The 144,179-nt window shown below is 33.2% G+C and overlaps 1 protein-coding gene across 1 annotated transcript; it reads left to right on the top strand.

Moving 5' to 3' along the window:
* Positions 1-45,509: 45,509 nt before the first annotated feature.
* On the top strand, positions 45,510-132,145 carry LOC133330611 (receptor-type tyrosine-protein phosphatase N2; the record flags this gene model as incomplete). The annotated part of the gene is made up of 10 exons (XM_061539052.1): positions 45,510-45,711; positions 121,441-121,494; positions 125,117-125,174; positions 125,254-126,666; positions 126,999-127,082; positions 127,148-127,724; positions 127,787-128,008; positions 128,075-128,272; positions 128,337-128,503; positions 131,614-132,145. Coding segments are annotated over 10 exons (3,507 nt in total), but the record flags the coding sequence as incomplete, so codon positions are not given.
* Between the last annotated feature and the right edge of the window lie 12,034 nt (positions 132,146-144,179).

Here is a 144,179-nt window from a genome sequence, read left to right as displayed (position 1 = left end):
GGGTGGAATGTTCGATGTTTTTACGTGGTTCTTTTCTAGGTTTTGACGCAGTGTGAAAATTTAGTGTATAGTGAATTTGTCAGGTCTGAAGCCGCAATGATAAGATCCAATAATATCGTTGGTCATTGGATTCAATTGTTCACAGCAGCACGCGGGATATCACTTTATGTGAGATGGGGAGGAGATTAATTGCTCTATAGTTGGCACAGTTTGTCTTGTCTCCTTATGCTTAGGTTCTCCAGGATGCTTAGGTTTCAATCATTGGGCTTTCCTCTATCCTAATTGTACTAATCAGCTGCATATTCCTGATTAGCATCTGATCACCGGTTTTGTATAGTTCGACTGGTAACCACCTGCACCTGAACCTTTAAGCACCTGCTGCTTTATTATTTCGGCTAGTTGGTGGTATACAATCTATACCGTCATCTCTTATTGGTTCTGAGGTATCTTCTTCACTGTAATTATCTGATATCAGAAACTTTTCAAAATTCTCCTTTCAGATTCTTCAGAAAGGAGAGATCCTACAGATACCGTATCTGTCACCAGGAGGTTACAGATACAGACTTCATCTCTACAGGAGGATGTGCCTGCACCAAAGCGTTCGGTTTGATGTTTTACTCGTTGTTAAATTTTCGGACTTCATTCGGACTTCTGTACTTCTCGATTTGCTCACGCTCACATTTTGTTGTTCTTTTTTGAAGATACGTTTCTCCTCTTTTCTCCCGATAGTTTTCTATGGCATTGCGTGTTGCTACTGCTTGCAGGGTTGCCCTATTTGCTGCGTTTTTCACCGCAGCAGCATTGAGACACTCCTGATCGTACCAAGGGTTTTTTTCGAGAATTATCTTTGGTACCCAATTATTGCTTTTGCTGCAGTTTCGAATACACCATAACACCCTTTGTGTAGGTGGTATATTTTTTAAGTATTTATGGGAAAAATTTTCCATTGTAAAATATTCTTTAGTGACGCCTTGTCACTTAACTGCAAACCTTACTGACCTAATTTAACAATAGCAGGAACCCATGATTTTTATGGACTATTGTGTGTCACTTTCCTTTATTCACACCCCCAACAACTTAATCCCACACTAGCTTTTTAAAAGTCACGTTTTAAATATTATGAAAACAGCTCTGACAATTGGTCCATACACGCATCGGAATATTTCTTCTTTGTGTCAAGAAAACGGAGTCTGACTGGCGCTGGAATGTTTGTTGTTATTGGATGCCTTTTCTTTTTTAAAAAATGCGTTGAAATTTATGATGGCATCATTCTTCATGATAAGGACACATTGGCGGCCGGTAATTCTTTTGATGCTGTCGAAGATGATGATGCGAAATTGATTGACGTCAATGATTGTATGAACAACTCTCTCACTTTCTTGCTGTAGAATTTAAGGAAGATTTTATGTTTTCCGTTTTTTTTTCGAACATCGAACATCAATGTCAATATTTAACTGCTGATGACAATGAGAGCCCTTTCTTGCTGTCCTTAATTGATATAAATCTTTGCTGATAAATCACAGGGAAAATACAAAAACATGAAAAGATGTTTTGAATATCGTCAGTATTTATAACATAGAGTGGTTATAGATTAGACAGGAGAGGATGTTAAATATTAAGTAGAAAAAAAAATACCACAGAAGAAACAATTTGTGGGCAATATTGTTAATTTTATAATATAAATTTCTAAAAAAAACTATTGAATTTAAATATGTTGTTTGTTTTGAGATATAGTGAAATTGCGTAGAGCATTTCACTCTTTGACACTATAATCTGATCCAACCCTAAAATGGGTTTTCATATTTTTTAGATTTTTGGCGTTTAGGCTGAATCTCGAGTTTTGGTTTTCATCGTTGTGAGGATCATTTATTTCAGTAATATTGTCAAAGACAACATATACCTAAAATGAAAGGATGGTATGTCCAGATGTAAACTTTCGAAATGCCGATACTCATGTCTTCTATTTTTAGCCCATCTATCATAATTTTATGGAAATTCCAGATAATTAGGGGAAAAAAACGAATATTTTAAAATGTCGTGGAAAAGGGGAAATATTGTCGCACCTTTTCAAGTTACCTCCCAGAGTGTATTTTTTTTTTTATTTTTGGGCCCTCTATCATAATTTTTCTGAATTTCCCCATAATTATCAACAAAATTGAAATTTGTTGCACATTAATATTATAATCTGTCAAGTTTAGGCAATACATTATTTCCCATACCCGTTCTATAATTTATATTTGAATAGAAAGGGTTGACTAATGTAGAAGACGTGGAACGATGGGTACCTTCTTACGCTAAGCAATGTTTGGAGTAAATCGAACACATCAATAGATTTACATTGGATTTACAAAATGTTGACATTTTGCGGGGGAGGTACACAAAGGATTCTACCCATGGATACTACATTATGCGTACCAAATATTTCCACTTAAAATTAGCCCCATATAACGGTAGCCCCCAATGTTCGGTATTTTAGGGTTTTTGAGGGCGTTTTTCAACCGAATTCGCTGTAATTTGGCACTTTGCGTTTTTAGTTATTCGACGGAGAAGTGCGCCTTCTAAGAACACCATTAAGCGTTTATACGAAACATTTTCGACTGGTAAGGCTCTTTCTAATCCGAAGAGGCCATATAAAAGTCGACCAAGGCGATCGGCCGAGAATATCGCAGCCGTAAGAGCCAGTGTTGAGAGGTCCGCAATACCATCCCAAAAACGCCGTTCTCAGCAGTTCAGCATGGCTCGGTCCACTTTACAACAGATTATTCCAGATTATGAAATCCTCAGGCGATTCAAGAAGTGCCTCTTCATGACGAAAAAGTCACAGTTTGGTGCGGCGTTAGTCAGAAAACGGTCATTGGGCAGTTTTTCTTCCAAAATGAAAATGGCCATGCTGTTACCATCAATCAGGAGCGTTATCGCGATATGATGACCAATTTTGTGATGCCAATTATTCGTCGAAAGCGTATGAGGCAGTTCTGGTTTCAACAAGACGGCGCTCCACCGCACACAAGTCGCATAACAATCGATTTTCTGAAGAATTTGTTTCCGGGCCGTTTGATGTCGAAAAGTGGTGATTTGGACTGGTCACCGCGTTCGCTCAAGGACAACATTCGTGAAGAAATAGCCGCTATTCCGGCCGAAATGTTGGCAAAAACGATGGAAAATGCAGCAAAATGGGCACAATACGTCATCAACGCCAGAAGCTGCCATTTGAGAGATATCATATTCAAAAATTGAATATGATATCTCTCAAATGGCCGAACAAATTAAATGATTAACATTGCCAACCGCCAAATTTTTATTTTGTTCTTTGATTAAAAAAAAAACATGGGTCGTCGAATATGGGCAACCCTGTATATCTCTCCACTAAAAATTATAAACATAGACTCATTTTTTGCGGTATCTACCTCTCAAAATTTTGGTATTTTTTGTGGTATTTGGTAATAAATCTTCCACCCAAAAATTATTTACATACAACCCCCTTTTGGGGGTCCCCACATATTCCCCTTTTCTATATTAAAATAGTTAATTGATTTATTCCACGATTTGGGCTTGGTCCACCATAATATGGACGATATTCTGTTCTCTAAATTAACTGTACCCTACAACGATTTAGTCGATTCAGCCATTTGTTGTAATCAATTTACCCTTGGAGGATATCGAGATAAAAACGTAGAACGTCAGGATGGAGAACGAACTATATCGGTCCGCATTTAAGCCTGGCCCTTATATAAACATACCTACCGATTTAATATTTAGGATGAAGGAAGGTATATGATACAAAATGAAAATGTTAGGTTCAAAATTGAGCTATATCGGTCCAAATGTTCGGAAATTCCTACACGATGTAATCAATATTGACCACCCTTAGGTATAGCCCCAAACAAAACATTGCCCTGTTAATTGCAGTATTTTTAGGATTTTATACAAATGTTGCACCCTAAACTGCGTTATCAATATCCGGACCACGATTTGAGCTTTTGAGATTTTAGGAAAAATCCCCGTTAAAAATGGCTGAAATTTATATAGGACTCTTTTTGGTATGTTCCATATTTCCCCCCATTATTACTGACTGAGAAGTCAAGGCCCGGGACTCTTGGCCTCTAAAATGTTTCCCTATACAACAATTTATTTTAATTTTCTTCTACATAAAAAATAACATTATTATTGCGTTTTTTTCCATATATTTTCTATACTAACGAACGTATTTATAGACGAAATATATTATTGACATTTTCATTCTTTACGAATTAAATAATTGTAAATTTTTATACCATACGAAAAAATATTGCAAATTTTATTCTATACGATTCTATATAGGAAAAATTACTTTAAATTTTTTATCATCCACGTCTATAGAACAACATAAATATTTTTTCTAAGGTCTTCAATTGTGGGTAATACATCTTCAATAGACAGAAGTTATCATACAAAATTATTTATTATACATCCCCAAAATTATTCCAAGACTTTCCAAAATACTTCCAAGAACCTTCAAATATTATTCAATTCGAAATATTATAGATTTCTGATGAATTTACAATACATTTCAAATTTAATGATGTCTACTTGTTTTAGCTCATAAATCAAAACCACTCTCCCTCACACACATACACACACAACAACGCCAGTAGTTCACGAACTACTGGCATTTCTATGGAGGATATTTATTTCATTTCATCAAGAAATAAATATAAAACTACGTCATGGCAATTATGACTTTATTAAAATGTGAAGAACATAAATTAAAAACCAAGATTGCGAAAAATGTTATTGGTCATAACGGAGAAACTGAACAGCAATAGTAGTGGTAGTAGCAACACCAGCAACAGCAAATATAGCAACAACATTCCTTAACACGTTAATGACTGTGTTTGGCTGGCTGAAGAGCAACACAAGTCAAGTAATCAAACCCTACGAATTACGCCTTAATTTATTATCCGAGTAGTGGCAAAAGAAAAAAATAAATAAATGAAAATAAAAAAACACTCACACACAAAATGATAAGTGGCAAAAAGAGGTGAAGAAAGTGCGTGTGCTCGGGAATAGAGGATAGCGATGATTGTTGATTTCATTAGAACGTATATTCAGCGAAATAGAATTATTAACACATTGATGATATGTTGGGCGGCATGGGAGAAGGTCGTGAGGTTCAAACATTCGATATCAATGTGAGGGTGAAGTTTTTTGTGGGTGCGTACATATTGACATGTGTCTGTGTGTGTACGTGTGATTATGTTGTAATTTTTATTTGTCTGTAGCACAAAAAAAGTAATCGAGATATAAAAATGTTTTTCGAAATGAGTATGATTTATATTTGATGGGATATTAAAAGGTCATATGAACAGAATTTTACTACTTGACTCCCTACACAGTAAATGAAAAAAAAACTCTTGGAATAAGTCGAAATAACTTTTTGTGATACTTAAAAACTATAGAAAAACTATAAAAAAAAAAAATTCGCATTCATAGATAAATATTTGCAATATATTTTTTTCGTATAAAAAGCCATATTTTTTGGCATAAAACCCCCAATGTTTGTTAGTATAGAACATAATTTGCCATATTTTTTCGTATAGAAAATATTCGCAGTAATTTAATTCGCTTCGATAAAAAAATCGTAAAGAAAAAAATCGGAATAATGTTTTTCGTATTCGGATTATTTTTTTTTCATAATGAAAAAAAGTTGGAATAATTTTTTTGTATAAAAAAAATTGGAGTTGAAAAATTCGGAATGATTTTTTTCGTTTAGAAAAAATATCAAAATATTTTTTTTCTTTTTAGAAATTTCTCTTTCGAGATGAGCTACATGATCGGAGTTGCAATGAAAAGGAAAGCCAGAGAGATACTACTTTCCCACCACTATGCGACGCGTTTCGCCGTTGGTTAAGCGGCTCATCAGGCATATTGGGCAATGTGGCTTACAAATGTCTTTAGTTGATAAGTTGTATTTATGTCGACTATTGTTGCGAAGTTGCATCTACGAATTAAATTCAACCGTGTCAAGGTTCGGACATTTGGCATCACACCAGAACATTCCTTTTCAGAGCAGATTTTTCTTGTAGTGACGGACTTTTTTTCCATACAGACTACAATATTTTTTCTTCAATGGTATGCAACTGCATATTGTGCAACCTTAGGAAGATAAGGAGGTGGCTTTGAACGCTAAGGCGTCGGGGAACCAGGGTTCAAATCCCAGCCGGGCTCAAGCTGAATTTTTGAGTTTTGTTTTTATGCCTTTTTAGGGCGAAGATCATTCATGTAAATGTTTTTATTAATTTCTCTTTCGAGATGAGCTACATGATCGGAGTTTTTTTTCGTTTAGAAAAAAATTTGGATTGATTTTTATACCCTTCACCACACTGTGGTACAGGTTATTATGCTTATTGTAGGCAAAAGGAAACGAGATAGACAGATGGTTCCTTTCGAGAATATGCATAGAATCACTTTTTAAGTCGATTTATAGATGTCCGTCCATCTGTCCATGTTAAATTGTAAACAAAGTACAGGTCGCATTTTTGATTGGAATTGGATGAAATTTGGCACAGCTCATTTATTTGGTCCAAGGACGAACCCTATTGAAATTGGGAAAAATCGGTTCAGATTTAGATATAGCTCCCATATATATTTTCGTCCGATTTCAGGTAAAAAACACCCAAATCCCTAGATTTCCTTAGATTAGATTTTCACGAAATTTGGCATAACGTACTGAATAAAGTTTAGAACGATGTGTGTAAAATTTCGTGAAAATCGGTTCAGATGTAGATATAGCTCCCATATATATTTTCGTCCGATTTCAGATAAATAAACACCCAAATCCCTATATATCCTTCGACTTGCACGAAGTTTGGCATAAATTACTGAATTAAGTCTAGAACTATGTGTGTTAAATTTCGGAGAAATCGGTTCAGAGTTAGATATAGCTTCCGTTCGAATTTAGGTAAATAGTGCACCAAAGTCCCTATGTATCATTCGATTTACACGAAATTTGGTATAGCGTTTTGAATAAAGTCTAGAATGATTTGTGTTAAATTTCATAGAAATCGGTTCAGATTTAGATATAGCTCCCATATATATATATATATATATATATATATATATATATTCGTCCGATTTTAGGTAAATATTGCACCAAATTCCCTTTATATCCTTCTATTTGCAAGAAATTGAGCATAGCGTACTGAATTAAAATCGGTTCAGATTTCGATATAGGAGGTGATGCAAATGTGGTATACCCATTTGTTTTAAGATTGCCAAATGTTTAGTTTTTATACCATTAAATTGAAATTTTGCACTTAACATGCTACATGAGTCGTCTTTCCACGTATTAATTTGAAAATAATATTATTCTAACAATTTAAGAGATATTTGAGAAAATATTTGAAATTCCATTAAAAGTGGTTTTAAAAAAAGTGCAGGTAATGTGGTATACCACATGATGTTAATGTGGTATAGTATAATTTTCACTTCCAATTGATATCTTATATAATTTATTGTTTTTAGTGAAAGTGAATTAGTTCGAGATTTACGTCTGTTAAGATTTTTAACGGATACGTTGAGTGGAACTTTAATTTTTATTATATAATAATGTCTACACATGGCAATATTTAATGTTTGTACGGAGAAGTAGTTAAAATCCCATAAACTTTGTTTTTCATCCTTATGATGTATGGTAGGCGCTCGAAGAGGACAAATATTTCAAATAGTAATGAAAATTGGTCTTGTGCTGGCTTTTTTTCATACAGACTCCAGGTATACCACATTACCTGCACTTGCGTTCACTGAATAATTGTCTAGTTTTTTTCCTAAATTGGTAAATATGTGGTGCAATCGCGCATATTATTTGATTTTTAGTACTTACTGATTATTTCAATGCTTTCATAATAAAGATTAAAATAAATCTGTAAAACAAAAAATTATTTTTAAATTTCAACCGAAAAAAAGTTATTTTTCATGAAAAATTTAATTTTTGCTACTGATTCTCAACTTGAGTTAAATAAATTAAACAGATCATTGCTATCTTATTTTTTTGAGAACAGCAAACTATAAAACATGTTTCAGTTATTCTAAAATTTTCAGTTTACAAAAAAAGTGACTATACCACATTACCAACCTATACCACATTTGCATCACTTCCTATATACCTCCCACATATACCTACATATATTCGTCCAATTTTAAACGGTGCACCAAACTCCTAATGAGATTGTCCGATTAACACGAAATTTTGCACAATGTATTAAATTTAATGACGTAATTGCGTTTTGTTGAAATTGGTGCAGATGCAGCCACAGCTTCCATATGTATTTCAAACGGGTGTCTGATTGAGATTAAATTTTTAAAAGTGCGGCGTATCGAATAGCGTGTATCAATTTTGCAAAATTTGTCCCATGGTACGCAGACGACTCTAAGTTTGCCCGAATGAAATTGAATTTAGCAAAGGTTGCATGCAATTGTAGGGATACATATGTACAATATACCCAAAGTGGTGAAGGGTATCATATAGTCGGCCCAGTCCGACATTACAACTTTCCTTACTGGTTTCGTATAAAAAATGGGAATAATTTTGTTCGTATATAAAAAATCGGAATATTTTTATAGTAAGAAAAAAAATTGGAATATTTTTTTTTTTGTAATGAAAAGATTTGGGATAATTTATTTCGTATAGAAAAAAATTCGAAATAATTTTTTTTTTTCGTATAAAAAACAATTTGGAACATTTTTTCCCATATAATAAAATTGGAATATATTTTTGTTTAGAAAAAAAGTTCAGAATACTTTTTTTGTGTAATAATTATTTTCGTATAGAAAAAATCGTAATAATTTTGTTAGTATAGAAAAACAATTCATAGTAAAATCGGAAAATTTTTTTTTCGTGTACAAAAAGATTTGGAATATTTTTTTTCGTATAGAAAAAAATCGGAATTTTTTTATTTTCGTATAGAAAAAAATGTAATAATTTTTTCGTATAGAAAATAAAACTGGAATATTTTTTTCGTATAAAAAACAAAATTAATAGCAATTTTTTGTTCAGAAAAAAAATTGGAATTTTTTTTCGTATAGAAAAAAATCTGTATAGTTTTTATATAATTTTTTAACCTGAGTTGTGAAGCACTAATGTGACACAACCCCCTATTGATGTTAGGTATTTTGAATGTGGATGGTGTAAAAATGGCTCAAACGCGATTATACTTCTTTGATTTGTTTTTATAACCAAAAATTATTATTTGGTTTTTCACTACAAATAATTATTTTTCTTATTCAAGGAAAAAATATAATAAACTTTTTTATCGGATGAAGGGTATAGAATATTCGGCTCATTTCGAAACGATTGTGACAAATTGTCTCTTAAAAATTCTTCTAGACAGTATGTAGAATGTTATATGAAGTCTCTTAGTTTTACATCACCAATAAAGCTTTTACTCCTTCAAATTCGTGTGGGTTTCTCTTCACTGTTATTTAACACAGATATTTCAAAAAAGCTTTATTTCATCTATTTCTCTTATTCTCACACACCATGTACAAATTACAGTGTGTGGGCGTATAATCTGCTTTTATTCATAACACTGCAAAGCTTTTATTCCCTACTGTTAAACAAGTAAGAAACTTTCGTTTACATCCCTTCCATTACTTAGCAGTACAGAAAGCTTTTTCCCGAACACATCCTTATGAATGAGTTTTTTGTTGACGAACATAACAAGTACCTCCTGTTGCTTCGTTTTTCAGTTGTTTTTGTTCACTTCGGTTAGGCAACTTGTTGTTGCATGCCTGGCGACGAGTGTGGATGTCGTTTTAAGCTTTTTTTCTTGTAGAACTTCCAGCCATTGGAAGTGATTCACAATGTGGGTTTATGTGTGCTGGTGGTATTCGTTGTATTGTGCGCGCATTCCTGTGGATGCTATGCGTATTGGCCAGATGAAGATGATTCGTGGGTTCGTTGCTGGCACTACCTGATGCTTGAAATCAGTTCAACCTGGTGAACACAGACTGCATGTAGTGTAGAGCGGTTAAATAAGCGTTAAGCGTCGTCCCTAACGAAAGTATCCACTTTCTTCTGTTTAGTTCCTTCCTTCCTCATTTATTTATTACAACTACCACAACAACAGCATTAACTGACTAGCGGCGGCAAGTAGTAAACGCAGTAAGCAGTTGAGCCGAACATCATCGTCCAATGTTCGTTTGCTCATCCACCTAGTAATCCAAGTAACTTCAAACGAATTTGTGTTCTGTGTGTGTGTGTTCGGCAAATATTTGTGAACAGTGGACTTGTTGAAGAACTTGTGTAGAACAGTGTAACAAAATCTAAATGTCAGGTCATTGCAATTAGTCGGACAACAGCAGTTCGACCATTTAGCATATGGCATCTAAAAGTGATGTCAACATGAGCTGCTGCCAGCTTCTAGCTTGTCGTAGTAACAACCTCAGCCGTCAACTAAGGGTAAGTGTTTTTGCATGGATGATATGATTTGTAGATTAAACAACCATGGAAACCCATTTCGTCATGATGTGACACCGAAAACTTGAAACCAATGACAGTGGCATGTTACCTGAACAACAGCTATCCCTCCTTGCATCCACCCATCCACCTATTCAGTCAAGTATATAACCACCCAACCATCTAACCACCAACCATTTATCCATGTATCCATCGGATTTAGTCCATATTGTGTAAGTGTCATTCTTCTTGTTCAACTGTCATGTTAACTGTTACTACAGTCATCTATCTGTAATTAATTTCTCTATCTATTGACAACCATCCAACTACATAGGTGGGGGTTGGGCTAGAGGTAATGGAGGTCAATTCGGTACCGTTATCTGTTTCGGAATTCTGGAATTTTATTTTATTTTTTTTGGTTTGGCCATATGGTATGTAATGAGTTGCATATTATTTTACCATATGGAACGAGGAGAGTGTAGAATTTTCGTTTTTATGGTGATGGACGTTTTTCATTTCGAAACGGAATTGGAAGGTTATAAAGTTTCGTAGGGTTATTAAACATATTTGAAAAAATACATTTTTTTCAACCACATAGAGGAAATATTTAAATTTGCACATATAAGAGCCGTTCAAATAACCGTCGGCAATTTTCCGAATATAATTACTACTTCCGCAGAAAATTCGCTGTGGAGTGTTTTTTTATTTCAAGAGGAAGTAAGAATTTTTTTTTTGTATATTGACAAACTATTTTTTTATATAAGTATAAAATCCATTAGTTATGTCCTCGAAAAGCATACTATTATTGTTGTGTAATTGATAAAAAAGACTAAATTGAATTTTTAGAAAATCTGTGACGTTTTTTAGCTTAGCATTTATTATGAAAAGTATACCCTTAAAACCCCGATTTTTCTCTCCTTTCATGAAATTTCTAGAAGCAGTCAAACGATTTTTCTAATAAAATAATTTAAAATAAGAAAAATCCAAATAAAATTCCGCTGAAATAAATTTACCACCACAACGGGGAAATAAGAATCTAAAATTTTAATTCTGGAATCTGTGAAGTTTTTAGCATAACATTTTTGAAAAATTATAGCTTTAAAAAATCGGGGTCTCTCGCCTTAAGGAAATATCTAGAAGCAACTAAACGAGTTTTCCTATAAAATAATCTAAAATATGTAAGATTGTCATTACATTCCGCTGGAATTGATTTACCTCCACAGCGGGAAAATAAGAATATAAAATTCTAGTGGCAAGGGCCTTAATAATATACAAAACAGGACAATTGTGTCGTTCTAGATGGGGCATGTCAAAATGGCCCAGCAACAAACGTGTATTGGATGTCTATGACTAGAATTGGACATGGAAACATATAATTTTGACAGAATATCTATTCGGCCAGCGTAGACCCAATTCCAAAGGGTAGACCCACATTCCAAAGCATAGACCCATATCAATAAATAAATAACATAGTCGATTTCAATAAATAACATAGTCTGTTTTATCTGAAATATTGTGAGTTCTATCGAGAAATAGTAAAGACAGCCGGACATCACGTACAAAATTAGTACCATTAAATCACAAAACTTAATTAATTTTTTTGACACCGAGAATGAGGGGTCCCCTTAAACCACTTTTAAAATAAATGACTCAAATATCTACTATTATGTCCTAATATTCACTGAAATGTTTATTCTGTGTAGTGGACCTGTAAATGTTATGACTTATAATGGGGGTGACTCTATATAATCTCCTTAAAAAATGCAATCCTTAAATGTTGCTTAAAGAAAATTTACACCCCGATTTTTTTTTTTTTTTTTTGAAAAATAATTTTTTATTGTTTGAAGAAATCTACTCGCCAAGTAGTGCTTGAAAAATATTATTGAAGAAAATCCTAGTACCGAATATTGCATGAAAAAATTTGCTCTTTCAAAAATGTACGCCTCGAAAATTGTGTTTACGGTTCCGATACTGTAACAGTCAATTATGTGCAAGTGTGGTTTCGTAGATTCCGTTCAGGAATTTTTGATGTTAAAGATGCACCTCGCACAGGTCGTCAAAATGTCGATAAACTCGGAGAAAAGATCGAAGTTGACCGGTATGTTATCAGCCGTAAATTCAACCAGAGGCTAAAAGTCGACCATAAAACAGTTTTAAACATTCTACAATTGACCAGAATTGGCCAACAGGAGAGGTGTCGTGTTCCACCAAGACAACGCTAGGCCACACACATATACAGTGAGTCGCCAGAAACTTCGGGAGCTTGTTTGGTACGTCTTATGAATTCGCCATTGGTATCTAGGGAGGATTGTGAAAATCTAATCGTCTAGAGTTTTTTTTGCAAATAGAGAGCAGGACTTCTATGAGAGAGTCATTATGCAGTTACTTGAAAAAAAAAATTACAAAATCTACGCATTCAAAAATACTTGAAAAAATATTATTTACAAATCTACGCCTTGACTATTGCTTGAAAAAATATTCTTTAAAAATTCAACGCCTTCATATTCTTATAAAACTATGCCTTTAATGCTCCTCGAAGAAATATTGCTAACAAAATGCATGCGTCGAATATTCTCTAAAAACACGACTCTAATGTCCCTCGAAAAAATATTCTTAACAAAATTCACGCCTCGAATATTCGTTGAAAAATATTTTTTCAAAAAATCTACGCCTGAAATATTCCTAAAAAAAATATTATTTAAAATATATTCCTTGAAGGAAATATATTTATATATATATATATATATTTTTATATATAAATATATTTTTTTTCCTTGAAAAAATATATTTTACAATTCAAAACATATTCTTTGCGAAATCCACGCCTCGAATATTTCTAGAAAAAATATTCTTTAGAAAATCTGTGTCTTCAATACTTAAAAATCAACGCCTTCAATATTGTTTGAAAAAATATTCTTAAAAAATCTACTTCTCCAATATTGCTAGAAAAAATATTCTTTATAAAATCTACGCCTTCAAATTTGCTTGAAAAAATATTCTTTAGAAAATCCAAAAAAAATATTCTCTAAAAAATCCAAATCAAACTTTTTGAAAAAAATATTCATTAAAAAATACAGGCCTCGAATATTGAGTAAAAAATATTCCCCAAAAACCACGCCCCTAATGCTCCTCGACAAAATATTCTTAACAAAAGAAACGCTTCGTATATTTCTTGAAAAAATATTCTTTAAAAAATGTCCTTCTCAAATATTCATTGAAATGTATTTTTTATTGACCGTACGAAGGTCCTGGTATGTTATTTTAAAAGTTCCGAATTTCAAATGCAACTTTCAAATTACCTATTAAAGTCTTCGATTTATACACAAAGTGGAAATAGGGAATTTCGCAATTTAGAGGTCTTACATACATACATACCCTCGATTTGCCTTTTTTCGAATAAAGACCTTGATTCGTTACTATATGCATTTAAGTCTTTTCTAGAGATTATATTATAAAACGAATTTATGGAGCAAGAGGGCATATGTCCTCTAAAATTTTATCTATGGAAATCACCAAACCTATACTTTCTCTATAAAATATTCCACATTCAGGCGTACTGTTTCCCGCCCTTCCGTAAATTTCGATCACAAAGAAATAACAACCCTAATATTCTTATTGTGATTTGTTCCCTACATCACATTGAATTCTGTTTTTGTTGCGTTATTTCTTGTTTTTGTTAATGTCAAATAAAATATTGTATTTACATATCAAAGTGCGTAGGTGAGCGAGTGCACATGTGTGTTTGTGTGTATTTTTTTCTTTTGTGAGTACAATTTTGTTTCGTTTTTTGTTTGTTTGTGTGAGTTTTTGTTGCATTTTTAATTGGAATTTGTAACTATCAGCTTGTTTTACATGGTCTCATGTGTTGTTGTAACAAGTGTTATTGCAAGTTGCAACAACAACAAAAATAACAATAAATACGACAACAATTGTTGTTATTGTTATCACTATTGTCCGTCCCCCTTTGTTATTTGTTAGTGACATTTACTGCGAGTAGCAGGGAACAACATTTGCAACAACATCAAAGAGATGAGATGAGACGAGACGAATGGTGACAGACAGCAAACGGAAGGTAAAGGAAAGTGGTGATGACGGACGACTCGAACACATCACGAACTATCAGTTGCTGCGCAATTAATAATTTCGTTATGTATTCGCGTTATGCCATAAAAGAGTATTATCGGGGTTCGTTGGGTCGGTGTGTAGATATGTTGGCATGTTTGTACATGGCACGGCGGGAGTATATTTCCTGTCCAGTGTCAAAAGGAGCAAAAATTGTTGTCTTCGACTTTTTTTGTACATTTTGGCATTTTATTGCACAATGTCATTGGATAGTGTAGGTGTAAATGCTGTGAGTGGGTGTGTGTGTGTGTGCGTATGGCTGTTTCTTCTGTTTGAACACCAAAAGATTCCCTCGGAATATTGCCGATACAGCTTGTTGTGAGTGTGTGTGTTGCTTAGCAATGGGATGAAACGTGCTGCTGCTGTTATCACATTTCCCTCACCAATTCAGGCAACCCATTTTCCACTGAAGTGAACTGACAATTCCCGAAAGTACAGTTATTCATTTTTGATGAGTTCTGATGGAAGAATTTTGGTCGTTGCTACGACTACCACTACTTTGATGCACATTTCCATGCCAACAACCATCCATATGGAGATATACTCCACGCGTACATATCGAACATCAAAGGTGGATGGGTATTTAGGTGAACTCAAATAGAGTTAGGAGGGATGTCATTTGGAAATTTTTTGACACAGAAATCTCAGCGAATTTAGCAAAATCCCAATTATGAGATAAATAAGCTTATGACTGATTTTGTCCTTAAAAATGCAAATATTCATTGAAAAATCCACGCCTTGAATATGGCTTGAAAAAATATTCCTTAAAAAATCCACGCCTTGAATATGGCTTGAAAAAAATATTCCTTAAAAAAATTCAAATATTCCTTAAAAAATCCACGCCTTGAATATGGCTTGAAAAAATATTCCTTAAAAAAAAATTCAAATATTCCTTAAAAAATCCACGCCTTGAATATGGCTTGAAAAAATATTCCTTAAAAAAATTCAAATATTCCTTAAAAAATTCACGCCATGAATATGACTTGAAAAAATATTCTTTAAAAAATTTTCGCCTTGAATATGACTTGAAAAAATATTCATTACGAAATCCACGCCTTGAATATGGCTTGAAAAAATATTCTTTACGAAATCCACGCCTTGAATATGGCTTGAAAAAATATTCTTTACGAAATCCACGCCTTGAATATGGCTTGAAAAAATATTCTTTACGAAATCCACGCCTTGATAAAATATTCTTTACGAAATCTACGCCTTGAATATGGCTTAAAAAATATTGTTTACGAAATCTACGCCTTGAATATGATTTGAAAAAATATTCTTTACGAAATCCACGTATATTCTTTAAAAAATTTTCGCCTTGAATATGACTTGAAAAAATATTCATTACGAAATCCACGCCTTGAAAAAATATGCGCCTTAAAAAATATTCCTTACGAAATCCACGCCTTGAATAAATGGCTTGAAAAAATATTCGCCTTAAAAAAATCCACGCCTTGAAAATGGCTTGAAAAAATATTCTTTAAAAATCCACGCCTTGATAAAAAAACCCTATTCTTTGAAAATCCCAATTATGAGATAAATAAGCTTATGACTGATTTTGTCTTAAAAAAAATATTGTTTACGAAATCTACGCCTTGAATATGATTTAAAAAAAAATATTCTTTACGAAATCCACGCCTTGAATATGACTTGAAAAAATATTCTTTACGAAATCCACGCCTTGAATATGGCTTGAAATAATATTCCTTAAAAAATCCACGCCTTGAAAAAATATTCCTTAAAAAATCCGCGCCTTAAAAAATATTCCATAAAAAATCCACGCCTTTAAAAAAAAATTCCTTAAAAAATCCGCGCCTCAAAAAATATTCCTTAAAAAATCCGCGCCTCAAAAAATATTCCTTAAAAAATCCACGCCTTGAAAAAATATTCCTTAAAAAATCCGCGCCTTAAAAAAATATTCCTTAAAAAATCCACGCCTTGAAAAAATATTCCTTAAAAAATCCACGCCTCGAATATTAAAAAACCCTCGCATTGAATAAGGCTTGAAAAAATATTCTTTAAATAATCTACACTTTGAATATGGCTTGAGAAAATATTCTTTAAAAAATCTTTGTGGCTCGAAATCTACGCCATATACACATCGAAGTCCTTGACAGATCAAAGTCTAATTTCCTAAATGTCGGGTTTGTTTTGTCCCAATCGACATCTCTTTTATGTGCTGAGGTATACACCTGGGTACATGAGTGCGTGTGGGTGGATACACATTTTGTGGACCTCAACATCATCATTATCATCATCGCCATCATTCATCATTTCTAACGTTTAGTAATTATGACATGTACAACTACTCAAACATACATACCCGTACATCGAAATTACAAAATCTGCCCCGAAACCGCATATTGCACCCACACACACAGCCATTGGAGCATTTAGGTTTATTACTAACTTATGGTAGCTTAAAATGAACTATTTGTGTAATATCAAAGCGTTTTGGACATCAGCAGCTCTTGTCTGTCAGGATGATGTGGATGGTGGTCCTGTTGGTGATGCTATCCATGTATTGTAATGTAAATAAAGTGTGATAATCATCGCCATCAATTTCATTAGTCACCTCGATTGTTGTTGACCGGCCTCACGTTACTGAATATTTGAAATTGGAATATTTGAAGGATTTGTTAGTGTAGGGCGAGCGAATATGGTGATTTACTTGGCATTTGAATTTTGAAGTAGAATATTTGTTAGAATTTTTACACATCACCACTAACACACAGAGAGATAGTGCCATGAATATTAAAAGTCTGTGAAATTTTGGGAGATGTGCGGGAAAAAATTTTCTCTGGCTGTGACTACCGTAGTAAATGAAACACAATAGAGTTGGGCAATCTAGTTCACGTAGCGGATCTATATTTCTCGTTCATTTTTTAAAAAGAAATTACATCCTTAATAGAGTTCTGATTCATAGATAGTTCCATTGAATCTCTATCTTATTATTATCTACTTTAATTGCATAAATAATTTTACCAGATCAAAAAAGGAACTTCATTAATTAAAGAGCTGGAACAAGTTCCGATTGTTCCTCGTTCACGAAATAGTTCTAAAGAACTAGTTCCTTGCGGAACATCCCAACTCTGTAACAAAGACAATATGGGTGGTGACAAAATTTATTAAATAATCGAACTATACTGAAACTTTAAAATGGGTGACACTTAGTAGCTGGTAATAACTTTTGTTAAAAATTATTTTATATATTTATAACTTATTTTAAAAATTTCTTATTCTAGACTATTTAAAGTTTTTTCCATTTACTCAATATTTTTCACTCTATTCATTTTTATTTTTCAATACAAAATTAATTAAAATTTCCTCATGATTGAGAATATAAATTATAATACACTTTGGACTTGATCAAATTATTTTCTTTCCTTTCCGTTTTTACATTTATTTAATTATTCATAGCCATGTATTTGTTTTTAGATGACCATCCTTTAATAACCAATATCTGTAATCGTAAAACAAAATAAAATTAATTTTGCTTGTTTTCATTCGCTTGTGTGATTAATTAACACAATTTCCGCAGTACAATTTTTTTTAAATATAAAATTCTCCTTTGATACATTCTATGGCTTTGACAACATCAGTCCATTAACAATGGCAATATTTTCATTTGTACATTATTTGGTTGGAAATTCATCAACAATATAGAATAAATGAGTAAAAAAAATAATAATTTATTATTATCTGCTATTGTTATCATTTGGTTCACATTTATGGCCAGTGTTGCCATTGTATAAAAATAAAAAAAAAAACAAGAAAAAAATATCAAAAATCACTTAGCCAAAGTTGTTGGGATATAAATACAGCAATTGTTACATTTAACTTCATCGCACTTTGGCTTTCATTGACTAAAAGTATATTTCTGCATTCAGTACATTAAATTGTATTGATTGTATATTCTGGGGGCAGAAGTTTAGACAAAGCAGCCTGAAATATTTATTTCGTTAGAAAATTTTTTCAAGGAATAAAGATTAATACCCATGAATAATTCATAAAGATATAATAGTTCTAAAAACCCAATAATATCAATGATTCATAGAATCAATGAATAGTTCATAAAATACATGAATAGATCATAAAACATAGACTTTAAAAATACAAACATTTCAATTTTCTTATCTCCCTTTTAAATTTCTGAAATATAGATTAGGATTAGGAATTCCTAATTAATAATTTAAATGAATAATTCGTAAAAGAAAAAATTGTTCATAAATTTGAAACTAGTACTTTATAATATCAATGATTCATAGAATCAATGAATAGTTCATGAATTATATGAATGTTACATAGATTTTAAAAATATAACCATTTAAATTGTATTAGCTTCATGTTACGTTTCATAAATTGCGTGAAATCGAGAATAAATTAAGAGTTCACACAATTCATATGAAATAAATTAAATCAATTTAACACCTCTAAAGCATAATCGATCTTGTATTGAACTCAGTCCACTTAGGGTCTTTCCCATCTGAATAGAGCCTATGAGTCTTTGTCTCATTCTTTCTTTAGCTGATTTATGTAAATACTCCTGGGCTGTCATAATTCTGAAAAAAGGAACTATATCATTCATTTAGTTTCCAATTTTCCTATTTAGATCGATTACAAGCACAGTGGAGCAACGGCTGGAGCAAACGGAACTATGTAAACGAAATAGACGGATAAAGTATCGTTCGTTCCTTTTGTGGAATCTCAAAGAATAATCGATGATAATCTAATAATAGAATTGTACTCAGTTCATTTAGGGTCTTTCCCATGTGAAGAGATACTATGGAGAGAGTCCTATCCGAAAATAATACAAGCTTGCAAAAACTTCATCTGTATTTCATTTGTTGATTTAAGTAAATATTCCTGGGCTGGCGTAATTTTGCTTCCTTGCAGTGTTGGATAATTTCGTTCCAGAAGCGGTTCGATTTTTATCGATGCGCTCCAAAAATGAACAAGATCATTCATTTAGATTCCTAGTGTCTTTTATTTCGACTGAGCATAATTACACGGTCAATAAACGGGAATATCTAGGTGAACGATTGAAACTAGGAGACCGTGAGAAAAAAGGAACGACTGAAGCAAAGAGACAAAATAAACGAATAGACCGGATATAGTCCCGTTTGTGGAATAGTTCCTTTGAATTTCTTCGTTCGTGAACGAGCAATTTTCTGCAGTCAAATTTGTCTTACAATTTTGTATGGAGTTTGGAAGAAAGAATTACATCATTCATTTCGTTCCATAGCTTGGATCAAAATATCCTATGAGGACGAGAGAAAAAAATAATAAACGACTGGGGCAAATGGAACTAGATAAATGAACGAACCGGATCTAGTACCGATCGTTCCTTTTGCGGAATAAATCATTTGAACCACTTCGTTCGTGAACGACCCAATTCTACTTCCTTGTTTACCGGGCAAATTTCAGTTGTCAAATTCTTTATAATTTTTTTGTATGAATTCGGAGGGAGGGACTAAATCATTCACTTATTTCCATATTTTTATATTAAATCGTTAATTAGGACACAATACATAAACGGAACTATCTAGATGAACGTTGTATCAAAATAACCTATTTGAACCAGATCAAAAAGGAACGACTGGAGCAAATGGAACTAGATAAACTAAAGAAGCGGATCTAGTATCCATTGTTCCTTTTGTGGAATAGTTCATTTGAACAACTTTGTTCCTGAACGACACAATTCTACGTTCTTCGTAAAGAGGCAATTTTATGCAGTCAAATTCGCCTTAAAATATTGTATGGAGTTGGGTACCTTGCTTTTGAACACTTTCAAGGTACATGCAATTCACCTATAGGTCCCTTCATCTTGATTGATTTGCGCTATTAACTTCGTAGTACTTTCCGGGCAGTTACTTATATTTGGGGAGTTTCTGGAGCATTTAAATGTCCAATAGTCCCCGAAATGGCAACCCATTAGTAATTTTTTAAATACATATCCTCACATATTTGCATGGGTCATTGTTACAATCACATTAACCGATTTTTATCAATTGATTGCATTTCACATTAATTACGCCCCAAAAAAGAGGAGAAATATTTATTGAACGTGATAAACAATTTAATAACAGTATTATTAAAATTCATGTTTACACACATACACATACACACAAAAATTAAAATTCATTAAACAAAATAGCCAGGGAAAGGTTTTCCCCCTTCTCGAACCCTTGCACCACATTTTTCCACATTGTTTCAAAAACATACATTGCTGTGGAGATGCACGAAAAAAATCCCATTAAAAACCACAAAAGATCATTATCTATAGATGTTTACGTGTACATGTAAATGTGTGAGTGTATGTTCTTGTGTGTGTGTGTGTCAGAAAGGACGAATTTTCTGTGGGCATTAATTTAATAAAGACAATTCCATGGCTCATCACTCCGCCCGAAATGGTTTCCCCTGCGGACAAAGTCCCGCTTAAACAGCGCCACACAGAACAGAAAAAAGTAATTATATTTCATGAATGCTGCAACGCCAGTCAGTCAGCCAGCCTGTCACCCATCCAGGCAGTTATCCAGCCATTCAGCATCAAAGTGATGTTACCATCATGCATTACCATCACGGACGATATTCGTCACCATCACACGATTGCTGCTGCTGCTGTTGCCGTTGCCATCAACCACAAAATCTTTATCTATGGCCCAGAATGGTTGATATAATTAACTATCCCATGGTCTGAGGTCTGTACATAATGACATGGAGTCATCATTGCTTGGTGGCGACTGGGCGACACTATGGTTTACCAGCCATGGCCATTATAAAATTTTATATATTTTTTTCGTTCTTTTCCTTTGACTCATTGAATAGTTAAATGAAATATGGACTGACCGGGGAAATGCAATTTGTATTGGAAATAGTTTTTAAATAAGATATGTAAAAGATTCACGAATTTCTCATTTCATAGAAATTGTATGATTTTTCCAATAGTTATTAATACCCATGAAAATTCGAAAATCGCAGAGATAGTTCTAAAAACCCAATAATATCAATGTTTCATAGAATTAATAAATACTTTATAAAATATATGAATGCTATATAGAATAAGCAATAAATAGTTCATAAATTTAAAACTAGTAGGTACTTCATAATACCAATGATTCATAGAATCAATGAATAGTTCATAAATGTATGAATGCTATATAGAATTTTAAAAAATAACCACTAAAATTTTCTTAGCTCCATTTTAAGTTTCTTAAATTGCAATTAGGGCCGGAATTATTCATTTAATTAATAATTTAAATGAATAATTCATACAAATAATGAATATTTCATAATATTAATCGAGATTTCACGAATAGTTCATAATGGATATATTAAACTAATTTTTTTGTAACATTGATATCTATGGTGTATAGTTTCAGCAAAATGTTTCAATCATAAATTTAAATAAATAATTCATAGAAGCTATGAATAATTCATAATTTTAATGAAGAGGTTACGAATAGTACAAATTCAAGTTTAGTCAATAACGATAAATGTTATAAAACAATTGTTTATTGACATCTATAGTAGAGAGCCCTTCTAAACCTTTTATAAAAGAATATAACATAAGAGATGTATACAACCAGACAGCTGATACATGTTACATAGAAACAATGAGCGATTCATTAATATTAGTACGAATCTAAAAAACAATGCATGCATATCAAAACGATAAATAAAACCCACGACGACTTATAGGTTTGTATTTCACGAAGTAGAAAGCACAAGTTTCAGAGCCATTTGATTGCGTTCTGAATGTTTCATAGAGGCATTTAACTTCTCATAAAAACATTGAGTGGGTCTTTTTATGAATAAACTACTGATGTGAAGGCAGCATTTGATTATTCATTGAATAGTTCATAAAATCAATGAATGGTTCATAAAACTATTAAATGGTCATGCATTCACTTTGAAAGGTTCATAGGTCATTCAATGATTCCTAATGTAATCTTAAAATTCAAAATTGTACTTAAAACTTCTATTTTATGTTCAATGGATTTTTCAATTTATGAATAATTCATAGAATCGATGAATAGTTCATAAATTCAACGAATCATTCCTAAAACAAATTAAATGTTCTGTGAATTGTTCACTTGCATTTTGAAAGGTTCATAGAACATTCAATGATTCCTTTACTAAAATTCCCCGATGGATTTTTCAATTAATGAAAAGTTCATAGAATCAATGAATAGTTCTTAAATTCAATGAATAATTCATAAAACAAATGATTTGTTCTGTGAATTGTTCATAAAAAAAATTTTTGGAATTGGAATTTCTCATATCCCACGAAATAGCGATACCAGAACAGTCCTCATCAATTTTAATTTTTACAAATTTTCAGTCTTTTGTGAATTCGGGTAATGATGATGCGATTATGTCAAATAATTATCAGCTAATATGATTATGCACAATGAACAAACGAATGATGAAAACTTATGAATAAAAATGGACAGAAAATGTTGAAAATTTTTGACATGTTAGGCGGATTCAATGAAATTCAAATGTGCACAAATGATGTTCATCGAAATTGTATGGAAATGAGGTAGATGCTATACAAATAGCGGTAGATGTGAATGAATACTGCTTTGAGTGGCATAATGAAGAGTTTGGGTTTAACAACGAAAAATGGAACACTAATAAGCCCGCTTGTGAAATGAAAAAGTTTATTTTGAGGAAATCATATTTATACCAAAGAACACGTGTAGATGTGAAATGTGGCCATCTATTGTGGAAAATTTAACCGATGCAAGAGTTTAAGATACTTACTACAGAAAAATTGGGTTCAGGTTGATTGTTTTATATATTCACAGTAAAGAATGTCTGAAGTGAAGTTCATTAAGAGTTTAAGATACTTACTACAGAAAAATTGGGTTCAGGTTGATTGTTTTATATATTCACAGTAAAGAATGTCTGAAGTGAAGTTCATTAACTCATATGATTTCGGTTCAATATGGTAAGATACCTTTGAACCGAATGTTTCTACTTTTCTCTGCCAGCTATGGGAATATAATCTAGGTTAGGATTATACATTACAGGTAATTATTTCATACCTCAAGCTTATATATTTCGTTCTTGTCCTACCTTAATGTTATATTATTTGTCATTGCGAAAATGATTTCATAACTTTGAATTTGTTTCCATGGCTTAAAATTCATGTCATACTAATTATTTTCACTTTATAATTTTTAAAATTTTATTAAGAGCCATAAAAAATTATCGTTTCTACCTAATATCCAATTCGAAAGAAATCACTTGAAACAAAAATCTCTCTACATAATCCTACCTATCAAAGTCAAAATGATGATGAACAAAAAATTGTATATTTCCAAAAAAGAGAAATCATTAAAATTTTGCACGCAGTATAAACTTATTTGATCGGATTTTTATAAAGTATATTTGATGTTGTTGTTATTATCTTTTGAACAGGATTAAGTTCAGCAAAAATAGATTACCAACAAAAAATATTGACCACAAACAGGTACACCAGGTTAGTATTTCAGTTGAGGGAATGCAAGTTAAACAAAGGGGAGGAATTCATTTTTTGTGTAAGCGGAAACTATAAGTTTGGGAGGGTGAATGTGGGAGGATGTTATAAATTTCAAATGTTCAATTCAAAATAGTTCGAAGAGGAAAATAAGTTTATGGTTGCTGCTAAGCAATGAGGTTATTATTTGAATCAGCTTTCTGAGATAGTTCATGAATTATTAGGTTTGAAACAAGAAGAAAAATTGGTATTGACGATATGGATGGACAGTGGGTAACGGAAATTTTGAAAATAAAAAATTGAAGACTGTCAGGAAAATACCATTTAACGGACGCAAAAATGACTCAAAGGTTGTATCAATATTATGTTCTTAATATCTCTTATTAAAGAAGGAGAAGGATGTATCGAATTCAGGGCATATTCATTATTAAGGTATCTAAAGTCATTTACGTCCTGGAAAATTACTTTCATTTGAATTCCACTAAAACTCTAGAAGCAATTTTTTGTTTATATGATATAATTTTAGTTATACAAAATATTTATTGATTCTATGAACTAAGCATTAGACCATTCTACTAAGTATTTTTTATTTCTATGAACTATTCATTGAATTTAAGAACTATTCATTGTATCTAGGAACTATTCATTGAGAATATGCTCAGTATATAATGGACAGTGGGTAATGGAAATTTGGAAACAGAAAAATTGAAGACTGCCAGCAGGAGACCATTCAAGTGACGCAAAAAGGTGTTAATATATTCGATTTAAGCTATTAACCATTCATCAGAAGAATATTGCATCCAATATAGTTTAGTTTAATTATTAAGGTATCTAAAGCCATTTATGGCCTGGAAAATTACTTCCATTTGAATAAAATTAACGTTATATAAACAATTTATTGATTTTTAGTTTTAAAAAATATTCATTATTTCTATGAACTATGCATTAAACCTATGAAATATTTATTTTAATGAACTCTTCATAGTATCTATGAACTATTCATTTAATCTATGCAGAGTTCATTGTTTCTAGGAATTATTCAATGGTTTTATGAACAATTTGCTCAATGTATATTGAATGTAAAATAAGAACCGTTCTCAAATTCTATGAAGAAATTTTCAAAATTTTACATTGCGTGACATAAATGTGTTTTCTCTAATTTACTTATCGGTTTTATGAATTGTTCATTTGTGTTATGAATTGTTCTTTGATTTTACGAAATGCTCACTAATTTCATGAATTATTCAAACGATTCGTAGAGAATTCTGTTGTAAATGTCAGTGAACCATTTAGTTAACCTAAGAAGCGGTTTCATGAATTGTTCATTGATTTTAGGAATTGTTCTTCGATTTTACGAAATGTTTATTGGTTTCATGAATCATTCAAAGCATTCGTGTGCAATTCTCTTCTGAATGTCATTTACGATTTCTCATTATTCATTATCATGAGCATTGTGCATAGAGCGTTTTAGAGGCTTCATCCATGCAAGCCTATGTGCTATTCTCGTGAGCTATATACAATACGGAGGGAAATAAAATACTCAGAAAGCGACTGGTTAGTAAAGAAGAATGACTTTGGAGGAAAACATTTACGGTATTATATAACTGATTTTGTCAGATTGTTCTACTCGATTTGTGAACCAACTATTCACAGTATCTGTCGGATCAAAAGTAGAAATTTTATAACTATTAACACTAGAACGCCGAAGGCGGTCATTTTGACCGCTTTCAAATTTCAAGTACAAAAGCAACTGTGCATTTAATGACATTTTTTTAAAATATGGTGACTTTTTGTATCTCATAGAATTACGTTTATTATAAAAAATTCACCAAATTTTAAAAACAAGTGTCATTAAATGCACAGTTGATTTTGTACTTGAAATTTGAAAGCGGTCAAAATGACCGCCTTCGGCGTTCTAGTGTTAACGATATATTAGGTTGGGGAAAAAGAAATCCATTATTTTTATATGAACTATAGGACTTTACTTAACATGTTTCGGAATGTCCGATTTGGGCAAAATATTAACTGTTTTGGTGTTCTTGTAGCAGCTCTATTGCTTTTACAAAATGGGCTGAGGTGACAGACGTTGGCCGAGTAAGACTCGGGTCGTTTCGGATCGTAGACCCCTCTGTCATGGAAACGTCGATTTGTTGTATGATTTGTTGCCATTTTAAAGATAACTTCAAAACACCTATTTCATAGAAGTCCTTCTCTCTATTTGCAAAAAACTCTTGTAATCGATTTTCACAATCCTCCCTAGATACCAATTTTTTATCTTTAAAGAAATTTTGCAATGCAAGAAAAAAATTATAATCGTTTGGTGCCATGTTCGGACTATATGGCGGATGCATTAAAACTTCCCAACCAAGCTCCTGAAGTTTATGGTGAGTCGTTGTACATGTGTGTGGCCTAGCATTATCCTCGTGGAACACCTCTCTTGTTGCCCAATTCTGGACGTTTCTTGTCAATTGCTATCTTCAAACGGCCTAATTGTTGACAGTAGAGATCAGAATTTAACGTTTGGCCATATGGAAGCAGCTCATAATAAATAATTCCCTTCCAGTCCCACCAAATGCATAGCAGAACCTTCATGGCCGCTCGTTTTAGCACAGGGTTATTGTATGTGATCCATTACTCATCTCCAGTCACCATCCGTTTAAGAAATGGGTCTATCTCCTTCCATTTGGCCAACGCTTCGCAGATGGAAATTCTATCCATCCTATTATTTTCTATTAGCTCCTGTTACGACAGCTAAAATGTCGGTCAACTTCGGTCATTTCTCCGATTTTATCGACATATTTGACGAAAAACTAATGGATTTCCTTTTCCCCAATCTAATATATTATCTGTCAGATCAGAAATAGAAAATCGGTATGTATGAAAGATTATTTAATGTAAGATCGTAGTAAAATGTTGTCTTAGGGAGGGTCATGTAAGGTCCACACTGATGTGCCCATGTTAATGTGGAGGCTATTATCCATGGTGGTTCCATTATGAATTTGAAAGCGGTCTAAGAAACATTTATACGTTGGAATATTATCTGTCGGATCAGAAGTAGAAAATCGGTGTGTAAGGAAGATTATGTAATGTCAGCTCAGGGACGTACGCAGGGGGGGGGGTCCGGGGGCCTGCCCCCCCCCGGAATTAATTTTTTTCACAGTAAATTTTTGGTTGCAACAGCAATTTTTTTCATTTTGTACTACCGGGAATATTTTGGAATATTATCTGTCGGGTCTGAAGTATAAAATCGATATATGGAAGATTACTTAATGTCCAATCATAGTTAAATGGTGCATTAGGTTAAGTACGGTAAGGTCTACACTTATGAACCCATATTGAAGAGGATGCCATGATCCATGTTTCATGAACTACTGAGTGACGTCATTAACAATTCAATGGTACTAAGAAATATTCTACTCATCGGAAAACTTACTATTGAATTGAATTTTATAGAGCCAAAAACAATTTTAGTACCTTTTTCGGCTTCCAACCAATGTCTCCGTGGCATAATAACTGGTGACAGGAGACAATGTTGTTGCTGTTGTTGCATGTCGTTAAAATGTTTCGGCGAAAGTTTTTATTTGTTTCATAAAAATAAATCCTTACAAAATCAGTTAATAAACTTTTCATTCTTTAGCGTGTCTTTTCAATTCAATTCTGAGTCCTGTTTTGGTTTTGATATGCTATAACTGGCGGAAACAAATAAAAACTTACAACATTTTCATTTTCAGCTTATTCTTCATCTTGTCGTCGTCGAACTTTCCCTTTTATTCGTAATGGTGATATTTCGTAATGAAAATGAGTCGTAAGAAGTCATAGAAGATGTTTATAATTCCAACAATTTACTTAAATTCTAAGGATATTTTTCGAAGAAGTGGGATGGGTGGTGTTGGAGGCGGTTTTGGAGTAGTGGAGATGGTGAAAAGTAAAATTGCTGGTCGTTTGTCTTAATTTGTAAGGGTATTTACGTTTACAATTTTACTAAATACTTTTTCAACAAGTTAGAATATTTTCATTCTCCCACCCACCCCCAAAAAACCAGTAAACCACACCTCTTCAGCATTCTAGCGGAAATCTACCCACACTACTTCGTGTTATTTAGGTAGGTAGATGTATCCTTCCATTCCCCGCATAAAAGTAAGAAAACATTTTTATAATATTGCAAAGTTAACGGAAAATATTCCAACTTTTTCAATTTCATTTTTTTTATTCAGAGGAAAAGTGAAAAACTTGTAACATTCCTCCTACAACCAAGTGGTTTGTATATTTTTTAGCAGTTGGCATTGCATACAGCTGCCCTCCTGCTAGCAGCAGCAACAGTAGGAACACATAATCATTTTCCTTAATTTTTCCTAATTGTAATAACTTTGAAATAAATTCCCAGCTACAATGTTTTTTGTTTTGCATTTTTTCGGTGGTGGTGCCGGTTTTGGCGTGTTACTTTTTTTGTTGTGGTTCACTGTAGCGTAAAAGTTCCTGCTGTTTTCTTTTAATTCGACTAGAATAACAACAGCTTTGGGATGCCATGTTTTGTTTTTCTTGACTTATCTTTAGTTTTGCTACTGACTCTTCCCCAAATGATACTCGATACTCGGCGAAAGCTGGTAAAAAGCATGGAAATCATGACATGAAACTTTTTGTTTGAATTCCATTTTTCGTTGTGAGGTTAGGAAAAAGGTGAGGTACTACAATGACTTAGGTGGTGGCTCTAGAATATTATCAATATTAATTTGGGAAAAAAGAAATCCACTTTTTTTATGAACTGTAAGGTAACTTCATAATGTCTCTCTCATAGAAGTCCTGCTCTCTATTTGCAAAAAAGCTATAGATACAAATTTTTTATCATTAAATAAATTTTGCAATGCAAGAAAAAAATGATAATCGCTTGGTGCCAATTCCGGACTGTATGGCGGATGCATTAAAACTTCCCAACCAAGCTTCCGAAATTTCTGGCGAATCATTGTAGATGTGTGTGGCCTAGAGTTGACCTGGTGGAACACAACACCTCTCCTGTTAGCCAATTCTGGCCGTTTCAGGTTAATTGCTATTTTCAAACGGCCCAGTTGACAATAGAGATTAGAATTTAGCGTTTGGCCATATGGAAACAAATCATAATAAATAATCCCATTCCAGTTCCACCATTTTTATAGCAGAACCTTACTGACAGTTAGACCTGGTTTGGTGACGTGCTTCACCGCCGTTTGACCACAATCGTTTTCGCACAGGGTTATCGTATGCGATCCATTTCTCATCGCCAGTCACCATCCGTTTAAGAAATGGGCCTAACTCTTTCCGTTTGGCCAAGGCTTCACAGATTGAAAATTCGATCCATCCTATTTTTTCTGTTAATTGGTGTGGCACCCAAACATCGCGCTTCTTCTTAAATCCAGCTTTGTGTAAATGGTTAAGAACATTTTTATGGTCGATTTTTAGCTTCTGGGCGATGTTACGACTGCTAACATGCCGGTCAACCTCGATCTTCTCTCCAATTTTATCGACATTTTCGACGACCGACCCTAACCTAATATATATTCTTTCAAATGCTTAAGTCTTCGTAAGAATAGCAGCTACAAAAATATCGAATTGTCTTTAAAAAAATTATTTTTAAAAATATCCATTGTTTGATTGTCTTTGAAAAAATAATTTAAAAAAATTTACACTTTGATTGCCTTTAAAAAAATTATTTTTAAAAAATCTATGATTTTATTGTCTTTTTTAATCTACCCTTCGATTGTCTTTGAATTTTTTAATCTGCCCTTTGATTGTCTTTCAATTTGTTAATCTACCCTTCGATTGTCTTTGAATTTTTTAATCTACCCTTCGATTGTCTTTGAAAAATTCGTTTTAAAAAATCTACGCATTGATTTGGTTTAAAAAAAATAATTTGAATAATCTAAGTTTTGATTTTCTTTGAAAATTTCTTTTTAAAAAATCTACGTTTTTTTTTTTTTGCAGAAACATTAATCTAAAATTCGTTGGTTAAAATATGACTTATTTTATGAACTATTTATTGATTTAATGAACTATTCATTGTTTTTATGAACTATTCATTGTTTTTCTGAACTTTCAATAATTATATGACACTTGCTCACTAATCGATCTACAAATCATTAGATCGATTTTAAGTTCTACTAGTCCATAGAAGCTACGAAACACTGAATGTATTTTTCAACCTTTTTATATTTCCAGGACTTGTTCATAAATTTATTGAAGAACCATTAAAACGATTTATGAATTACTCAATGAACCATTCATTGTTTTTATGAATCATTCATGACATCTATGAACGAGTCTATGGTTCTATGAATCATTCAAATCAAGTTGCGAGCTTTATGAGATGTTCATATTTTCCATGAATTAGACAATTGTTCTCTAAACCATTGGGTGGATATATAAATTCGTTCTTACTTTTCAATTGAAGTCAAAATTATTTCTTTCCTATGAACCATCCATTGTTCGATTCTATGAACCCTACAGTGAATCTAAAAACGGTTCTAAGAACCATAGGTGACTTTATGAACAATTCAGGTCGGTATTCTGTTACACAATTGATAATGGGAACTATTTTATGAACTATTCATTAATACTATGAACTACTTGAATATTTTATGAAACTTACAATAGACCAATGAACGAATTATTAATTTTTAAGATTTTAGGAATCACAGGTGACTTTATGAACAATACAAGCCTCTATTCTGTGCCACAATTTTGTTAATCATACAATTACAGGAATCATTCATTGTTAATGGAACTATTTATGAACTATTCATTAATTCTATGAACTAGTTGAATATTCTATGAAACTTACAATCAATGAACGAATTTTTAATTTTTAAGAACCATAGGTGATATTATGAACAATTCAGGTCTCTATTCAGTGGTACAATTTTGTTAATCGTACAAATACATGAAACATTCATTGAAAATAGGAACTATTTTATGAACTATTCATTAATTCTATGAACTACTTGTATATTATTAATTTTTAAGATTTTAAGAACCATAGGTGACTTTGTGAATAATTCAGGTCTCTATTCAGTGGCTCAATTTTGTAAATCCTTTAATTACAGGAACCAATTATTGAAAATAGGAACTATTTTATGAACAATTCATTAATTTTATGAACTTATTAGTCATTCTATGAACCTATCAATAGTCCATTGAAGGAATATAATGTTTTAATGTGTTTCTGTAATCCTTTCATTCCTGTTATGAATAATTCACTGCTTCTATGAATAATTTTAAGAACCTTTTTTAATTTTATGAACTATTTACTAATTCTATGAATAATCCACATAATATTTAGCCAACAATTACTTTACTCACCACCAACTCTAATTTGAAATCCTATGAACTTTTAATTTATACAACATTCATTATCTTTTTAAAAATTCATAACAGACAAATACTTAATTTTCACGTAAAAAGTTCTGTTTTTTTAATTATACACAAACATTTTCAATGAAAAATTGTATTAATATTTACGCTAGAGCATAAGGTTAAGTGCTTTTGAAAAAAAACGCGGAGGTCATAACGGTCAAATAAAAGAAGTAAAATTTTAATTTTCATTTATTCAATGTTTTCCCACCACTGTCTTCCAAGATAGTCAACTTGACTACTAGCTTGACTACGGTATTGGTGGTGCTGGTGCCTGTCTGAATATACTTTCTTACTTTTGGGGATTATGGTTTTCATGGTTTTATGCCCACTCTAAGAAAATATTGCAATCTTTCACCTACAAACGAATATGGTGCTGTGCGATAAACTTCCTACACACAAAAAAGAACCGCAGAATTCAAGAAAAGAAAGTCCCAGAACAGGCAAGGAGCAGGAAAAAAAAAAACAAAAACACCAAAAATCTACAATGAACAACATCCTGAGAGGAAAAAAAAAACAATGTTGTAAAATCATCATCAGTCGAGGGTTTCAAGTTTCCCAAAAAAGGAAAAATAACGAAGAAATACAAGAGAGAAAAAAATATATGTCGATAGCGAAATGTGATTAATAGGAAGAGGCTAGCAAGTGCTCAGCTCTAAGGCATTGAAAGGGAAATCCTCAAAAAATAGACTGGCTACATGATACTGGCAATGCTAACATGGCCAAGCCTACCATACCTACCTACCCACCTATCTACCATTCGACCTATTGAATTTTTTAGTTTGATGGAAAAAACATTTTTCACTCCATTAATGTTTCCTTTTCAGCGAAACCCTTGTTTTTCAAAGTTTTTTTTTGTGTAAATAAAAAAAGTTTCCAAGAAATTGCAAAGTTTTTTGGTTGATTTTTTTTGTACTTTTGCATTACAGTTTTTGACCTGGCTTTGAAATGTTGAAGAAAAAACCTTCGTCACAATTTGTTATTATTTGACTAGTGTCTGACTTTGACTTTTTTGTTTGGAATTGAATTGCGAACGTATGTGGGGAAGGGGGAGATTTTTTACTTTTTTTGTTGTTTTTGTTTAGAAATACATATTTCACAAATAATTGAGGGTGAATGGAGAAAAAAAACTGTGAACTAGATGTTGCCCTTTAGGCATTTTTAGAAATATCAGTTTTAAATTATGACCTACAAAAAAGAAGATTTCTCTTTGCATGACAGGAAGATAAAAAATTTATATTTTTTTGGATGTATTGAAATAATTTTTTATGGAGAACCGCAATTTTATGATTTGGTTGAGGTTTAATTACGATTCTAACAAACCTCAAGCTGTAATTTTATGGTCTGTGAAATTGTGTGGGTAAAAAGGCGAACGAAAATACCTGCAGATAGTATAGTGATGAAGGATAATATTAACTATGTATCAAATACTGATAATTATACCAAGGCCTTTGACACTTTCTCAAAAAGTGGAGTCCTTGAAAATTATTCTTTAAAAATCCACGCCTAGAGCTCTGATAGCGGAAAAATGATTCTTTAAAAATCCACGCCTAGAGCTCTGATAGCGGAAAAATGATTCTTTAAAAATCCTCGCCTAGAGCTCTCATAGCGCTTTGGAAAATGATAGTGATAGCGCTTTGGAAAAATTATTCTTTAAAAATCCACGCCTAGAGCTCTCATAGCGCTTTGGAAAAATGATTCTTTAAAAATCCACGCCTAGAGCTCTGATAGCGCTTTGGAAAAATTATTCTTTAAAAATCCACGCCTAGAGCTCTGATAGCGCTTTGGAAAAATTATTCTTTAAAAATCCACGCCTTGAGCTCTGATAGTCCTTTGGAAAAATATTTTTAAAAAATGCACGCCTTGAGCTCTGATAGTCCTTTGGAAAAATATTTTTAAAAAATCCACGCCTTGAGCTCTGATAGTCCTTTGGAAAAATATTTTTTTATATCCACGCCCTGAGGTCTGATAGTCCTTTGGAAAATTTATTCTTTAAAAATCCACGCCTTGAGCTCTGATAGTTCTTTGGAAAACAGTTTTTAAAAAATCCACACCTTGAGCTCTGATAGTCCTTTGGAAAAATGTTTTTAAAAAAATCCACGCCTTGAGCTCTAATAGCCCTTTGGAAAATATTTTTAAAAAATCCACGCCTTGATCTCTGATAGTCCTTGAAAAAAATATTTATTAAAAATCCACACCTAGAGCTCTGATAGTCCTTGAAAAAAATATTCTTTAAAAATTCAAGCCTTAGGCCTTGATAGTCCTTTGAAAAAATATTTTTTTAAAAATCCACACCTAGAGCTCTGATATGATAGTCCTTCCAAGAAATATTTCTAAAAAATCCACACCTAGAGTTATGATGGTCCTTCCAAAAAATATTTTTAAAAAATCCACACCTAGAGCTCTGATAGTGCTTGAAAAAATATTTTTAAAAAATCCTAGAGCTCTGATAGTCCTTGAAAAAATATTCCTAAAAAATCCACGGCTAGAGCTCTGATAGTCCTTTAAAAAAAAATATTCTTTAAAAATCCACGCCTAGAACTCTAAAGGTTCTTTAAAAACTATTCTTTAAAAATCCCTGAGCTCTGATAGTCCATTCAAAACATATTCTTAAAAAACAACGCCCAAAGATCTGGTTTTACTAAAAAAATTGCCTAAAAAATCCACGACTAGATTTCTGATAGGTCCCAATTTTTGACTTGATCGAGGATTGCTGAATAAACGATGTGCAATTCAATTCCGATAACCAAAGTTTGAGTAAATGCTTAATCTTACCAACAATAGTCTCACATAATCCTTTTCACACTTTTGGCAAATAAATAATCACAGGAAATTGACTAATTCCACTAAGAAGGTATTACAAGTGTAAGTTGATGCAAATCCCTTGACTTAAGTTAACGAATATATTTTCGTAACACAATGATGACGACTATTGTAGGAGGAGGTTTGAGAAATGTTTCATCTTTGTATTAACAAAGTGGGACCATGATGGATTTTTCATGATAGAATCATCCCATAAAAAAGTAAACATTAAAATTCAAAAACTATCAGAGGATTTTAAAGATTATTTTTTAAAGGATCATTCGAGCAATCGGCGTCGATTTTTTTAACATTTATCTGACGGATTTTTTTTTAAATATTTTAAAGGAAAAATTTTATGGACGACAATAGGAGCTCTAGGCGTGGTTTTTTTAAGAATATTTTCCCTAAGGATTATCAAAGCTGTAGAAGTTAATTTTTAAAATATTTTTCTCAAGGACCATCAAAGCTCTATGCATGGAAGTTTTAAAGAAAATGTTTAAGGACTATCAAAGCTGTAGGTGTTAATTTTTAAAATATTTTTCTCAAGGACCATTAATGTTCTAGACGTGGAAGTTTTAAAGAAAATGTTTAAGGACTATCAGTGGTGTGATTTTTTTAATATTTTTTAAAGGACTACAGGCGCGAAGATTTTAATTTTTTTTCCTGAATGACTATCCGAGCTAAAGGCGGATTTTTTTTTACATTTTTCTGAAGGATTATCGCGTTTGTAGGAGTGGATTTCTTTTAATATTTTCCTGAAGAATTATCCCACCTCAAAGCGTAGATTTTTAAAATATTTTCTGACGGGCTAGCCGAGCTAAAGGCGTGAATTTTTTTAAATAAGTTTCAAAAGGCCTATCAGAGCTCTATATTTATATATTTTTATATTTTTTTTGAATGACTATCAGGGCTGTAGGCGCAGATGTATTTATTTTTTAAAGGACTAGGTGTGGATTTTTTAGAAATATTTTTCTCAAGGGATACAAAGCTCTAGGCGTAGATTTTTTAAGAATATTATTCTCAAGGAATATCAAACATCTAGACGTGTATTTAAAATCTCTAGGCGTGGATTTTTTCAGGAATATTTTTCTCAAGGAATATATGAAAGCTGGATTTTTTAGGAATATTTTGCTCAAGGGATATCAAAGCTCTAGGCGTTGATTTTTTAGGAATATTTTTTTTTCCAGGATTGTTACACCTCTCTAGGATTTTATAATAACAGGTTTATCCGAGCTAGAGGCCTGAATTTTTTTAAATATTATTCTGAATTTTTGTTAACGGATATTCTTTATGAACGGCAATTGGAGCTCTAGTCGTGGATTTTTAAGGATATTTTTCCCATGGGTTATCAGAGCTCTAGGCGTTTTATTGTATTTTTATTAAGGACTATCAAAGATCTTGGCGTGAAGTTTTAAGACTATTTTTTTAAAAATTTGTTTCTCAGGGAGTATCAAAGCTCTAGGCGTGTATTTTTTTTAGGAATATTTTTCTCAAGGAATATCAAACCTATAGGCCTGGATTTTTTATTTTCCGACTTCCAGGTATGATTTTCTAACATATTTTTCTGAAAGACTATCGCTTCTCTAAACCTGGATTTTTAATACTATTTTTATCGCTTCTCTAAATCAGGATTTTTAAAATATTTTTTTTGGATTTCTGGTACATAAACGTTGCTGTTTATGAACATTTACTTACTATCAATGTTCGCAATTTTAAGAGGTCAAGTTTCACGCTATTGGCCAGCTTCAAGTTAAAACACCTATTCTTATCCTCTACATAAAAATCTATGAGCGGTTAATAGAAAAATTTTAACAACAACTTATAATTTTGTGTTTTTCACAACAAAACTTTAAGAGGGGGAGGGCTTTCAAAGAAGTAAAAGGGAGGAGCGCAATGCTGGAAAACATATCCCACAGAGAAATTCTGTACAAGTATGTATGTCGCCTGCGTTTGCTTTTCATTATTGTAATACATTTTGTAGTTTGGGTACAAAGTTGCACTTTGCCACATGCCGTTCTCTAACTGAAAGGGTTTATAGTTTGGATGAAAAACTTATTTTGCCCTCCTCCTATTTCTTTACGTTTTTCCACACAATTCATTCACCTGGCTGTTGAGTGTTTATTGCATTATTCTGTTGTGTATTTAAAAGGCAGCCATGGAGCAAAAGAGCTGGGAGGGGAGAGGGAGTAAATCTGCAATAAAGCTTGGTGTAAAACCATTCGTCCTGTTATTTAAAACCAAATCGAAAGGAATACAGAAAAATGGAAAAATAAAACGAAATTTACTTTATGATGTGTACTTCTTAGAATTTAGTGGGGGATGGGGTGGTCTTGTGAATATGGCACTAAGAAATTGGAACACTTTTTTGGAAATGTTTTTTTTTCTTTTTGGTTACATCAATTAATATTATATAGCTGAGTGGTATAAGGGGGTGGTTATTTTGCACTTAAGTTCCATTTAGTATTTTATACAAACCACAATTGTTGTGAATGGATATTTTTACTTAACTGGAATTTATTTTAACAAAATTGTTGGTTCTTTTTTGGCGGGGGCCACTAGCACAAAAATTAAGTTAAAAATTCAAGTGGAATTTAGGACTAAGCCAAAATTTACTTTTTTACAAAATATGAAAAAGCTTTGGAAATTTGTATCAACCGAATGAAACCTAACACCTGGAAAACAAGTATTTAATGTACAGTGGAACCTTTGATAAATTGCGGCTCCCTCAAAATTCCTATTAATTATTCTCACTATAAAGCCAATTCTCATTTTATCATGTGAGATATCCACCACACGTTGTCAATTGTATCCCAAGTAGCAGATGGGTTCCACTGTATTTTTCCTGTTTTGGAGGTTAATACGGTTTCAGGTTTCTATGTGTACAAAGTTGCTATTCCACGTTTGTTTGGTTTTTCATAGAAATATTTTTTTTGGGGTTTTATTTTGCTGCAAGGTTTTAATTTAAATCTAATATTTGTTTCCAAAATTTTTAGTCAAAAACCACACACACACTGACATACACTCGAGTATATGTATTTAATTGAAAAGTAATGCTGCTGGTCGGCTATAGGAACCAGCTGGAGGTTACAAATTATAAACCAAAAACTCAGCTTTGCTTGTAAATAATGAACTAACATGAAGAGCAGCAAACGCTCTTGGGCGAAACAAATGCTTATGCCACAACATGTTGCCATAAGCAACAGATTTTGTAGAGATGTGGAATTAAAAAAAGAAAAAATACAGTGGTTTGAACATAGGATGAATAGAGAATATTTTTACGGAGGGCTATCAGAGCTCTAGGCTTGGATTTTTATGAATATTTTTCAAGGACCATCAAAAAGCTCTAGGAATATTTTTTTTTAAATATTTTTATCAAATATTTTTCCAAAGGACTATCAGAGCTCTAGGCGTGGATTTTTAAAGAATATTTTTCTCAAGGACTATCAGAGCTCTAGGCGTGGATTTTGTAAGAAAAATGTTCTCAAGGACTATCAGAGCTCTAGGCGTGGATTTGGTAAGAAAAATGTTCTCAAGGACTATCAGAGCTCTAGGCGTGGATTTTGTAAAAAAAAATGTTCTGAAGGACTATCAGAGCTCTAGGCGTGGATTTTGTAAAAAAATGTTCTGAAGGACTATCAGAGCTCTAGGCGTGGATTTTGTAAAAAAAAATGTTCTGAAGGACTATCAGAGCTCTAGGCGTGGATTTTGTAAAAAAAATGTTCTCAGGGACTAACAAAGTTCTTGAAGTGGATTTTTTTAGAATATTATTCTCAAGGACTATCGAAGCTCTAGGCGTGTTTTTTTAAAGAATATTTTTCTCAAGGACTATAGAAGCTCTAGGCGTGGAATATATTGTGAATATTTTTCTCAAGGACTATCGAAGCTTTAGGCGTGAAATATTTTGTGAATATTTTTCTCAGGGACTATCGAAGCTCTGTGAGTTTTTAAGATGTTTTTTTTTTACAAAATTATACAAATATTAGGTGTTATATTTTTAAAATATTTTTTGAAGGACCATTTTAGATAATTTATTTTCAATTTCTGTGAATACCTTTCGCCCACACTGCATTCATTGTATCTGGAGGGAAAAGCTCACAGCTGGGCGAAGAGCGCTAGTTACATCAGCAGCAACATTCCAATGTGTTTATAGGGCCACAACAGCGTATAAAATGTTTTAGCCATTGAAATGACCTTTTACACAGTAGATGGGCTGATGACGAGATGCTGCTGTTCTTGTTGTTGTTGGCAGTGGATGCATTGTAAGTATTTTTAATTAAAAACAAAAAATAACAACAACGACAACAGCAGCAGCTACAGTAATAGCAAGCAACATCAATAGGCAACAGTCGAACAATCATTGCTTTCTGATGGTGACCGCCGCATAGTTACTGACAGTTACTTGGTTGCTCGGTCTAAATTGATGCTGATGTGCAGAACCCAACAAAAAATTGACAGAGCTCCCTGCATCCCGTGTTATTTTTTTGGCAACCAAACATTGTAGAATCTTAACCACTTGGCCGGAAGTAATTTGCAAACACATCCGTTTTTATTTTAAGCCACTTTCGAAAAATGCGATAAAGTTTCCGGAATAGTTTTTTTGTAGTTCTAGTTCTGTTTTTTTTTTAGTTTTGGTTAGCAAGACAAGTGGAGCATAGCAAAAGATGGCTAAGAACATTTGTAAATATGTGTTTTTCTTCTCATGTCCATACTGAACTACCCACCCTTAGAAGCACAAAATAATTAAGTTCTGCATTATTGAAGACAATGATCTGGGCCGGGAGATGGGTCTCACAAGAAAACGTATTAAATGGTAAAGAATAAAATATTAAAAAGTTAAATTACTGTCATGAAACAAAATTTTATGAAATTAATAAAATTGTTTCTAAAAATAAACATAGACCTTATTAAAATACAGTCGAGCTGTGAACATACCTGAGTATTCCGGTAGTCCTTATAAAAATATTCTTAAAAATCCTGGAGAGCCGATAGTCCTTACAAAAATATTCTTGAAAAATCTCCGCTTTGAATTGTGACACAAAGGACTATTATATTCTTAAAAAATCGATGCCTAGGGACCACAATTCTTTTCTGATAATACTGCTAAAACTAGTCTTTGGAACAATATTTTTAAAAATCTACGCCTTGAGCTCTGATATTTTTTTGGAAAAATATGTTTAAAAAATCCACGCCTTGAGCTCTGATAGTTCTTTGGAAAAATATGTTTAAAAAATCCACACCTTGAGCTCTGATAGTTCTTTGGAAAAATATGTTTAAAAAATCCACGCCTTGAGCTCTGATAGTTCTTTGGAAAAATGTGTTTAAAACATCCACGCCTTGAGCTCTGATAGTTCTTTGGAAAAATATGTTTAAAAAATCCACGCCTTGAGCTCTGATAGTTCTTTGGAAAATATGTTTAAAAAATCCACGCCTTGAGCTCTGATAGTCATTTGGAAAAATATTTTTAAAAAATCCACGCATTGAGCTCTGATAGTCCTTTGGAAAAATATTTTTAAAAAATCCACGCATTGAGCTCTACTTCTCCATTAAAAATTTCTTTTTTAAAAAATCCACGCCTTGAGCTCTGATAGTCATTTGGAAAAATATTTTAAAAAAATCCACGCCTTGAGTTCTGATAGTCATTTGGAAAAATATTTTAAAAAATCCATGCCTTGAGTTCTGATAGTCATTTGGAAAAATATTTTAAAAAATCCATGCCTTGAGTTCTGAGTCATTATTTAAAAAAAAAACCCCCTTGAGTTCTGATAGGCCTTTGAAAAAATATTTTTAAAAAATCCGCGCCTTGAGCTCTGATAGTCCTTTGGAAAAATATTTTTAAAAAATCCACGCCTTGAGCTCTGATAGTCGTTTGGAAAAATATTTAAAAAAATCCACGCCTTGAGTTCTGATAGTTCTTTGGAAAAATATTTTTAAAAAATCCACACCTTGAGCTCTGATAGTCCTTTGGAAAAATATTTTTAAAAAATCCACGCATTGAGCTCTGATAGTTCTTTGGAAAAATATTTAAAAAAATCCACGCCTTGAGTCTCTGATAGTTCTTTGGAAAAATATTTTTAAAAAATCCACACATTGAACTCTGATAGTTCTTTGGAAAAATATTTTTAAAAAATCCACGCCTTGAGTTCTGATAGTCCTTTGGAAAAATATTTTTAAAAAATTCACGCCTTGAGCTCTAAGAGACCTAATAAAAATATTTAAAAATATCCACGAGTGGATTTCTCATAGTCCGTTTAAAAACATTCTTAAACAATTCCGGGAGTAGGGTTCTCTTATTGTCATAGTCACTTAATGGCCACTATAAAGGGTTAAAAGAAGACACTGTCATTTTCCATTGTCCATTTCTCCCCATGGCGCCAATGTGTAACAAAAATCCTCTTATTTCTAATGAAAGAAACAATTTGTTGTTGTGTGCTTTGTTTCTTTCGGAAAAAATTAATTGATTCTGATTACATGGCAGAGATTGTCGAGTAGCGGAAAGTTCTTAAAAATCCATCCAACCATGCCATAAAGCTCTCGAAATTCTGTTTTATGGAACTGCGTGTAGCAGGGTGTACTTATCAATCATAAAAGCCTTTGACAGGAATACTTCAGCGAGCGTAACAATTTTTAAGTGTTATTTTAAATTGTTTTCAGGATTTTTAATGTTTATTAATAATTCATGACGAAATATAAAACAACAAAACGGAATGAACGAACGAACGAGAGAGCGGAACATAAAACTGACTTTATTAATTGGCAATTTGATGTGGGGATAATGAAGAGTGAGGGGGAAGTGCCTGAGTGAGATTGATGAAGTGTTTGTTTTTCGGGCATGTTTTATGGTTTTCATTATTACTTACATATAAAAAATTAACACGAAGTCGGATAACTAGGGAAGGAGGTGGGTGGATGAGGAAAGAAACGAAATAATTAACCATTTTTGCTTATATAAACGGAGAGATTAACAAGGAAGAGTAGTAGTATATGAAATAGAGAAGGGCCTTGCCAGGATCAAAATTAATGTTTCGAAAAATAAAAATGGAATATTAGAAAATAATTAGTATTTGTTGAATATAAAAAATTTTTGAGATGGTACTTCTGAGGATCTCATATCGTATTATTTTGTTTGGTGAAAGTATATATGAGAGAATATGAGACTTTTCTTACTTACCTTGAATTACACAAGTCACTTGATGTTTTCTGATAAGCCATAAGACCTAAAAAAAAAATAAAATAACATATTACTACATATAAAAAATATTTATTTTAATTTAAAAAATATTCAAGCCAAACTATTAAAAAAAAAAGAAAATAAAAAGTCCAATGGTCATTTATATCAATTACAATAAATGAAATAAATTGTTAAAAATGTTATCAAAAAATATCAATTATTTTTTAATGAATAAATATTGTTATTCCCAAAATTGTAATAAACTTCCCACCAAATGTTATATTAATATGTCAGTAGGATCAATACTAATATTATAAAACTGATTTTGACAACTTCACTAATTAGTTTTCCTTGTACTTTTTTTCGACGAATACAATTTTGTTTTCATATGAGAAAAGAATCCGAAATATGTTGTAATTTGTTCCATATTATATGAAAATGTTCCATTTTGTGCAAAAAAAAAAAAAAAAAAAACTTTATCCTTACCCAAACCCCGTATTTATGTTAATGACATTCTTCGAATTCGTATAGACAATAATTGAAATGGCAACCATGGTAGCAGGAATAAGTTGCAAATAGCCAAGAGGATAAAAAGCAAGAAAGAATGAAACCCAACATTTCATGACCAGGCAACATAATCATATTGAAAAAGTTTATCATCGCATAATGAGGTATCAAATCCAATAAGGAAGGATATATTTTGGAAAGAGATGACAAAAAAAAACCCATAAGGCATATTTGGCCATATTTGGCCATTGAACAAAATTAAAAAAAAAACATTTAATAGAGAATATGCAAAGTGTATGTTATTGAGAGGATTATAAAATGAAATCATTTGATTTTAAGGAGTATATTATATCGAAGAGGGACACAGTTATTATCCCTCAAATATTTAATATTATGTATTTTATTGAAAGTTTCAAAATTCACGCCTAGAGGTCTGATAGTCCTCCAGAAAAATTAGCCTGTTCTTGATGTTATGTTTTTAAAAAATCTGAAATAGTCCTTCAGAAAAATGTTCATAAAATCCAATTCAAGAGCCCTAATAGTCCATGAAAAAAATATTCTTTAAAAATCCATGCCCAGAGCCCTAATAGTCCTTAACAAAAAATATTCGTAAAATACAATTCTAGAGCTCTGATGGTCTACGAAAAAAATATTCATAAAAATCTTCAAATTTATCTTGGATAGTCTTTGGAAAAATATTATTTAAAAATTCACACATATAGGTCTTTGAAAAAACCCAAGCATAGACCTCCGATAGTCTATGAAAATACCTAAAAATCTACGCCTAGAGCTTTGAAAGTCCTTTGGATGAATATTCTTAAAAATCCTTGCCAAGAGCTCTGAAAGCCTTTCAGGAAAATATTCTTAAAAAATCTAGTGCTCTAATAGTTTTTGAGAAAAATATTCTAAAAAATCCATGCCCAGACCACTGAAAGCCCTTGAGAAAATTATCTTAAAATTTTCAGGCCTAGAGCTCTAATAGCCCTTCACAAAAATATTCGTAATATGGTCTGATGGAAAAAAATTTTATTTAAAAATTCCCGCATATAGATTTTTGAGAAAAAACCCAAGGCATACACTTCCAATAGTCTATTAAAAAATCTACGCCGAGAGCTTCGGAAGTCACTTAGAAGAATATTCTTAAAAGTCCATGCCAAGAGCATTGAAATGCATTGAGAAAACTATTCTTAAAAAAATCTACGTCTAGAGCTCTTAAAGTCCTTCGAAAATATTTTTGAAAAATCCACCTATAGCGTAGATAATGCTTCCAATAATAATCTTATCCACGCATAGAGTTCTGATAATATTCAAAAAATATATTCTGATAACCTTCATAAAATTACTATAAAAATCCCACGCATAGAACTCTGAGAGTTCTTCATAAAAGAATTTGAAACAAAACCCACGCATAAAGCTTTGATAATGCTTCTAAAAATATAAAAAAACCCTGGGAGATCTGATAGTCATTTCGAAAATATTTGCAAAAATCCACGCCTATAGCTCTGATAGTTGTTTCGAAAAATATTCCTTAAAAATCCACGCCTATAGCTCTGATAGTTGTTTCGAAAAATATTCCTTAAAAATCCACGCCTATAGCCCTGATAGTTGTTTCGAAAAATATTCCTTAAAAATCCACGCCTATAGCTCTGATAGTTGTTTCGAAAAATATTCCCTAAAAATCCACGCCTATAGCTCTGATAGTTGTTTCGAAAAATATTCCCTAAAAATCCACGCCTATAGCTCTGATAGTTGTTTCGAAAAATATTCCTTAAAAATCCACGCCTATAGCTCTGATAGTTGTTTCGAAAAATATTCCTTAAAAATCCACGCCTATAGCTCTGATAGTTGTTTCGAAAAATATTCCTTAAAAATCCACGCCTATAGCTCCGAGAAACTTTTCGAAAAATATTCCTTAAAAATCCACGCCTATAGCTCCGAGAAACTTTTCGAAAAATATTCCTTAAAAATCCACGCCTATAGCTCTGATAGTCCTTTCGAAATATATTTTTAAAAATCCACGCTTGGAACTCTGATAGTCCTTGCGAATAATATTATCGTTAGGTCTGATAGCCATTTCGAAAAAAATTCATTAAAAATACACGCCTATAGAGCTATAGCGAATCAGTATAGCCCTCTGCCGAAAAAATAATGGATTTCTTTTTCCCCAAACTAATAGTTTTAAAAATCCTTAAGCTCTGACAAAGCTTATACAGATATGATTTTTAAAAAATTATTTTAAAAATTCCCGATTTAAGTTCTGATAGTTTTTTCTTTTTTAAATCGACACAGTTTTCGGAATTTGATACAAAAATTTAGAAATTCGGCAAAAAATTGTTTTCTTTCCATTCTTCCCACCAGGATCATATTACTCGACCTCACCGAATTTAATATTCTCGCCACTCTCTCTCTCCCTCTGTATAAAACAAAAATGCATTCAAGAGAGAAAAATTCTATTAGCGACTTTATTATTATTTTGAAAGGCTGCCATACAATCCAAAAGAAAAAATCCCGCCCGCAACAGGCAATGTAAGTGTGGCAAGTAACGAAAAAAACAAAACTTGAACTGGAAGACGACAACAAAAGTAACTGTAAAGAAGCTAAAAGGGAAACTTAATAAATGCAATTTCCACAACGTTTTCCATTTTCATTCCTTTTTTTTTTGAAATCACAACACGTAACACCCAAACTACTATACGGTGGTTATGGCTAGCTGGTAGTTGGTACTGTTGGATTATGCCAAAAGGAGAATAGGAGTAAGGAGAATAGGGGAGCAAGAAGAAATGCAAATAAAACCGAACAAAAGACTTGAATCCTTAAAAGCAAAATTCACTTGTTTCCAGATCCCTCTCGCAGTGCGTAGGGGAGGCCATCACCAACATTAACTGGGAACCAGCTACGCAAGTTCATTTGTGTTATGAATACGGGGGAGTTGTTCTGTAATGGTAACCGAGGAAAAATTCCAAGCTTTTCTTGTTTTCCCTCGAATTTGAAAGAAAGAAAAAAAAAACATTTGCGTTTTTTGTCAACTTCCGTTTTGAATTTGAATGCGAAGCAGAAAAAAATGAACGAATTCCATATTCCTGCGTCAATGGCAATGCGTTGAGCTGAATAAAAAAACGGAAATTGAAACGTATTTCCCATTTTTTTCAATATAAGTTGTGGTTATATTTTTTCAGTGGGGGTAAGCCATGATTTTACATTTTCTTAATTAGTTTCTATTTCAAACACAGCAAAAAAAATAATAATAATTTCTTTCTTTCTTTTTTTCTATTACAGGTGGGCCAATTATCATGGCTAGCAATGCGCTATTGCGATTACGATCACAACAACAACAACTGGTATCATCATCACAATCCGGATACAACAGTAATGAATCGTCGTCCAGCAGCCCTAATGAATTAAAATCCTATTCAAAATTATATCCCTCCAAGAAGCGGCAACAGCAGCAGCATCATTCGTCAACAACTTCCTTGCCTAGCAGCAACAACATCCAACAACGTCCCACCACCTCCACCATTAAATTGCGACCTCAACACAATTGCAACAAAAACAACAACATCGTGGCTAAAAGTCATTTGAAAACCATTTCAAGGCAAAAACATCGGGAGCATCGTTTAATTAAGCCCACCCTCAACAAAAACAACAACATTACCACGACCAGCAGCACCACCATCACGTCGCCTAAGACCTGGAAGTGGCGATCTCCACCACTTCGTTTAGGCGGTTTTGATTCGATAGCGATTTGGTTGCAAGTCTTATTGTTCATTGTTTATGGCCTTAACAATGTGGCTAACGGCGAAGGAAATGTTGGTAAGTTTTATGACAGATTTTTTTACAGCAAAAATATAAAAAAAAAAATCCGGGAAAAGTTTTTAAAGTTGCAAAGGAGGATGTGAATTGAGAAAAATATCTGATGGATCACAGAGCTTTTCTTTATAGAACCAAGAGCCCTTCTAGACTCCAAGGGACTTCTCAGTAACTGATGATTTGTTCTCTAGAAAAAAGGACTTCTCAATCACTGAGGATTTTTTTACTCTACAGAAATAAAGGACACCACCTTTTTATAAAAAGAGGTATTCTCAGTCATTGAGGATTTTTTTTCTATAGAAAAAAGGACTTCTCAGTAGCTGAAGAATTTTTTTCTATAGAAAGGACAATAACTGAGGAATTTTTTTCTAATGAAAAAAGGACTGCTTAGTAACTGAGGAATTTTTTTTATAGAAAACATAACTCCTCAGTATCTGAGGATTTTTTTCTATAGAAAAAGTACTCCTCAGTAAATGAGGAATTTCTTTCTATAGAAAAAAGGACTCATCAGTAACTGAGAAATGTTTTTCTATAGAAAAAAGGACTCATCAGTAACTGAGGATTTTTTGTCTATAGAAAAAAGGACTCCTATGTAGCTCAGGAATATTTTCTAGAGAAAAAAGGATTCCTCAGTAACTGAGGATTTTTTATATAGAAAAATGTAGTCCCCAGTAAATGAGAATTTGTTCCTATACATAAAAAAAACTCCTCCGAAACTAAGGAATTTTCCCTATAGAAAAAAGTAGTACTCAGTAACTGAATATTTTTTTCTAAAGAAAAAAACAACTTCTTTGTCACTGAGGAATATTTTCCACGGAAGAACGGACTCCTCATTAACTGAGGATTTTTTCTATAGAAAACAGACACCCTATTAACTGATGAATTTTTTCTATAGAACAGAGGACTCCTCAGTCACTGGAGATTTTTTTATAGAAAAAGGAGTCCTCAGTAACTAAGCAATTTTTTCCAGTAGAAAAAAGGACTTCCCAGTCACTGAGGAACTACTTTTTACAAAAAAGGACTCATCAATCACCAAGGATTTTTTCTATAGAAAAAAGGACTCCTTTTCCACTGAGGATGTTTTTCTTTAGAAAAAAGGACTACTCTGCCACTGGTAAATTTTTGTATAAAAAAAATTAGTCCTCAGTAAATGAGAATTTTTTTCTATAGAAAAAAGTAGTCGTAGACGAATTTTTTTTTCTATAGGAGAAAGTAGTTCCCAGTAACTGAGGACTTTTTTCTATAGGAAAAAAATTGGGCCTCAGTAATTAAGGATTTTTTCTATAGGCAAAATTAGGCCTCAGTAACAGAGAAATTTTTTCTATAAAAAAAGTAGTCCTCTGTAAAAGAGGAATATTTAGAAGGACTAATTCTTCTATAGAAAAATATTCCTCTTCTATTCTGTAAATGAGACTTTTTTTTTCGATAGAAAAAAGGACTCCAGAGTATATAAGGAATTGTTTTCTATGAGGATTTTATTCTATAGTAAAAAGGACTCCTTAGTCACTGAGAATTTCTTTGTTGAAAAAACTGCGGACTGCTAAGTCACTGAGAATTTTTTTATAGGACTCATCAGTAACTGCATTTTTTTCTATAGAAAAAGTAGTCGTCAGTAACTGAGGAATTAAAAAAAAATAGTTCTCGGTTCCTCAGAAACTGAGGAATTTTCTTCTATAGAAAGAAGACATCTCCTCAGAAACTTAATTATTCAGTTTTTTTTTTTAAAGAGTTCTTCAATTTCTGATCTTATCCCAGAGCAGCTCTTCATTGAAATTTTTTAAGAATGTCCCCCAAAAACTTTCCCAAATTTGAAAAATCTGTATCGCCAATTAATTCTAGATTGAAAACTTTATTTATCAACAACAAGAAAATTCATTTATGGTGAAGGACTTAAAATCCGCAAACCAACAACACATGCACAATGTTTCTTTTGGCATTGACTTTGTCGAATTGCATTGCTTTGCACCAATGATGGTGATGATGAAGTTGTAGTGAGGTCATATACGCCGAGGACGAAGAAGTCCATGGTCATTGGATTGTGTGAAATACTTAAAAAAGCAGATTAAAATTTTGTAAATCAATTTTAATAAACTAATTGAATTGGCATTCATACATATATATGAAAGTTTTTATTGTGTTTGTTTGCACAAAGTATATAGAAAGAGAAGTACAAGGTGCGGGGAAGCGAATTGGAAAACAATTAAACTAGAAGCATCATAATAAACTTATTGAACATTTTAAAACAAACAAATATATTTAATAATATTTATATAAAGAATTTTAGAAATTTGCTGCAATTCTTTCATAATTCAATTGACCACAATTTGCAATTACATACAAGATTTTCAATTTGTCAAACCACAAATATTTTGATGCAGGGGAATCTTCATTTCATTGGCAAAGAAAAAATAAACTGTAAAGTTTTTTTTTTTTTTTTTTTTGTAGAACAGAGTTAAGAAAAAAATATACAAAGGGCATATTCTGAAGAAAACTTGAACTTTTCAAAAAAAGGACTCCTCAGTCACTAAGAAATAACTTGAAACAAACTCATCAGCTAGTGGTTATGTTATGACTCTTTCCTATAGAAAAGGAGGGTTTTTTCAAGAGAAGAAAGCTATTCAAGCTACTAAGATTTTGTTTTGCCAACAAAATTGCGCACACACTCACACTGAGGAATTTGCTTGAAAAGGGAAGTTATTTCAAATAAAAATTTTCCACAAGGATTTTTTTCTTTAGAAAAGAGTAGTACTTAGTTACTGAGGATTTTTGTTCTATAGAATAAAGTTATGCCCAGTTATTGAGGAGATAGAAAATAGTAGTCCTCAATTATTGAAGGTTTTTTTCCTATAAAAAAATTAGTCGTCAGTTACTGATGATTTTAGTTATTGAGGAACAATTTTTTATAGAAAAAATGTAGTCAGTTAATGAGAATTGTTTTCTACAGAAAAAAGGTAGTTCTCAGTAATTGAGGTTTTTTTACTACAGAAAAAAGTATTTCCCGGTTATTGAGGATTTTTTTACTACAGAAAAAGGTAGTTTTCGGTTATTCAGATTTTTTTTCTATAGAAAAAAGGAGTCGCGAATAACTTAAGAATATTTTTCTATAGAAAAAGATAGTCCTTAGACACTGAAGAATTTTTTCGGACGAATCTATTGAGATTTTTTTTATAGAAAAAAATGTAGTCCTCAGATACTAGGAAAATTCTACTGAAGAACTTTTTCTATAGAAAAATTCCTCAGTAACTGTAGAAAAAAATTCCTCAGTTACTGAGGACTACCTTTTTCTATAGAAAAAATTCCTCAGTTACTAAGGACTACTTTTTTCTATAGAAAAATATTCCTCTGTTACAGAGGACTACTATTTTCTATAGAAAAAAAATCCTCAGTTACTGAGGACTACTTTTTTCTATATAAAAAAATTCCTCAGTTACTGAGGACAACTTTAATCTATAGAAAAAAAAACTAAGTTACTGAGGACTACTTTTTTTCCTATAGAAAAAAATACCTCAGTTACTGAGGACTACTTTTTTTATTGTCTGAGTCTAGAAAAAAATTCCTATTTACTGTGGATTTTTTCTATAGAAAAAATTAGTCCTCAGTTAATGAGTATTTTTTACAACAGAAAAATATATTCCTCTGTTACTGAGGATTTTTTTTCTATAGAAAAACTTTGTTCCCAGTTACTGAGGATTTTTTCTGTAGAAAAAAGTAGTCCGCATTTACTGTGGATTACTGAGGATTTTTTTTCTATAGAGAAAATAGTCCTCAGTTACTGGGGTTTTTTTCTTTGGAAGAAAATAATAGTATTTACTCGATTACTGAGGAATTTTTCTATAGAAAAAAATGTAGTTCTCGATTACTGAGGAATTTTTGTTTTCTATAGAGAAAGTGGTTTTTAGTTACTGAGGATATGTTCTATAAAAAATTTGTCTTCAGTTACTGAAGAATAGTTTATCGTTCCGATACTGTAACAGCCAATTACGTACAATTCTGGTTTTTCCGTTCAGGAATTTTTAATGTTAAAGATGCACTTTGCACAGGTAGGCAGTTCTTCGAAAATGTCGATAAAATCGGAAAAATGATCAAAATTGACCGGCATGTAAGCATGTTAGTAACATCGCCCAGAAGGTAAAAATCTACCATAAAACTGTTTTAAACCATTGTTCAATTGACCAGAAACGGCCAGAATTGGCCAACAGGAGTGGTGTCGCGTTCTATCAGGACAACGCTAGGACACACACACACTCGCCAGAAACTTCGGATGCCTGGTTGGGCAGTTTTAATGGATCAGCCATAAAGTCCGGACTTGGCACTAAGCGATTCTCATCTTTTTCTTGCATTGCAAAATTTGATAAAAAATTGGTATCTAGGGAGGATTGTGAAAATCGACTACTAGAGTTTTTTTTTTTCTTGAAATTAGATAGCAGGACTTCTATGAGAGAGGCATTATGAAGTTACCTTTAAAATGTCAAAAAATCATTCACATTTCGATTCAGGTGCATAATTTGGCCCAAATCGGACATGTTAAATAGTTCATAAAAAAATATTGGATTTATTTTTTCCCCAACATAATATTAAATTCATTTCATAAATATTTTCAGACCAAAATTTATTATAAAAGTTCTAAGAGTGCCTACAAACCATTTCTAAGCAATCAATTTCAATTACTTTAGAAATATTGATAGGATTATAAATTTATAAAATGCAATTAAATTAATTTGAATTCAATTCTTACAGTTTTATTTGAATTCATAGAACAAAAACTGAATTGAAGGAAATGTGGGAGGAAATCGAATCAATTAGTTCAGTAGAAAGACGTCGAGACTGCCTTAGTTGCAATGTCAATTATCTCAATATATTGAAATGTTAGAAAATCTGAGCAGGTTTTTTTTTTATATTTTTAAAAACTTTTGTGTGGGAGGTTATATTGTCTTCTACAAGTCCATCTTTTGTTGATAGAATACCTTTGTGTAATTTTTATCTGTAGAGCTGCTTAGAAATGCCTTTCCGAAATTTTGATTTTTTTAAAGAATAACCTAATCAACGAATGAATATTTTCTAAAGAAAATGTTTATGTTTTTCATGAATATTTCCTGTAGAATTTTTTTTTGGATCTGAATATACTTCCATATTTTGTGGTATGACATAACCTACACCACTGTTTTACTTTATATAAAATATTAATTTGAATACAATAAAAATTCATAAATAGTTTCTCAATATTTAATATAGTCAATAAATATTTCGTTTTTCTACATTATTGAAAATATAAACATTCACAGTTATGTATATTCATATTTATAAACCTCCTTCATATTCAAATTCTTATTTGCACATATATTTACAAAAATATGTAAACAAAAAGTTTTTAATTAAATTGTAAATAAAAATGTGAATACAACAATTATAACAAAAGGAATGAAGAATAATAAATAGAAATACAGTAGAACCTTTAATCGAATAGAAACATATTTGAAACTTACGAATATTAAAACCATACCAACTAATGCCATCTATATATTTACCTTCCCCAATAAGTTATAGTCATTCATTCGGCTTCACTTGTATCCAATTTGTATAAAACCTTAAATTTGTTGTTGTTGTTGTTATTTACTGTTAATAAAATTATCTATTGAATGTCCATCAGTAGTAATTGAGTCTCCCATCGTCCCAATATCGTTTACAAATAAATAAATTTCACTCTCTAGTCCGAAATTACAAAATTGTGCATTGAGGCTGTCTTAAATTTTGTAGAATATTGTGTTTACTCAGGTATAAATGCAATTTGATCATCGTCATGATGATGGATATATGTCAAAAGACAAACACATACATTGCGATATATTTACCTGGGTTTGAGTTGACTTATATGATGTACAAGTGGGTATACATATGCATATTGCGCAAAATGAATACCTATACATATGAATGTATTATACATCCATCCTTTGACAAGAATGGTGATATCTGACTGTTATGGGTAAAAATTGCAAAAATTCCTTAACCACTCAAAGGCATATTTTTGATATTAGGGTGGGTATACAAAGAGGAAGACGTGAAAGGTTTTCTAAATTTAATTGAACACGAAGGGAATAAAAAAAATGTTTCAAATAGTATCGAAGGTCATCTACATATTTTTATAATATCTATTGTTATTGTTACGTGTCTATCTTATCTCGTGCCGCATAAGATAGACACGTTCCGGGTTGCTTAGGGGGGCATAAACTCTCAGGTCGATCCAAACACTGTCAACACTAGTCCAAGCCCTTTATGGTCGTAGGTGTTACTTCTTGAACATCACCTAATAAACATCTCCCACCTCCAAAAATGTTTTCCTATGATGACATATGCACCTATGACAATGTATGTATGTATATGGCTCCTATGATGCAATATTTATTTGTATAGCTTAGCTATGATGTTCATCCATTTTTATTGATTGCAACATGGTAAAGGGTAAAAAGAAATTAACACCAAAGGCTAAATTACAATAAACCCACATGTACATTACTCACACATACTATAGGGAGCCCGCCCTTGGGAATAGATATGCTTTATGGTTGATTTGAAATTTACTCTGCACAGTGGTCATTCAATTTAGTTTGGGATTGTCCGATTTTAAGCAAACTTTACACAACCTATAATCGTTATTAATCATAAATTTAGACCAAGTCCGAAGATGGGACCCATTGGTCCACTCCTTCTAGTATCTACCTCACAAATAATTGAAATTGTCACTATTTATAAATTCAATACCAAATATTTTATAAACTTAAAAATCTTTCATAAAAGCATATGCATTATATAAAGAGAATAATAACACCATAGTCTTAGGGTATGTATTGGTCACTGATACCGACTGACACTTTTATACTTGTATTTATAAAAAATCAGGAGGTTAATTTTTTCAATAAAAAATCTGAGTACTAGAAAGTGCTTTTAATAGGAATAAAACGTCTTCAGCAAGTGGAGTGTCCTCTCTACAAAAATATTCAATTTTTTAGAAAAAAAATTCTGCAAGCAAGGAGATCTTTCTTCTATACAAATAAAAAATCTTTGGAAGAAAATCCTGAATTACGGAAGAGTTCTTTATAACAATTACTTAGAGGCAATATTGTTAACACAATAAACTCCCCAGTAAAAAAAGACTGTGGACTTCTTGAGCAATTGAGGAATTCGATTTTTGTAAAAAAATAAACCTTAATAGCTTTACTGAAAAGAATGGGAAAGTATTCAACAGCTTGGAACTCATTTCTATAGGAAAAAACATAAAGCATTACTTTAAAGACAAACACATAAATGGCGTCCAACGTGTGGCATGCAATAAGACCCGGGAACGGAAGGTAATAAATACTCAAAAAGTGAATGGCGCGAAATTTAGTCAATCAAATAATAAATACTTTTTTCATTTTGATGTGGAGCGAAATATAAATGGCGCCCAACGTTGCGTAGTAAAAAAACACATGCTCAATAAACTAAGCAGTATCCCTAAACCAAATATGAATGGGTGTTTGCTAATGTAAGACAATATTTTTACTATTTAACATCAAAAAGTTGAATGGCGCCCAACGTAGTAAGGGGGAGACTAACAAATCCTCAGCAGTACATATGAAAAATAAAACATAAATCATTACTTTTAGGACAAAAACCATAAATGGCGCCCAAATTGTGGCATTATACCATAAAACCTGGAAGCCAAATCCACCAATGAGCTAGCTGTATCCATGAGCAAATTTCTCCGGAAAGCATATATAAATGTGTGTTTGCTAATATCCGACAATATTTTTACCCTTTGACAACAAAAAGGTGAATGGCGCCCAAATAAGTAAGGGGATTTTTTTTTTTTTTTGATCTGGAGCGCAATATAAATGGCGCCCAACGTTGCTTAGAGAAAAGCTCATGCTCAATAATCTAAACCGCAACCAGAAGTAAAATAAGAAAAGAAAACTCACCGGGCATCATTTGCGAATGTAAGGCAATTTTTTACTATTTAACATCAAAGAATGGCGCCCAAAGTAGTAAGGGAGAAGACTAACAAATCATTACCAACAAATTTTAATGGGAGCGAAATGTATCCATTTTTCTTGCAATCATGTTTAAATGACAATCAACTTTGCAAGTATTTTATTTTGATCTGCACCAAAATAAAAATGGCGCCCAATAATCCACAATCTAAGCTGTATCCATAAGAAAAATTCCTCCATCCCTCCAAATCCATAAGGAAAATCGGCAGGTAACATACCTAAATGGGTGTTTGTAAGGCAATATTATTTACTCTTTAACGCCCAACGTGGCTCATTTGCCAATAATGAAGTTCAGATGGCAAAAATATTAAACAACAATCAATTGGACAATTTTTCTGTTTTGTTTCGAAAATGTGACAGGACCACTTTTTCGTAAAAAATAAACCTTTATAGCCAAAGAATCCTTAACTTTATTGAAAAAAAAATTTTTTTTTCAGTAACTGGGGACCTTTCATTGGGCATTTTTTTCGGAGAGTTTTTTCTATAGCAAATATGACAATTTTTTTGCAAAAGCAAATATTATACATTATTGGATATATCCCTCTGTTATCGACAAAATGAGAAGCCCTCTTTCTATAGAAAATAAATCCTTAGTAATTAAATACAATTTCTAGATATGTCTATAAGAAAAATATTATCATTGTATAGAAAACTCAAAATTCTTCATAACTATAGAATTAATTTTCCTATGGAAAAAAATGTTCAAAAAAAATGCTCATTTCGTGAGAATTATAAATCAATACTTGTCGTATTGATTTACTGCCATACTTGTATATACATATTTCATGGAATTATTGAAAATATCCCCAGTGTATTTTAGGCATTCTTCTCTTGAGGACTCTTTCAAGTATCCACTTGTAACATGAAACGTTGCACAGTCCTCAGGTATTATCATTGACATCGACATGATGTTGTTTCACAAGCATACCAATGGCATTTATCCTGCTGATGGGTATCCTTACCCGTGACTTCTTACATGACAGTTATATGACTAGTAAACCTATAAGTGAGCCATGTGAGCAATAGCAACATCAGATTCCACCCCTTCTTACTGCTTGACATTGTTAAGTGAAACATTGTTCTTTGCCAAGTTCCACAAAACTGTTGCTGCTGCTGCTATGAAAACCAAAAAATATTTCAATAATAACAGAAAATATTGGTTGTAGTACAATGTTCGGCAGGTGAATGATTTGAAAAACTGGTAAAACTTTGGGATGCTCGAATTGTTGATTGTTATGTTGAAGTATTCCCCACCGAGTGCATATGTATGGATGTGTGTCTGACTGAGGCTGATGAAAGTTATGGCAACCTTACAGGTACAAACATTTGTAAATGCCCTGCACAACAAGTATTACTCGTCATGTTTTTTTGGTTACAATAACTTTTTTTTTGCTACAATACATATTTACATGCCAAGGGGATCTGACAGTTATCTCGTAGGAGATTGCGAAAGACAAATATCTGATATTTATTGATTTGCCACACATATCCCAAAGTAAATGTATACTTTTGTGTTGTTGTTCTATTTACTTTTTCCTTGAAAACTAAAACAATTCATATGGCGTCCTATATGTTTTTTTTTCAAGGGGGAGAATTCTGCATAAATATTTGGGGGTGTATTAAAAACAAAAATATATACTCTATATATTCATGGAAAGTAATGCCTGTCATATGAAAAATGTTGGGATTTTTAGAGACCAAATTTTCAAGGTTTAAGGTTTAAATGACGTGTAACGTGGCGTAGAATTTTTTTATGGAAAATTTTCACGGGTATTTTTTTGCAGCAACACATTATTTTTTAATCTTTAACATAAAACAGCCAATGTCGATCAATCAAGTCTACGTGGAAAAATTTTTAAATTACAATCAATTGGGTAATTTTTGTAATTTTATCTGAGATGAAAGTATTAATGGCGCCCAACGTTACTTAGCGAATAATCGCATGGTCAATAATAACCAAAATAGGAAAATGTTCCGGGCAATATATCTGGATGAGTGTTTGCTAATGTAGGACAGTATTTTTACGCTTTAACATAAAAAATGTGAATGACGCCCAACGTAGTAAGGGAAGAGACTTAAAAATCTTCAACAGCCTGGAACTCATTTCTATAGGAAAAATAGAACATGAAGTATTACTTTAAATTCGATTCTTTTCTCTTTCGAGTCGAGTTTAATGATCGAAGTTTTGAAATGAAAAGGAAAGCCATGTGGCTTTACAACGATCGTATGTTGATAAATTGTATTTATGTCGCATATCTAAACGAGTGTTTCCAAATATAAGACAATATTTTTACTCTTTAAAATCGACAAGGAGAATGGCGCCCAACGTATTAAGGAAGGAGACTAAAAAATCCTCAGCAGCCTGGAACTCATTTCTATAGGAAAAACAAAACATTCAGCATTACTTAAAAAAAAACATATATGGCGCCCAACGTGGGGCATTATGCGATGAAACCTAGGAACCGAAGCCAATAGTTTCCGAAAAAGTGGCAATCAACTTTGCATTTTTTATTTTGATCTGATTTGTATACCCTTCACCACACTGTGGTACAGGGTATTATGTCTATGTGCATATGTTTGTAACAGGCAAAAATAATCGAGATAGACCCATGTCTTCCTTTGGAGAATATGCATAGAATCACTTTCTAAGTCCATGTTAAACTGTAAACAAAGTACAGGTCGCATTTATGATCCGAATTGGATGAAATTTGGCACAGCTAATTTGTTTGGCCCAAGGAAGAACCCCATTGAAATTGGGAAAAATCGGTTCAGCTATAGATATAGCTCCCATATATATTTTCATCCGATTTTAGGTAAATGGTCCCTATATATCCTTCGATTTGCACGAAATTTGGCATAGCGTACTGAAATAAGTCTAGAATGTGTGCAAAGTTTCTTTAAAATCGGTTCAGATTTAGATATAGCTCTCATATATATCTTTTCATCCGATTTAAGGTAATTGGTGCATCAAAGACTCTATATATCTTTGGATTTGCACGAAATTTGGCATAGCGTACTGAATTGCGTCCATAATATTGTGTGCTAAGTTTCATGAAAATCGGTTCGGATTTAGATAAAGCTCCCATATATTATCGCCCGATTTAAGGTGAATGGTGCACCAAAGTGTCCGGAAATGTTTTCATTTGCACGAATTTTAGCATAGCGTACTGAATTAAGTCTAGAATGATGTGTGCAAAGTTTCGTGAAAATCGGTTACTATTTAGATAGAGCTCCCGTATATATTCATCAAATTTTACGTAATTGGTGCACCAAAGTCCCTATATTTCTTTTGATTTGCACGAATTTTGGTAAGCTTCGTGAAAAGATCCATAGCTAGGCCGTCGCGTAACAAAATAAGAAAGTTCGCCGGGCAACATATATAAATGGCTGTTTGCTAATATAAAACAATATTTTTACAATTTAACATCAAAAAGGTGAATGGCGCCCAACGTAGTAAGGGAAGAGACTAACAAATCTTAAGCAGCCTGGAACTCATTTCTATAGGAAAACTTAAACATAAAGCATTACTTTAACGAAAAAAAAAACATATATGGCGCCCAACGTCGGGCATTATGCAATAAAACCTGGGAGCCGAAGCCAATATTTGCCAAAAAGTGAATGGCGCAAAATGTAGCCAATTTGCTTGCAAAATAATACAATTTGCCGGGTAACATATCTAAATGGGTGTTTGCGAATGTAAGAAAATATTTTCACTCCTAACATCAACAAGGTTCCTAGGTGAAATGTGCCACGTTGGGCGCCAATCACCTAGGAACCTGGGAGCAGTAGCCAATTAATGCCAAAACATGAATAGTGCGAAATGTAGTTAATCAAGTTTAAATGACAATCAACTTTCCAATTTTTTTATTTTGATGTGGAGCGAAATATAAATGGCGCCCAACGTGAGGTAGAGAAGAAACAAATGTTCAATAATCTAAGAAAATTTATCAGACAACATATTTAAATGTATTGCAATGATTTTATCCTCTAACATCAACTAGGTGAATGGCGCCCAACGTGGCGCATTTGTAAATAATGAAGTTCGAATGCAAAATATTAAATGACAATCGACTGGGCATCTTTTTATATTTTGATTCGTAGCGAAATCGAAAATTTTGCATTGTGATTTTCAAAATAATGACCGGCAATACAAATTCCCATAAAGAATGATTTGGACCATTCAAGAACCCTAAATACCAAATTGCAGCTACTTCGTTTAGCGAATATGTTGTACGAGGAATTATGCTCCGATGTGAGAACATTAAATGTCAAATTACAGTCGCTTCGTTTGGAAACTGCGGCTAGGCATTTGGAAGATATACTTTGGACTTTGCGGATATACCTATGACCTATACCTATGTCAGAACATATTGAAAAAATTCGAAAACGATTATTTTTTTCCTTATGAGAACTTGAAATTGGAAATGAATTTTAAAAGGAAATGGGCCATTATTAAACATAGACTTTTATTAAAAATTGTCTTTAATGGGATGTTTTGTTGTTGTAGAACCAAAAATTTCAAATTACATTTCATTCGGTGGACAAATATGGCTGGTAACTTCAATATCCTTAAGTGGACCCCCATATTCTCGGGCAGTTGGAATTTTTGTATCGGTTGCTCCAGCGAAAAGACGTACCTTTCTTTATTAAAAAAAAAAAACAAAAAAAGCATTTTGATTGCTTATTTTCATTTACTTTAAACCTGCAAATATAGGCAAGTTTAAAAGCCGTTTGAAAATTTTCAAGATTTGAAATTGAGAGTAAGGGTGACCTTAAAAGGTATGATAAAGGTTAAATTTAAAAATGGAAACATTACAAATATAAAAAGGTATATCGACAACAACATAAATGGCGCCCAACGTGGGGCATTATGCACGAAATCCTGGGAACCGAATCTGAATACCCTAACTGCCTTTAGGGTGTTCATGTACGTCAATATTAACTTAAAATCCAAGGTATGTCGACAAAAACGTATATGAGGGTCAATGTTGGGCATATTAAAACGTGGGACCGAACCATGATAACTTGGGTTTATTATTTGCAATGAGGATTTATTAAAGGTTGTAGCTCCCTGCAAGGTATTCATTTATGTGAATATAATAAAATCAAAATCCAAGGTATATCGACAATAACATAAATGGCGCCCAACGTGGGCGCAATAAAATTTGAGAACCAAAGCCGCTTATTTACCTTACCTCCCTGTAGGGTATTCATGCACGTCAATATTATAAATTCACATCCAAGATACATCAATAGTTTGTTAAAAAACTCACATACATCTACAACTACTCATGTATGTACATCTTCATGTTCTCCATTGCCTATAATGTAAAACATTACAAATCATTTGAAAAGAAAAAAAGTTGTTTCCAGGTGTGCCGTATTTGTAAGTCCCTTTGTTATTTGGTGATGCTGCTTTTGAATCTTGTTTTAATTCTTCTTCTTCTCCTGCTACTACTTTGTGAGTTCTGTGAAAAGGAAATTGCTAAAAGTATTGCCATCTTTGAAAATGGAAATGCCATTTCCCAAGAAATACCAACAGACACACACACACACATACAGAAAAACAAAACCGGAAACTTGCCAGTCATTAAATGAAATTCAAACAATTGAAACTTAATTAAAGTTTTCAGTCCAGCTGCCAAATGCGTCGTCCATTGATAATGTGCAAACGTGCGTGTGAAATGTAAAATGATGTGTGTTTCTGTGCACTGAAGAGTTCTCTCACCTAAATTTTAATGAAAGCAATAAAACGACGTAACAAAGTGAAGACATAAAAACAGTAAGGGGGAAAATCGAGAAGACGAACTGAACAGATGTTTTCTGGTATTGAAATTAGAAAATAATTGGAAGGAAGAAAAAATATTAAAATTTAAAGACAGAAAGAAAAAAAATTGAAATTGAGGAAAGTATTAATATTAGCATCCCATGTTGATAATAATAATCTCCCCCCAAATCACAACCTTAACCAATATTTGCATTTTGTAAATAACAACAACATTTTTCAATATTCGTTATATGACCTTGTTTATGTTTTCGCGTTTATTGAATTTTATGTTTGAATTTTCTCGTCGCAGCATAATAAACTGTCATGTACAGCGCAGCATTCTTCTATTAACGGTGAAAACATGAAAAAGCTTTTCAAATACTACACTTTCATTCCAGTTAATATAATTTAGAGAAAAAAAAACAAAAACGAATATAAAGGTTTATTGAAATTGAATATTAGGATGGAAACGTAGCGGAGAAAGTGAAAGAGTTTAAGGGAATTCGATTTTAGGAAACCATACATATGGTTACTTAAAGACGCCTAAAAGTATGCAGCACACATAGAACTTGTGAAGCGTATAAGCTTATTACATCAAAATCGACATAGGGAAAATGAATAAACAATGACATCGATACTATTTCGTAAGAAAGGAGAATTATGGGTCGATTATGGAAATCAACCAAACTCCAGTTGCGAGTTCAACTGGAAACGCAATTGAAATAAAACTTAACATTATGAATATCAACTTTTCTCAGTTGCTGTCGATAATACTGTTTTGACATTGATAATACTGTTTGATATTGTAAACAAACAAAAAAATTAATAAAATATTTCAGAATAACTAATTATATGTGATGATAAGCTCAGTGGAACTATTTTTTGATGATGAAAATTATGTTCAAGGTGTGTCATTTATTAGAAGGCATTTAAGGCATGTTCAATCAACTGCTCATATTAGCTTGAAGGCGTATTTCCGACTACCAAAAGATGCCGTTGTGTACATAGATGATTTCCGAAAAGCCTGGTGGTTAACAGCAATTCCTCCTCTCTTAATAAATGTGTGCAGCTCTGATGTTTTTTGTGGAGGGAAGTTTTCATAAGTCCCATAGCAATGACTTCAACCTTGGCATGGCTCAACCGACAATGTCGGTGGTTTTCGCCGAAGTTATCCGGCTAAAGGAGGAAAAACTGTGTAAAATTTTGATTGGAGGAGGAAAAAGGGAAGAATAAAATTTTTTATTCGAAAACTAAGTTCCACGGTGTTGTCGGATGTATTGATGATACACACGTACATATCATGGACCCAAAAGAAGATGTTCGCTACTTTCTGCCATTCATTTGGAATGCGTGTTGGTGGGCCATAGCAGTTAAGGTCTTCTGAAATGGCCTTCCATACATCATCGATAGTGGCTTTGGTTTGACCAAAAGTCCGCAAGCCGCGTGCTACATTTGGGTGAGCTTCCATCCGGGCAATAAGGACCTCAAATTGTTCTTTTGGTGTAATATTAACCATTGTGGGAAGCCTACAAAGTTCAGTTATCATAAACAGCAACCAGAAGTAAATGGTTGCCGAAAAATTCTATTTGAAGCAACTGAAGTTGACAACAGTTGCCATCCATAATGCAAATTTGGCAACTGGCAACGCAACTAAACTATGGTTACCATCCGTAATCGACCCATTAGTTTTAGTTTTGACGTGAAGAATTATTTTAAAGTCCATCTCCGAAGTTAAAACCCTTAATGGATTAGGAAATGGTATACTCATGAATCAGAAAGTAGCTGACATGCCATTTTAAAGGTCATTGGAATTTCTGTGGCGTCTAAAGTCGAACTCCAGAGTGGAAATCCAAATTATTGGGAATTTTTATACTGAAGGGAAGGAAGTATAACTACTCTTGGCCATCATAAAATTCGTCGTCTGCCTTTTAACATCATGATATTTATATAGAGGCTGTTGTGGGATATTTGCTATAGAAATTTAGATATACCGATCTACGAATGAATGGTATAGAACAGTATGACCTTATTGAGGAGTTTTTAGGAAATTACCAGATTTTACATTCAATGGCCCTACAGGGATTCCGAAGGTCCAAAGGCGGGCTTACTAAAACCACTTACAATATAAGTTTACGTCTTGGCATGGCTTCCCTACAATGGAATCTCTCTATAATATATCTCAAGGTCCTTATGATAATGTGTCTGTAATATTGCATTTCGATTTCTCAGGTAGAAAAGGAGGACCTTAAGAATCTTTCTAGAAAGTAAATGTAAATGTAAAGTAAATGCTACATAAAATATATATTTTTAAACTAGTGAGCGGGGCAGTGTTGTCGGACGGGGCCGACCATACGATACCCTACGCAACTACCACCGAGCCTGGATAATATTTCGTGTGATATGCACCGTCTTGCCCGATTGGGGCACAACAGCACCTCTTCCTTACACTGCCATATTTTCCGAATATTATTAATATTCAGTACGGCCCCTCCAGATTCTCTTCACCGTTGGTTGTGTTGTGATGTTCGGCTTATAATTGTAGGCTATAAACAGATTCGAAAAAAAAAACACAAAAAATTAAGTTTTCGATCCACTTCATTCTAAAATTATTATCTGATCATCACCGAAAATTATAGGCGTTGTGCTCGACCATAACTGGAATCTCAAAGAAATTTTTAAAGCAATCAGCGCTACATTTCCGCCCTCTAGTGTGGTAATTAGTTAATAAATAATATCTGAATGCGTAAACACCTGTAAATATTTAAGTGTAACTACCACATCCGAGTACATTCCAACCACTACCCTGGGATATACTATCAACTTCTCGGGTCTATATCCTTTAGGAGTAAATATATGCGCAATAGAATACCCTTTTTTAAATTTTTCAGACAGAAGTAAGGGTCCTTTTTATATTAGGGTCATAATTGTGGCCTCTAGTACGACCAGAAAACAGACCAAAATAAAGTTGTTGTTCATTTCAACCCCTAAATATTAACCAATCTTTACCAAAAACAAAAAGGTTCTTCATTGGGCAGAACCGATCCTACATGCACCTATCGTGAAGATAGGTCCATAACTGTGGCCTGTATTGTGTTTAAAAATTTTAATGGACAGACGGAGGGACAAACATGTCTAGATCAACTCGGCTAGTCGAGATATGACGATCGGTACACTTAAGCTATAATACCCTGACAACAGAGTTGTGTAGGGTATAAAAATCCTGGCCTGTAGTGAACCTTAAAAATATATTTTTAAAAAATCCAACCCTGTAGTGAACTCTAAAAATTTTTTTTTAAATATTTTAAACCACACACGCTTTTTGAAGAATTTTAGAAAATATTTTTAAAAAATCCTTAAAAAAATATTTTAAACCATCCACGTCTATAGATGAAATTTAGAAAATATTTTTAAAAAAATATTTTAAACCATCCGCTCCTATTGATGAACTTTAGAAAATATTTAAAAAAAAAATCCACGCCTGTAAATGAGCCATAAAAATATTTTTATAACACATGGGAGCACGCCTATTCATATTGAATCCAATCTCCAATAAATCTTAAAATTTTCAAATTAAAACAAAAAATATTTTTCATATAAAAACGAGTCATGACGGCTACATGAATACAAATTAAACCTGTTATATGCAAATATATCCCTAAAACTATGCACCACACATTTAAATATTAATAAACTAAAACGCTTTATTGCATGTGTTTTTTATTGTAGTTGTATTTTTTTACCATTTAAAACTATTAAATTTCATACTTCCACCTCCACTCTAATACATTGATATGCATAGAAAATTAGAGATTGAATGCCCCATTGCAAAATGTCATCACAATGTGTGCTTTGTTAATAGTTTTACGATGTGCCATGATAATAAAATAAAAACTAAAAGTTTTCTATTGTTAGTGTCCCCAAGCCCCCGGCCTCTATACCCTTTCATTTTAAAACTCCTCACTTCACAGAATTGTCTGTATGCCACTAGTTTGCATTGATAATGGACACAACTCTATGTTGTTCCTTTTCCATTGGTTGGGATGTCCGGTATAACTAGTTTTTGTTGGTTGCATGCCAGTCGGTCTGTCCGTCCATCCGTTCGTCTGTCATTCATGGCTGTCGACATCAATCTTTTATTTCAAAATTAAAACAAAATAATTTAATAAATAAACATTGGTGCAAAACATAGCATCCGTCCGCTGTCGGATGCATTCGCCGCTGTACATTCGGTGTGTGCTGAGGGGAAGGACATTAAAACGGAACTATAGATAGATAAAATATCCCTGTGGATACAAAATGTGAAACTTTTAACTAAATGTATTGCTTGCTCTGGCATTTCTTTTGCACAATGATGACGATGATGATGACATTTTATTGTATTTAGAAAATAGTACAGAGAGGGAGTAATCATGACTATTCAAATGACAAAAACCTCCATAGAAATTATATTAATGTTAGTTGATGCAGAGGTGGTAGGTAGCTATTTGGAATAATTATGCGTTTTCCCTTCAACTTCCTCTTCATCTGTTTTTAGTATTTAATTAAAGAAATTAGATGAACAACAACATCATCACCAACCAACATTCATGCATAACAATTAACTGGAGGAATTCAAGAGTATTCCAGTTTTAACTTCTAATTATCCTTATTAGAATGTGTACACGTCGACATCTGGTATTTCATTGTCAGGCATCAAGGTGAAATGATAATAATAAGGGAGCGGGAGTTGGGAATAAAACAAAAAGAAATATTGTGTGGAGTTTACAATATATGTGAGCAGAAATGGATGTTGGTTAATATATATAAATTTGTAAGGTTATATCCTGGCATTATCATTACACAAATTATAATTATCATTATTAGAGGTATATTACGAATAAATGCAAAAATATTTTTTCGGAAACATTCAGAGCCATAAGCGTGAACATTTTGAAAACAATTTTCAATTACATTTTAAGTCACAAACTTGGATTTTTAACAAAATGTTTTTCATGAATTTAGGAGACATAGGCGTGGTTTTTAGTAACATTTTGTTCAAGGATAATAACATGGATTAAAGAAATTACAGACCATATATGGTGGAAAGAAAACTGTTCGTTTTTTTAAGAAATTTTTGAGGCATAAGAGTGGATTTAAAAATAAAAATATTTTTTCCAAAGACCTTTAGAGTCATAAACGTAGATTTTTTAAAAATATTTTTTTCCAAAGATCAAGGTCAAAATCATATATTTTTTACTAATATTATTTTAAGGAACAATTGAATAGAAAGCTATGGATTTTTTAAAAATATTTGTTTTTTTAAAGATCAATTCATTTTTCAATTCAAGGATATATATTTTTCAATTTCAAGGATATTTTGAACCATAAGTGTGGATTTATTAAAGAATACTTTTTTCAAGGACCTTTAAAACTATAAGCGTGGATGTTAAAGAATATTTTGTCAAAGGCCTTTCGAGCTATAATCCTAAGTTTTTTAAAAGAACATTTTTTCAAGGGCCTTTCGAGCTATGAGCGTGAATTTGTTAAATAATATTTTTTCATTAACCTTTCGAGCCATAAGCGTGGATTTTTTAGAAGAATATTTTTTCAAGGACTTTTCAGACTTTGAGCGTGGATTTTTTAAAGAATATTTTTTCAAGGACCTTTCAAACGTGGATCTTTTGAAGAATATTTTTCAAGGACCTTTCAGAGCTGGATTTTTTATTAATATTTTTGAAGGACCTTTCAAACGTGGGTTTTTTAAAGAATATTTTTTCAAGGACCTTTAAAACGGGATTTTTTAAAGAATATTTTTTCAAGGACCTTTAAAACGGGATTTTTTAAAGAATATTTTTTCAAGGACATTTTAACCGTCGATTTTTTAAAAAATATTTTTTCAAGGACCTTTCGAACGTAGATTTTTGAAGGAATCTTTTTTCAAGGACCTTTCAAACGTGGATTTTTTAAAGAATATTTTTTTCAAGGACATTTCAAACGGGGGTTTTTAAAGAATATTTTTTAAAGTACATTTCAAACGTTGATTTCTTAAAGAATGTTTTTTCATAGACCTTTCAGACTTTGAGCGTGGATTTTTTAAAGAATATTTTTTTAAAAAACCTTCCGATCCATGGATTTTTTTAAATATTTGACTCATGTCATGGATCTTTGAATCATTTTTTCGTGGATTTTTTAGGACATATATTTTTTAATGAATATGTTTCAAGGACCGTTTGAGAAAGATTATTTTAGGGACCTATTGGATTTTTTAAATAATTTTTTTTCGAGGAACATTTGAGGCATAAGCTTGGCTTTTAAAAAATGTTTTTAAGACCTTTTTTTTTAAAAAAAAATCGAGGTTCGATTGAGCCTAAGGACCTTTTGGATGTTTTAAAGAATATTTTTCCAAGAAGTGGAGTGTATATTAATTTTGTCATTCTGTTGCAACACCTCGAAGTATTCACCAAAGACCCCACATTATATATGGGAGAGGGGGGCACCTTTGAGCGTGGGGCACCTTTGAACAGCGCTCATAAAATCTTGGTTTAAAATTTTTCCGACCCACAACTACATTTTTGTATATGGCAATCTTGTTCTCTATCTGCGTAAACCACTTTGGCTATCTTTTTGATTTTTCGACATGGGTGGCCATGTTTTCACAGTGTCATTGTAAACTTTTATTCATTTGGTTGTAAGGGCGCAGGAATTATTCTGTGATAGTTTTCTTTCGTCAAACAAATTTTTTGCATTCCAACATCATTTCAAACATAACCAATGTAATTTCTTTCATATATATTTATTACAAAAAAAGTTATTATAAATTTCCGTAAAATGCCATGGGTGGGGCACCTTTGAACATGCCCATTAAACTCGAGTAAAAAACGGAGTTTTTAAATTTTGGCTTCGATTTCTCAAAATTTCAAATGGACTAATAAGATTACGAAATTAACTGTATTTTTCACCATATTAATTTTTGTTTTTAAGTAATTTTATGTTTTAATAAATTTTGATCTAATTTTTTTAAATTTTGAAATTTTTTTTATACATTTTTTAATAAATAAATGCATTTCTGCCCCCCGGGGGGGGGGGGGGGGGGGGCAGTTTTGAACACTTTGACTTCGTCCATTAAAACAGTAATAAAATATATTTATCAAGCTTATAGTATGTCAAAAGTATATTCATTTTAAAGGTTACATATGTACCTATTAGTTAAAATTTATACGAAACCAAAAATTATAAAATAAAAAAATTTATAAGGCATGAAAGCAAAAAGTGTTCAAAGGTGCCCCCCTCTCCCCTATATATGTTATTGATTAGAATAAAAATCTATGTCGATTTGCGAATATCCATCTGTATGTCCGTTTGTTGAAATTACGATAAAGATCTCAATATTTAAGATAGAGATTTGACATTTTGAATGGAAATTGCTAGTACTTCTAGGATGTTTGGTATTGCAAATGCGTTTTAGCGATCCACGTTTTTCTGTAACACCCCCCCCCACACACACACATAATGGCACCCCCAATGTTTGGTATTTTGGGCAAGTTTACAAAACTAATTAATATTGACCCAATTTCAGGGTAGCCTCCACATAAAGGTACCTCCAAGTATTCGGTAATCTATTGATTTTGGATACGTTTTTCCACCGAAATGACTATAATTTGGAATTTTGGGTTCTCATTGAATAACACATATCCGTACCAAAATTTATTAATATTGACCCCAATATTCGGAATTTTGTTACGGGGTTTCCACCGAATTGGCTGTAATTTGGAATTTTGGGTTCTCATTGAATAACACATCTCCGTACCAAAAATTATTATATTTTAATATATTTTTTCTAAAATGTGGATTTTTAAAAATTTTCTGTAAATCTTGGAATTTTTAACGATTTTAGCAGAAGCGTGGATTTTTAAAAGATTAACAAAATTTGTATTGATACCAATTCTATTGTTGTATGTAGTCGGTATTGTTTAGTATTAATATTACCCCACTAGAGGGCGGAAATGTCGCTCTGATCGCATTAAAATTTTACATGAAGTTCCGGACAACGCCTATAATTTTAGGTGATGTTGAGATGATATTTAGGGGCTGTACTGATACGAATTATATTTGTCAAATATTCTAATAATATTTTACACGGTGAAGGGGATCTGAAAAAAAATACTTAGAACGGCTGTTTAGATGATGATCGCTCAATATGCAGAAAGTCAACTTAATCGAAACCTTAAATGATCAGAATTATATTTTATGGTGTACATATTCACCTCGGGAAAACAAGACTTGGAAAATATGTCAGGGTTAGAAAGTAAAGCTGGGAAATATTACCCAGGCTATGAATATAGAACCGCAGAAAGTAATATTTTCGTGGTAGTTATGTAGGGTATCATATGGTCGGCCCGGTCCGAACATGCTGCTCCGCTCACTGGTTCAAGATTGATTTGATTATTTTTTTCTAAAAGTTTTTAGCCATCAGCATGGATTTTTTTTAAATTTTTGCAAATTTTTTGAAAGGACCCCACCAATTCTATAAATTTCAAAAAAAAAGAGAAGTCCTTCTTCTTGATCTCGATCACTAGAAAAACACCCAAGCCTCAAAATTTCAACGAAATGCTACATGTGGCTCTGGCACAGTGTTGCCAAAACTTTGTTGAGGAAAAATGCTAGATTTTGTTGAAAAAAATGCTAGAAAGTGCTAAATAATTTAAAAAAGTGCCAGAAAAAAGTGCTAAAAATTTCTAGAGCAAAATTTTTAATATTTAATAATGAAATATTAATCGGAAACCCCGTTTATTCTTAACGGCTATTCGTTGTCGATTTAGCCATGTCCGTCGCATTGAGGTCGCAATATTGAACAAAAAGCTTTGGAATTTTGCACAAAGTTGGTACTACTTCTATGAGATTTGATATTGGAAATGGAATATATCGGTCCTTTTTGGGTACACCATACCCCAATATTTTTTAGGCACATTTTTATACCCTCCACCATAGTATGGATGGTATATTAATTTTGTTTTTCCGTTTGTAACTCATCGAAATGATCATTTCTGACCCTATAAAGTATCACCGTAAAATTCTATGACGATATAGCCATGTCCATCTGTCCGTCTGAGGACAATTTGGTACATTAGTTCTTATTGGGTAGCAAATATCTCCACTAAAAATTATAAATAGGAGTATTTTGTGGGGTTTGATAGCCTTTTTCGACCGAATTCGCTGGAATACTTTGAATTCTTATTGGGTAGAAAATCTCTATATTAAAAATTATAAATATAGGTCAATTTTTTTCGGGTAGCCCCCATATAAGGGTACCCCCAATTTCCAAATTTTTGGGTGGTTTTGACCGAATTGGTTGTAATTTAGTAATTTGAGTTCTTATTGGGTAGCAAATCTCTCCACAAAAAATTATAAATATGGGTCAATTTTTTCGGGTAGCCCTCATATAACGGTACCCCCAATTTTCGATATTTTAAGGTTCTTGAGCGCGTTTTTCAACCGAATTAGCTGAAATTTGGTATTTTGTAGTCGTATATGGTTACAAATCTCCTCACCAAAAATTATTAATATTCACCCCATATAACCGGCCCGGCCAAACTTAACGCTTTTGCACTTGTTTATATTAAAATAGTTAATTTGATTATTTAAATTTTTTGAGTCAAAAATGTCCTCATAAAAAATTATTAATATGGGTCCATATTTAGGGGTAGCCCCCACAGAGCGGTACCCTCCCCTTATTCGACATTTTGGGGACGTCGGACATGCAACTGAATTGACCAAATTTTTTCTATTTTTTTGTTTTGATGGGGTTTGAAATCTTCCTACTAATAATGTCCAAATTTGATTAAGGTAAATAACTGTAATTTCACATTACGTACAAATATGAAGACAATTATCAATTTCCGTCCCATTTGTTTACTTTTAAGGGTTTATAATTTCATTCCCAACAGCGACTTTAATATAAAAAATATGTTTGCCAGAATTTTTCTATTTTGGTCCTTATTCTAGCACAATCCCAATATAAATGGGTACGCTCGCCTTTTCGGTAATCCAAAGTGGTTATAACTTGGCATTCGGGATTCCCGCTGAATAAAAAACTATTTTCAGAAAGTTCCAACGTAATTGATGTTGGAATTATTTTTACATCGCTCTCATAAAATGTACAACTTAATTTGGTTTTCCATTTTCCCAAATAAACAATCTACCAACAGACAATATCATAGTCACCACAAGAAGTACCCGACAATTTTTTAAGAAATTTGGAATGCACGGCACATGCTGGATAGCATTGGAAAATCAAATTCATCTCGTGAAACGTAATTCAATATGAAATCGAAAAACGGGATTTTTTTTGAAACCAAAATTTCGTAAATAAATGCCTAAGAAATTAAAAAATGCTAAAAAAAAGTGCTAGGTGCTAGATCAATTTTTTTGGTGCTAAACGAGTTCAAAAAGTGCTAAATTGGCAACACTGCTCTGGCATAAACAAGAATTATTGACTTCGCTTCGATTAGGAAAAATGGGGGCCTAGGAAAATGATTTTTTTTTTTTTGGGAAAATCGCATATTTTCGCCCAAAAAAAACATGTTAGAAAATAAGGAAGATGTTTGATTTATCCTAGTTCATACGAAAGCTTTGTAGGTCTGGAATAACGTGTTAAAATTTGGAATCGGTAGAATTAATAGTTGTTGAGTTATCGCCCGCCAAACGTAAGAACAGTGTTTCGAGAAAAATGCGTTTAAAGTTTGCGAAGCACTCTTGCCGTCGCTAGATGCTGACTCTATAAATTGACTATATCGATTCGAGAGCTGTTAAGATTTTCACCTGAAATTTTAAGGAGACATTCTTGAGAAGTTATAGGTTCATATTAAATGAAAATAAAATGCAGGTAAATAGTTTGATATATGAAGGTGCCACCCATTTTAGACATTTCTATGGTTCCTATTGGCCTATTATACAACCGAATTGGAAGAAACACTTCGAAAATTTGCGATGTGACATAGACCACAAATGATTATATTTTGGTATTTCGGTTTTTGGTGAATACAAAATGTCAATATAAATATATTTTTTACATATCCTGCATAGAAAGGTCCAGCCCAAGTTTGGACCGGGATACATTTCCAACCAAATGTAGGTCCATATATTGGAGATTAAAAAGGTTCCATAAATTTTTCCAACTGTTGAAGCTCCTAGGCGTATTTTTCAACCAGAGTGTCTGTAAAGTGGTAATTCGCTTGCTCCGTGGATATAAATGTCCAGACAGATAATTTACAATCACAAAGTATTTTTGCTAAGATCCCGACTGATAATAAATGTTATGAATCTCCACTGGTAACGAGAATATTTGAGATGGGTGCTCAATGAAGAAATTTCGGTTTAGGAATTTTTGAAACACCGACTTTTTTCAAATTGGTTTGGACGGGTTTTTAAATCCACATCAGTGATTGCCTGTCAATATTTTTGAGGTATTTTTTAATTAAATGTGAGAATTTTCGTACAAGAAACAATTTTCTTAAGTACTTTTTGGGAGAAATTCAGAACAATGGACGTGAAATTATTACCAATATCAGAACTACTACAAGGACTTTAAAAGGGACCATCATAGGAAAACAAAGTAGATTTTCTATAACTCCATCAGACATGTATTTCTAACAAAAAATAAAATAATTTTTTTTTAAATATTGTAAAGCAAATGACATCCCATATCTGTCTAAAAGCAAAAAAAAAAATGCATTTTCCATTTTTTATCCTATGCATATTTTTTTGAATTATTACTTTTTTAAGTTTTCTCTTTAAACTTTTTTATCCGACACCTACTAGCAAACAAACAAAAAATGAAAAAAAAAAAAACATTCAACATTCATTTATTCTGGAAATGTGATTTTTTTTTCAAACAGCAGAGAGAAAGAACACAAATCTAAGCAAATATTGCCACTTGAAACATCTATGGCATAAAATATTTCAGTTCAGTGTTGAATATATCATCTGCAAAGTTTTTTGTGGGGGGTGGTTGTGAAAAAGTGTTGGAGAGAACTTTTTCATTCTTGATTTGTTGCAATGCAACAATGTTGGTGGTTGGATGCACTCTCTGCAACTTCAATATCTAAGATTATGCACGACAAATGAAGACTTTAACAATTGGACTGACACAAACGCACACACACATACACCCACAGACAAAAGTTTGTTGCAGTTTTCCACATTTCACACATTGTGGAACAAACGATGAAACGTTGTGACAGCAGTAGTAGCAGCAGTTAGACCAAAAAAAATTCTACTTCAAAGTTGGGCAAAAATACGTTTGGTTCGACTGCTTGTCTGTTTTGACTGTGTGTTTTGGGGGCGATTTGCTATTTTGACAGCAGTTTCATTTTTTTTTTGGTTCGTTTCGGCAAAAATTTCGTATCATGCAAATATGCCGTTTATGCAACTTTTATCCATTCTCAACGCCTTCTTATAGACACTTTTCTCACTTCTCGGCAAAAGTTTGAAATCTTGGCCCGAATAGGAAAAAAGTAGCCAAAATAATGGCAAACAGCAACTAAGTAGTGGGAACACAATGTTTTGGGAATATTTAACAGTTGAACAAGTTTGTTGTCGAAGTTAAAGTCTAGAGGCACATTCCGTGTTAGTTCTCTGTAGACGGGTGGGTGGATAGGTGGGCGTATGTGTGTGGGTATGAGTGTTTATGTCGATTCTGGTAAACTGCCTTCCGTTTGTTTGGTATTGCCCGAAAACTAAGCAATTGCATTTCCACTTAGGAAAATTGATGCACGGCTACAATACAATGTCTTGCTATGTGTGTATGTGTGCCTACTGAAATTGAAATCGTAAGAGTGTGTGTGTAAACATAGAAATGAAATTTCATTTGCTTCTCCCTTTTCAGCAAACATAATAACAGGGATTCACTTTAATTGCTAGCATTTAGTTAAGTATGTGTAAGGCCAGAAAATCTTTGTTTCGACAACCGTCTTCATCATTGACAGCAGTTCAAAAAGACAATTCCTAAGAAGCAATTCTTGTAATAGCTTTACACAACCATAACACAAGAGATAACGAGCAAAGCGTTTTTGTCTCTCTTTGCAGTGTGTTATGTTTTCATGTTCAGTTTTGTTCTGTTTTTTGCCTTTCACATCAACTGGAGCGCAAATTCAATTTCATTAAAAATTTCAGTCATGCGATTGAGGTCATTATGACAGCTTAGTAGAATAACATTCATTACAAAGATATGGGAAAACGTAGAAGTAGAAGAAGACGAAAAAAACATAAAGAAGCTAAACAGCAAAATTTGATTAATCTATAAGTGCGATATGCAGAATTTGTTCGAGAACAAAAGTTGAATATGACAAAGTAGAAGAAAAATGATTGAATTTTAATTGAAAATAATTTCTTGTTCATTTCAAAGAGTTTTGCAACAATGAATTGACTTTGTGACAAATAATAAAAGTCATATTTGGAAATAAAATTATTGAATGGAAAAAGGGATTTACAAAGAAATTACATTGTATTATAAAATTAATTGTAATAATACTTGGTAATGGAAATTATTCAAAAAATTATTTTGTAGAAAAATAATTTATACAGAATCCACATGAAAATTTCATAGTATTATGCTCAAAATTAATTTCTTCGTTATGGAATATACTGAAAAAATATATCACAGAATTTTATTGAACTTTCCTAAAAACAAATATCAAGCTCTGAATATCCTTCCAAAATATTCTTAAACAGTTCACTATTCTAAGCCTAAAATTTCAATTAAAATATTCAAAAAGTTTGGGTTTCCAGTTCTGAATTCTTAAAAAATATGATTTAATTTTTTTCATAAAAATCCACACTTAAAATTGAGGTGCACCTTGCAGAATGTTGATATGTTTGTGTTGATCTTCGGGAATATTCTCTCTAATGCCTGGTCGTTGCAAAAATCCTTCAACGTACACTTCATATAAAGAAAAAATTATTGAAAGAAATATTTCGGATAAATCTAGCCTAAGGCCATGCTAGATTTATAAGAAATAAGACTGTATTGGCTACGATTACTGATGTTCCGTTAAAAAATATTCTAAAACAATTCAAGTTAACTGATGATGTTAATGTTAAAAAAATCTACTTCTATTGTTTGTCCTTTAAAAGCCCTTAGCTTCTGAAGGGCGCTGAAAAAAAATTTTTTGAAAAACTAAGCCTATTGATGGACCTTGATTTTTTTTTTTTTAATTCAGTCATATTGTTTATCCTTTAAAAAATCCACGATTCTGAAGGTGGATATCCAGTCCAATCTTCAAAACTATAAAAAATGAAAGTCGCTGAAAAAATATTTAAAAAATCACCGCTTTGAAAATCTTCAAAATTATCAAAAAAAACAAAAAAAAATCCACGCATCTAAAAGTCTTCAAAAATATTAAAAAATCAACGCTTCGTAAAGTATTCACAAAAAAACCACAAGTCCAAGGCTCCCAAAAATCATTAAACAATATATTTCCAGAAAAAGTATTCTTAAAAATTCAAGGGTCCAAGCATCATTGAAAAATAAATACAATATCCCATTAAAAGGGTCCTTGAAAAACTAAAAAAGGTCGGCATTTGAAATATATTCATTAAAAAATTCACATTTAAGGGGGTTCTTAAAAACATTTCTTAACAATCCACGCCTGAATAAGTGTCCTTCAAAAATATTCTTAAAAATCTTCGCTTAATAAAGAAGTGTCGTTTTTGCCTTCTTAAAAATCCTCGCTTATCCTTCTTATCCTCGCTTAAGAAATAAGTGTCCTTCAACAATATTCTTTTAAAAATCCACGTTTATATTGGTTCTTGAAAAACTATTCCTTAAAAAATACACGCTTATGTTGGTCCTTGAGGGTATTTAAAAATATATACTTTTAAATATATTTGACTCCTTAAGGGTCCTTGTTCTTTTAAAAATCCACGTATAATGTTATAAAAAATCCTTTATAAAAATCCTTGAGGAATATGCATTAAAAATACAAAGGCTCCATGAGGGTCCTTGAAATATATTAAGAAAAATCCAAGGACCTCTTGAGGGTGCTTGAAATATAATTAAAAATCCACGTTTAATGAGGGTCCTTAAAAACTAGTCTTAAAGAAAATCCACGCTTAATAAATACGTTCTCTTGAAAAACAATTAAAAAATAAACGCTTAAGAGGGTCCTTGAAAAATAAACACCTAATATAAACACAAATAATAATAAACACTTAATTTAAACACAAATAAATCCTTAAGAGGGTCCTTGACAAATATTTAAACAAATAAATGCTTAAGAGGGTCTTGAAAAATAATTAAAAAAACAACGTTTAATGAGGGTCCTTGAAAAATATGTCTTAAAAAATCCATGCTTGTGGAGTTCCTTGAAAAATATTCCTGAAAAAATCCACGCTTTTAGTTCTTAATTAATATTCCTTAAAAAAATCCAAAATCCATCCAAATATCCAGGCCTATTGTTGTTCTTTGAAAAACTATTCTTTTAAAAGTCCAGGCTTATGTTGGTCCTTGAAAAAATATTCTTTAAAAATCCGCGCATCTTTTGGTCCTTGAATAAAGTATTTATTAAAAAATTTACGCCTCTTTTGGTCCTTGAAAAATACTCTCTTAAAAATCCACGCTTCCTAAAGTTCTTAAAAAATGGACAGATGATCCTTTAAAAAAAGATAGCATATGTTCGCCCTTGAAAATACTTTCTTTACAAAGTCCACGCTTCTTTTGTACATTTAAAAATATTCTGTTAGAAACTCACAATTTAAAGTCTTTGTAAAAATATTATTTAAAGACACGGTAATGTTGGTCCATGAAAAAATATCATTTAAAAGTACACACATATGAAAACTTGCTCATAAAAATGTTAATTAAAAAATAGGAGCTTGTAGATCCGATATCTCTTAAAAATTGCTCTAAAACACCTTTAAAAATTCTGTCCCAGTTATTTCCTGAAAAAATCCTGTTAAAATGCAAAAAACAAACTCTTTATATCATACATGATTCTTGTTCATCACAATAAATCACCTTTAAAAATTAAATTTTAAACTAGCTTAGCTATTTTTTGAAAAAATTTCCTTAAAATTCCACGCTTTTAGTGCAGATATACCTTGAGAAAATCTCCTTGAAAAAATCCATGCTTCTATATCCTTCTATAAAAATACACCAATATGAATCTACTTGAAATGATCTTCTATACAAAAATCGTCATATTTTCGCTTGAAAATATATACTGTAAAATATTAACGTTTACAACTTCACGATACCTTGCAAAATATTATATAAAAACTGAATTTTAGCTCCGACATTCCTTTGAAAGGAAGTATTACAAAATTTGCATTACATCTCCACTATCACTTGAACAAATAAAATAAAATTAAAACCAGTGAGCGGAGCAGTATATTCGGACGGGGCCGACCATACGATACCCTACACAACTACCACGGAATTCAAATTTTCTGCGGATATTTATTCCGAGCCTGGGCAATACTTGGTGATATTGGCATCCTCTTGCCCGATTAGAGGTAAACAGCACCTCTTCCTCACACTGACATATTTTCCGAATATTACGAGTATTCAGTACAGCTATTGTTCAGATTACCTTCAACGTGGGTTGTGTTGTGATGTTCGGCTTTCATTTGTGGTCTATATATCGACTCGAAAATAACACAAACAATTAAGTTTTCGGTCCACATCAGTCCAAAATTATTATCTGATCATCACCACAAATTATAGGCGTTGTCCTTGACCATAACTGGAACCTTATGGAACATTTCAAAGCGATCAGCGCTATAGTTCCGCGCTCTGGAGTGATAATGGGTTACTAAATAATATACGAATACGGAGATACCTGTAAATATTTAGGTGTAACTCCCACATCCGAGCACATACATCAATATAATTGGTATTAATTTAAAGGTCAACCACTACTCTTGGATATAATATCAACTTCTCGGATCTATGTCATTCAGGGGTAAATATATACGCTATAGAATACTAATTTTGTCATTTTTCACACAAAAGTCAGGGTCCATTTGACCCGCTAAATATTGACCGATCTTTATGAAAGCAGGCATGCTTATTCTTCGGCCCGATCCCCTTCTCCATGCAAAATTTCACGATGTTCGGGCCATTATTGCGGCCTCTGGAGCGACCAGAAAAACCGACAAAAATTTAGTATTTGGTCCATTTCATCCCCTAAATATTAACCGATCTTTCCCAAAAACAATAGGGGTCTTCATTGGCCAGAACCCATCCTACATGCAAAATTTCGTGAAGATTGGTCCATAACTGTGGCCTGTATCGTGTTTACAAATTATAATGGACAGACGGACGGACGGACGGACGGACACACATGTCTAGATCGACTCAGCTAGTCGAGATATGATGATCGGTATACTTAAAGGTGGGTCTATGACCAATATTTCGCGGTGTTACAAACTTTTGGGGCTGCACAAAGCTATAATACCCTGACAACATAGTTGTGTAGGGTATAAAAATCCAATCTTCCCTTGAAAAACATTCTTCCAAAAACCCCACTTGTAGACCTTGTAAAAATATCCTTTAAAATAATTATGTTTGACACATTGACAATACCTCTCCTGACCACCTTCCCACAACAACCACAAATTACATTTCGCTACAATTCCATATTTGACACGTTCCGAAAAACCTAAAAATTGTGGGATAATATTGAAGTGTTTCAAGGGGTGGGGTCTCCACATTTAGCCAAATTCGGAATGGGGATCTAATAAATTTCATAACTGTTTTTCGCATGAATGAATACACACGCACGCATACACCCATCCATCCACATATATATGGCAATAGCAATAAGCAATGCAATAATTCATTAATCCAAAAAGATACACATCAGTGATTTTATTACTGAGATTAAATATTATGACAGGTATGGAAAGCCAAATAAAGGTGCTCTCTTATAATGCTGTGTACAACTGTGGGAGAATTATGCATGTACAAAACATTACAAATAAATGGATTCTACATGATATTTGTTGTACAATGGGCGTCAAAAAAATACGAAGATGATTTTAGAAGGATGAGTATCGAACAGAGATGGCCTGTCAGATACAGTGACATACATATACATTTCCGACGTATAATACATACGTCAGAAACGTCAGAAACCTACCCAAATCCAGTAGGTTTTTGACAAAATAGATATATCCATTAATTAATTCGGAAATTACTCATGCTTTACTCAAATCCATATAAAATTTTAAAATATTGTTCACAAAAAAATTTAGAAATTTTTTATCAGTTCTAGTAAGGAATAGTCAAATATATGTAAATATAATATATATTCTTGAAAATAACTGTATATGCTGCTAATATTGAAATAAATGACGTTTACTACATTTATTACATTTTATATAGGTATATGACATTTTCGACGTTTACACCTTTTTTACAGTCGAAAACCTAAAAATGTTTTACACGGACCATCCCTGGTATCGAACCTCTTTTGTGGGCAAAATTATTCGAAATTAGAATAGAGGTGAAACGACTTAATATTATGATTTTGAATATCTGAATGATTTTGAGAATACTCGGGTCGAAAGTAGAATAATTATATATAATATCTGATTCAGGAAGTATACTTTCTGATTAACTCAGTATACCGACATGTACGTAAATCTCTTCGATAGTACCCGTATGACCCTTACCTAATACTAATTCCATCCTTTGACCCACTTTTAACTCTCACTGTATAATATTTGTTCACTTTATTATTACTGCGAAGGATATAACGGCAGGCAGGCAGACAGGTTGACAGATGTATAGAAATGTTTTTCAAATGGGTGCCGTCGATATGAAATCCTCTGTGTAATTATGTGAACATATTTCAGTGTCGATGTTACCTTCACAATTATACAAATGCTTAGCTGTCTGTATGCATGTATATGTGTTTAATTGTGTACGTACGTGCTGGTGGTTGATGTTTACATTTATATAATTGTAGTTGCTGTTGTTGTTGAAAATCCTTGTTACGTTTGTAATCAAGCGTAGGATTTTCACTTTGTTGTTGTTTTTGTTATTATTATAATGGAGATAATGACAAGAAAAACATCCACAAATAAAGGAAGTAACAAAAGAAGCCCCCAAAAAATGAAAGAATTACATAAGTTTTGGTATGGCTTTGTCGCCTAATTTTTCGCAAAAATTCCCCTCCTACTTTTTGGTGTAGTTTTTTGTGGGTTTTCCTTAAAGCGTCTTTAGTCTCAAGGGTTTTGTCTAGTTTTCTATTTTTATTACATTGATGCCGGTTAATAGCTCGTAGATCTTTGTCAATGACAGTATTGCAAAATCTTTTCATGCCATCCTACAGAATTTTCCCCAGCACGTTTTTCTTAAATATTTTTAAAAACGGTAATTTTACCCCAACAAAAAATTTTTGATTTTTCACACATTGTCAAGGGGGCTTTTTAGAGCGACAAATTGTAAGGCTTTTTGTAAGACTCGTCAGTTTCACATATTTTCTTCATTTTATGACCCTAAAATCTAATAGTTTTTGTTCGCACATTTTATGGCTTTTTTCGTTAAAGGATGTGTATTCATTCTCATTCTAGGATGTGGTTTGGTAGGCTGACGTATCGATGCGAATGTGCGTTTTAATAATCATTAAAATTTTTTATGTTCTTTATGTGACTGTGAATTATCAATTTATTTTTTTTTGTTCGAAAAAAAAATCAATAAAAACGTACGTTAGAATAAACAATTTGCTGGTACGTGTTTGGAATAAATAATGGCGTTTGCTGATCTAGCTATTTTTTTAGATTTACATGGTGATATGTTTGAAAATTAGGAGACAATGTCCTTGGCTAATATTTCACTTTTGGGAAAAATGCGATATGTTTTTGGGGACAAGCAAATAATGCCCAAATATTTTTGAATACAAATTGACTTTGCTGGTACCAAAAAATAGTACTATATTAGAATAATGCTATACATATAGATATTTATAAATCTTACACTTATGGCTAGGATATCCCACGAAAAACTTTTTGAAAAAAAAAATCGATAGAATTGGATATAAATTTCTTTAAAATATCTACGATTATGGCAATGAGGAAAGAAACGGTACCCGTTAATACTGTATAACAATAATATTTTTTTCGAAACACAGAAGAGAATTGGAATGAGGGCTCTCAATCACTGAAGGGAGGAACAAATGCCCTACCCCACTGGGAATTCGAAATGCAATATTATGATTTTTTGTTTTTTGAAATGTGTGACTAAGATTGTCTAGAATATGGAAGCTGTACCAAATTTTTTACATATCCTGAATAAGATCTATTCGTAATTTTAATCCAAAATATGGCAGAAATAGCGGGTATGTTCTGGAACACATGGAGAGTTTTTTACACTTCACACATACATTTCCCCTCAGAGGTTACCTACTGTTCTGATTCTCGTGTAAATTGAAATTTTCGAAATTCTGCACAACAAAAACCAGTAGGGGAGGTAGTTAAGTCCTTCACCACTTTGGGTACACTATTTACATAAATGGGACGATTCAATTCAGTGCGCTATGCCAAATTTCGTATAAATCGAAAGATAAACAGCGACTTTGGTGCACCATTTATATAAAATCGGGCGAAAATGTATATGAGAGCTATATCTATATCTGAACCTATTTCAACGCAGCTTAACACACAACATTCTAGACTTAATATAGAGCGCTATACCAAATTATGTACAAATCGAAATATATATAGGGTCTTTGGTGCATCATTTACCTTAAATCGGACGAAAATATATATGGGAGCTATATCTAAATCTGAACCGATTTTCGCAAAACTGAACACACATCATTCTAGACTTAATACAGTATGCTGTGCCAATTTTCGTGCAAATCGAAAGGCATATAGGGATTTTGGTGTACGATTTACATTAAATCGGACAAAAATATATATGGGAGATATATCTAAATTTTATACGATTTTCACGAATTTCGTGACGATTGGTAATGGACAGACGGACACACATGTCTAGAACAACTCAGTTGGTCGAGATATGGCGATCGGTATACTAAAAGGTGGGTCTAGGACCAATATTTCGCGGTGTTACAAACTGTTGGAGACCAAAAAAGCTATAATACCCTGGCAACATATTTTTCCACAGCATGGAACAATAAAGATAATTTTTATTCAAGTAGGAAAGGAAGAACTTAAAATTCAAACGTGAGTTTTAAGAATTGAAAACGCACATTTAAGAGTGAAAAGGCTATAAAAAAGGTATCTCAATGCGACATGGAAAAATATATTGAAATATATTTATATGAAAAGTACTCACCCTGGAACTCAAAAAATCCGTGCAGTATCTAGACCTAGAAACAGAAACATATAAGACATATAAGAATAAAATAGTACATTATTGAGTGAAACTGATAATTATTCGGGAGCGAATATAAAAACTTGAGCTCGAACCTCGAAAACTAACACTGAACAAAATTATTAAATAAAATTGAAACATAAAGATCTGACACCTTTTACAAGTTGCAAATATAAACATAATCTTTAAAAATGATGCGTATGATGAAAAATGCAATTCCACAACAATCCGCCGCAATTTATGCCAAAAACATTGTTCCAAATTGATGCTTAAGAGGACCCTTCTAGAACCCTTCGAACGAAGACTAATTTAAGAATGTCTCTATAATAATTCGAGTAAAAATTACCTAGCGTTCACTCAGATACATTGTGACATTCCTAGGTACCTGAAAAGGAAAAAAAAAAAGAAAAGAGAGTCGACGAGAGGAAAGATAGTCGGTGGTTGAGAGCTTAGAAAAAGTGGTTATTTTAGGCATGTCAAATTATTGACAAAGCCTTGGATCTGCTTCTGCCACTCAGAGTTTATAGTACACGGCTTAAAAGCTTTGAGAACCGCCTGACTATCGACATATATAGTCACAGGTCCCTGTACTATCGGCAGTAAGACTATCCCAGCCGCTTTCGTGATTGCAAGGATTTCTGCTTGAAAAACGCTACAAAGATCGTTAAGTTTATATGAGTTATAGATTTCTAATTTCCTGCTGTAAACGCCTACACCAGTACCTTCCATCATATTTGAACCGTCTGTTAAAAACGTTAGACCTGCCAGAGGCGAGGAGCCACTAGTCCAAGATTCCCTACTAAGAAACTTTACTCTGATGTCATTACTGTCTTTATGAGAGAGAATTTAGTCACTAATGTGAGTACTCCTCTCTAAGAAGTCACAACCTGGCGTCGTGTGAAGGATAATTGCGTGACCAAAGTTCAGCGACTTCCAGGCATCCGTTTCCAGTGGTTGGAGGTTCAAGATTGCATTCAATCTGCCTGTGATGTGCTTATTAGTGCTCCGATACGATCGCTGTACTGTATTCATTTTAGTCAGCAGTTTCTTTTTGTTGAACCCTCGCCATCATACAAGGCATCCATATGCAAGAATGGGGAGTACGACCGTAATATACAGCCAATGTGTGATCTCTCTGGTCTTAGTCCCCAACTCTTACCTATAGAATTCTTCCAGGAATATAGTGCCCCTCATCATGCCTATTGCACATTAATTTGTGGTCAAGGACTGTATCAAGGTATTTAGCTTCTGCCGAAAAGGATAAGGTCACTTCACCCAAACATGGTAAGCGGAAATTTGGAATCTTACGTTTCCTAGTGAAGAGCACCATTTCTGTCTTAGGGGGATTTACGCCAAGACCATTGGCGTGTGTTCAGTTGGACATAGTTGAAAGGGCACCCTCTCCGTGGAAAAATAAGCAAAGTTTGATTGAAAATAGGATGAATTGACCACATGTGAGATTTACACATTTTAAAAGCTTTGTGGGGAAGGTACGAGCACTTTTGGACCGATCCCATTTGTAAACAGTATAAAATGCGGGTTAAAATATAAGAGATATAGTCCGTTCGAATGATATAATAGAATTAACTATCAGCAAAATGTTGTGGGGGAGGAATCAGATGGATTGGGCATATATTACACTTCATTGAACTTGGGTTTGCAAGAAATATTACGATGTGCAAAGTTTGGATGAAATCGGTTATTCCTTTCGTGAGCGCACGAGGTAGGCACGTGAACGGACATTTCTAAATTAACTCCAATTGTCTGAAATGTATATGGTCCAAAGAAATGTGGGTCACAAAACCAATGTATTTTGCGGTAGCAAAGTTTATAAAGACCTGAGGCTGAGTGCTGAGTACAAATTGTTCGACAAAAAATGGGATTATAGATAAGACACCTATTGTAAAATATCCAAAAAATCAACAATCCAATAATTTTCTAATAATTTCGTGCGATTATCAAATAAAGTCATTCATATAATATCCTATTAAACTTAATTTCAAATGAATACATTTTCCGTAATTGACTTAAATTATGGTAACCGAATTATAGCTTCATATTACCTGTCAATCAGTATCATATTTACTTCTTCTTTATGCCAAATGGGACAAACTATATGCAACAATGTACTATGTATGCATACATATGTGTGGTATATGTGTATGAATACAAATGTGTTCCGTTGAGTCTGTATTAATTTGAAAATGATTTGTGAAAATCATAACAATAGTTCCCAAGCACCCCAACACCCCTCCCACGCAAATTGCAAATTAGCATCATTATTAGTTCCACATTTCAAGAATATGTGGTGGTATATACTTGCGGTATGTTGCCATGTTAACCACATATATCTCCCAAGGGGAGGAGTGGGGGAGTAGACTATTGTGGTGCTGGATGGCTGGCTAACCACAACAAAATAATAAAAATCTTCCCCTAGTTTTAGGATATAGAAATCTTTCCCTGCCATTGCGAGAGCATAGGGAATTGTATGGATGATGATGATGATGATGACGACCCTTAAGCAACACATTGCAAAAATATAAACAAAAGAAAAAAATCAAACACAATGGGACTACTTCATAGCACACACACACCAAACAGGGTACTGAATATAAACAACATTTGGGATTTAGGCAAAGAAAAAACGAACGAACGAACAAATGAAAACAAATATAAATACAAATGGATAAATAATGATAATAATGTTTAACCAAAACTTGTGTTACCCCTAGGCCTAAGTCGAAGTAGACCTGAGTGGAAAATAAAGAAGCACACGGTCGCACACATCCATACACATCGAGAGTAACAACAGCAACATCAAAAAAGTGGCAAATAGGCTATGCAAGAGCCTGAATCTGTTTTTGATTACTCATACTTTTGCACACATTTGGTTCTGATATTCATCATAGTATAGGCGGAAAATTTATGGAGTTCATATTTTTATCATATGTGGACCATTTTTTCAAGATGAGATATTTCATGAACAGATGGTTTGTTGTTAAAAGTGGAACAATGGGTGAAAATGAAGACGCTAAAAATATATATATATATATTACAAAAAAATAATAACAAACTAATAAAGATTTTGGGCTTTGATAGTAATTTCTATACCCTATACAAGCTTTGTGTGGTACAGGGTATTATGTCTTTGTGCATATGTTTGTAACAGGCAAAATCAATCGAGATAGAACCATGGTTCCTTTGGAGAATATGCATAGAATCACTTTCTGAGGCGATATACGCATGTCCTTGTGTCCGTCCGTCCATGTATTTTTGTGAACAAATTACAGGTCGCATTTATGATCCGATTTGAATGAAATTTGGCACATGTCACTTATTTTTCCCAAGGGCGAACCCTATTGGAGAAAATCGGTTCAGATTTAGATATAGCTTCCATATATAGTTTCGTCCCAATATTTGTCCGATTGAGACAAAATTTTGCACAGAGTAGTGAATTAGGTCTAGATTGATATATGCCGAGTTTTGTTGAAATCGGTACAGATTTAGATATAGCTCCCATAAATGAAGCACCATACAGCCAATATTTGTCCGATTGAGACAAAATTTAGCATGGAGTATCGAATTAGGCCCAGATTGATGTATGTCAAGTTTTGTTTGAACCGTCCGATTTTAGGTAAATGGGGCACCAAATTCCCAATATGTTTCCGACTGAGACAAAATTTGGCACAGAGTACTGAATTAGGTCTAGATTGATATATGCCGAGTTTTGTTGAAATAGGTTCAGATTTATATATAGCTCCAATATATAGTTTCGTCCGATTTTATGTAAATGGTGCACCATAATGCCCACAAATGTCCGATTGAGACAAAATTTTGCACAGAGTACTGAATTAAGATCAGATGGATGTGTGCCAAATTTTGTTAAAAAAGTTTCATCCGATTTTATGTAAATGGAGCATCATGCAGCCAATATTTGTCCAATTGAGACAAAAATTTGCATGGAGTATGGAATTAGGCCCAGGTTGATGTATGTCAAGTTTTGTTTGAACCGGTTCAGATTTATATATAGCTCCCATATATAGTTTCGTCCGATTTTATGTAAATGGAGCACGAAAGAGTCAAATTTAGGCCGATTGGCAAAACATTTTGCACAGCGTACTGAAGTAGGTCCAAATTTATGTATGGGAAACTATCTATGGAAGATATAGCTAAATCTGAAAAGTTCAAAAGTTCAGATTTAGGTATATCTCTCATAGATATATTTTTTTCCGATTTTTTATGACCGATTAAATAGGTGAGGTTAAAAATATATTCATAAAGTATATCCTCTATAACCTCACGATTAAATGCGTGGGTTTAAAAATATATTCTTACACTACATCCTCTATAACCTCACGAATTCTATCTTTGCGGTATTCATTCGACACTGGTCTGGCGGCTTCTAAAGGAAGAAATCGAGATCACACCATTTCAATTTTTTTTCAAAAATCTGCCACTTAAGAAGCTATTCATTAATACAAAGCCCCACTTTTCCGGAGAGAACTCTTTTAGTTCTTCTGAAAATATTTTTGGTCATTGTCGGATCTTAAACAAGTATTCCCAATAAATCCTTGTCCTCTGGCACAGATCATCCTTCAAAAAAAAAAAAAAAAAAAATAAATAAATAAATAAAAAAAAAATAAAAAAAAATAAAAAAAAATAAATTCCTTCACAAAAGTTCCTTAAAATATCCTTGATTTCTTAAATAAGTAGTGTAATTAAAAACAAACCCTATTTTATAAAAGCCTCCTTTTGGGATTAACAAAAAAACAACAACAAAATACATTTCCTTTTAAGAAACTTTTAAAACATAATCGTGATTATGATTGGAGGGACACTTATCCTTTTTCTTTTAAGAAAGGGTATTCTCTATAGAAATTTAGATATAAATTCACTCGAAAATTCCTCAGCTACAGTATGTCGACAAATGCTCCATTCATAAAAGTGTACGTGAGAATTGTTCCTTTTATCATATTAAAAACGTATGAATGTGTGCGCGAGTGTGATTGTATTTGTTTGGTTTCCTTGTATGTATGTGATTTTGTACAAGTAAGCGTGGGTAGTAATAATAAGGTCCAAGTACCAATGTGCACATATTTGAGAAGTGTGTTATTTGCTGTATATTTTAGCAATGGAAGGATGCTATAACAAAAATGAAAACGAAAAACTACGACGACTACAGAAAAAATAGAAACGAGAGCATTTCTAACACAAACCAGCCAACACTTGGCAACATTCATGTGCATGTTACACATACAGACACATATGTTCGAATAGAACACGAGGAAAACAATTAAAAGAGGAGGATGTTGAGGACATGGTCTACTAGTAGATATCCTACATTTTGATAGTCCTTGAAAAAATATTCTTTAAAAAATCCACGCCTTTTGATAGTCCTTGAAAAAATATTCTTTAAAAAATCCACGCCTTTTGATAGTCCTTGAAAAAATATTCTTTAAAAAATCCACGCCTTTTGATAGTCCTTGAAAAAATATTCTTTAAAAAATCCACGCCTTTTGATAGTCCTTGAAAAAATATTCTTTAAAAAATCCACGCCTTTTGATAGTCCTTGAAAAAATATTCTTTAAAAAATCCACGCCTTTTGATAGTCCTTGAAAAAATATTCTTTAAAAAATCCACGCCTTTTGATAGTCCTTGAAAAAATATTCTTTAAAAAATCCACGCCTTTTGATAGTCCTTGAAAAAATATTCTTTAAAAAATCCACGCCTTTTGATAGTCCTTGAAAAAATATTCTTTAAAAAATCCACGCCTTTTGATAGTCCTTGAAAAAATATTCTTTAAAAAATCCACGCCTTTTGATAGTCCTTGAAAAAATATTCTTTAAAAAATCCACGCCTTTTGATAGTCCTTGAAAAAATATTCTTTAAAAAATCCACGCCAATTTTAGTCCTTGAAGAAATATTTTTAAAAAATCCAAGATGTTGGTTCTTTAAAAAACCCTTTAAATTTCACCTTATACCACGTTACGGTGTAGGGTGCAGATCGCACCACAACTTAGAATACCTTGAGGTACCCAGTGTGTTTTTATTTTCCTTGCGTTGTTTTTCTTTCTTTCATTTTTTTATTCTGTTCGGGCTCACGTTGTGTAGCCAGATACGATGTAAAACAGATCCACACACCCACATACAAATATGCATATGTAGCCCCACCCCTCTATACAAATAGTTACGGTTGGTTTTCCTCCTCTATCTCAGATGGCCCCAACAGGCACATCAGCAGCTCTGCAATTTTTGCAAAAAAAAAACACCGGTAGCAACAACAACATGGCCTGGTGTACACGGACAATTTCACATGGTTTTCTGTTAGGTTTTCCCATTACTGTAAATGTGTTGGTGGGTATATGTGTTTGCGTGTGTGCGAGAGTTTTTTCTTTCCGTTTAACATTGTTTTTCCAGTTTTTGGCCAGCAGTAGAAAAAAACCTGCTAGGAGAAAGTGACTGTGGCCTTAGATCACATGTGCGGGTGTGTGTGTATGTGTGCGAGTTGGAGGGTGTTGATAGACACGTGTTGGGTTGGTATTTACTTTCGTTTTTCATTCAGTATTTTTGTTGGTTATTTTTTCCACTGGCGAATTGTGTTGAAACAATTGTATATTTCATGACGTTGTTTTCTGTTTATGTGTAAGTATGTATTGTGTATTTTGGTGTATGTGTGTGTGCTGGTTTGTTGATAAAATAAAAGCACATAGTTGTTGATTTTATAACACTTTAAGGCTTTTATTTATTTGCATTACAAACTAACACACTCAATGTAACTCAAATACACATAAAGACGGCGACAACGACGATGGGCATGCATGGAGAGGTGTACGAGCAGGGATGGTCCGTGTGACGAATTTTTAGGTTTTCGACTGTCAAAAAGGTGTAAACGTCGAAAACGTCATATACCTGTATAAAATGTAATAAGTGTAGTAAACGTCATTTATTTGAATATTATTACCATATACTGTTATTTTCAAGAATATGTATTATTTTTCCATATATCTGACTATTCCTTACTAGAACTGATAAAAAATTCTAAACTTTTTGGAGAAGAAATTTTTGAAATTTGATATGAATTTGAGTAAAGCATACCTAATTTCCAAATTGATTAATGGAAATAGCTATTTTGTCAAAAACCTAATGGTTTTGGGTGGGTTTCCGACGTTTCTGACGTATGTATTATACGTCGGAAATGTATGTTATTTACGTCACTATTTCTGACGGACCATCTCTGTGTACGAGTACTCGTATTTATTCACTCACTCCGTAGGTAACGTTGCCATTTGAATTTGAATGTTCTTCAATTTTTTGTTTACTGTTTTTTCGTTGTTTGTTTTATTTCCATTGAAGCAAAAAATCAGAAACGTGGTTATGGTTTTCCATGCAGTTGAAAATAATTAATGGTTGATGGTTGACATTAGAAACAATTGGAGGAATAAATGAAATTTGAAAATCTCTTCAATGTCAGGCAATGTCTTTTAATGGTTAAATTTGAAATTGAATTTATTTTTCCACTCCTCAATTAGATCACATATTAAATAAGTATAGCAAATGAAATAGGGTTTGTAAATTTCAAAAATGTCATACCATATATAAAAATATGAATTTTTAAGGAAGTTTTTACTCATATACCAATATTGTAATTAAATATTATTTCAAGAGAAAAACTGATTTTTTTTATTTTTGAAATTTATTTATGTTAGGAAATATACATAAGTCATTTCCATAGCTAGAATACTGTTAAGGGCTAAGCAGAATGCTCGCGTTGAGCCATCCGTCGCGTTTTATGTTATCGAAAATACAACAACCACAACGAAGCGAAATGCGTTTGTGTTATCGTTTCCTTGTGGTTGTTGTATTTTCGATAACTTATAACGCGACGGATGGCTCAACGCGAGCATTCTGCTTAGCCCTTTACATACATCTGGGCCCAAAAATAAGTACGAATGATTTTCTATAGTAAAAATCTGAATTGATACGAGGGCTACTATATAAATATTCTTAACCTAATAATGAGTTTGCAGCAAAAAGGTCATAATATTCCCCTGCATGATTTACAGAGTTTTACATGAGCTTAAAACACTTCGCAGCACCTCTTATAGCCCGCTTCAGAGATCTCCAAAAAAATTATTTTAACGCCTCAGAAGCATCTTCTGGTGAAAATAGCCCCTGTCAAAGCAGTTTTATTGATGTGTGAGAATAATAAGATGCTATTGAATGACAAGTGCAGGTTATACGGCGTATGATCTATCAGTGCCCGTGCCATTGCTCAGTCAAAATAGTACTGGTTTTGGACCGATGTGAGAGAATTCGCATTTCCACTGATTTTTTCGGGTTCATACGTAGAATCTTGTGAGGATTTTATAAACGTATCTGAAAACACCACGTAGTGAAATGTATTTGAAATTTCATTCCATTTCCATGGAATTTTCTTCGGAGACTATACATTCTCGATCGAAATAAAATTCTATGTGAACTTGGAAAATTCCGTTGACAGTCTGCTAAAATCATGATGGGAGGCTTTTTATATCATATTCGACATATATGGGCATTTTGAAGGGTTTCACAACATTTTCCAACCTAAAAGGCCTGTAATTTGGCTATCGTAGTTCTTAAAGGGTGATAAAGATCTTGACAGAACATTTTTAATATGCTTTTACATAGCCGCTCGAATCCGATCCAGTTTGATCTTTCCATCGAATTTGTGGCCTTCAGTTGGCTCGCTTTTATATGTCTTTTGAGTGGCGGAATCCTTTTCCATTCTCACAACATGACCTAGCCAACGTAGTCGCTGCAGCTCGATACGTCTGATTTTGTTGATGTCCGAGAATAGATGGTACAACTTATCGGTCCATAAATTTTTCGGAGAATTTTTTTCTCAAACATTCTAAGAGCTGTCTCTTCTACTTGCCCAAGTACCCATGCTTCAGGTCCATACAACAGCACAGGTAGTATCAGCGTTTTGTAGAGTGAGTTTGGTCTGGCGAGAGCTGGCCATGTTTCTGAATTGCTTACTCAGACCTTACTCAAAATGATGTGATTAGTTTTATTTATGGCGGAACCAAGGTATATAAATAAAATCGTTGAATACCTCGTAGCTGTAGTTCTCAAGTTCCACAGTTGGTCCGAGTCTACTGGACGTCGTGCGTGTTGATGCCATCAGCTTGGTCTTCTGGTCGTTTACCTTGTCTGAAACCTCGTTTGAGATTGAAAGGCTCCGAGAGGTCCATTCCAACTTTAACTGCTGACCTTGTGCCACTTAAAGTTATCTTGCATAGCCGCATTAATTTTGCAGGAATGCCGAACATAGTTGTTCGAAAATCTGGTCAATGGTGGATTTAGCAGGTCATGAAGACATGGCTTTAAACACCTCTGAACGGATAGGGCTGTCGAATGCGGCTTTATAGTCGACGAATAGGTGGAATGTGTTGATGTGTTTTTTGTGGATCTTCTCCAGAATTTGGCGCAGAATGAAAATCTGGTCAATGGTGGATTTGCCAGGTCTGAAGCCGCATTGGTATGGTCCAATAATGTCATTGACCATTGGTTTCAGCCGGTCACACAGTACGCTGGATAGCACTTTATATACGATGAGGTGGTGACTAATTCCTTTATATTTGGCGCATATCGCCTTGTCTCCTTTTTGTGTGCGTGACACTGAATGCTGTGGTTCCAATCATTGGGTATGCATTCCTCTAACCAAATTGTAATAATCAACTGGTGCATGCTCCTGACCAGCATCTGACCTCCGGTCTTGAACAGTTTGGCTGGTATCGCTGATTAAATGCTATTTTGAACTTATCTTGGCTGGGTGGTGTACAATCTATACCGTCATGGCTTTTTGGTTCTGGGGTATAGTGTTCGAAATTCTCCTTCCAGATTTTCAACACGTAGAATGTGTCAGCACTAAAACCTTCGTTTTTTTATAAATTTTGGACAAGTTTTTCAACTCATTGGCTGTCAGATCTCACTACCCAAAAATATCAATGTTGATCTCCGTTTTATTACAGCCCCCATATAACAATAGCCCAACTATTAGATAGATTAGATGTTCAATCATCTTTCTCTCACGTATTATTCGGTCCTAACATAACATGACCTCATGGTGGAGAGTATAAAATGTTCGACCAGTCCGAACATAACATCGGTTTTACTTGTTTTATATTAGTCGGATATTTTATTTTATTATCTTTTTTTATCTATGCCTTAAATCAAAGCCCACAGCTTCAACCGAACTGTTCCACAATTGGTGAGATTTATAATTAAATTATTCAATTTAAAAATGTTTCCTTTTTTCTATAGCATTATTCTGGACATATATCATATGCTCTCCCTCTCCTTATCGTACATTCACATGTGCGAAAAGATAATAAATTTATATATTTGCATTTCCAAGAAGAAAATAATATTAGCTAAAGCCAATGAGCTTAAAAACAAATTTAATTCAATTTTTCTATTGTTTGCCACACAAGGTTTTTGTTTGCAAAATTTCTTTATAAATCATCGCGTCACTCTGTTATTTATAAGGACGTGTTCTTGTTATTGTTCATATGTGACTACACCTAAACAAATTTCCATTTTATTCTGCGCACACACACACAAATATTTTTGTTTATTTAAAAAAAAAACGAAAACAACAACAAAATCAACTTATAAATCATTCAATATATTTTCACCGCAGTTTCAAACCTGAAGGGGAAACATATATTTCATATATTTAATTTATGTACCAAACTTATTTACATTAAACCCAATAGCAACAAAAGATCCCCAAAAAACAGAAAATAAAGAAGAAGAAAATTTTGTAAAAACTTTTTGCGTTGGAGTGAGTGCATGTGTGTGTGTGTGTTTGGTTGTCTGCTCATTCCATTACATTATAACTCCACCACTCACTTTATTACATTATGTGGGCGGGTGAGTGTGTGTGTGTGAGTGTCACACATCCACAACCCATCTTTGGATTCGTACGTTGTCGTACGTGATGCATTTATGGAAATTGATTTATCGATTTCGTGAAAAATGTCTCAATTTATTCGCAGGAAAATTTGATAAGCAACAACAACACAGCCAACAAGGCTTTTCTCAGTCAAATACCAAAACCCCCAAAATAGGTCCTCTATCTGGCATCGAAGTTACGTTATGTGGGCTTGAACTCTTAACTTAAATTCCTATATGTTGCTGTTGTTGTATGGCTTACAAATGTGAAAAGTTTTATTGGAAATCCATCTTCTTAGTTTTTCAGAGTAAAAGTGGAGGATGGGTGGTTTGTTTTATGACTTGTTATAGCGGTTCCTATCCCAATGATTATGAAGAAAACTTTGACATGTAACATCATCCTCACATAATCATCACCGTCATCTGGCTTCATGTCTTTGGTTAGGGTGTTAAAACATGTTAGGCAGTGGCATTGATGAAATTCAATAAAAACTTCGTATCACATATTCTGGATGCTATTAAAGGATTTTGGTTCAGACTACGGCTTTGGAAATAAATTTTGTTGAAATATCCCACAAAACTTTGCTCATAATTTGCATTTATTTTAAGCCACAATATGAAATTCTTTAGAATATGTTTGACAGGAATTTGCATAGAGATATGTATGATGTGATGTTAATAAAACGAGATTTTTATGGATTACATTGAGAAGTTCCAAATCGATATGCAAAAATAAATTAAATTCAAAATAAAATGGAATATAAAATTATCTCAGATTATATGAAAACATATGAAGCGCCTAGAAGTATGCATCACTCATCATTTGTAAATTGCTTTATGTATACCAAGAATTTAGATGTTTAGGGATCTAAGGATTTTTTTTCAATAACCAGGAACAGAGCTCGTTTGCCTTAGAATTTCTTTTTGTGAAAAGTGAGAACAGATTTTTTTCTGTAGAAAAGAGACACCTCAGAAATCTGACTTTGTGCCACCATAAAAAGGAAACGGCAGAGGCCCATAAAAAGGACACAGCTCTGAGTTCTGTGGAATTTTATTGTAGAAAAATATGACACATCGGAGAAATGCAAAATATTTTCTCCCCAGAGGTGCCAGGCCAACAAAACTAAGACATCCTTTAAGGTCGGAGTAATTTTCTTAGTGAAAACGAATCATCAGAATTATTTGTTTCATAGACAATTTAAATATCAGGGATCTCAGAAAACGAGCCTGTCAGGTGTTTGTCGAATGTTTTAATGGAAAGAGGGCATCGGAGAACCCTAAATTTTCTATAGAAAATTTGCCTCACGTGTCCTGAGATGAGACATTTTTCTATTACTGAGAGTTTTTAGGTATTTTTTATGGTTGATGAGCTGTGAAGCAAGGGAAATGTGGATTTTTTATATAGGACCTTTACAATTTTTGAATAGCAAAAAATTTTTTTCATAAGGGTCATAAGAATTTTTTGTATAGACCAATTCTTCATCCGATCCTGATGAGGATTTGTTCTATAGGATAAAATCTTCAAAACGGGTTTTTATATAAAGCTATATCCAAGAGGTTTTCAGGGGTACGGAGGATTTTTTATAAGTCTTCTACAGTGATTCTGACAACTTTTTTATAAAAAGTCTTTCTCATCGGTCCCGAGATTTTTATAAGCATAGTTTTTTCTATTAAAAAAAGTATTCCTGAGGGGTCTTGCGGAATATTTATTGGAAGAAGACCTATAGGAAAAAAATTCTTCAACAAAGTCCAGGCAGACTGAGGATTTTTTTTTAGGAAAAAGTCTTCCTCAGGTGCCCAAAGGTTTTTTGTAGAAAAAAAACTTCCTAAGGGGTCCTGAGGATTTTTTTCTATAGAAAAAAATTTCCTCAGGGGTCATGAGGAATTTTAGAAAAAAGCGTTCTTCAGGGGCCTTGAGGATTTTTTTCTTCCTCAGGGGCCCTGAGGAAATTTTTCCTATAGAAAAAAGTCTTCCTCAGGTGGACTGAGGAATTTTTTTTGTGGAAAAATCCTTCCTCAGGGGTCCTGAGGATTTTTTGTATTGAAAAAAGTCTTCCTCAGGTGTCCTTAGGAATTTTTCTTCTTTAGAAGAAGGGGTCCTGAGGAATTCTTCCTCGGGGGTCCTGTGGAATTTTTTTCTATAGAAAAAAGCCTTCCTCAGGGGTCCTGTGGAATTTGTTTCTATAGAAAAAAGCCTTCCTCAGGAGCCCTGAGGATTTTTTTCTATAGAAAAAAGTCTTCCTCAGGGTTCCTGAGTAAATTTTTTCTATAGAAAAAAGCCTTTCTCACATGTTCTGAGGATTTTTTTTTTCTGTAGGAAAAAATCTTCCTCAGGGGTCCTGAGGATTTTTTTTTTCATATGGCCTGAGGATTTTTTATAGAAAAAAATAATTTCTCTGCTGGCCCGAGAATTTTTGTTTCTATAGAAAAAGTCTTCTTGAGAAATTTTTTTCCTTGTTCCTCAGGACACCTGAGGAAGATTTTTTTCTATAGAAGCAAGATTTTTCTCTAATAGAAAATACGTTTCTAATTCAAGCCAATTTTTCATATTGAAAATGAGTTTAAGAAATATTTTATCTCATCCTTCGGAATGACAATCATAAATAATAATACAACTTCCTTAACAAATATGTCACAGAATAAGACAAATACAATTTACACATGTTCGGAATATCTCAATAAGCTTCCTTTAGACAAAGTAATCGTTAACTTCCTGTGAACATATCCGGTTATGATTATTGCACATAATAATAAGGAAAAAAGTTATACATGTCCGGTTGTTTCAGTTATGTTAAGATATTTTGTTTATATATATTGAAAAAGGATATCCTTTGATTTACATTTGCATTCACGTACACACACACACATGAATATGTGTGGGTGGTTTATGTGGAATATTTCCATAAGGCAAATAGTTATGCATTTTATGCCTGGAAAAATATCAATAAACGCAAAGCAATTCTGTGTAATGATATACTACACTGAGCAAGCATTGACAAAGAGAATTACCTCTCCTCCCCATCGTCCTGGTGCTTTTGGAAATGAATACACACAAATTAGATTGAAATAAAACTATATTTGCAATGCAAACAGCAGGAAGGATGTGTTTTCCTGCTAGGCAAACAATGCAAATTTTCCACATCAATGGTGAAAACGCAAATAACGACAGTTTTCATTCTCGTGAAGTGTGGCTCATCATCATGCTCACACGATTTGTTTTTCTAGGTATGCGTAATGTATGTATGTGTGCATGTAATTTAATATGAAATATCATTTGCAGCATTTTGGATAGATATGCTGCCGTGGGTTTTTCATATTAAAAATTTCAATTTTTGCGCGTTACATATTGAAAGTAGCCTTAGGTGATTAGTTGAGAACACATGTGGTGTTAATAGTTTTATAATTATGCTATTGCACCTTGTGGCGTATACTTAATCATGTATGTGAGTATTATTCATACTATTAAAGGAGAATAAAAAAATGTGTAGGAAAAAAATGTAGGAAAGTGGGAAAATATAAAAAAATGGAAGTTATGAGCTAAGGAATAATTGGTTTGAAATTGAAGAAAATCCCTCTGATGGCCAGGTGCATCATTAATCATTCTCTTATTGAAAAAAGTATATGGTTTTAAAGGATATATTGATTAAGAATTGAGGAAACAAATTAATCAAAATAGGAATAAAAGGCAGACTTGAAAAAAATTATAAAAAAACAACTCCAAAATATTTGCCTAGATTATTAAAATTACCATGATGTATGCGATGTCTATGGAAGAAAAAGAGGACAACTCAGGGAACGGAGAAGTTATCCTACGCAAAAAACACTTCTCAGAGTGCTGAAGAATTTTTTTCTCATGAAAAACTGCATCTTAGAGTTTGACGTCTGGAAAATTTATACCCTTCTGAGATCTCATAAATATTCTTTTTTTTAAGTCTGTGGATTTTTTCTACAGAAATCGTAGACTGGGCAGGACTGATGAATGCATGGAATGCCCATGAAACTGTAAATACGTATTCAATATTAGGGAAGATTCCAAAGCATTCGGATGTGTGAGATGTCTGAAGATTTTCTTATTTAAAAATGGGTCTGAGCATTTTTCCTATAGAGGAAGGATACTTCAGAGGCCTGAAAATTTTTTTTTTCTAATAAGGACACCTTAGAGGTCCGAGGTATATAGGAAAATGTCTAAGGTACTATAAAAAATGACACGTCAGAGTTCTGCGGATTTTTTGTTTATAAAAAAGATATCTCCACAACACCAATAAAGAGCTCCATTTTTTTTCTGGGATTCGTATTGCACATAGTAGTATTTTTACTAAAACTAGATAAACCAATGGGTTTACATCGGTTCATCCCTTCTGGTACTACCATTGAAAAGTATCAATATTTTAATTTTTTTTTTAATTTCATGTGAAGCGAACGGAGTGTACAATTTGATCCATCATCTGCAGATTGAAATAATGCAGAATACTGCGAATGCGGAATACTACTTAATCAAAATGTTCACGCCTTAAAATAGATTTATTGTATATGAGCATACGCCGAATACCTCCCCTACACTCTGACTCCGCAGACGTGAAAAAGGGTCATATACATCATACCTGGTGTACCAAATCCTCTGAATATTTTAATACAATTCAGCAAATATTAGTGAGCCTACAAATTACAATGAAGGGACATAGATCGACTCTGTTTGTCAGGGTATGACAATTTTTCTTATATTATAAAAACCTTTAAAATATCGAAAGTTAGGGATACCGTCGTATCAAACTATTAATATGGACATTTTCTTGAGAAACCCTATTTTAGCTTTGATGATTTCAGGTGTTCCCAATGGAAACCTTATTAGCGTAGCTGAATTAAAGGTATTCTTAGAGAAAACTTAATTCATCTGTATTAAATTGAAGGTTTCATAATATAAACCAAATTCAGCTGGGCTGAATTTAATGAAAAACTAATTTAGCTTAACTAAATGGAAGGTTTCCTGATGAAAAATTAATTCTAAATTGAAGGTTTTTTAATGAAAACAGAATTCAGCTGCGGTAAATTGAAGATTTCCAAATGAAAACCTTATTCAGCTGGACTGAATTGAAGTTTTCCTAAAGAAAAACTAGTTTAGCTGAACTAAATGATTAATGATAAAATAATAATTCAGTTGGGCTATATTGAACATTTTTCTAATAAAAAACTAATTCAGCTGGGAAGAATTGAAGATTTCATAACGAAATCCTAATTCAGCTGGGCTAAGTTGAAGATTTCATAATGAAAACCTAATTTAGCTGTCCGGAAATTAAGACTTCTAAGCTAAATTTAAGGCTTTAAGGTTAAATAAAATACTAATTCAGCTGCGCTTAATTGAAGAATTCCTAATGAAAAACAAATTTTGCTGCTAAATTGAAGGTTTTATAATGAAAAACTAATTCACCTGGGCTGAATTGAAGGTTTCCTAATAAAAACCTAATTCTGTCGGATTGAGTTGCAAATTCCCTAATAAAAAGCAAATTCAGCTGTTCAAAATTCAATGTTTCATAACGAAAACCTAACTCAGCTGGGCTAAAATGCAGATATGTTAATGAAAACTCAATTCAGCTGAACTGAATTGAAGTTTTCCTAATGAAAATCAAATTCAGCTGAACTAAATATAAGATTTCTTAATGAAATATTTATTCAGCTGGGCTACATTTAAGTTTTCGTAAAGAAAAACTAATACAGTTGTCCTAAATTCAAGGTTTTCATATGAATACCTAATTAAGCTGGGCTGAATTGAGGGGTTCCAAATGAAAACATAATTCAGCTGGGCTGAATTGACGAGTTCCTATAGAAAACATAAATCCTTATGGAAACCTAATTCTAAATTAAAGATATCTTATAGGAAATATAATCCAATTGGAGTGGATGAGATGACATCTAGGTAACGTATGTCCTCAGCTAGAATGAATTGACATTTTAAGCATTACTTACTACAATATTATTAAAACTCCAAGAAACCAGTTCAATATTTTTCGTGCCAATGACAAATTCTTTACAAGATCAGACAATTAACAACATTATTCCAGTGTAATAATTTCATTAACATTCATTCCGTTTACACAAAAATTACATTAATTTTAATTGGCATGTTAAAATATGTCTTTCATGTTTACTTTCAATTAATAGTTACTTAACTACAAAATAACAACAACATTCACATCCCCAGGACACAAGAAATGTTAATCATAAATTCTCTCTTTCTTTCGTATTTGATATTAAACATAATGCCAAGCATGTCTTAGATAAATAAAATATTAACTGAAAATCATGTTGTAGCCAACAACTTAGCAAATGTATTCTGACCAGATTTATGGGGAATTTTGCGATGTCTTATGCAGCATCCATTCCACAGTCATCCATCCCCTTCCCTCCCTCCCTTAGACAATTAATCTGTGTTGGACGGTGACAAAACGTGTGAGTGTGTGTGTGCGCGTTTGAATTTATCCATTTTGTTATGGCTGATGACATAAAGTAAATCATATTTTGATTTGACAAATTAGATTAGTTTGCTGTGATGTAGCAGATTTGTACTTCTTACAAAACTAAGACATATGAACTTAGTCACTAACTCCCAAAAATTTACGGTCGCTTCGTCATCATCACACCCCACTCTTTGCTCCTGAGACCAATACCTTTGGTATTTTGCTCGCACAAAACCAAAATATTCTTCTTCTTCTTCTGGGAAAATCAACTCATAAAGAATTCCTTAAATACTCGACAAAGAAGGAACTCAACCATTGAAGGTCCTTTTGTGTGTTCTGGTGTGCGTGTGTTCGAGTGTGTGTGTGTGCCTGCCTGTGTGAATAAGTTTTTCAAACCGGCAAGAGAATAATACGAGAAAATAAGTTCGCACAAACCACAAAGTAAAGTAGAGATGACAGCTATGCCACTATCATAAGTTTCTGCCTGTCTGTCTCTCTGTCCGTCCGTCCGGTCGCTCACTCACTCGCTTGTTCGTTCGTTTGTTTGTCATGGCCAAAGGCAGCTGGGCTGTGTTACAGCTCGAGCTGTTTTGCAACAGTAGGAAGTAACCTTTTGGGATTTCGATGACTGCTCAACTGCCGTTGAACAGCAGCGACAACAAAAACAACAATGATATTCATATAATATAAAAATATGTTCGGAATTCACCAGAATACTTTGTAATAATTTTCTGTTGTGGCTGATAAAAAAAAAACACAAAAAAAAAAAAAACGAAAAACACAAAACAAAGCGAGGTATAATCATAATAAAGAGAGTACAATATTTTCTTGCTGTTGTTGTTGTACTTGTCTTCCATCAAGATTATTCTTGCATTTTTACTTTGTGGAAACAAACTTGTCCATATTTCCAGTGCTTGTTTCACAGTAACTGTCATTGTTGTTGTTCATTTGTTACTGTTTCTTGTTGTTGGGAATTTGTTCATGGACCCTACATCATTAAAATAATAAATTTCATGTTTTCGAGGCGGTCCGGATTAAAGCTTTACTATGTAAAATGTTTTAAAGATAGGCTGATCTGAAGTGGCATAATTCAGCTGCATTAAAATTTTCATATCGGATACCTAATTCAGCAGGGCTGAATTGTAGTTTTACTATAGAAATACTAATTTAGCTAGGGTGAATTGAAGTTTTACTATAGAAATACTAATTCAGCTAGGCTGAATTGAAGTTTTACTATAGAAATACTAATTCAGCTAGGCTGAATTGAAGTTTTTCTATAGAAATACTAATTCAGCTGGGCTGAATTAAAGTTTTTCTATAGGCATACTAATTCAGCTGGACTGAATTGCAGCTTTTCTATAGAAATACTAATTCAGCTGGGCTGAATTAAAATTTTTCTATAGAAATACTAATTCAGCTGGGCTGAATTGAAATTTTTCTATAGAAAACCTAATTCAGCTGGGCTAAATTGAAGATTTCCTATAGAAAACCTATTTCAGCAAGGCTAAATTGAAGATTTTCTATAGAAAACTTAATTCAGCAGGGCTAAATTAAGGAGTTGTTTATAGAAAACCTAATTCAGCTGGGCTAAATTGAAGTTTTTCTATAGAAAACCTAATTCAGCTGGGCTAAATTGAAGATTTCCTATAGAAAACCTATTTCAGTAAGGCTAAATTTAAGATTTTCTATAGAAACCTTAATTCAGCTGGGCTAAATTGAATATTATCTATAGAAAACCTAATTCAGCAGGGTTAAATAGAAAATCTAATTCAGCCGGATTTTATGGAATATTTTGCCTAGAAAACCTAATTCATATTATTTTCTATTGAATTTCTAATATAATGATGGAAAGGTTTTCCACGAAATATTGAATATTTGCCTATGACATATCATATTCTGCTAGGCTTAATTTAAGATTTCCTGTCGAAAACCATATTCTGCAGTGCTTGCCTCCAATTGTAGGGTATCGCCTTTAGCCAGTAAGGCATGGAACACTTTAACTAGTGTCATCGTTTTTGCACTTTCCCGGGCGGCGTCATCATTTTTGACATATCAAAGCTGGCCAAATGATAACAGAGAAGCCATGGCCCACAGGGAAAACGAACAAAAAAAAAAAAAAACACCACAACATTCCTTTACACAGCCAACACAAGGATGTCAAACAACAATAGCAACAAGAACACTAGTGTTAATAGTGAATATCCCGCCTTCGCCTACCACATTTCAAGTGGGTGTAAATAATTGTAGTCGTCGGACTTGGCATTTAAGGCGCTGTGAAGAAGATTTTTCCTTTTGGCATTTGTTGAAGTGCTGGCATCAGGATTATCTTTTTCCTACGCCATGATAAATGAATGACATGTGGGTAGCTGGCTGTTGGGTTTATATTGTCTCTCCTATTCATGGTAGTTATTTACATTTCAATATATTCTGTAGTCTAAAAATAAATATTCTACACAGAGATATTTATCTTAATTTGGACCTTTGTTATCCTGCTAACGCAGCATTCATAATGATAATGGAATAACTGACGTCGTCATTATTTTTTGTTGCATTGAGTGACAAATCGTAAGGCGTCACATGACCACCTTTCAAACACACAAGCACCGGCACACACATACACATCCAAACAAAAATGTATATATTTGTGAAAGAGCGAGCAGGTGTGTCTGGCAAACGTGCTGCGAGAAAAATATAATTAACTTTCCTAATAGGCCACATGTCCATATTCACACCAAACTATAATCAATAACTGTCAGCTGAAAGCTTTAGGCTAAATAATCTATGAAATTAATTGACAAAAAGAAAATTGGATTCAGAACGGAAATTTTTGTGTAGAAATATTTAATTCAGCTGGATGAAACTCCAAATAAAATTTAATTCAGCTAAGCTGATTTGAAACATTCCTATAGAAAAACTAATTCAGTAGGGATAAATTGAAGATTTCCTATTGAAAATCCAACTCAGCTGGACTAAATTCAAAATTTCCTGTTGAAAATCTAATTCAGCTGGGCTAAATTGAAGATTTCCTATAAAAAATCTAATTCAGCCGGACTAAATTGAAGATTTCCCTAAGAAAATCTAATTCAGCCAGGTCAAATTGAAGATTTCTTATAGAAAATCCAATTCAACCCAGCAGAATTGAAGATTTCCAAAAGAAAATACAATTCGGCCGGGCTAAATTGAAGAATTCCTTTAGAAATTGTAATTCAGCCGGGCTGAATTGAAGATTTCCTATAGCAAATCTAATTCAGTCGGGCTGAATTGAAGATTTCCTATAGAAAATCTAATTCAGCCGGGCTGAATTGAAGATTTCCTATAGAAAATCTAATTCAGCCGGGCTGAATTGAAGATTTCCTATAGAAAATCTAATTCAGCCGGGCTGAATTGAAGATTTCCTATAGAAAATCTAATTCAGCCGGGCTGAATTGAAGATTTCCTATAGAAAATCTAATTCAGCCGGGCTGAATTGAAGATTTCCTATAGAAAATCTAATTCAGCCGGGCTGAATTGAAGATTTCCTATAGAAAATCTAATTCGGCCGGGCTGAATTGAAGATTTTTATTGGCAACGGGAAATCGCGACGGCTAACGTTCGCGTCTAGCGGTATGACGCTAGAATAGATTTTATTCATTTTTGCTCAGCGTCATACTCAAAATTTCTCTCTTGCTCTCAATTGAGTTGCCATATTTTAGGTAAAAATGAACAGTGCTACCAAATTTCAATGAGCATTTATATCAAAACATATGGCAGTGCTGTTAAAAAAACAAATATTTTTAAGGATTGTGGACGTTTTTTAACGAATTAATAATAAAATGGAAGAAAAATAATTTTTTCAATAATATTATCCAAGTTCCTTGACATTATTGTTTATTAAATAATAAATAGATTTTGGTTTGCACAACGTAAAATTTTCTGTCAAAATGAAAACAAATAATTGACATTTTGTACCGCTAACGCTAACTCTTTCGTTTGGTTTTCACGCCGGCGAAAAAGTATGACGCTGACTCATGACTCTCTGGTTGCGTTTAGACTCTTAATTGAAGATTTCCAATAGAAATACTAATTTACCTTGGTTAAATTGAAGATTTACATTAGAATATAAAATTCAGCAGAGCTGAATTGAAGATTTCCTAAGAAAAATCTAATTTAGCTGGGCTAAATTGAAGATTTCCTATAGAAAACCTTATTTAGCCGGGCTGAATTGAAGATTTTGCATAGAAAACCTTATTCATCTGGACTGAATTGAAGATTTCCTATAAAAATCCTTTTTCAGCAACGCTGCATTGAAGATTTCCTATAGAAAACTTCATTCAGCCAGGCTGAATAAAAGATTTCCTATAGAAAACCTAATTCAGCCGGGCTGAGTTGAAGATTTCCAGCCGGGCTGAATTGAAGATTTCCTATGGAAAACCTTATTCAGCTGGGCTGAATTGAAGATTTCCCATGGAAAACCTAATTCAGCTGGACTGAATTGAAGATTTCCTATCGAAAACCTTATTCTGCTCTGCTGAATTGAAGATGTCCTACAAAAAAGCTTATTCAGCCACGCTGAATTGAAGATTTCCCTTAGAAAACCCATTTTCCGCAAGGTTGAAGTAATGTGTGCCTATAAGCAACCATATTCAGCTGGCCTGAATAAATATTTCCCTAACACTGTAATTATGAAATTACAAAAATTGCCCCCAACTTTCCAACAAATTGTTTACAATTTCAAAAAAGTCAATTAAAGTTCAAAGTATCCTTACACACTCTGTTGTTATGGGCCAATTTGTAAATTTTTTTGGAATGCTTTTGGGCCAAAACAATTTGTCATAACAATTTCGTGAACAATTGAACTTGACTTATGGAACAGATTTTGTTGTTGCCGCTATTATTGTTGTTGTTAAATTTGAACAAATCAACTTACCATTTTGTTATGGCTTCTCCAATTTAACAAATCAATTGGGGTCAAGAGAAATGGAGAGAGCGAATGAATGAAAACAAACAACAGTCAAACGAACTTGGCCAACAACCGAGCGACCGACCAGCCGCCAACCAATCAAACAGCCAACAAACGAACCGCGAACTGTAAAGAAAGCAAAAAAAAAACATGAATTGAAAAGAAAAATATTATCCAATTAGTTTGCCACAAATGTTAGGGGAAGCAAGGAAGAAATGATATTTTAACCAAGTTTGATGTGTAGTTAAAATAGAGGGTTAGGTTCCCCATCACCCGCCCACTGGAATATGAATCATAGAACGAGTTGTTGTTGTTGTCGTCATTTTGTCTTGTTATGGAATCAATTAAAGTTAATTGATTATAAAATGTCTCTATTTAAACTTTTTCCCTTCATTTGTTGGGACTTAGAGGACACCAACACACACTCGCACACACACACACATTTATACCCATTTATTCCTTCTCTGTAACATCAAGGCTAGCTGAATATTATTTTTCTTTATTTGTCCAGCCAGGACCATGATTCATTTCTATCATTTAGCCCGTACAAAAGACTCAACCGAACGTGACAAAAATTAATTTTCCCCGCCACATGGGAAAACTCTACAACGACATTTTTTCCCATAACAAATGACAGGACTAGTCAAAACGATGGGTTGAAAAAAAAGGGAATTGAAATCGAAAAAAGGACGAAGTACGCTTAAATGGAAACGATGAATTGTTCAAAGACTCAAATGAAATGAAACGTTAAAGGCTACTTGCTGCTATGGGCAGTGCATGCAACAAAAGGATAACATTTAACCCTAAGGTGTTGAAGAGGGGATTTCGTGGAAACAGTCAAGCAGGAATGCGCTATAAAACCTTGCTGAATTAAGTTTTCTATAGAAAATCTTCAGTCCAGTTGAATTAGTTTTTCTATAGAAAATCTTCAACTCAGCCCAAATGAATTAGTATTTCTATAGAAACACCTACCTGAATCAGTATGTCTATATAGGAAAACTTAAATTCAGCCCAGCTGAAATAGTATTTCTATAGAAAAACTTCAATTCAGCCTAGCTAAATTAGTATTTTTATAGAAGAACTTTAATTCAGCCCAGCTGAATTAGTACATCCATAGAAAAACTTCAATTCAGCTCAGCTGAATTAGTATTTCTATAGAAAAACTTCAATTCAGCCCAGCTGAAATAGTATTTCTATAGAAAAACTTCAATTCAGCCTAGCTGAATTAGTGTTCTATAGAAAAACTTCAATTCAGCCTAGCTGAATTAGCATTTCTATAGAAAAATTTCAATTCAGCCCAGCTGAATTAGTTTTTCTATAGAAAAACTTCAATTCAGCCCTGGTGAATTTGTATTTCTATAGAAAAAACTTCAAATTAGCTTAGCTGAATTAGTATTTATATCCAAGAACTTCAATTCAGCATAGCTGAATTAGTATTTCTATAGAAAAACTTCAATTCAGCACTAGCTGAATTAGTATATCTATAGAAAAACTTCAATTCAGCCTAGCTGAATTAGTATTTCTATAGAAAAACTTCAATTCAGCCCAGCTGAATTAGTTTTTCTATAGAAAAAATTCAATTCAGCCCAGCTGAATTAGTTTTTCTATAGAAAAAATTCAATTCAGCCCAGCTGAATTAGTATTTCTATAGAAAAACTTCAATTCAGCCTAGCTGAATTAGTATTTCTATAGAAAAACTTCAATTCAGCCTAGCTGAATTAGTATTTCTATAGAAAAACTTCAATTCAGCCTAGCTGAATTAGTATTTCTATAGAAAAACTTCAATTCAGCCTAGCTGAATTCATATTTCAAAAGAAAAACTTCAATTCAGCCGCGCTGAATTTTTATTTTTGCATAAAAAACTACAATTCAACTTTCCTGAATTAGTATTTTGATAGAAAAACTTCAAATCAGCCCAGCTGAATTAGTATTTCTATAGAAAAATGCAATTCAACCTAGCTGAATTAGCTTTTTATGGAACATAAATTCACCCTAGCCAAATAAATGTTTCTGTGGCAAAGTGAGTGTTAAAGTTTCCACATATATGCACATATATACTGTAGAGAATGGCAGGACAATCACAAATACGCTGTTGTTTTCGTATTTTTTGCGCTTTCATAAAACTAATAAACACTCAGTCAAGCGGACTGCACGAAGAGCAAAAAAGGAAAAAAATTGTCATGACTCTATGAACTTTGAACAACAAAACGTAGATCCGAAGCATTGGATGTAACAAAGAGACTAGTAGGTAGTTGGACTGCCATTTGGGACTGATGATGGCTTTGCCAAATCCTCTTCCCGTACAACCACCCCTGACCACCACCATCATTGGAGCTCAAACGTTATGTTAGATACCCTGTAATACCACCAGTTGACATATTGTCTTCCACTTTACTTTTTCACAATAAGGCTAGCTAGCAGCAAATAATATGGACATGTTTAATGGCAACAATGGCTAAGTTGTGATAAAAACTTTATTAGATGACATTCTGAAATATTGGATATGGTTGGGGAAGAGGGCGAAGATGTCGAAGGAAAGGGGAATAACAACAGGAAATTTATTAAACAAAAAACCATTAAAACCCCAAGATGAAATAACTGGAAATAGAAGTTTCCTCGGCACAACACCTTGCGTAATTTCTTAATTAACCCACAAAATATGAAGACAAATGGGATCAATAAACGGAAATTGGTAAACAAGTGTAACAGCCGTTAAGGAATAACATCTTGGGGTCTAATTAATTTAGACAAGTTTTGTTGGCTTCGGTAAACTTTTATTTATTAGTTGTTGATTCAATTACGAGGAATGTTAGAGTTTCGGGAAAAATATATATAGAGGCAGACCAACATTAATTATTATAATAAAAATTACTATTTACTATTTTGCTGAGTTAAATATTTTCTATAAAAAATACAAAAATATTGTCTATAGATTCACTAATTCAGGAGGGTTGAAGTTTATAATTAGAACATTAGTTTCACAGAACTATTTTCTCGATATAAATTAATTTGATGAACTGAATTGAAGGCATCTTATAGAATACCTAATTCCGCTGGGTTGGATTTAAACGTTCGTACAAATAACGTAATTTATTTTATTTATGGCGGTACCAAGGTATATAAAATATTTGACTACCTCGAAGCTGTAGTTCTCAAGTTCCACAATTGGTCTGAGTCTACTGGACGTCTTGCGCGTTGATACCACCAACTTGGTCTTCTCGCCGTTTACTGCCAGACCCACTTTGGCAGACTCCTTTTCATTATATCGATGTTATCGGAGTAGGCGAGTAAGATATGCTGTTTGGTGTACAGAGTGCCATTTCTGTTCACCTTTGCCTCCCGTATGACCTTTCCCAGCATGATGTTATAAAGGTCACACTACAAACTACCACCTTGTCTGAATCCTCGTTCTGTATTAAAGGGCTCCGCAGACATGGCTTTATACACCTCTGAACGGATAGGGCTGTCGAATGCGGCTTTATAGTCGACGAATAGATGGAAAGTGTCGATGTGTTTTTCTTGGGGGTTTTTTTCTCCAGGATTTTGCGCAGAGTGAAAATCTGTTCAATGGTGGATTTGCCAGGTCTAAAGCCACATTGGTATGGTTCAATAATGTCATTGACCATTGACTTCAGTCGTTCACACAGTACGCTGGATAGCACTTTATATGCGGTGGGAAGGGGACTTATTACTATATAGTTGGCACATATCGTCTTGTCTCCTTTTTTGTGCACGGGACACAGGATGCTGAGGTTCCAATCACTGGGCATGCATTCTTCTAGCCAAATTGTACTAGTCATCTGGTGGTCAGATGCTGGTGCTCCTTACCAGCATCTGACCACCAGTCTTGAATAGTTCGGCTTGTAACCCATCGGCACCTGCTGCTTTATTATTCTTCAGCCGACTTATTGCTATTCTGACTTCTACAGGAGGATGTGCCTGCACCAAACCTTCGGTTTGCTGTTTTACCCATTGGTAGAATTTTCGGACTTGATTCTGACTCCTGTACATCTCGATTTGCTCACGCTCACGTTTTTCTTGTTCTTTCTTCTTTTTTCTGAGAATACGTTATTCCTCTCTCCTTTTCTCCCGATAGTTCTCAATCGCATTACGTGTTGCTACTGTCCGCAGGGTTGCAATATACGCTGCGTTTTTCATATCAGTGGCATTACGACACTCCTCATTGTACCACGGATTTCTTGATGTTTTTTTTTTTGGTACCCAAGTGTTGCTTTTGCTGCAGTTTGTAGGGAGTGGGGAATTCTCTGCCATTGTGCTTCTATATTATTATCGAGACAAGGGCTGCTGTCGTCAAGCCGTGGGGTAAGTTGAGCGGAGTAGGCTTCTGCTATCTGTTGTGTTTGCAGATTTTCGACGTCAAATTTCCGTGTTACATTAGATCGCACCTTTGCTGCTACATTAAGACGGGTGCGTACCTTGGCTGCCACAAGGTAATGGTCCGAATCGATTTTCTCTCCCCGGATCGATCGGACGTCTAAAACACTGGATGAGTGCCTTCCGCCTATCACAACATGATCGATTTGATTTCTCGTTCGATCGGGAGAACTCCAAGGGGCCTTGTATATCGAGATGCTTGAATCTAGTGCTGCTAACTACCATGTTTTTTGCTGCCGCGAAATTAATCAACCTCATGCCATTGTCTGATGTTTCTTCATGGAGGTTGCATTTTCCGATGGTGGGGCCAAAGATATTTTCCCTTCTGATTTTTGCATTAAAATCTCCTAGCAGAATTTTAATGTCATGGTCAGGGCAGCGATCATGTGCTGTTTCTAGGCGCTCGTAAAATATGTCTTTGGTATGTTCATCTTTATCTTCGGTCGGAGCATGGGCGCAAATGAGACCGATGTAGAAGAACTTCGCTTTTAAACGGATTATAGCAATTGGCTCATCTACTGCAGTGAATGTGGAGGCGAGGTCTTTTATTCTCGTATTAACCATAAATCCGCAGCCAAATTCGCGTCTCGTTTCATGGCAGCTAAAATACAGGGCGTAATCATCTGATTTACTTACACCATTCCCTTTCCATCGCATTTCCTGTAAGGCAATAATATCGGTTTTGAACTTCTTGAGTACATCCGCCAAAGCGAAAACTGCGCCTGTTTTGTACAACATGCGCACATATAGATAGCCCTTGAAAAAATATTTTTAAAAATTCCACTCAATTTTATAGTGCATAAACAATTAATTTTAAAAACTCCACGCCCTTTTAAGTCCTTCAAAAACTCCTCGCCTTCTAAAATATTTAAAAAAGTCCCTAGCCGTTCCGAATTCAATTTATCCTTTCTGAGATTTGTTCTCTTTTAAAATAATCAATTCTACAAAACAATATTTTCCCTTGAAATCATTACGAAAACAATATCGTTGTGACACCCGCTGAATCACGTTTATTCTGTTGAAAACTAAACTAAATCCCATGTCCTTTTTGAGCTGTGCTCCTGCATAACATTCAGCACCGTATTGTCACCAACCAATCATCACCAACATCAGCAGCAGCTTCGTCATCGGCATTACCCATCTAAGAACTGTGACCCAAAGGCGGCATGTGGCATGATTTGCAATGCGGTTCGTTGTATGATCACGCTTCGCAGTGGTCCGACGATTATGCACAATTTGGTATTTGGAATGCAAATAATTCCTCTTGGTTGGTGGTGTGTCACATCGAGCTTGAAAAAGAGTGCTAGCTAGCAATGATGATGCTCCAGCTGTCAGTTGCTATAGCTAGGTTAAATCGGTTGGTGGTCGTTTGCCACTGGGAATGTACAAAGTGTGGTCTGACATAACACGCACAAACACACAAACACACACCCACACGGACTCATTCACTCTCCTGGCGCGAAGAAGCAACAGTATAAATGGAATATTTTCTCAACTCGAATGAAATTCCCTAAACAAGCCATTGTTTGTTGAAGTATTTCTGTTTCTTTTTCGAATCTTTCGCATGTGAAGCAATGAACGAATGAATGTGAATGCGTATCAAATAGCAATAAGCCGTTGGAGTGTATGTGTGTCTGTGTGCATATGCCTGTTGTTCGCTGGCACAGTTTCAATATGCAAAAACAATTGCCGTCGTTTATATAAAACACTCACATTTCTTTATGCATGGTTGTGGGTGGGTGTGGGAGTGGAGGCTGTTTGTGTGTGTGTATGTGGTAAGAACACTATTTATTCTTGGGTAGTGTTCTTTCCTTTTGTTCTGGGTTAAATGGGTTATTTTTATTCTTTTTGTTGCAGTGTTTGTTTCTGTTAAGACATCCACATAAATTTTAAAATAATTTGCCATTAAAAATGGAGAAGTGCTGCTGCAGAACAAAAGCTGGTGGTAAACAAAAAAAGAAAAGCCATAAAAATTGCTGAAGAAAAAATATTGTTTCATCCGTCATGAATTAATTATGGCAAAGATACATATGTATTTAGTTTGTTATTCGTTTTAAAGAATTTTTATATATAAACAAAAAGGAAAACAACTATAAATTACATGTATTTATAATAAAAACAATTTATTATTTTAATAGACTCCGAAATAATTTAGAAAAAATAAACCTATTTAAAAAGTTTTTGAAAAAAAATATTTACAAAATCCACGACTTTTGATAGCCGCTAAAGAAGTATTTCAAAAAACATGCCTTAAATCAAAATATTTAAAAAAAATACACTCCAATTTAAGGTCCTTTAAAATAGGTTTAAACCAGTGAGCGGAGCAGTATAGTCGGACGGAGCCGACCATATGATACCCTACACAACTACCACGAAACATTAACTTTCTGCGGATGTTTTTTCCGAGCCTGGGCAATATTTCGTGATATTTGCTTCCTCTGGCCCGTTTAGAGGTCAACAGCATCTCTTCTTTACACTGACATATCTTCCGAATATTACCATTCATATTCCGTACAGCCCTTCTAATTAATGGGCCAGATTCGCTTCATCGTGGGTTGTGTTGTGATGTTCGGCCTATTATTGGCATCGACTCGAAAAACACCCAAACAAATTAAGTGTTCGGTCCACTTCACCCCCTAATTATAATCTGATCATCATCGAAAGTTATATGCGTTGTCATTGACCATAACTGGAACTTCATGGAAAATTTCAAAGCGATCAGCGCTACATTTCCGCTCTCTAGTGCGGTAATGGGTTATTAAATAATATATGAATTCGTAAGCACCTGTAAATATTTCAGTATAACTCCCACATCTGAGTACATACGACAATATAATTGGTATCAATTTAAAGGTCAATCACTCCTCTTGGATATACTATCAACTTCTCGGGTCTATGTCCTTCATGAGAAAATATATATGCTATAGAATACAAATTTTGTTATTTTTCACACAAAAGTCAGAGTCCACTTGACCCGCTAAATATTGACCGATCTTTATCAAAACAGCCATGGTTATTCTTTGTGTAATTTTTCACACACAAGTCAGAGTCAATTTGACCCGCTAAATATTGACAAATCCCTATCAAAACAGCCATGGTTATTCTTTGGCCCGACCAACTTATCCATGTAAAATTTTGCGATGCTCGGGCCATAATTGCGGCCTCTGGAGCGACCACAAAAATTAAGTATTTGGTCCCTTTCATCCCCTAAATATTAACCGATTTTTACCATTGGCCAGAACCCATCCTACATGCAAAATGTCGTGAAGATTGGTCCAGACGGACGGACACACATGTCTAAATCGACTCAGCTAGTCGAGATATGACGATCGGTATACTTCAAAGTGTCTAGGAACAATATTTCGCAGCGTTACAAACTCTTGGAGCTGCACAAAGCCTGACAACATAGTTGTGTAGGGTATAAAAAATCACGTTTTTGAATAGTCTTTAAAAAAGTGTTTCCAAAAACTCGCCTTTTTGAAATTTTTTGAAAATATTTTTAAAAAATCTCTTAATAATATTTTTAAAAAATCTCTTAAAACATTTTTTAAAAAATCCACGCCTTGAAAGCCTTGTAATCATTGAACTTAAAATCTCCCTTAGGTCTCCTTTTATAGAAAGCAAAATAAACAATTAACAATAGCTGACCGTTACGACTATCTCCGCTTGACATTTAGTAACATCAAATATTTTCTTTAATGTCTTTCTTTTAAAAGGAATTCTGAATAATAACAGCTGTCAACTATTTATTTTTTTTCACGGAAAGGTCCTATAGCTTCCGCTTCCCCCACCCAACCGTCTTTTATTTAAACAGAAATTCCACTTTCATTTCATTCTATTGACATTCTTTAGATTTAAACTTAATATCTCAACGTGATTTCACTTTTCTGTGAAAGCTATTCAGGAATGGAATTTTAGCTTGGTTTACTTGCTGGCTGCCTTTTGTAAGCGAAAACCATGGTTTATTTGTTGTATTCTTTGTAAGTGGAGCAAAAGTCATTTGTAATCCTGTCTGTGTGAATGGATGATTTTATTCCATTCAAAGCTATCTTTCACTCGCCCTCTCTCCTCATTGTCATCACGTCAATGTGTTGAGGTTTTCTTTGTATAAATTGAAGTTTTTGACTTTAAAACATGTCACTGTCTGTAATTTGACATATCGATGGTGGTGATCATCAATGTCAAGTTTTTATTCTGGGATATTTATTGTTTAAAGTGATTTTTGAAATTTAAAAAAAAGTGAGAAGGTCATACTACTAGTTTCTAAAGGAGGGAATTTAAAAAAGTGAACAAAGCCATATGCTTCAATTTTTTAAAATACTTTTAAATGCTTTAATTTTTTTTGTATATCAAACAAAAATCATTCAAATGTTCTGTTCAAATGTTTAACTAAAACTATTTGAATTCCTAATGGTCTGGCCTTGTTGAAAGCTCCACTACTTGACAAATAATTTTCACTAAAATGTCTTTATTACTGCACATTTTCAAAAAAAATTCCACTTGACGATTGAGGGGAGCACAACCAAGAAGTCCTTTTAAAGAAAAGTAACAAAATTATATTTACTCAACACTATGCTAAAAAAGGAGGACATTTTAATGATGATGATGATTTCTGTCCACAAACCCAAAACTCTTCTCTACTACTTTTCTTTTGCACAAAACGCCAATGGCAATAACATTTAAAAATATCTTATTTGACTATTTCCACACACCTTTTCTCCTCCCCTCTTCACTCCTTATCATCCGTATGCAGACACTATAAATCACTGGTCCAGTCAAATATTATGTGGAGAATTTCTATTGCCGTTTTAGTGTGTGTGTGCGTGTGTTTTTTTAAGTTGACTATCCTTGCGACCCATTGAGAGTTCGGATATTTGTGTTAGCTGGTTGAGTTGCCATTAAATGCATTTATCATGTTTGGAATCCATTTATCACTTAGCATTTTGCATATTTGACTGTATTTTGCACTGCTATACAGATTTATTAGAACGGTGGGCCGGGTATGGTTGGGTGTAGTGAATAGTATGGGGTCGCAACACTCATGACCACCATCACCACCACGATCTGCAATGCTATACAATTCGTTCAGATTTTGCATTCGTTGGGATTTTGTTGTAAAAACATCCCAGCCATATGGAGGTTTGATTTAAACATACACATAATAATGATTCTCCATTACTATTATTATTAGCGCATGACAATAAATTTCAATTTATTTTATTTTTTCGACAATATTCAATATTAGATAATAATGTGTTTTAAAAAATGGCAGAAATGTTGGAAGAAATTCCTATAAAAAGGAGTAGATGTTTTGTTGAGATTAAAAAATTAAAGTACTATTTAAAGGCTTGGATTAAAAAGGATTTTTAAGGATTATTAAAAGCGTGGATTTTTTAAAAATATATTTTTTGAGCGACTAGGACTGTGAATTTTTATACCCTACACAACTATGTTGTCAGGGTATTATAGCTTTGTGCAGCCCCAAAAGTTTGTAACGCCGCGAAATATCTAGACATGTGTGTCCGTCCGTCCATCTGTCCATTATAATTTGCAAACACGATACAGGCCACAGTTATGGACCAATCTTCACGAAATTTTGCATGTAGGATGGGTTCGGGTCAATGAAGACCCCTATTGTTTTTTGGAAAAGATCGGTTAATATTTAGGGGATGAAGTGGACCAAATACTTAATTTTTGTCGGTTTTTCTGGTCGCTCCAGAGGCCGCAATTATGGCCCAAACATCGCGAATTTTTACATGGAGAAGGGGATTGGGCCAAAGAATATGCATGCCTGTTTTGATAAAGATCGGTCAATATATAGCGGGTCAAATGGACCCTGATTTTTGTGTGAAAAATGACAAAATTTGTATTCTATGGGGTATATATTTGCACCTGAAGGTCCTAGACCCGAGAAGTTGATAGCATATCCAGGAGGAGTGGGTGGCATTTAAATTGATACCAATTATATTGTCGTATGTACTCGGATGTGGGAGTTACACATAAATATTTACAGGTACTTACGTACTCAGATATTATTTAGTAACCCATTACCACACTAGAGGGCGGAAAAATAGCGCTGATCGCTTTAAATTTTTGAATGAGGATACAGTTACGGTCAAGGATAACGCCTATAATTTTCGGTAATGATCAGATAATAATATTGGTAGGCTGTGGACCGAAAACATAATTTGTTGTTTTTTTTTTCGTGTCGATCTATATGCCACAATTGAAAGCCGAACATCACAACACAACCCACGGGGAATCTGGACAATTAATTAAAAGGGCTGTACTGGATATTAGTAATATTGGCTGAACTCTAGAGGTCAAGAGGTTTCATATATCGTGAAATATTGCCTAATCTCAGACTAAAGAACCACACAAAGTTACATTTCCGTGGATGTTGTGTAGGGTATCATATGGTCGGCCCCGTCCGACTATACTGCTCCGCTCACTGGTTTAAAAATATATTTTTTGAAGGACTAGGACTGTGAATTTTTTTAATAATGTTTTTCCAAGGACTATCAAAAAATAGTTTTAAGGACTTTTAATAATATTATTTTCAAGGACTATCACAAAACCGTGTGTTTATTTGATCAGATATAATTACTTAAACATCTTTCCCATCGCATGCAAAATCTCTTCATCACACACATGAACCTTATTTCACTTATCGCTTGTGCTAATGATGGCCAATTTCCCATAAACTCAATGGCATGTCCAAAATAAATGCCAACACACCAAAAAACACAACAACAAACAGTTAAAGAAATATTTCACAAAAACATCCTGCATCGCATGACACTCCAAACGACCCCTTAAGAGGCGCCAACGAATTAAATAACAATTAGTCGCAGCCACGCGTCTTCTTGGCAAACATCAACATTCACGGCAGTAAAATATCTAAAATATACACACAGCCATGCCTCTTCAGCATCCTCCTTCTTTTCACCATCCTTTCTTAACCAGTCGTTGCCATTAACAACAAGTCATGTGGGTTAGCTGACTGGTTTGTTTAGATATTCGACTTTAGTATGAGGGCTTTGCCATTAGGAGTACATACAAAAGCCCCCGAAAGTAAATCATAGCGGCAGTCAGCATCCACAGCGGAGGCAAAGACAAACAGTCATTAAAACGTGTCATGTCGTGTGGAAGATTGTCACATAGTGGCAGAAAAGGCACAAGCCGTTCGTTCATGGCGGTGGCAGGCGCAGTTACTGCGGTGGAGGTGGCGATGATGATGATGACAACGACGATGAGGATGATAACGTCGCAAAAGCCTAGACTACACAAAGACCGTAATTAATTACTCTGTTACTACTGCAGGGCAGATTATACATACTTGTTGTGCACACATGCCGACAGGCATTAGGCGGCGGCATGACATGCAATCCTAAGGAACATGTTTTTTAGTTCACAAAAACCAGAAGATTGGGGGGTAAACAAAGCAACAAAGACCACCCGTTTAATACAGCTCATGACAGCGGCGCTACAATGACTTGATAGAATCACAACAAAAGCACAGTGGCACTAAAGGAATTTATCAGTCTCAAAGACTTTATTAAAGACCAGTAAGGAAAGTAGTAAAGTTTGAACGGAGCCGACTATATAATACCCTTTACCACTTTGGATATATTCAAGAGATGTATACTAACAGACTTGGAATTTTTTGAATAACCATTGACATGAAATTGGACTCAACTAAATGTGTATAGATGTGAACCGACGTTATTGATCGTGGGTTACTACGATCAATAACCGGGTACCTTTTTATACCCTCCACCATAGTATGCAGGATATATTAAGTTTGTCTTTCCAACATTATGCAAACTGATTTAAATCAAACTATTCATTATTCCACAACACAGAGGCTCAAGTGGACACTAGTTCATTATCTGGAGGACAATTAACATGAAGTCAGTCGAAAATATAAATAGGGACAATATTTGCATCTGAACCAATTTATACGAAACGTAATATTCTAAGCTCAATTTAATACCTTAACTTAACTTATATTGGGATAAACTATCTTAAGAACGTAGTGTAAAATTTTGTGTCAATCGAAAAACACGAAGAGTTTGGTGCACGATTCACGTAAAATCGGACAAAAATATATTGGGAGCTATATCTAAATCTGAAACAATTTCATCTAAACTTAATTATCAGGCGTTATTCTAGACCCATTTCGATATGTTACGCATGGAAGCTATATCAAAATTTGAACCAATTTCAATACAACTTAGCACACGTTAGGCTATCCTAACTTCAGTATGTTGTGAAAAATTTCGTGCCATTCGGCCTTAATTTGACTCTTTGGTGCACAATTACTAAAAATCGGACGAAAATATATATGGGCTATATATCTAAACCTGAACCGATTTCAATAAAACTTAGCACACCTTAGACTATCATAACGTCAGTACGTTGTGCAAAATTTCGTGCCAATCGGCATAAATTTGATTCTTTGGTGCACTGTTTGCTAAATATATGGGAGCTTCATCAAAATCCGAACCGATTTCAATAAAACTTGGCACACGTTAGAATGTCCTAACTTCAGTACGTTGTGCAAAATTTCGTGCCAATCGGCCATTTTCTAAAAATAGGACAAAATTATATATGGGAGCTATATCTAAATCTGAACCGATTTTTCCTAATTTCAATAGGGTTTGTCCTTGAGCCAAAAAATGGGCTGTGCCAAATTTAATCCAATTCGAATCATAAATAAATGCGACCTGTACTTTGTTTACAATTTAACATGGACAGACAGACGGACATTCATAAATCGACTCAGAAAGTGATTCTATGCATAGTCTCAAAAGGAACCATAGGTCTATCTCGTTTCCTTTTGCCTGTTACAAACATATGCACAAAGACATAATACCCTGTACAACAGTGTGGTAAAGGGTATAAAAAGTTACAAGTGCCGTGGAGTTTTTGAAAATATTTTCTCAAGGCCTATTAAGATCCATGAATTTCAGATATTTTCCCAAGGACTATGAAGAAGCGTGGACTATCAAGACACGTGATTTTTATACCCTACACAACTGTGTTGTCAAGGTATTATAGCATTGTGCAGCCCCAAGTTTTTATAACGCCGCGAAATATTGGTCCTAGACCCACCTTAAAGTATACCGATCGTCATATCTCGACTAGCTGAGTCGATCTAGACATGTGTGTCCGTCCGTCTGTCCATTATAATTTGTAAACACGATACAGGTCAAAGTTATGGACCAATCTTCACGACATTTTGCATGTAAGATGGGTTCTGGCCAATGAAGGCCCCTATTGTTTTTGTTAAAGATCGTTTAATATTTAGGGGATGAAATGGACCGAAAACATTATTTTTGTCTAATTTTCTGGTAGCAATTATGGCCCAAACATCGCGAATTTTTATATGAAAAAGGGGATCAGGCCAAAGAATAAGCATGCCTGTTTTGATAAAGATCGGTCAATATTTAGCGGGTCAAATGGACCCTGATTTTGTGTGAGAAATTACAAAATTTGTATTCTATGGCGTATAGATCCTAGAAATGGATAGTATATCCAAGAGGAGTGGTTGGCGTTTATAATTTATTGTCGTATTTACTCGGATTTTGGAGTTACACTTAAATATTTACAGGTGCTTACGTATTCAGATATTATTTAGTAACCCATTACCACACTAGAAGGCGAAAATATAGCACTGATCGCTTTGAAATTTTCCATGAGGATCCAGGTATGGTCAAGGACAACGCCTATAATTTTCGGTGATGATCAGATAATAATATTGAAATGAAATGGATCGAAAGAATTATTTTTATTTTTTTCAAATCGATCTATAGGCCACAATTGAAAATGGAACATCACAACACAACCCACAGTAAAGGGAATCTTAGATTTGGAAGTTGTGTATGGTATCATATGGTCGGCCCCGTCCAACTATACTGCTCCGCTCACTGGTTTTCAAAATAGTTTTTCAAGGAGTATCAAGAGGCTTAGGCCCATGTTGTTGATTTTTATAATATTTTGTATCAAAACGGATTGAAACCAATGTTTTCCTCAAGCGGCGTGTTTTGATTTCCACTATTAGGCCTGGGTAATTGTTGGCAGCATGTTTTTTTGATGGCTAACACTAAACGTTATGCCATTTGTAAGTTATTTGTTCTATGCTCTTTGTTTTTTTTTTTTTTTGAATAGCTTCAAATCACTTGGAGTTTTGCTTTATTGCTTCCTCTCGTGTTTTGTTAGCTTAAAAAAAACTCGGTCACGTCATCAAAATCTGGTGGCCAAATTACAATTGCTACAAAGTTCGCATGTGGGAGGGTGTGAGAAAAAAATTTAATGTTTTTTTTTTCGGTGGAAAATTCTCTGTGACGTCAATAAAGGAATGAAACAAAAAGTGAAAAAACCAAAAACTTATTTTCCGTTTTATTGTAGTATTAAAGGAAAACTAAATGAATTGTCGCTATTGCTTCTCTTTCCACCTAACCAACCAAACATCAACGAGAGAAAAAGCGAAAACACGCCAAACAAATTGGCATTAAATGAGAATTCATTACAAATGCAAAGAGTACGTGAACACAATATGGTTCTACATTTTATGCTGGCCATGTTTTTCGTTGATCCTCCTCCGAACGCTTGAAGCTATTTTTTTTTTCGACAAAAAATACAAATCTATGGCAAATGAGTGGCAAGGGTAGCCAAAAAAAGGATGGCCCGAGAACTAAAATCGAAAGTAAAGTGTTTACGCAGCATTTTTTTCGGTTTTTAGGGGGGATTTTATTTTTTTTCATTTTTTTCAATGGTAGAAAGGATTCTGGCAAAGGATTTTTGTAGTTTTTTCCATTTTGTTTTGTTTCCACCAAAAGCAAACCATTTCTCCTACTCGTCGTACGTAGGATGTCGACAGTAACAAACGAGCAAATAAAATAGACAAACCCCATAGAAAAATCATCATCGTAAAAAAGTGAAAGTTGTTTTTTTTTGTTGTTGACATTTTTTTATAAACCGTAAAGTCCTTGTTTATCCATTCACCTTATCAGAGGCTTTTCGATATTTTTGCTTTTCTTTTGGATTTGTTTTGAAACCCTTGTTATTGTCTCAATTTCTATTCGTTAAGGGTTCATTGGTATTGATTGAATGTAAGGACACATTCCATTACTTCCAATCGAATGATTGAAAAGGACAGTTTTGGGAGAAAAAAATAATAGAAAATAATTAAATTGAATCCAATTCACTACCATGTGTGGTGCATACTTTTAGGCAAGCCAGATGTTAAAGGCTTCAGTGAATAAATACAAATAAAAATCTATTAAGTAGAGATAAAATTTAAAAAATATTTATAAAGGATGTTTCCTTAAGGACTTAACAAGAATGGTTTGAAAAAAAAAAATATAAAGTATTATTAAGAAGCGTGGATCTTTTTTAAGAATATTTTCAAGGACTATTTTTATAATATTTTGGAAGGACTATCAAAGTGCTTGATATTTTATTTTTATATTTTTTAAAGGACTGTTTTTTTATAAAGACTACCAACTGGCGTAAATTTTTTAAAAATATTTTTTAAAGACATAGAAGCGTCGATTTTTTAAAAATATTTTTAAAGACTTAGAGGCATAGATTTAAAAAAAAATATTTTTTAAAGACTTAGAGCTTTAAAAAATATTTAAAAAAAAATATTTTTTAAAGACTTAGAGGCGTAGATTTTTAAAAAACTATTTTTTAAAGACTTAGAGGCGTAGATTTTAAAAAATATATTTTTAAAGACTTAAAGCCGTAGATTTTTTAAAAAAAATATTTTTTAAAGACTTAGAGGCGTAGATTATAAAAAAACTTTTTTTTAAAGACTTAAAGGCGTAGATTTTTAAACAAATATTTTTTAAAGACTTAAAGGCGTAGATTTTTAAAAAAATATTTTTTAAAGACTTAGAGGCGTAGATTTTTAAAAAACTATTTTTTAAAGACTTAGAGGCGTAGATTTTTAAAAAACTATTTTTTAAAGACTTAGAGGCGTAGATTTTTAAAAAACTATTTTTTAAAGACTTAGAGGCGTAGATTTTTTAAAAAAAACTCTTTTTTAAAGACTTAGAGGCGTAGATTTAAAAAAAAAATATTTTTTAAAGACATTGGGGCGTAGATTTTTAAAAAAATATTTTTTTTAAGACTTAAAGGCGTAAATTTAAAAAAAAATATTTTTTTAAGACTTAAAGGCGTAAATTTAAAAAAAAAAATATTTTTTAAAGACTTAAAGGCGTAGATTTAAAAAAAAATAAAGACTTAGAGGCTAGGATTTTTTAAAGATTTGTAGGATTTTTTAAAGATTTTGTAAAGACTACCAACAGGCGTAGATTTTGTAAAGACTACCAACAGGCGTAGGTTTTTTAAAGACTACAAAAAGGCGTAGATTTTTTAAAGACTACAAAAAGGCGTAGATTTTTAAAGACTACAAATAGGCGTAGATTTTTTAAAGACTTCCAACAGGCTTAAATTTTTTAGACTACCAACAGACGTAGATTTTTTAAAGACTACCAACAGGCGTAGATTTTTTAAAGACTACCAACAGGCGTAGATTTTTTAAAAATATGTTTTAAAGACTACCAACAAGCGTACGTTTTTAAAAAATATTTTTTAAAATTACCAACAAACGTAGAATTTAAAAATATATATTTTTAAAATCTCCCAACAAGCGTAGATTTTTTTAAAAACCTAATTTTTGAAAAAATATTGTATTCCGCTATGACCTTGCTCGATACACAAAATTTCTCAATTTTTTTATGAAAATTACCATTTTCTCCATCTCTTTGTAACTAAGACCCCACCAGCAACCTTTGTGTACCTGCTCTGCTAACCCAATTTTCCGGGGAAAACAAAAAACCATGCATTAACACTGTCAATTACATTCGGTGCAAAAAATCCCTTTTTTGGCTTCATTTCGTTGCTTTCAACACTTTGATGTGGAAAGTTTATGAAATTGCTGGGTAAATCAACGATACAGGAAAGATTATTTTGCCACTGCAACACAAATACGATACGACACGACGTTCAGCATGCAATTTCCATATTATGCCACAGAAGTAAACACCACTCGACCGCCCTTCAACGTTGCATGTTAGGCTTGCTGGCTATCCACACACACAATGCGGTACTTCCTGGCAAATAACCCAGCCTAGTTGAATGCGTTCGTGTGCGGGTGTTGTGCAAATTTTTGGCAGATGTTCAAAAAATCTTGTTCCGCCTGGTTGATATGTTGTACCGATAGTGACTTTACAAAAAACCGAAAAACAACTGATACAACAGCAACAACAACAAATGTTTGGCCACTGCATTGTATGACAATGCCATCATCCATGGATGACTGGATGGTGCACACAACCAGTCTGAAAACAAACCAAACAAAAATTTGCCAGTATATGTTCTGATGTTTTTTGTTGTTGGTTCTGATAAACAAACTACGTTTTGTAGGGCGGTTAGGAGTGTGTGGGTATGTGAAGGTAGTGATGAAAAGTGGCAGTTTTGTAAACATTAATTAAGCCTTTCACAACAACACCTATGTAACCACCTACCTATCTACACCTAACATCAGAAAGCTCATGTTCGATGTTTGGCATGGTGACTGTGTTTTATTGCCATATTCAGCAGACCATGCGAACTGTTAAATAGGCGTTTTAATTTAGTTATGGTAATATTTATCTGGAGTTAGAGTATGTCTCAGATTATAGGAATGAGGAGATAAATGTTTACACACAAAAATTAAGATGTCTAAGAAGATGATGTGACAAAAATCATAATCAAAAATCCCAGAACCCCTTTGAAGGAGATTGCAAAATGGAAAATCATCGTAACACCATACAAAACCCTTTTAAGACAATGTATTTTTATTCGAAATATAAAATAATTCTAATCGATTATTTTTCCTTTTACAGGTTGCAAATTTGTCCGTACCCTGTGCTTGGAAGGGAGTGAAGTGTGCTTCGATGGTAAGTTAGAATTCGAAATATATAAACTATCAACATTTTACGAACTACACACCATTGTAGATTTTTAAAGAACATTTTTTCTGGGATCAACGATATGCGCGGATTTTTTATAAGACCAAAAATAGGCGAAAATTTTGAAAAAATAAAAGAACCACAAACAGCCGTATATATTTTTTTAATATTTTTTATACCACCAACAGCAGTAGACTTTCTACAAACATTTTTTCAAGGAGTTCCAATAACCGTCGATTTAAAAAATTTTTTTTTTTTTTCAAGAACTACCAACAGGCGTAGATTTTTTTAAAAATATTTTTTTCTAGGACTACCAACTGGCGTAGATTAAAAAAATATATTTTTTCTAGGACTACCAACTGGCGTAGATTAAAAACCAGTGAGCGGAGCAGTATAGTCGGACGGGGCTGACCATACGATACCCTACACAACTTTCATGAAAATCTAACTTTCTGTGGTTGTATATTCTGAGATTGGTCAATATTTCGCGATATTTGCACACTTTTGACTGGCAAAATGTTACTAATAATCATTACAGCACCTCTAATACTTGTCCAGATTCCCTTCACCGTGGGTTGTGTTGTGATGTTCGGCTTTCAATTGTGACCTATATATCGACTCCAAAAAACACAAAAAATTAGGTTTTCGGTCCACTTGATCCCAAAATTATTATCTGATCATCACCGAAACTAATAGGCGTTGTCCTTTGCCATAACTGGAATCTCATGGAAATTTTCAAAGCGATTAGCGCTATATTTCCGCCCTCTAGTGTGGTTTTGGGTTACTAAATTATGTCTGAATACGTAAGCACCTGTAAATATTTAAGTGTAACTCCCACATACAACCATATAATTGGTATCAATTTAAAGGTCAACCACTCCTTTTGAACAATATAACTATTGGTATCAATTTAAAGGTCATTTTTCACACAAAAGTCTCCATTTGACCCGCTAAATATTGGAACTTTATAAAATATTTTTCCTATCAAAAATTTCACGATGTTCGGACCAGAAAAACCTACAAAAATTAAATATATACCAAAAACAATAGGGGGTTTCATTGGCCAGAGCCCATGCAAAATTTCGTTAAGGTTGGTCCAAAACTGTGGCCTGTATCGTGTTTACAAATTATAATGGACATACGGACACATATATACTAGTCTATAGATCGGTATACTTAAAGGTGGGTCTAGGACCAATATTTGTAATTTTTCACACAAAAGTTGTGTAGGGTATAATGACTACAAAGATGCACAAAGACATAATACCCTTCACCACACTGTGCATATGTTTGTAACAGGCAACAGGAAACTTGGTTCCTTTTGAGATATGCAGGCACTTTCTAAGCTTATTCTTTCCATGTTAAATTGAAAACAAAGTACAGGTCGCATTTATAATCCCCTTCTCCCCGAACCCTATTGAAATTGGGAAAAATCGGTTCAGATTTAGATATAGCTCCCGTCCGATTTAAGGTAAATGGTGCACCAAAGTTCCTATATATCCTTCGATTTCCACGAAATTAGGCATAGCGTACTGAAGTGAGTGTAGAATGGTGTGTATTAAGTTTCATGAAAATCGGTTCAGATTTAGATATAGCTCCTATAAATATTTTCCTCCCATTTAATGTAAATGGTGCACCAAAGTCAATCTATATCTTTCGATTTGCACGAAAGTGGACATAGAGTAATGAATTAGGTCTAGAATGAAATGGGTTAAGTTTCCTGAAAATCGGTCAAGATTTAGATATAGCTCCCATATATCTTTTCGTCCGATTTAATGTAAGTGGTGTACATATATCTTTTGATTTGCACGAAAATTTGCATAGCGTACTGATTTAAGTCTAGAATGATGTGTGCTATGGTCCGGTTCAGATTTAGACATAGCTCCTATATATACTTTCTTCCGATTTTATGTAAATTGTGTAAATTGTGATATATAAGGATTCATCTGTTGAATATACCCAAAGTGGTGAAGGGTATCATATAGTCGGCCCCGTCCGAATTTACTACTTTCCTTACTGGTTTAAAATATTTTTTTAAAAAATTTAAGACATAAAATAGGCCTGGGTTTTTCAAGAAAATTTGGGACTTTTTCAAAATAAATTTCAAGGACTATCAACCAGTGTGTATTTTTTAAAAAATGTTTAAGCTTCGATTTTTAGATTTAAAAAAATGCTTTAAAAACTACCAATAGGCGTAGATTTTTTAAAACTAATATTTCAAGGACTACCAACAGGTCCTAGGTAATGTGGCTGCCATCTATCGTTGTCCGTGGACTATTTTAAAAATATTTTTTCGAGAATAATTTTTTTTTTAATTAAAAATATCTTTGCAATGAGTATGAAAAGTAGTGGAATTTTTAATATATATTTTCAAGGATCGAAAAAAATGTAATGTTATATATTTTCAAGTACTAACACTAGCCTGGGTCGATCTTTTTAAAAATAATTTTCATAGACACTCGAAGCATGAATTTTTTAAAAATAATTTTTCAAGAACTTCCAAACGAACTTAGATTATTTTTATTCATAAAAAATAATCGTTATTTATTAGATTTTTTCCTAATTTATTGTCGATTTAAAATGTAGGGTATTTTCGCTAACACAAAATTAATCCCAATTTTTATATTTTCCTTTTTTTTGTTGTTGTAGTTTTTGGGGGCACTTCCATCTGACATTTCAGCTTAATGGGTTTTTCGGTAAATTGCATGAATTAACATTAAACGTTTGCTGCTGATAGTCCATAATTTAGCATTAGATTTTCATTATCTTGCCGTTGGCAGAAAAGAATATTAACACGTAAACAATTCAAGGATAACTCCATCCACCCGGCCTCCCGTCTGGCCCAGTCAAAAATTAAAGGCAAAACATTATCAGGTCGTTCAGCTTGTCCAATGAACTGCTGGCTTGCGCCTTGCTGGAGTGGAGAAAAAAAATTGTAAACAATTCTGACCTAAACCTTTAAATTATGACCCGGTTTTGTAGACAACATGGGGGCAGGGGAGAGGAGTAGAGGGAGAAATGGCGAGAGAATGGATGAACAAAATAAAAAAGTCGTCATCATCCTCATCAGCAATATGCAAATAACAAACCGTCTTTATAGCAGTAGGATAGGACAGGACAGTGGGATAGTCTGATTAGTCAAAGGCGTGGGAGGGTAAAACTGAAATGGGGTTAGGTTAATATATTGCAGCATTTATATACTCATTGGAAATTCGATAAACATTTTCCTTGGAACATTTTGTTATAAAATTTATTAAGCTACGCCACTGCCGCTATGTGTATGAGGCATATTTACGAAGGGAGTAATTTGAAGAAAGTGTAGGCGATAAGTATAATAGATGAGTTGCCTGGGCAAACGATTCGCTTTGGCCGTGGCCGTGCTGATGTTCGTTAGCAAATTCAATTGCATTCAAATAAAGAGTCCTTTATTTATGGCAACGAGTCCTTCCACCACTTAATGCATACACTGAGTGGTGTTTGGAAGCCCTTTGGCACCCGTAAATTATGATAAACTCAACAATTATGGTTATTATCATTACAATCATTGTTTTGTTTCTTCCCTCTTTTCCGCTCACCCTCTACATCATTCGGCCATAATTGACTGGAATAGACAACATCTTTGGAAAATGTATACCAACCACTGGTGTCGATATGGAGGACATTGAAAAGTAAGTAGTTCAAGGATCAATCATAATCAATTAAAAATCTAATTATTTTCTCTTCTCCTCCTTCCCGTTCTTTCTGCAGGACCCCTCTCACGGAAGACCAATCACGTTTACTCGCCACTATGCTCGAGGAGTTGCAGGGGGCCGGGTTAGGCTGGGACCATCCATATGTCCAATGTCGCATACAGGGTTCATTGTTTTCGATGCAAAAGCAAATCCAACTACCTCCCAATCTCTGTGCTAATCTGGCGCCCATGCCAACCGACTTCGATGGACCAGCTGATGCCATGGCCTTTGTACGTTTCATACCACCGGAAGAGGATTATGCGAATGCGAATAAACTCTTGTACCCGCCTCTAAAGAAACACTGGTCTCCATCGGGTTCGAGTGGCATTAATGCCATTTTACAACAATTACAACTGCAGGATCGTCAGGTACGCAATGACCCTCTGGAACTTTCCCAGTTGGGAGAATTCGATAGGCATCGTGAATCGCAAATGAATCCTCCCAATGTTATGGATGTGTTTTTGGAAAATGAACGGGCCCGTATACAAAGGGAACAGGAGCAACAGGAGGCCCAATTGGAGGAGGAACGTAAAGAGGCGGCCAGGAATCGTTTGGAATTATATCAGATGTTAGCTGCCTCAGAACCGGATCCTCAGCCATATGAAAGGAATTCCGAACGTATTGCCGAGCAAATGGAAACTGTACCTCTGCCTCCGTCTGTGCCAATTTATGTTCCGGAAGAACCTAGCGATGATTCCAATGAATTTTATTTCCCCGAAAATTATGGACCCCTCAAGCGTACAAGTCCTCGCAAAGGTGTGGCGGCCAATGAGAAACCCTCTCGGGAACGTTCTTTCTTCCGTGAATTGGCACAAGAAAAGGGATTGGAACAAGAACCTCCTGTTTACAGCCACATTCAGGCAGCCGAACCTCTAGAGGTCGACGAAATCTCAGCCTTTAAAAGACAACCTCCCCATCAAATGGACCCTGCTGAAAATGACAATCGTCTGGACATAGAAGAAAGTCTATTCCGCAACTCCCTTACTCCTCTCGAAGAAGAAGCATTGCTGTCGGCCAATATGCATCCACATCGTCATAAACAACATCGTCCCGAAAAGGTTTATACCGAAGGTGGTCTCATAACCATGAATGAAGTGCCCGGTTTTGATGCTGCCTACAATAAGGAACAGCGTAAAGAGAAGGCTCGGGAATTATTGGCAAATATGTTGGGTTTTACCCGCCACGAACGTTTGGATGTTAAGAAACCAGGACCAATGTTGGGTCCTCCACCATCCGTTAAAGAGGATTTGGTGCGAAAGTCGAACAGTACAGCGTCAGAGGCGAATAACAACAAGGAACAGCTACCGGCCCATATTAAGGGCAGCAATGAGGCAAGCAAAAAGAAGAAAGTCGTTAAAAACCACTCGGATGAAGATCATGCACCGCATACTGTCGATACTGAGTATGCGCATGTGTTTGTTAAAAACCCGTAAGTATGAGTGGGGAATAAAAAACGGTTTTTATAGAAAAAAAAAATTCTGTACCTGACAAAAATTCATCAGTCACTGGTGGCTGATTTTTTCCATAGAAACAAATTCCTGTGTCTCAGCGGACTGATTTTTTTCAATAGAAAAAAATTTCTATAGAAAAAAATCTTCAATTACTGAGGACAGATTTTTCTCTAAAGAAAAAAATCCTCAGTCAATGAGGACAGATTTTTTTTAGTAGACCTATTTTCCCCATAAAATTTCTTTTGATCCTGCGGAGTTTTTCTTGAGATAATTACATAGTTCTATAAATATAAATCTCCTCTTCCCACAGCATCGACAGTTGGAATGATGGCGTGCGCATCGTAAACGAGTTGGCAAATATTTTACACATGCAAGGATACTTTACTTATTTAACGTAAGTTAACAATATCCTCATACCCCTTAGATCCTTATTAATATCTATTCCATTTAATCCCTCAGCGTTCTACCACATGAAGTCTCTTTCCGGGTGGACTCAAATAACCCCGAACACAAGACGGCCATTGACATTGCCCGAGCGATTAATGAAAATCGTGGTGTCAAAAATAACATCCTTCGTCGTCTCGGTGTAACCGTACTGAGTGCCGGTGTTGGTGATAAAATCAAACGCGATGAAGACGGTAGTGTTTCGGCAGCACGTATTGAGCTGGCTGATCAAGGGCCCGATGTTACCCACATTATGGTTTACATGTTTGCGGGTGCTGGGGCAGCAGCCATTATTGTTATATTTGTAACGTTGATCCTGATAAAACGCCATGATAAGAAACGCGATAAATTGGGTGGTATACAGTCGGGTATTGCGGGTGCGGAAAGTTGCACTAAAGATTATCAGGATTTGTGTCGTGCTCGTATGGCGGGAGGTAAGGGAAGTAGTACTGTTGAGCCGGTAGCAAGTGGACGCATAACATCACTGAGTAAGGATAATGAAAGGCCGCCGTCGTCACGATCCAGTACCTCTTCGTGGAGTGAAGAACCGGCCCTTACGAATATGGATATTTCGACGGGACATATGGTGTTGGTAAGTGAAAAAGGTCTTCATTTATTATATTGAACCTAACAATTATTTGTTTGCGATTTCAGTCTTACATGGAAGACCACTTGAGAAACAAAGGCCGCCTGCAAAGAGAATGGGAAGCATTATGTCGTTATGAGGCCGAACCCAGTGCTCGAGATGCTGCATTACAGCCTCAATGTGCTAATTTGAACAGACCTGGTGCACCCTTGCCCTATGACCATTCTCGTGTAGTCTTAAATCATTTGGCCAATGCTGAAGGTTTGGATTACATTAATGCTTCGACAATTGTAAGCTTCGATATAACATAATATTATTTTAAGATTTAATTAAAATGTTATACTTTTCCCTTTCAGACCGACCACGATCCCCGTGCCCCTGCTTACGTTGCCGCACAAGGACCCATTCCCTCTACACTGGCCCACTTCTGGCAAATGATTTGGGAACAGGGTGCCGTTGTCATTGTGGCCCTGTGTCGTTTGCAGGAGAATGGCGAAATTGCATGTGCCCGTTACTGGCCTGAAGAAGGTGCTGAGGTTTATCACATCTATGAGGTGGGTGGGGAATTTTTAAAATTTTAGTTGACAAATTTTAATGGTGGTATGTTTTTCATTTCAGGTCCACTTGGTTAGTGAACACATTTGGTGTGATGACTATCTGGTCCGTTCATTCTATCTGAAAAATCTGCGTACGAGTGAAACTCGCACAGTGACACAGTTCCATTTCCTATCATGGCCCCAGGGTGGCGTACCACCACAAGCTAAGGCGTTGCTGGATTTCAGAAGGTTTGTATGAATAACATGTGAAGTGAATAATGCTAAGTTCAATTAAGTGAAGAAGAAATTTATGAAAAATGAATTTGAGGTTGGGTGGATACTGAAGAGATCATTAAAAGTTCCTTACTATTCGAAGGAATATTGGAAACGATTTTTCAATGAAAATAAATGAGACAGTCTGTTCCCAGAAGTACTACGATATTCTCCGTCGACGCAGATCGGCTCTTAGATCTTTCGGAGAATTTTTCTCTCAAACACTCCAAGAGCTGCCTCATCTGCTTGAGCAAATACACATGCTTCAGATGCTTCATGAGGGATAGTATCAGCGTCTTGTAGAGTGTGAGTTGGCCAACACGATCCTTCTAAGAATTGCAAAACTGATGTAATAAATTTTGGCGAAGGCCAAGATACAGTCACTTCTGTTGGAAAATGAACCAAGGAACCTCAAAATACTTAAAATGGAATGATACTTTTGTAAAAAATATGGCCCTATATTATTGTGATGTACTGTAGCTACACGGAACCCGGATTTCAGAAATTATTTATATGGAGGCTTATATTAAAAACGTCTTATTTTAGACAAAAAAAATTCTATAGAAACGTTTAGGCCTCATGCTAATAGTTTATTGGGAGAAAAGATTGTTGAGGTCGGTCAGGGTCTCCACCATGAGGTGCGCATTAAAAATACCTAAAATCGGCCGTGGCTCTTATATGAGAGAATATGTGAAATCATGAACCCATGGATTATTATCCTCTTTGAAAATTATTGAAAAAGTTCTCTGAAGAAGTTGTTTGCTCAACATGCGTCCGAAACACCAAGTAGTCACCTCTGTTCGAAAATGTGCCAAGGACCCTCAAAATACTTAACATAGAATGACACCTTTACAGAAAATGTGGACCTATATATTCTGATAAAAATGTGTACCCACACGGAAACCGGAGTTCACAAATTACTTATATGAAGGATAGGTCAATACATGGAGTTATATTGAATATTTTCGGTATAGAAGTATTTCACCATATAAGAATCCGGAATATCAATTTACAGTCTTTTCGATTTAAAAATGCAATAGAATCTTTCAAAATACCGAAAATGTGGCAATAACATTGCATGGGGACTATACTGAAACGTGGACCTATGTTGGCAATTTTTTGCGAAGAAGTTTTCGTCTCAACAAGAACAAATAGTGCTAAAATATAGCACTTTTTGTTTGTACCATCAAAATACCTGTAATGGACTTGCCTCCATATAATGGACCTGCCTCCGCAATTCGCTCCAAATTAAATTTACAAATTTATAAAATATTCACCCTTTGTGGGGGAGATGTCAGGAGGATTGGACCAATAAGTCACATCTTCAGACTTGAACTAGGCTTGGTGATGTTAATAGGTTATGCAAGGTTTGGCTCCAATTGGACATTCCATTCGCCTAATATCCCATTTATAAATATTGAAAATTTTGACCATTTTTGGGGAAGGTACCAGAAGGTGGGGACAAATGGGTTCTATCTTCGGACTTGATGTAGGGTTGGTAAAGATAATAGGTTGCGCAAGGTTTGGTTCAAATCTGACATTCATTTCGCCTGATATTGCATTTATAAATATTGAAAATTTTGGCCATCTGTGGGGGAGGTACCAGAAGGAGTGGGTCAATGGGTCCCATTTTCGAACTTAATCTAGACTTCGTAAAGATAATGGATTGTGCAAAGTTTGGTTCAAATTGGACACTCCATTTGCCCCATATTGTATTTATAAATATGGAACATTATGACCATTTGTGGGGAGGTACCAGAAAAAGTAAACCAATGGGTGGCAACTTCGGACTTGATCTAGGGCTGGCAAAGATAAAAGGTTGTGCATAGTTTGGCTCCAATCGGATAGTACGTTCGCATTCATATTATACAATTAAATTTTACCACAATTTTGACCATTTTGTGGGGAAGGTACCAGAAGGAGTTGATCAATATTCCTCATCTTCGAACTTTAACTAAGCTTGGAAGAAATATTACGACGTGCAAAGTTTGGACGAAATCGGTTGCTCCCTTCGAGAGTTATGGTGCGAATCAGCCGGCCAGACAGACGCACGGACATTTGTAATTCGACTCCAAATTGTGTGAAACGGATTTGGTCCAAAGAAACATGGGGTCTAAAACCAATATTTCGATGAGGCACATTTATACCATATCAATGTGTATATAGCCTCGTTAGCCATAAGGCTGAGGGTATAAAAAGTGTCTGAAGTCCTTTCAGAATATGCATCAACATGGACCAATGTTCAACTTTTTCCGCAAAAAAATTCTTTACCCACAAAAAAATTTTATGGAGCGGAAGCTTCATATTGTGCCTATTTCCAAAATTTTGGCCGGAAGATTTGTCCAAATTATAACGTCTCTGAACCCCTTCAGAATATGGAACACTGAGAGCCCATTATATAGAAACTCTACCTAATCGTGGCCCATATTGGGGATGAAAGGGTATTAGTGTGTAGAAACGGTTACATTTAAGAATAGACTAATCAAACGTTAAAATAAATATCGATTTCTCATCTTTGAGGACCCCACCTAAAATCTTATGAGCAAAATTTTTGTTTGCGTGGATGAAAAATCTCATCTTTTAAAAGTTCTATTCGGTTTTAATAAATTAAGGACGAAAAGGACACATGGAGTTAAAAGGACGATTTTACTGAAGAAATTTAATATCAAACAATGCATTCAATAGCTACAAATCAAGATGTGAAGCTATCTCTTAATGTATTATATATCGCCATATCTCCGATTATGATTTTGTCGCACAGTGTAATACATGTAGTTCAGGATTTTCTGTTACCTACGAAAATTCGACATCACAGAATAGGTATTATTGATCAAAAGCACATAGAACCCTAACTATGTTCCGAAATCAAAGCTCAAGTACTGTCAGATGTTCTGCTATTTCAAAAAAGGTCCTTGAATTTCAACAAAAAGGTATATAAATAAACAGCCCAGTTTCGAAAAATTCAGGATGTAATTATCGGGAAAATACCTTAGAATATTTGTTCCCTATCGTCCTGTTGGATAAAATGAACATTGAAAAACATATTCGAATTACTTCAAACTAATATCTCTCCCCATATTTTACAGAAAAGTAAATAAATCCTATCGCGGACGTTCCTGCCCCATTGTGGTACATGGCAGTGGTGGTGCCGGTCGTACAGGAGCATACATTCTACTGGACTTGGTATTGGGACGAATGAATAAGGGCGCTCGAGAAATTGATATTGCGGCAACACTGGAACATTTGAGAGATCAACGGGCGGGTTTGGTGGCGACACGGCAACAATTTGAATTCGTACTGATGGCAGTGGCTGAAGAGGTGCATGCCATACTAAAGGCTCTACCGGCAAATCAATCAAATGAAAAGAAAGATGTGGAAACAACACGTGAGACTGGAGTACTGAAAGAGGAAGAGGAGACAACGACAACAGGAACAGGAGCAGCGGCGTCAACAACATCAACACCCACCAATAGCAAAGGCAAGGCATCAACGACTACGGCTACGGAGGATAAGGACAAAGATAAGGAAAAGGAAACGAAACAGCAGCAGCAACAGACACCGGCAAAGACGACAACGGCAAAATCGGCATCGCCGAAAGGCGATGCTAAAAAGAAATAAAAACGGGGTTTTTAAGTTCAGTTAAATTAATTTTTTGGTTCTACATTTTTTTATTGAAAAGGATGTGTTAGTCATGGAAGGTTCGAAAAAGGCTAATATGGTGTGCAAGATGATGGCTCAATTATTTTCCAAGATTTTTGTTTTAGATTTTGTCTTTAAGTTCCACTAACGTTTTCTGTTAATGTGTTAATACTAGCAATGCTGTGTCAATGTGTGTGCCCGATTTACTAAATTACCAGCCCTTAGCTAAATTTGGAGACATTTTTGATAGCTTGCTAGAGGATTAACCGCTAACAGAAAATGCCCTAAAGCTAAGCTTAAGTGTTGGTAGTAAATAAGTCTATATATAAACGTTTATATAAAACATACAACCAAAAACATAAATATATTTATATATGTAAGAAATGCTTAAAAGAAATAATATAAAATATATACAACAAAAAGAGAACACGTTAAAAAACCAATTATAAGTATGAAAGATGAAGAAGATGAAAACAAACAAAAAAACCATTAAATTATTATCATTATTATGTATTAATTTTATTCTCCATTCCAAAAACTAAAAAAACAAATAAATAAGTGTACTAAAAATGTATAGATGTCTATAACAATAATAACAACAACATAAAAGCATATTAATTATCAAAGAAGGTGTTTACTATTCTTATTGGCACCCGCGCTCTGCTTACGGGTTAAAAAACAAACAACAACAAAGATTGGCAAAAACAAATCAATACATAGAGATTGCAGATGAAGGCGTAATAAAACAACAACAACCACAAATAAAATACAAGAAATTGCTATTTTTCCTATTATTATTAACAACAATTATTATTATCGATGTGTTTGTTATTACAAAAAACAACAACAAATATATATCATTAACTAATATGTGTACCTTAATTAAAACAAAAATACAACTGAAATCATATATATGTAAAATTACAAAACAAGGGTGTATCACACACACATATATATACAAAAACTTATGAACATTTATATGCAAACCAAACCATAAATAAATTATTATTATTATTGTAAACCAAAAATATATATGAAAATATATAAAAAATAATAATAATATATCAATTAATAATGTATGACATATTAAAATGGATTGACCTGAAACTATTTCTATTTATAGATTTTTAACAATTTTTATTTGAAAAAATCCAATCCTTGATTGCCAAATTTCAAAGAAGTCAATCAGTTTTTAATAAAAACTCAAATTTGGGCAGCTAAAAAACTGTAAATTTGGCAATGAAGGTTTTGGAACGTTGAATATGTTGAAATACGAATATTTTTTTTTAATTCGCACAATTTTTATTTTAGTTTAGATGAAATTTGTTGGTATTTATAAATAAAAAATCACGGTGCTGTCATAGTGTACATTTGTGGCAAAATATATGTAAACTGAAAATGGAAATACCCCCTAAAAATCACGTTTTCAAAAAATTCTTCAGAAACCCAAAGTGAGGTCATGTTAAAAATTATATTTATTTTCAAGATTTTCTGATATAATTGGGTTGATTCAAATCCCGTCCTAACAAATGTTACTGTAGAAAAAAAAACTAAAAAAAATAATAGTGGCAAAGCATTCGCCTTCAACTTTTTATTTTAAGTCAAGATGAGATTATGTTAAACATTATATTTATTTTCAAGAATTTCTAATAGAAATAGGGTTATTTCAGAAGATGCCTTGTTGCCAAAAATACATGTTCCCCAACATCCGCAGATAACTTAGATTCCACAAGGGCTCATTTGGCTGGGGTAACCGGAGTAAAATTTCATTTTAGGATTATATAAAAGGGAATTATTAACCGAGAATCGGGGAGAGGTTTCAATGAGAAATTTTCTGGGCGGAAAATTCATTTGAGAATCTGTCAATACATTTGACCTGATCCTGTAAACAAGTTGGGCCTTGCTGAAGCCAATGAATGTGTGCCATAGAAGTCTTTTTGCCAAAAATACATTTTCCCTAACATCCGTAGATTACTTAGCTTCCAGAGTCGCTCATTCGGCTAGGTTTTACGGAGAACAACTTCATTTTAAGATTATTTAAAGGGGAAATATGACATTATCTTTATTATCATTGAGGAATTTTCCTGGCTAATTCGGTTTTTGGGGTGCCTTACTCCACGAGTTCCTTTGAGAACTTACCTGAAACCAGAATGGTCCTTGATGGAGTCAATGTGTTTCGTAGACGAAGCCTTGTTGCCAAAAGAACATGTTCATCAACAACCGCAGATAAATGAGTTTACAAGGTCGCTAATTTTCCTAGTATATCCGAAGAAAAATTTTCTTCTTCGGATTCTTTAAAGGGGAACCATGTCTCTATCGTCCTCATTGAGGAATTTCCCATGCAGATATGGTTTTTGGCTTACTTTAATCCACAAGTTCCTTTTGAGAACAATATGACTTCCTTGAAACCATGATGGGCCTTGCTGAAGTCAAAATGGACCATATGTGAAACCTTTTTGATTAAAGTAAATGTTCCACAACATCTACAGATAGGTTCTACGATGGCTCATTCCGCCGGGATAACCGGAGAAAAACCTCATTTTAGGATTATTCAAAGGTGAACCATGTCTTTATAGTCTTCATTGAGGAATTTTCCTGGCTAATTTAGTTTTTGGCGTGTTTTAATCCACAAAATACTTGGAGAACTCGTCCATACATTTCACCTGATCCTGAAACCAGTATGGGCCTTGCTGAAGTCAAAAACGGCCATTTCACAACATCTTCAGATAACTTAGCGTCCACTTGGGCACATTTCGCTGGAGCAATCGGAGGAAAAAATCTATTTTTTTAGAGGGGAATCCCAATTCAGGAATCTGCATTCCCCATTGCAAATATGCCGTCTTGAAGGCCGAGTTTTGGATCTCATTTTCTCGATCAACTCCATATAATGTGAGTATATTTTTCTGGCCTGCATTATCCTGCTGAAACAGTGCGTTCTTAGAAATCTTGCGGGATTTTGCATTTTGGTATTGTAGACTACGAAAACCCGATAGTTTTGAGGAGTAACAGCTAGGATAAAGTTTTTTTTAGCTTGCAGATCCTAACCAGAGGCTATCACTTCAATTTCTAATGAAATACAATGTTGTAACGTTATGACTCTTAAAGAGTTGTACAAATGAATAAAAAAAATACAAAATGTTGTTTTCCAAAAACTTGGACGAGAAGATTTACATCTCGAAAAATGCTGTAGGGAAATCAATCCGTTCCTATGGACATCGAAGTAGAGTTTCGTTATACTCTATCAATATTCATTTACATACTCAAAAAAATCTCCTACGCCTTCGTGGAAAGAATTTGAGAACCACCATTTACGATTAATGACACATAGGATTTAATCAGCCTAAGGAAATATGTATTCAGCTGCCACGCAGAAGTGTCGCATCCATAGACATTTTAGTTTTCTTCTGTAGTAGACATACATAAATGTAAAAGGTTCCAAAATTAGCAACCCCACAGTTAAGCAAGGCCGTTCAGAGGAAGTTTCGTTTCAAAAATGAGGAAAGTCGACAGAGGCAGTTTTGTTTCAAAAATGAAACTTCCTCTGAAGACCGGTCATTAAAGTAAAAAATGCGCAGAGTCTTAATTGAATTGAATTGAAAATATTTCAATACAAGAAATCCTCAACACCTCCGTATAGAAATGTGGCCATTTATTTATTTATATCTTGAAAAAAATCCACCTTCATAAAACCTGACTACTGAAATAGTCAGCACAAGGAACGTTTTAGGAATGTGTTGTGGAATTTTTATATAGAAATATTTTCTATGAAGACTGAAATGTCCTGAGAGGAGAAGGCTATACAATTCGTACTCATTAAAAATTTCGCTTATTGCAACAATTTTCACATAACCATAATGGGAAACTTTGTTCTCCCCAAAAATATTTTTGAAGACCGAAAAATTAATGTCTAATATGTATGAAAAACATTATCGGAAACCTTTTGTGAAGTTCCATCATCTTTGAGGGATTTCATTAACAAATTTATAATATCCTGAAAAAGGTGTTTTTCTGATTATTGATAATTCGGTGAAAATAAAAAAATTATTTATGAGGATGTTTGGAAAATATTATTCACATCCTGTAGACCGGCCTCAACAATCGACTTTGAAGTTATTTCTCTGAAGAATTTTCATTAAGACCCGATGAAAATAAATACCTAATTTTGACACAACTTTACTTTGAAGGTGATTTATATACAAAAAATAAACAAAATTATACAAACGATTCTAGATAAAGAAGTTTTCATTAAAAACGCACCGTGAAATAGTTCAATTCTTTTTATTTTATTTATTTATTTTTAGCCACCCACCCTGGTGGCCTATTCATATTTAGCTGTTTATTTATAAAAGGATGCTCAAATATTAAAAAAAAAATCATAAACCTATAATTTGCTTTAGTTTAAAATCGAATGCTTCTTACTTTAAAGTACAAACAATAAATCACAACAACAAAATACAGAAACCAAAACAATGATGGGATATCAGTAATGAAATTAAAAATAAAAAATAATAAAAAAAAATAAATAACAAAAAACCACACACACAATTTATATATAGTAAGCAAGAAAGTTAATAAATGAAAAAAAATATGAAATAAAAAATACCAACAACAAATTAAACTATATAAACTGAAAAACAAACGACAAGAAACATAAAAGTAGCTTTCATTCAAAATTTTTTGTTCTATTCTAGATTTAAAACAGAACACACACGAAACAAAACATTTCATTTTGGCATAGAAAAACAAAACACACATTACAACAACTACAACAGAAAAAAGCAAATAAAGTAAAATATTACAATAACTGTGGAGTTAAAAAAATATATTAAAAAATAAAACAATAACAACAAACAATAAAAACACACAAGAACAAATGGAAAGTGTAAATAACAATAACATGATGATTATGAAAAACAAAAAACAACAACAAAACACTTTGAAAACCAATTAAGCAGAAAATTGGGAAAAATGTTTTTGATTTAGATTGTAATCAAATCGAAAAACAAAATTAAATTATTAAACATTTAAAAAATCTGTAGTGTTATTGTAGCGAAACAAAGGCGTTATTCAATTTAAATGCAAATTATATAAATATTTATTATATTAGAAAAACAAAAAAACCCAATTCAATTCAAATATTAAAGAAAAACAAATAAATAAATAAATTAAAAACTTTTAAATGATGGTGTAAATTAAAAAAAATAAATAAATCAATAAAAATCCTCAATAAATGTAAAAAAGTTATTACAAAGAATTTAATAAAAAACATTAAAAATTCAATGTAACTGTACATCACAAACCCACAAACAACAAAAAATCAATCAAATCAAAAACCGTAATACTATCAATGTTTAAACCTCAATTTCAAAATAAAATCGATAACAAAAATATGAAAAATATTGTTTTGCAAATTTTTATTTAAAAAATACACAAAATGGTTTGAAAATCACAAATCCCCTACCAACACAAAAATTAAAAAAAAAATACTATTAAAACGCACAATATTGTAAAACTCAGCTTTGATATAAAAATTGTTATATTTTTTATAGACTAAAATCGTAACCAGTTTTTTAATATTTTTTTAATTATTTTTATTAGCTTCAATTTGTAATTTCAAGTAACAAATTGAAGCAAATAACACCAACTCATTTTATTTTTTTAACATAATTGACCAACTTGAGTACAAAATTATTCATTACCTATATAATTAATTAATAATATAATTAGTTTTTCGAATAATTTGATTTTTTGGAAAATTTTTTAATTTTTAATTAAAAAAAAAAATAATAGCCCTTTGTACATTTTGTTCAAATATCAAAAATATGTCCTTAGATTATTTGCCCATAAATGTGGAAAATTTCAGTTGCGATAGTCTTTTCTGAAATATTAAATTGTTATCTATATTCATTTAGATAATTTATAGCAGTTAATTTTCTTCGGTTTTTTTTTAATAATTTATGCACACATAGTTGTGTCATCAAATTAATTATTCAATCATTTGGATAATTTTCTGTCAGCATATTTTTTTCTTAAATTCGGATAATATTTTTAGATAATTTATCTATTTATCTGGATAATTTTTATTGAAATAATTTATTTTCAAATATGGAAAAAATGCTAATATATCTACAAAAACAATGGGTATAATAAAACTTTAACAACCGAAAATTGTATTTCAATATTCATAGGAAAATCAAATGAATTTATAGTTTTCAAATTGGCGCCCAACGTGGTTAACATTTTTAAAAGTTAGATTTTTGACACAAAAATCTTGGATGAAAGAAATTATTGCTTAAATAAATATCAATTAGTGACCAAATTCGGTGTAGCATAAAAACCTTACTTTGTTGGCGCCCAACGAGACAGGAAAATCAAATGAATGTATTGTTTTCAAATTGGCGCCCAACGTGAAACAAGATTTTAAAATCCTGATCCAAAAAAAAATCTTAGATGAAAGGAATTATTTTTTAACAAAATATCAAAAAGTGTCCAAAATTCGGTGTAGTATACAAAATTTACTTTGTTGGCGTCCAACGTAGCAATTATGACTTCTTGTCTTAGGTATAATGCAGGACGACTTTAAAGGACTCTTAAACAGAAACCCTATAATGGGATTCAGCTGGCCGTATAAAATCATATTCATAACGAAATCAAATGAATGTATAGTTTTCAAATTGGCGCCCAACGTGGAAGGAGATTTTGAACTCTAGATTTTGGATCTCAAAAAACAAAAATCTTAGATGAAAAGAGTTATTGTTTAACTAAATATCAAATAGTGCCCAAATTTCGGTGCAGAATACTTTATTTTGTTGGCGTGGCAATTAGGACTTTTGTCTTAGGTATCCTGCAGGTCGACATTAAACGACTCTAAAACAGAGACCATATAATGGGACCTTAGAATCACAAAAATGTATGGAAGCTAAATAAGTTTGAAAATACTACCAGCGTTCACAATCTTCAGCGAAACTGACATTGCTTCAAGTTATAACTATAATAATATAATTACTTATTATTATAAATATGTCTGCAATCATATATCAACATCATTCATTAATAAATCATTGTAAATATTTACATCGGACATATTTAAAATTAATAATAATTATTAAAAATTTTCTAAATTAATTTTGAATTTTGCCGACTGCTTTAGGCGTCTCTAAAATCTAACGTTAACGTGACTATATGTGACTGTTAACTAATCTGTGTAAAAAACCCATAGCCGACTGTTAAGGGGTACATAGACTATTGTCGACTGTTATGAGGTCTAAAGTGAGTTGGTAATTATTTTATTGACGACTGTTAAATAGGCTAATGTTAATATGTCACTGTTAAGAAGTCTGGCAAAGGATCCATAGACAAGATGGTGACTGTTAAATAGTCTATAACAGACTGTTAATGTTTATATAGGGGACTGTTAACTAGTCTTTTAAAAAGTCCATAGCCATCAGTTAAGGCGACTGTTACGGAGACTGTAGGGCACTATTAATGAGTATATAGACAATTATTATTATCGACTGTATAGGCGTCTGTTTAATAGTCTATAGGATACTGTTAACGATTCTATAGATGACTGTTAACTAGTCTGTTAAGAAGTCTATAGCCATCAGTTAAGAAGTCTGTAGACGAAAATTAAGGAGTCAATAGACGACTTTTACGCAGACTATGGGATAATGTTAATGAGTCTATAGGCGATTGTTATCGACTGTATAGGCAACTGTTGTCGACTGTATAGTCGTCTGTTTAATAGTCTATAGGATACTGTCAACGATTCCATAGGAGGAGTCCATAGCCATCTGTTAAAAATCTGTAGATAAATGTTATTTACAAGTCTATAGGCGACTGTTATCGACTCTACATGCAACTGAATACGTCTATAAATACTTCTGATAAGGAGTCTATGAAGAAGAATGTTAAGATGTTTATTGACGCCTGTTAAGTATTGTATAGGCGACTGTTAAGCAGTCTGCAGATGACCATAGTACTCAGTTCTACCGGTTACTGTTAAGCAGACTGACTGTTACGAAGACTATAGACAACTATTTAGAAGTCCATCAACGAATGGTGAGCAGCTTAAAAACGGATGTTGTGGGATCTCCACACGACTATTATTGAAACTATAGACATCTGTTATTAAATTCCATCAGCGAATGGTGAGCAGCTTAAAGACGGTTGTTATTGGATATCCACACGACTATTATTAAAACTATAGACGCCTCTTCTTAAGACTGTAGGTGAATTCTAACCAAACTGTTCAAATATAGTTTATAATGGCTTAGTTTAATCAATATAATTTAATATTTTTTATATAGATTATTGGCATTTTGACCTACTATGTGGTAACATCAACACCACAATGACAATAATGACGACTTGGCTAAAAAAATAAATAATAATCATCATCATATAATCCTTAAATAAATATTTAAGTAAATTGTGATGATTATTATTAAAACTAATATATTGAGGACAGTATAAACAAAAATGTTCTACAATTAATTGAAATATTTGGAACCCACGGGAGGATGGTTTCGGAACTAGTAGTTAATCAAAACTGGTGCAGAATTTTTGAACTTAGAGTTCCGTAGATGAAACAAGATGAACTCTAACATACTTGTTCGGACTATTTCCTCTCGTCGTCTGTATCCTGAATAAAATGTAATTAGAAATATTCTGTAGTATTTTCGTTTACAATGTTCTCAATAATAACTAACAAATGGTTTAAGTTCCTATTCGGACCGAGGGACAGAATGACTAACGAGACCAACATAATATTGGACTATAAAAAAACATATAATAAAATTTGGACTGAGGACAGTAGATTGCATCATAAATCAATAATGTTGTTTATATATTTTTTTAAATTCATAATTTAAATAATTATTTTATAAATTTAAACAAAAACAATTTTTTGTTTTTATTTGTCAACATAAATTTTCAAATTAGATCCTGGAAGGATTAGCACGGTTTTTTTAAGACATTTTTAAATAGACTTAGAAAATAGTTTTCGTTTTTGAATTTCTATTTTTCCATATATAGAAAATAGTTGCCATATTTAAAACAAATGTCCCAAATTGTCAATAGTCAATCAAGCAAGTATTTACATTTATAAAAGTGTATAATTAAATATGAAAACTAAGTATTCTATAAAAAAGTGTTTATAAATTTGCAAATAATTGAAATAAGCGCCAAATTAAGATTATTGGATTGGCTCAAATTCGATTTGTGTTCAAATTAAATAATCAACAGGAAAAATAAAAAATGCAGCAAATAGAAATTGGCGCCCAACGAGGATTATAGAAAATTCGATTTTTCTAGTAAATAATTTCTATGTTGGTTCCAAATTAAAAAATACCAAAAATATAAAAAAAAATCTAAAAATTTAAATTGGCGCCCTAATGTGTAGCTGGACAGTTTGTTTGATATATAAACTACAAATAAACCAAGTCAGTAATTAAAGAACACAAAATTAACAAAATTATATCTTTGCTGATGAATATGCGACAAAATCACAAATAAATTACAATAAAAATTTCAAATTTTGGCGCCCAAAATATAAGCCCAGACGTATGTTCCACAGGTAAATATTTTGATCTGTTGAAGTGTGATCAAATTAAGATATATATTAGAAGCTTAGTCCTTCAAATAGTCATTATTTTCATATTGGCGACCAACGTGTGTCACTTTTTATTTCAAGAATATAAGGTATCATCATTTAAAAAATGACTGTTTATTCCCCTACATATGAATTGAGGCTTATAATGATTGTTAAAATTCACTGTTTTCAAACTGGACTGCCCAACAAAATCACAAAAGAAATTGCAATAAAAAACAATATCTATTATATTCGAATTGGCGCCCAATATATGCACCGCAACACATATTCCACAGGCATATTTTTCGATCTGTTGAAGTTTCATCAAATCCCTTTTTGTAAGAAATATTGAAATCATGATATATACTAGATATAGATACTAATTATTTTTTAATTGGCGACCAACGTGTGTCACCTTTTTTATTTTAAGAATATAAAGTATTATCATTTAAAAGATGACATTCAGTCGAATGACTGATTATTCCTCTCCATATGAATTGAGACTTATAATGATTGTTAAAATTCACTGTTTTCAAATTGGCGCCAAATGTGCGGGTTTTTATGAAAATTCATTTTTTTGCATAAATAAAAAAAGCCACTCAACCAAATATTTAAAAGAAATTGTTTAAAACTATTAACTTTAAAATAAATAATTAAGTTTTCAAATTGACTTCCTATAATGAAAATATGTTAAAAAAATATATTTTTTTACAAATTTTTAGAAGTGTTTATTAAATTTCGGTTAATATTTTTTATTTTATAATATGTTGTTCATTCGTAAAGGTATGCACAGAATATACTTACATATGTGAATATATTTTAATTTTAAATATTTCCCTATTCAAATAGAGAAAAAATCGCATCTATTTAAATCCCCAAATTTAATTTCTTATTCCCATAACCCATGACATTAAATTGAGCTTAGAAAATTGTGATTTTCTGAAATTAATTTTTAAATAAAAATTTGCAAAAACAAAAAACATGAAATCATAACAATCTCAAGCAACCATAAAATATCAGAAAACCCAACCAAACAATATATATATAAATGTAAAAGGCTTTCAAACATTAGACATTTTTCAATAAACTAAAAATGTAAAACACAAGGCTTTAAATATAATAAACAACATGACATACGAAAACAGAAAATAAAAAAAAATGATTTTCTTTAATTTGTTTTTTGAGTTAGTTGTAAGAAAATATTTCCTAAAAATGATATATAAGAACGAAAAAAGTAAATACTGGCCGTTTCAGGAAAACAAATACAAAGAAAAGAAAACGCATACAATTTTTGCATAAAAATATTAAAAAATGTTAATAATGACATTCAGCATTATATTATGTGTTTTATAGTACATTAAAAATATATAAACAAAATTAATTATATAAAAAATTAAATTTTTGATGATAGGCTTTCATGCAGTTAATTTTGGTTTTTTTGTTAAAAAAATTAATATGTTATTCAAAAAATTATTATTATTATTAGAGATATTTTATGCAAATGAATATTAAATAAAAAAATATTAAAGTATACATAAAAAAACATGGATGAAACATGAAAATACTAAAAAATAGTACATGACAATTAAAACACAAATTATAACAATTAAAAAATAACTATTTTTTCTGAATTTAAACCAAAAAACAAGCGAACAATTAAATTAACCAAAGATTAACAAATAATTATAAAAAAACTTATTAAGAAAATAAAACATATATACATTTAAATCTCAATGTGTTGGAAGGAAAAGAATTTGATTTGCAAGGAAACAAAGAAAACCAAAACCAAACAAGGCGTTTGAAATCGTTGAAGACATTATTAAATAAAAATATTAAAAAAAAACAAATAAAATAAATAAATTAGTTTAAAAAAGAAATACATGCAACCATAAAACAATTATTAGTGAATTTCTCTTAAATAATAATTATATATGAAAAAAATGAAAATAATATAAAAAACGATTCGATACGATATGCATTTAAAGCAAAAGAAAAATAAATTAATAAAATAAAAATCTCCCTTTTGAAATGATCATATGAAACAGCACACTTTATACTTTAAACAAACAAAAAAATGGAATACAAGAACAAAAACAACAATTCTTAAAAATAAAAATAAAATACCAAAAATAAAACTATAAATGTATTATTCTCAATGTTTTATGAATGTATTTTGAAAAAGAAAAAAACAAAGACATTATGAGACATTAATTATTATCCAAGAAAGAAAACCAACGGAAAACCATTAACAATATATATTATCAATTATCTATATATATATATACATAAATATTAAAAACAAATATATATTATTATTTACAAAACATGATGTGTAATATGCAGAAATGAAGGAATGAATGAATTATAACTGGATGGTCATCGCGGGTCTACAGCAGGCCGGGACCATCACAAAAAACCCAA

Source organism: Musca vetustissima, unplaced genomic scaffold (genome assembly GCF_032173495.1).
Source record: "Musca vetustissima isolate MV318-11 ecotype Yass unplaced genomic scaffold, APGP_CSIRO_Mvet_v1 utg29509, whole genome shotgun sequence".
NCBI classification, from domain to species: domain Eukaryota; kingdom Metazoa; phylum Arthropoda; class Insecta; order Diptera; family Muscidae; genus Musca; species Musca vetustissima.
The sequence above is the reverse complement of the archived record's forward strand: the minus strand, read 5'-3'. Positions and strand labels throughout refer to the sequence as shown.